Here is a 128265-nt window from a genome sequence, read left to right as displayed (position 1 = left end):
TAATTTTTGGAGAGTTAGCTCTAGGTCTGTGAAATATGCCGTTGGTATTTTAATGGGAAGTGCATTGAATTTATAGATTGTTTTGGGTAGTATGGACATTTAAATGATGTTGATTCTACCAATCCAAGAACATGGTATGTTCGTCCATCTGTTTATGTCTTCCTCTATCTCATTTTTCAACATTCTGTAGTTTTCTGAGTAGAGGTCTTTTACCTCTTTAGTTAAGTTTATTCCTAGGTATCTTAATTTTTTTTTGTGAGATGGTAAATGGGATTGGTTTTTTTAGTCTCTCTTTCTGTAAGTTCACTATTGGTGTATAGAAATGCCATAGATTTCTTGGCGTTAATTTTGTATCCTGCTACATTGCAGAATTCATTTAAGTCTAATAGTTTTTTGATGGAGCCTTTAGGGTTTTTTTAAGTATAATATCATGTCATCTGCAAATAAGGACAGTTTTACTTCTTTTCCAATTTTGATGCCTTCAGTCTGTGTGAGTCCCTTTTTCTGACGTGGGTCTCTTGTATACAGCAAATATATGGGTCATGGCTTTTTTTTTTTAATATATTTTATTGATTTTTTACAGAGAGGAAGGGAGAGAGATAGAGAGTTAGAAACATCGATGGGAGAGAAACATCGATCAGCTGCCTCCTGCACACCCAATACTGGGGATGTGCCCCCAACCCAGGTACATGCCCTTGACCGGAATTGAACCTGGGACCTTTCAGTCCGCAAGCCGACGCTCTATCCACTGAGCCAAACCGGTTTCGGTGGGTCATGGCTTTTTATCTATTCAGCCACTCAATGTCTTTTGATTGGAGCATTTAGTCCATTTACGTTTAAATTTATTATTGAAAGGTACTTGTTTGAAGCTTTTGTTATTTTTGTGCCTGTTTTCTTTCTTAGCTTTTTATTTCTTCATTTTACACCACTCCCTTTAGCTTTTCTTGCATTGCTGGCTTGATGGTGATAAACTCTCTTAGCCTTTTTTTGTCTGTGAAGCTTCTTATTTCCCCTTCAATTTTGAATGATAGCCTTGCTGGATAGAGTATTCTTGGATTCAGTCCTTTGCTTTGTATCACTTTGTAAATTTCTGTCCATTATTTTCTGGCCTGATGTGTTTCTGTTGAGAAATCATTTGATAATCTAATGGGAGATCCCTTGTATGTAACTTTCCGTCTCTCTCGTAGCCTGTAAGATTCTCTCTTTGTCCTGAACATTTGCCATGGTAATTATGATGTGTCTTGGTGTGGGTCTTTTCGGGTTCACCTTGCTTGGGACTCTCTGTGCTTGTGTGATTTTTTTCTTCCCCACCTCTGGGAAGTTTTCTGATATTATTTCTTCAAATAGGTTTTCTAACCCTTGTTCCTCTTTCTGTTGTTCTGGCACCCCTATTATTTGTATGTTGTTTCATTTCATGTTGTCCCATAGCTGCTTTAGGCTCTCCTCCTGTCTTTTAATTTTTTTCTCCAATTGCTGTTCAATTTGGGTGTGTTTTGTTTCCCTGTCTTCTAATTCGCTAATTCAGTCCTCCGCTTCTCCTAGTCTACTGTTGAAACTTTCAATGGTGTTTTTTATTGCAGCTATATCACTCATCATTTCTTCTTGGTTTTTTCATAATTTATTGATTTTTTCATCTGTTTCTTCTTGCTTCTTGCATAAGTTGTGATTTTTTCCTCCATCTGGTTTATGCACTCTACGACACTTAATCTGAATTCGTTTTCTGTCATGTTGCATGCCTCTGTATCACTTAGCTGCTTTTCTGACGAGTCCTCCTTTTCTTTCCTTTGGGGGTTTCTTTGTCTACCCATGTTTGATCGTACTGCCATATCTAGATGTTGAGTCATTCAGTGGCTGCTCCTTGGGTGGCAGTGGCTCCTTGGGCTGCCGTTGCTCCTCAGGCAGTCATGGTAGCAGCTGCTCCTCAGTCGGTAGCAGCTCCTCTGGTGGGTGCTGTTCACAGTTGTGGTGGCTCCTCTGGCTGGTGTGGGAAGGCTTCACACACAGCTGCTGTTCCTCAGACAGAAGGTGTGGTGATCAGGAGGCTGCTGTTCCTTGGATAGGGGCGGGCTACACAAGCCAATGGGAAAGGTTTTAAAGGGAGAAAAATGGGTGCCACATCAACTGAGCAAAAGACAAATGGAAATCAGAAAAGTCATCAGTAAAATATTGCTTCAACAACACAAAAGAAAGTCTTTTTTTGCATCAAACTGTGACTGGCAATAAAAAGCGGATTTATTTTGAGAATCCCAAATGCACAAAATCATGGGTTGATCCAGGTCAAGCATCAACATCAACTGCAAGGCCAATCGGTTTGGAAAGAAGACAATTTTCTGTGTTTTGTGGGATCAGGAAGATGTGTTGTACTATGAACTTCTAAAACCAGGTGAAACCATTAATACTGATCAGTACAAACAACAAATTATCAACTTGAACCACGCTTTGATCCTGAAATGACCAGAATGTACCAGAAGTCACGGGAAAGTAATTTTGCTTCATGATAACACACTATCACACACTTCAAAACCAGTTAAAGACGTGAAAAAGATCTTGCCTGGGAAGTATTAACCCTCCTGCCATATTCACCAGACCTTCCTCCTTCAGATTACCACTTGTTTGATTGATGGCACATGCACTTTCTGAGCAGCACTTCAAAACTTATGAAGAAGGGGAAAATTGGGTCTCTGAATTGTTTGCCTCAAAACAAGAAAAGTTCCATTGGATGGTACCCACAAATTTTTTCAGGCACATAAAGCACATTATAAAAATTGACTTGGAAAAAATAAATAAATAAAATAAAAATAAAGTTTAAAAAATTGACTTTGCACCAGTTCGCAAAGGTAGTATTGACAAATTGGAAAAAATCCATTTCACAGACAATAGGGTGATTAAGGCCTGGGATGATGTGGGAACCAGGTAGAGGGGGGAAATGGAGGGAAAATGAGGGATATCTGTAATACTCTCTACAATAAAGGTTTAAAATACATATATCTGTAGATGATCATATTAACAAACAAACTTCTGCCCTAGCTGGTTTGGCTCAGTGGAGCGTCAGCATACAGACTGAAGGGTCAATTCTGACTAAGGGCACATGCCCGGGTTGTGGGCTCCATCTCCAGTAGGGGGCATGCAGGAGGCAGCTTCCTCTCTGAAATCAATAAAAATATATTGGGGGGAGGGGGAGGGGAAGAAGGCAGAAAGAAAGAAACTTCCAAGTTTATTTTTCCAAAATTTAATAAGATACAGAAGTTGGAGTGTATTGGTTCCTTTGTTGTCACTCATTAAAATAAGCATGAGATTTTTACTATCCTCCCAGTTCATTATTTTTATTTGGAGCTTCCCGGCTGGTGAACTGCAAATGGGTTGTAAGTATGGACCCCTCAGACTGAAGCCCCAAGGCCAAATCTCTCCACCTGGGAGCAGCTTCTTGGGTTTCACCACTTTACTTCCACGTGTCATTTTCTAAGTGAGCCACAGAGTGAAAATCCTGAGAACTGCCGTGTCCATGGTCTGCCCTGTGTTGTGCCTGGCTTCAGGACGTGTTAAATCCCACTGAGTTAAAAGGATGTACTGTATATTCTTTGGCCAGTGTTTGATTTAGGATAGTTTTATCTAATTTCATTTCTTTCATTAGTCTAAAATATCTTTTTTTATTGTTAAACTCAAAATTATAAACATGTGCAGTAATATGTATTATTGCCCTAGTCCAATGAAACCGTTTATATAAATGTGACTACTCTCTGCCCTTTGGGAGAACCCAGTGATGAGGGAGGAAGGGGGGACAATAGGAAAAGAGGGAGGAATAAAGGGAAATGAGGCCCCTAGGTGGTGGGTCTAGAGTACAATGTGTTCACTGCGGGCACACACAAAGCAAAAGGGACTCTCTAGGGAGGGAGGAGATGGAAAGGGGCCTGGCTGGGAGCGGAAGACCAAAAGCTCTAAGGGATGGGGCTGTGGGTTGGGGGAAGAGATGCTGAGACAACCACAGGCCAGGGGTGCTCATATGGCCACACTGTTTTCCACTCTGCTGGGTCGCAGGTACTCGTAGGGCATATCCAGCTTTGCATTCCAGACCTCAATTTCCTTATCCAGGGCAGCCAGCTCCTCCCTGAACTTCTTCAGCACAGTTCTGGGCTCAGGGCCTGAAAAATACTCCTCCTCATGCTGGCCCAGAGCCACCTGAGAGGGAGAGAGAAAATCCGCTGAGAGCCTTATGAACCCCAGGTTGGAGCGCCACACCTCCCCACAGCTGCCCCCTTCCTCAGGGACCAGGCCACCCGGCTCTCACACTAACGGGCTGACGTCTGCCCAGTTGCCAGGTAATGGACATCTGGAGAGAAGCCTGATGAAAGTTGGGCAGTGTTGCCATCACCGTCTCCAGTGTCACATCCTTGGTGATTGGTGAGGGCAGCTGCATTGTGCAGGGTGCGTTAGGTCAGATAAAAATAAATATCACATGATCTCACTCATTTGTGGAATATAATGAACAACATAAACTGATGAACAAAAATAGATCCAGAGACCAAGAAGTGTAGAACAGACCCTCAAACCTCAGCAGGAAGGCAGGGGAGAGTTGGGAGGAGAGTAAGAGATCAACCAAAGGACTTTTATGCATGCATAAAGCAGAACTAATGGACACAGACACTGAGGGGGTAGGGGCATGTGCTGGGGGGTGGAGTGGCTGGGGAGGGGTCCATGGCGGAAAAAGGAAACATATGTAATACTGTATACTATAATAAAATAAAATAATACAAAAATTCCCCTTAGTAAAATAAATAAATAGATAAATAGATAAATAAATAAATAAATAAATAAATAAATAAATAAATAAATAAATAAATAATAGTTAGTTAGTACCCTTTCTGGGTCCCAGAACAAAGCGCCCCCTGACCCCTAGAAACGGAGGAACAGGCAAGAGATGCCCAGTATGTCAGGATTTCTCATGTCCAGACCAACTCTGTGGGGAGGTGGGAGCCTTGGCCTGGAAGGTCTGAACTTCCTGAACTCTGGGCTCTGAATGTCGTGGACATTGGGTAATATCTGCCACTCTATGGACATCAGTTCCCCAATTTTCCATTGAGGGTTGGGTTCACAACTGCATAAGCCTGAGCTCAGAACAAAGGGCCCAGCTCCCTCCACCCTGGGTGGGTATTGGACCAAGGTGCATGCATGCGGTTCCAACTCTGGGCTCCTTTTCAGACAAATACTGGCCAAATGCCCATCTGACCTGCTGAATGCTCACCATGTCCCCCATGCCTCTCCATGTCTGTGCATGATTCCACCAGCAGATCCTTTTCCAAAGCCCCCGAGGAAAGCTGGGTGCAGCTAGGACCCCAACTTTGAGGACACACCGCTGGGTTCATCTCAGGCTCTGTTGGACTCAGTATCTTGTTCATTTATTTCTATATACCCTTCTGGAATATTACCCTTCTGGGAAAAGCATGTGTGAGTATCACTGATTTCATAAAACAAACAAACTAACAAAACACCTCTCCCTATCAGTTGAATTGGGACAGATTTTATTAGCAAAGATAGATATTTGCTAATATTGCTATAACATGCCCTAGTTGGAAACAGATTTTGATTAAAAACAGACATTGGTTAAATATTCCTGCCATTTACACAGAAACTTTACTCTGAAGGAGAAGACAATCAGTTGGATGTGGTTAGGGACAAATAGAGTAGCCCCAGTATCCTCAGGGGTCTTCATGGCTTCTCTTTCTTGATAATTTAACCTGCTCCCAAACTACCAGTGAGAATGGGAAATACCCATGGATCAACCCTATGGTAGTTTTTGTGGGGGTTTTTTTCCCCCTTTTTCTACATCCTATTTCAGTTTCCTATGATTCCAACAGTGGACAGAGTTCTCTACAGGAATTTTCTTGCAAACCTTATTTAGAAAGTGTGTTGCATTTGCTGGCAGAAACCATTAGCTATATTAATTGGAATAGGTTAGAATAGCCAGGACTACATGTTCTAACAGTTAAATGCCTTTGTGAATCCATCAGGGTCATTGAGAAAATCTGGAACAATTGCTGGTTCCTCTCTTGCTGAGACAAGCTTTTCTCCAAAGGGAGCTGTTAGAATTCCTATTCTCATTTTTCTTTAAATCAGTAGGGAGTGGTAGTGGAGGGGACTGAAGGGGAAGGAAGAAGGGATGGGAAAGAGCGAAGGATATGGGGGGGGAGCTAGAGAAGGCGGAAGAATGGGGTGATGGCATTTATTAGCTTCACAAGAGTTCAGAGAGAGTCTCTAAAATTTCTAATTCCTTAATTGTATTTAAAAGAATTTATTTGTGCTTCTCCTTAGAATCTCCTGATTTCCAAATCAACATATGCTTCCATTCATTCATTTATTCAGTTTAATGTTAGAGCTAGCATTTTTCTAGCATGCCAAAAATTAATTTAGGCACGCAAATAAAACTGCATTTTGGCCATTTGTAGGTGGATATTTTCTAGTTAAATCATAAAGCTGTACCGGTTCACCTTACCCACCCTGACCCCTCCTGACCTGGCAGTGAGTCCTGGCCCTTCAGGGCATCAATGCCTGATTTCATTTCTGCACCACAGATGGGGTAACTGGAAGGATGGGTTAATCCTGAATGTGGCTGCGGCCAAGTTAGGTGACCTCCTGCCAGGTGAGAGGTTTCTGGAGGACAAGAGAACTGACTTTGAGACTTCACTGGCCAAGGGGTAAGTTCAGTGCCAGTAACCTATCTTCTTTTATCAAGTTTCTTTCTTTTTTTTTTTTTTCTTTTTTTTATAAACCTGGAGGAGAGGGAGGTATCCTGGTCCAGGGGCTCCAATGGACTGAACAGGGCTGGATTAGCCCAAGGAGGGTGCTGATAGTTACAATGTGTGATTTTGAGACTAACTTTCAAACGCTTCGCCTATCCTTACCTGAAGGCTGGCCAAATTAGCCATCAAAGACTCTCTAAACGTTCTTGCTTGCTGGAATGACCTGGATGACTTCAACAGGATCTTCTGGTGGGACCACAGTGAGCTGGCTGGTCAGTATCCCTATCCCAGTACTTCTCCCAGGACCCTTACCACCCAATCGAGGGAACCAGGGCTGGGAGACCTGAGGTCTTGGTCCCACTGGTGGGCTGGGGGCAAGAGGGAATGGTTTGGTGGGGGTTAGAAGAACCAGGAGATCTGATCTCACAACCTGCACCACAACTGCCACTCTCAGAGAAGGTGCGGGACTCCTGGAAGGAGGATGCCTTCTTTGGGTACCAGTTTCTCAACGGCGCCAACCCCATGCTGCTAAGGCGCTCCAGTCGCCTTCCTGCCCGCCTGGTGTTCCTGTCTGGGATGGAGGAGGTGCAGGCCCAGCTGGAGCAGGAGCTGCAGGTATGGACATATGGCCCAGAGGAGGCCACACAGTGAAATGGGAGTGTGGTCAGTGTTTGTGCTGCTCTGGGCCCCACTATGAGCCCAATTTGCCCCCAGAAGCAAGAGGGGATTCTACAGGGGAAATCTTGAGTGATCCTGGAGGTGTGCAACCCATGGCCTTCCTCCTCGACTGAGAAAAGCATATTGTGGAGGAAGAGTGTGTGATGGGTGATAGATGCAATCAAAATGAAGAAATAACTGGGCCTCGGTGCGAAGGATTTGGGGGAGTGTGTAGCAAGAGAATCAGGTCAGGGGTGGGCTTATTAATCAGGAGTCAACATGGATCAATTGATGGGTTGGGCAGAGAAAATTCATGCATTATTGAGTGAGACAGACTGGGGTTTGAGCCCTGGCTGTGCTGTTTATAAACTGTGTGACTTCAGGCAAGTTACCTCCTATCCTCTTTTATCATGTTTCCTTTCTTTATAAACCTGGAGTTGATTCAAGTGCTTGTAAGACTTATGTGAAGCCATAGCATGTGACTCATTGCCTGTTACAAAGTAGGTGATGGGGATAAGTTAGTTTCCTTCTTGTTCTTCTTTGGGCAATCAGGGTGGGAAGAAGATGCCTTACACTGATAGCCCTCACCCTCTGCCCCATCCAGGGAGGCACGCTGTTTGAAGCCGACTTCTCCCTGCTGGATGGGATCAAGGCTAACGTCATCCTATGTAGCCAGCAATACCTGGCTGCCCCTCTGGTCATGCTGAAACTGCAGCCTGATGGGAAACTCTTGCCCATGGTCATCCAGGTGAGAGGACCCAGGATTTCTGCTTCCCCGTGTTTGGCCCTCTCAGCTCAGCCCTTCACGGAAATTCACTGAGGATTCACTTGTGCTAAAGCACTGGAGGTGGCAGTAAAGGAGGCAATGGGCAAAGGCAGAAAGGCGTGGTTTAGCTGGAGAGAGAGACTGGGAAAATCTGGATATGCTCCAGTACCGAGGAAGTACCTGAGGATGGAAATAGTGTGGGAGGGGTCATGGGAGGTGGGGTGGGCATGAGCCTTGGAGAAGGAGCAGGACCTCCTGCCAGGGGAAGATGGGTTGGGCAGAGGCTGATGTGTGCAGAGTGTGAGAAGTTAGATTGTCAGTGGACAATTGGCTGGCATGCTGGGGGCTAATGTGAGGTGAGAGGGCCCAGTCTATAGCGGGTGGTTGATGCCAAATCAAGAAGTATGAACACAGGAATCTTGTGTAGGCTGTTGTGAAACATGCTGGATCCGGAGATTAGGGTGACATGTTACAGCAATTGCCTAAGATGAGGGTAATGGGCTAAGTTGTGGGGAATAGCTGTGGGGGTGCAGAGGAAAGCTAGAAGGGCATGCAGAGGAAAATTAAACTGGCCTGGATTCAAGGAAAGAGAAAAGGAAGAGTTAGGCAAAACACCTGCAGAAATAGGACAAATAAAGAGGAAAAGATGCTCAGGTGGGCTTTTGTCTGGGCAGTTATGAAGTAACCAGAGGCCAGATGCACGGAATTATGCAAGAGTAGGCTTTTCTTCCCACGGCTGCAGGCAGCGGCTCTCCACTGGCCCCCAGCACCTGGGCTTTCCTCCAGCCACCGGCAGGCACCCAGGACCCGGGTTTCTCTTGCAGCCCCTGTTTCATCTGGAAGGTCATCCAGAACGACGTCCAGTCTAATTAGCATATTACGCTTTTATTATTATAGATGGGGAGACACTCACTGTAGATAACCATTTTTAGATGTATTATATATGTTTAAGGGTTGCAAACTGTTTATATAATAACTCCATCATTCCTGTGTAATTTATTAGCCTGTATATACCTAAAAAGTAAAATATTGCATAAAGATGACTTGATTAGAAGTTGGAGAGAATGTGGAATTGGAATTGGTTTAAAGTCAGGCTATTGTTGAGCCTGCAAGTATGAAGTTTAAGGGACATACCAAAGATCAGGCATAGAGGTCTGGTGGAGTGAAGCAGCTGTGGTTCCATGTTGAGTCCTTTTTCTGGTGGACGTGTGCTTGATGTTCAGTGGTCACTGTAATGCAGAGTGAAGATTCATCAGGGCAGAGAGCCTGGAAAAATACGCTTGCTGCTAGAGTATTAGATTCATGGAAAGGCGTGGGTCATGCTCTACTAAAACTCAGGGGTTCACCATCTTAATGTATATAGACTACATGCTGAGCTACATTTAAGTACTTCCCCTTTGTACATATTTCCTTATCATTACACCGAGAGCAGGTTTAACTGTGGCAACCACACCTTGATGAGGAACTTGGGTTTTATTATATATTCATTAGGAAGCTCTTAGAAGGGTTTAAGCAGCTGACATGCCTCATTCTATTGGGACTGGTGATCTGCCATGGCCCTGAGTGCCCCTCGGCCTTCCTGCTGGGTATGTCAGAAATGCAAAGACTCAGTGCTCTTTAGTTGGGGCTGTTTATCAAGGTTGTTTTTGCAGTGAGCCATCCTGAGTGATGGGGTCATGTTCCTGTAGACAGAGAATGGACATGGATCTGCTACCACAAAAGTGGTGAGTCCCCCAAAGTCAGTGCTCCTCCCCTAAAATGCAGCCCACTGCATGTGCTGTCACTCACCTAGACGCACCTGCATCACACTTGTGGGACATGGGAGGGCATGAGGAACTGATATGAATATGAACTGTGGCTATTGCTTTTGGTCTGAGTAAATGCCTTGTTACTGAACTTGAAGTTTTGTGTGTTCTGCTATCATCAGCCAACAGCAACTAGACAAACCTGACTAGTTTCTAAGTTGGATAAAATCCCTCACCAGCTTTTTTCCCTTCAAAATCGGTTCTATCCTATTAACAAAAATTTAAAAATTGTAATTTTCTATGCTGGTGGAGATGCAGAGACAAGAGCCCTTTGGTACCATGCTGCAGCTTTTTTGGTAAGCAATCTACACTAATAAAAGAGAAAAATGGTAATTGGCGTACGGCGATACCTTTTTCATTGGCTAATCAGGGCTATATGCAAATTAACTGCCAACTAAGATGGGCAGTTAACTGCCAACAAGATGGCGGCTAATTTGCATATGTAGGCACAATGCAGGGAGGTGAAAGGGAAAGCAGGAAGAAGCCCCCTGCCACTGACAGTGATCGGAAACCCAGGGGGGAGCTAAGAGCTAGGGGGCAGGGCAAAGGCAGCCCTGGGGCCGCCTTTGCCCTGCCCCCCAGCCATGATCAGAGAATCAGGCGCCTTTGCCGCCCTGGCCAGTGATAGCAGGAAGTAGGGGTGGAGCCAGCGATGGGAGCTGGGCACGGTCGAAGCTGGCAGTCCCAGGAGCTAGGGGTCCCTTGCCTGGGCCCAAAGCGAAGCCCATGATCGCGGCGCCCCCCACTGCCACTGCAGGTCCCCGCTGCCTGGGCCGGACGCCTAGGCCAGAGGCGTTAGGCCTGGGCAGGGGCAGAGCCTGCAACCGCGGGGAGCTGGGGGTCCCCTGCCCAGGCCTGACACCTCTGCCGGAGGCCTCAGGCCTGGTCAAGGGGCCGATCCGGTGAGTGGTGATCGGAGGGTGATGAGGGTCAACTCCTCTGGCTGAGGCATCAGGCCTGGGTGGGGGGCGGAGCCGGGGATTGGGGGGATATGATGGTCCCCTTGTCCAGGCCTGAAGCCTGGGTCAGAGGCGTCAGGCTTGGGCGGGGGGTGGAGCAAGCGATCAGAGGGAGATGGGGGTCCCCTGCCCAGGCATGATTCCTGGGCCAGAGGCCTCAGGCTGGGGCGGGGGCCAGAGCCAGTGATGGGGGGGAGATGGGGGTCCCCTGTCCAAGCCTGACACCTCTGGCGGAGGCATCAGGCCTGGGCAAGGGGCCGATCAGGCGATCGGAGGGTGATGGGGGTCAACGCCTGAGGGCTCCCAGTATGTGAGAGGGGGCAGGCTGGGCTGAGGGACACTCTCCTCCCCCCGCCTCCCCACCCAGTGGACGAATTTCGTGCACCAGGCCCCTAGTCTATATATATAAAACCCTAAGCGACCATTACAACCGAACGACCAGAATGACTGGTCAGTATGATACTGACTCATTGTCATTCTACCAAATCATATGTGTAGAATATTATTTCCAAGTTATTATGGATATATTTTCCATGTTTTCTTTTCTCCTATTCCACAAGGCCTGTGCTTTTACCGTTACATATGTTTGTAAAATAAATAACTCTTCTAGGATTGGCTAGTCAAGAATAGGAAATAAAACAGGTTAGGATTTTGTGAGGCTGAAGGAGATGACTGGAATGACTAGAATGACTGGTCAATCAGTCACTATGACGCTCACTGACCACCAAGGAGAAGATGCTCAACGCGGGCTCCATTGGCCCTGTTCACGGGAGCCAGCTGGCCAACCTCCACAGCCCCATCCCCAGCTGACCAAACCCTCCTGACTGGCCAGCCGTGGATTGCTGGCCAGGCCGAGGGACCCCACCCATGCACCAGGCCTCTAGTTTAACAATAATATACAGTGGTTGTACACTTATTAGCAAAAATTAAATTTTATACATCAAATATGTACAGATTTTACACATCAAGAATACTATAAAAACATGGTTTTCAAATATATATATAATATCTAATATAAAATATATACAAGCATTTTAGTCTAAAATCTCAATTCTGGGAATCTGTTCTTTAACTATAGGGTGCATAAGAGTATACCTACAAAGGTGTTCATTAAAGCACTCATCATAGTTAGCACTGAATACCCATTAGGAGGGTAATCCTTCAAGCTGGGAATAAAGCAGTTAGGTCTCCATCTTTTGATCTGAAGATATTCTCATCATGTATTGGTGACTGTGGAAAGTAACTTCCAAGAAAATAAATGCATAGTGTGACCTCATTTTTGTGGAAGAAATGACATAAACCACATGAAACAATCCTATTAATGGAAAGGAGTGGAGAAGCAGAAATAGCATGTATTGACATTGGTTGTCTGCCTTGGGATTGGGGTGTGGATAGAAAACAAGAGGGAGAAAAGGAATACATTAGCTGCTCTCTAGCTGAATGGTGTCTCTCAAGAAAGGCCTTTTCTGGCCCACAATGACAATCCTAATGCCCATTCAGCAAGCAGACCTGGTAGGCAAAGAGAAAGTGGGTACAGTCACCCAGGGGCACCAGACACAGCCACCAAGAAAAGAGATTGGCACTCAGGATGCCTTCAGAAAATGCTATTCAATAGTAAAACGAGGGTGCAGGTGTATATGGGGGGAATGAGGGCCTAGAAAAAAAAAACTGGTGGATTCTCCCTGCCCCTCTCTCTCTTCCTGCACCCAGACTCAGAGGATCAGCCAGCCTTTCCCCCACCCTCTGGACTAATCCCAGGTTCTGGTTTGTCTGGGGTGGAGCCCGATCCGGTAGTGGGCTGGCACACAGAGTCCTGCTTTATTAAGCCCTGGACTTGTCCTGGATTAGAAGTTGGCAAGAATGTGGAATTGGAATTGGTTTAAGGTCAGTCTCTTGCTGAGCCTGCAAGTAGAAGGTTTAAGGGAAATACTGAAGATCAGGCATAGAGGTCTGGGGGAGTGAAGTAGCTGTGGTTCCAGGTTGAGTCCTTTTTCTGGTGGAGGCGTGTTAGAAGTTCAGTGGTCACAGTGCTCATGCAGAGTGAAGACCCACCGGAGCAGAGAGCCTGGAATAATAGGCTTGTTGTATAGTATTAGATTCATGAAAGGTGTGGGTCATGCGCTATCAAAACTTAGGGTTTCGCCATCTTAACGTGTACAGAACTTTCTTCTGGTCACATCTATTACTTCCTTTTTCTATGTATTTCCTCTTCATTAGACTAAGAGTAAGTTTAACTGTGCAAATCACACCTTGGTGAGGAACTCGGATTTTATTTTATATTCATTATGAAGCTTTAGATGAGGTTAAGCAGCTAAAATACATCATTCTATTGGGATTGGCGATCTGCGATGCACTTTGAGTGCCCCCAGGTCAGTGGTTCTCAACCTTCCTAATGCCACGACCCTTTCATACAGTTCCTCATGTTGTGGTGACCCCCAATTTCATTGTTACAAATTGAACATAATTAAAGAATAGTGATTAATCACAAAAACAATATGTAATTATATATGTGTTTTCCAATGGTCTTAGGCGACCCTGTGAAAGGGTCGTTCAACCCCCAAAGGGGTCGCGACCCACAGGTTGAGAACCACTGCGTTAAAGCTTCCTGGCCTAATTTGCATATTAAATATATATGTAAATTTTAGATTAGTTCAGGAGAGTATGTGCCTTTGCAATATTTTATCTTTCTATCCAGAATTGAGTAAGTCCATGCATTTATGATTAAATGGAGAAATAGAGCGTTGGAAGGCCAAAGGGGTCGTGACCCACAGGTTGAGAACCGCTGCCCTAGGTCTTCCTGCTGGGTATGTCAGAAATACAAAGCCCTGACAGCTCATTACTATTTATCAAGGTTGTTTCAGCAGGGGGGAAGCATGGAAATGAGGTAATATCCAGTAGACAATGAATGGACATGGGTCTGCTTACCACAGGAGTGGCAAGTTCCCCAAACTTACAGTCCTCTCCTACAATGCAGCCCACTGTGTGTGCTGCCACTCACCCAGACCCACCTGCATCACACTTGTTGTATGTGGTAGGGCATGGGGAACTGATGTGAATATGAACTGTGACTATGGCTTTGCTCTGACTAATAATATCCCCTTTGTTACTGAACTAGAAGTTTTGTGTCTTCTGCTACCATTCCTCAAATAGCAAGTAGTCAAGCTTTACTGGTTTTTAAGTTGGGTAAAATCCCAGACCCTTCAGTGTTCTTGAAAATTACATCCAACCTACTGGCAAAAAATATTTTAAATTATAGCTTTCTATGCTGGTGGAGATGCAGAGAAAAGGGCACTCTGGTACCATGCTGCAGCCTTTTGGGAAGCAATTTGACAATAATATACATTGGTGTACACTTATTGGAAAATTCATTGATTTTATACATCAAATATGTGTGAACTTTACATGTCAAGCATATCTCAAAATCGTGGTTTAAAAGGGATAGCCAATATACAATTTATACAAGCATTTTAGTGTGAAATCTCATTTCTGGGAATCTATCCTATAAATATGAGGGTACATAAGGGTTACAACAGAGTTCATTAAAGCAGTCATGGCAATTAATACTGAAAACCATCAAGAGGGCAATCCTTCAAGCTCAAGAAGAGAGCAGTTAGATCTCCATCTATTGATCTGAAGATATTCTCATCACGAATTGTTAACTGTGGAAAGCAACTTCCAAGAAAATAAATGTATAGTATGACCATTTTTTGTGGAAGAAATGACATAAACCATATGAAACAATCTGATTAACAGAAAGAAGTAGAGAAGCAGAAACAGTAGATTGACATTGGTTGTCTGTCTGGGATGGGGGTGTGGAAAGAAAACAAAAGGGAGAAAAGTAATCCATTAGCTACTCTAGGGGCATGGGCACCGAAAGTCTTACTACAGGAAATACTCTAACTTATCCCTGGCCTCTGAAGTGTTCTGCAAGAAGGGCTTTCTCTAGCCCACAATGGCAATCCCAGTGCCCCCTTGGCACACAGACCTGGTAGGTGACTAGAAAGTGAGTACAGTTGCCCAGGGGCCCCAGACACTGCAAGAAAGAAAAGGGGTGGCACCCATGACCCCTTCAGAAAATGCTATTTAGTAGTAAGGCAGTCTTTTCAATAAATGGTGTTGAGAAAATTGAACAGGTACACGCAAAATAATGAAAGTAGACCATCAATTACACCATACACAAAAATAAACTCAAAATGGATTAAATGTACGTCTCAAAACCATAAAAATCCAAGAAGAAAACGTAGGCAGTAAAATCACAGACATCTCTCATAGAAATTTTTTGCAGGTGTGTCTCCTACTCCAAGGGAAAAATAAACAAAAAAGACTACATCAAACTAAAAAGCTTCTGCACAACAAAAGAAACCATCAATAAAATGAAAAGGAAACCCACTATATAGAACATATTCGCCAATGATACATTTGATAAAGGGTTACTATCCAAAAGACATAAAGAACTTATACAAACTCAAACACCAGGAAGACAAACAATCCAATTTTATTTATTTTATTTTTATTTTATTTTATTTTTATTTTTTTTAATCTTTGTTGTTCATATTATTACATTTGTTCCTCTTTTTTCCCCCCCATAACTACCCTCCACCCAGTTCCCACCCCACCCTCCTCCCTCACTCCCCATCCACTGTCCTCATCCATAGGTGCACGATTTTTGTCCAATCTCTTCCTGCATCCCCCTCACCCCTTCCCCCCCCCCCAAAAAAAATAGCCAGTCCATTCCCTTTCTATGCCCCTGATTCTATTATAATCACCAGTTCATTCTGTTCATCAGATTATTCACTTGACTTTCAGATTCACTTGTTGATAGGTGTGTATTTGTTGTTCATAATTTGTATCTTTACCTTTTTCTTCTTCTTCCTCTTCTTAAAGGATACCTTTCAGCATTTCATATAATACTGGTTTGGTGGTGATGAACTCCTTTAGCTTTTTCTTATCTGTGAAGCTCTTTATCTGACCTTCAATTCTGAATGATAGCTTTGCTGGATAAAGTAATCTTGGTTGTAGGTTCTTGGCATTCATCACTTTGAATATTTCTTGCCACTCCCTTCTGGCATGCAAAGTTTCTGTTGAAAAATCAGCTGACATTCGTATGGGTACTCCCTTGTAGGTAACTGTTTTTCTCTTGCTGCTTTTAAGACTCTCTCTTTGTCTTTTGCTCTTGGCATTTTAATTATGATGTGTCTTGGTGTGGTCCTCTTTGGATTCCTATTATTTGGGGTTCTCTGCGCTTCCTGGACTTGTAAGTCTATTTCTTTCACCAGGTAGGGGAACTTTTCTGTCATTATTTCTTCAAATAGGTTTTCAATATCTTGCTCTCTCTCTTCTTCTGGCACCCCTATAATTCGGATGTTGGTACGCTTGAAGCTGTCCCAGAGGCTCCTTACACTATCTTTGTATTTTTGGATTCATTTTTCATTTTGCTTTTCTGGTTGGGTGTTTTTTGCTTCTTCGTATTTCAAATCGTTGACTTGATTCTTGCAATCCTCTAGTCTGCTGTTGGGAGTCTGTATAATGTTTATGCTCTGATAGAACAAAGGGACCCTGGACTTGGGACATCAGGTGTCCTATTGAAAACAGAAAATCTAAGTGAAAGCCAACATACTAAATAGTGATTTCCCAGGTCTTTTTCTCCAAATGCTACCAAGCAATGAACAGGACAAATCTGACAATATTCATACTGAGGTTGCCATCTCAAATGACCAGATCTCTGCCCATTACTTTGAAAAACCCCACCAATGGGCACGATCACCTTGTTTAATTTGTTTTTTCAATTACAGTTGACATTTAATATTATATTAGTGTCCTGGCAGGTTTGGCTCAGTGGCTAGAGTGTTGTTGGCCTGGGGACTGAAGGGTCCTGGGTTTGATTCCGGTCAAGGGCATGTACCTCACTTGCAGGCTCCTGGACTTCAATGGGGCACATGTGGAAGGCAGACAATCCATGTGTCTCTCTCACATCAATGTTTCTCTGTCTCTCCCTCTCCCTTTCACTCTCAATAAAAAACAATGGAAAAATATTCTTAGGGAAAGATTAAAAATTATATATATTGGCTTCAGGTACCCAGCATAATGGGTAGACATTTATATAAGTCTAGTACCCACGTGACACCATGCATAGTTATTACAACATTATGTTCCCTACACTGTATTTTACATCCCCCATGATTATTTTCTAACTACCAATTTGTACTTCTGAAAATTTAGTGCCATCCTCTTAAATATGAAGAGAAAGCTAAATGTCTGATAAGACATTTGAAAGAAAAGGAGACTTAGGAAAACAGGAATAGAGAGGAACATACTTTTTTTAAACTGTAATTACCATGTTCAGAAATATAATAATAGCTTCCTTATAAATATAGCTTCCTTGAAACAGAAAGTGTTTTCTAAAAGTAACAAAGAATAAAGTAGAAAAGACTTAATAGCAGAAATGTTTTAATTCAATAGGAGAGGTGAAAAAGTTGAGAAAGTCTCCAAGAAAATACTAAAAAAGAGCTGGAAAGTAGAAGAGATATTATAGGAACTTAATCAGACATTTAACTCATTGTATTGTAGGGCTTCTTTGTTATGGAGCCTATACTTTCACTAACAGGAATACCTTCAAAATTCGGAGGGAAGTTTATTTCCCATCTAGGATTCTATTTCTGGACAAATTACCAATCAAATGTGAGTTGAATAATGATATTTTTTTCAAATATGCTAGATATTTTAAAATATACCTCTTAAGCCCTCTTTCTCAGGAAACTTCTAGAACAGATGCACCTACCAGGCTCCATGTGCACTGGCTGCACAATAAACAAATATGTAAGTACTACCTCACTAACCATTGTCCTAAAAATTCACTGATAAACCACCATTCCTCACATGGGCCTGTGAATTGTGTTATGTATTTTTAATCAAGTTGTTTATATAGATAAAGGGCGTGCAAAAAATTATTTGCTTTAGACCCTGTAAATCCTAGGAGGAGTCCTAATCAAAGCAACAGAGACTTTTAAAACAATGAGCACATAACAATTGAAGAATGAAGAAGTCATAGATAAGACTTGGGAGTGGATTCATCAGAGTGATAAGGACAAAAGATTACACTAAGGGTCAGAGAATGGGTGGTAACAATATAAATCAAGCCCATGACACTTTCTGGGCTAGTTCACCCATTCCCCTCCTTGAGCTCTAGGCCCTCTTATAAAGCAGGGATAAGATCCACTCTGTGTTTTGTAAGATTAAAGTAGACACATTCATTCTCTTTTCTCTCTCTCTCTCTCTCTCTCTCTCTCTCACACACACACACACACACACACACACACACACATACACACACACAAACCTGGGTTGTCAGCCAATTGCCAATTGTATTTTGAAGATGGGGGTGGCAGTGTATGAAACTTAACAAAGTCAATCTCTGCTTTTTTTCATTTTACGGACATTAATAAAAAAAACAACAACACAGTGATGCCTGGGAATTAATTTTGAAGATCATTTATTTATGTTGGTAAAGTACAACAGGCCTATGACTATTTACAAAACATCCAAGAGCCACTTTGGTTTTGGAAAGCCAGGAAGCAAAGCAGAGGAAAGATGAGACTGAGAGATAAGTTGTTTTACATAATAAACTGAGAATAATACTGACTTTCCTCAAGTATGCCATTAGTGGGGAGGGGAGAGAGGGAGGGAGAGGTGAGACAGCCTGGGAGTAAGCAAAAAGAAGGTAAGGTAAGATATTTCCACAACAAGGAACCAGTGGGTTGGACATGGGAGTACTGGAGGGTCAAGTAGTCCACAGAGACATTTCTGGTGGCTGGAATGATTGGAAAAAAATGTTAAAAATATAGATGGCTAATATGAATCCTTACAAATGACCCTGTCTTTATTTAAAATTTTGGTATTTTGCCCAGCCTGCATGGCTCACGCTTTGAGTGTCGACCTATGAACCAGGAAGTCACCGTTCAATTCCCAGTCAGGGCACATGCCTGGATTATGGTCTCGATCCCCAGTGCGGGGCGTGCAGGAGGCAGCCCATCAATGATTCCCTTTCATCACTGATGTTTCTATCTCTCCCTCTCCCTTCTTCTCTGAAATCAATAAAAATGTATTTTAAGAAATAAAATAACATTTTGATATTTTGTTCATTATGGTTATTTATCTTGATTTCTGGGTTTTTGTGGGGCCCCTTAAGTGTTGCACCTGAAGTTAAATACCTCACTCACCTCACCCCAGTCCCTGCCCTGGTTATTTCCTCTTCAAAGCTTTAGTACAAGTCTGCTAGGTGGAACAGATTTGGGTTAGGGATAGCTTTAAAAATGGTTCACCACAGGGTAGAGCAAGAAAGTCATCAACACTAGACATACATAAAAATTGTCTAAAGTCAGTGTGAACAAGAATTTGAATAATGTAAGATAAACAGTGTTTGGGATGGTTAGAGGGTGCTGGCAAGGATCCCAGAGAAGCAATGGAATTTCTCTATCCTCTGTACCCTCTGCTGGGCCGCACAACACACTTGTCCTTCAATCTTTACTTCTCAAAAATGGAGTGAGAAGCCCAAGGTGCTGTGGGCCCGGCCCGGCAGTTCAGTCCTAAACAGAGAGGCCAAGAACTGGATGTTGGAGCCCTGAGGAGAGGAGATTCCGGCGGGGCTGGAGGGAGTGACCAGGATTAACCTCTCAACCCCTTTACACAAATGCTGAGAAAGCCAGCTTCAGAACAAGTAAACCCAAGTCATCTGGAGATGCCAATTTCCTGGCGAGGGGATTTAAGAGGCTTAACTTGACACCATGTTTGCTAATGCAAATTGGCTACAAACAAGAATGAAACGTGGAGTCCATACCTCCTCCACCAGTGAAGTTGGGGAGGCAAGAACAAGGCACAGAGCCTCTGGTCCCTGTTCCACTACTTGTTCTGGATGAATCCAACCTTCCATTTTTCTTGTGTCAGCAACCAAGAGTGAGTACTGTTAGGGAAATCACCCCTGAGCCATGTTTCTCTACCTCTTCCCCCATTATTGCCCCTACAAAGCCTGGAAGACATGTTTTTCCTAATCGCTCTCTGTCCTGACTCCATGAAACTTTAATCTGTTTATGTGCATGGCCCTTTGGAAGGCCACCAACCACTGTAATAACTAAGACGTTGTTGCCCCCACTGTGAGTGCACAACCTGAGGCCAGTTCCTTCACATTTTCCAGGTTTTATCTCCTCCCTCAGGGCCTTCTCCTGCATCCCAGCCTCTCCCTCTCACTGGCTCTGCTGCTCACCCACCTCCAGCTACAGCCCTCTCTTTGTTCCCTTCTGGTTTTATTTCTTGAAAGCAGGCCGCACTGTGGTCTGCATTCTGCCTCCATCTCTCTACTGAACCTGTTCTCCATAATTTCACGAAAGAATTGTATCTTCCATACACACATATTCTTTCAGCCAGCAATTCCATGTAACAGAACTTTTAGCAGCACTTGCCTAGGAGATGGCAAAACTGAGTGCTGGTGTTCACAACTGTTTCTAGCAAGCCGGAGATGTTAAATAACCATGAATATCGAGTAACGGTGGTATGCCTCAAGACTTAGGGGACCCAAGACTCTGTCAACCAATGAACAACAGGCCCTAGCTAGTTTGGTTCAGTGGATAGAGCATTGGGCTGCAGACTCTAGGGTCTCGGGTTCAATTTTGGTCAAGGGCACGTACCTCAGTTCTCCAGCCTGGGCCCTGGTTGGGGCGCATGCAGGAGGCATCCAATTGATGTGTTTCTCTCACATCGATGTTTCTCTCTGTCTTTCCCCCCTCCCTTTCATTCTCTCTAAAAATCAATGGGAAGGTACCTGAGCTGCAGCTGCCAAGTCTGGATCATCCATCGTGTGCCACCAACGCCCGTCTGCCGTGCCCGCCCGGTTCCTTTTGGTTCCAAGTCCAAAATGGCAACACTCAAGGATCAGCTGATCGTGAACCTTCTTAAGGAAAAACAGAGTCCCCAGAATAAGAGTACCGTCATTGGGGTTGGTGCTGTTGGCATGGCTTGTGCCATCAGTATCTTAATGAAGGACTTGGCAGATAAACTTGCTCTTGTTGATGTCATGGAAGACAAATTAAAGGGAGAAATGATGGATCTCCAACATGGCAGCCTTTTCCTTAAAACATCAAAAATTGTCTCTGGCAAAGACTATAGTGTGACTGCAAACTCCAAGTTGGTTATTATCACAGCTGGGGCACGTCAACAAGAAGGAGAGAGCCGCCTTAATTTGGTCCAGCGTAACGTGAGCATCTTTAAATTCATCATTCCTAATGTTGTAAAATACAGTCCCAACTGCAAATTGCTTGTTGTTTCCAATCCAGTGGATATCTTCACCTATGTGGCTTGGAAGTTAAGTGTCTTTCCCAAAAACCGTGTTATTGGAAGTGGTTGCAACCTGTATTCAGCCCATTTCCAATACCTGATGGGGGAGAGGCTGGGAATTCACCCATTAAGCTGTCATGGGTGGGTCCTTGGGGAGCATGGAGACTCTAGTGTGCCTGTATGGAGTGGAGTGAATGTTGCTGGTGTCTCCCTAAAGAATCTGCACCCTAATTTAGGCACTGATGCAGATAAGGAACAGTGGAAAGAAGTTCACAAACAGGTGGTTGACAGTGCTTACGAGGTAATCAAACTGAAAGGCTATACATCCTGGGTCATTGGCCTATCTGTGGCTGATTTAGCAGAAAGTATGATGAAGAATCTTAGGCGGGTGCATCCAATTTCCACCAGGATTAAGGGTCTCTATGGAATAAAGGACGACGGCTTTCTTAGTGTTCCTTGCATCTTGGGACAGAATGGAATCTCAGATGTTGTGAAGGTGACCCTGACACCTGAGGAAGAGGCCCGTGTGAAGAAGAGTGCAGACACACTGTGGGGGATCCAGAAAGAGCTGCAGTTTTAAAGTCTTCTGATGTCCTACCACCTCACTGTCTAGGCTACAGCAGGATTTTAGTTGGAAATTGTACATGTTGTCCTTTTTATCTGATCTGTGACTAAGAACATCAGTTTCCTAAAGATAGAAATAGTCATGGTTCATAAAACCCAGCATCTGCATCCTGATGCTGGAGGGTCCTTATCTTGTGTAGTCCTAAACTGGTTACTGTGAAATAGTTCCACCTCCTCAAAGGCACCACTGCCAATGTTGCTCACGCAACAGTTGCCCTTCAGACTAGATGTGTGTTCACTGTGTGTTATATAACTTGTGGTTCCTTTTTCTATAATTAGTCACATCCTGGGAGCCAATGTAAATCCAATATTGCATGTTTTGTGCATAACTGTTCTAAAGGATCTTATTCTGTGTACTATATGTATCAGACTAGTGTACATTGCCATATAATGTAAAAAGAAAAGTCTACATATAAATAACACAGCCAACTATCCAAGTGTCATACCAACTAAAATGCCAAATAGGAGAAACCAAGATGATGGCATAGGTAAATACCAGAGATTGCTGCCTCACACAACCACTTCAAAAATACAACTAAAAGACGGAATGGACATCATCCAGAACCACAGGAAGGCTGGCTGAGTGGAAATTCTACAACTAGAAGGAAATAGAAAAGCATACCAAGACTCAGAGGAGGTGCGGTGCGGAAGTAAAATACAAAGGTGTGGAGGTGCATGCGGAGAGGGCTGGCAACTGAGGGCACGGTTGTCTTTCTCAATCTGGAGGGAGTCTCAAGCTCTGAGCTCCAGTTCCAGGTGAGCCTCTGGGGACCCAGACTCATAAGGGAGAAACGGGACTGTCTGGCATCGGTCAGAACTCGAGGACAGCATTCTCTCGGAGGTGCTTGCAGCGATTGCCAGGACACTAAGAATCGGGGCCTCTGAGGGCAGGACTGAGAGCAGCCATAACTGCTCCCTCCGCCCTGTTGATCCCCTGGGACCCCGCCCCACCCAAGCTGTGCATGGAGGCTTTTGCATATGAAAGGCCCTGCCCTTTGCAATCTGAAAATTACGTAACAAACTGCAGCTGGCCCAAGGCCCCATGGCAACTTGCATTGCTTCACAGCTGGCTTCTGCTGGGTAGCCTCAGGCAGAGGCTAGATTAGCACCTCCTTAGAGATCCAGAAGCCAGTGTGCCCACTGGTCAGAGTAGGACCATCCAGATTGCAGCTCCTCGGATCCATAAAGGACACACTCAGGGGGCAGACTCAGTGAGCACCAAAGCTCCACTGAAGCAAGTCTTGTCCCGGAGGGGTGTCTCTAGCACAGAAGTTCTCCCACTGCAGAAACAGCTGATTCTCACAGCCAATTGGCCTGGAGGTCAATCCCTCCCAGTGATACCTACAACAATCAAGGCTTAACTACAACAAGACTGTGCACAAAGCCCACAAGGGGGTGCACCAAGACTGTCTACCTCAGGTAATTGGGGAGGCTGAGCCACTGGGCCCTATAGGACATTTAGCACAGAAAGCCACTCTATCGACACAGCGAAGCATAAAAAATGCTGAAACAAAGAAACAGGACACAAATGACAGAAATGGAGGAAAGCAAACTACTGGATATAGAGTTCAAAACCACACTTTTAAGGTTTTTCAAGAATTTTCTAGAAACCGCCGATAAACTTAATGAGACCCTCAAGACATCTAATGAGACCCTCGAGATTGTGATAAAGGACCAACTAGAAATTAAGCATACACTGACTGAAATAAACAATATTATACAGACTCCCAACAGCAGACCAGAGGATCGCAAGAATCAAGTCAAAGATTTGAAATACGAAGAAGCAAAATACACCCAACCAGAAAAGCAAAATGAAAAAAAGAATCCAAAAATACGAAGATAGTGTAAGGAGCCTCTGGGACAGCTTCAAGCGTACCAACATCCGAATTATAGGGATGCCAGAAGAAGAGAGAGAGCAAGATATTGAAAACCTATTTGAAGAAATAATGACAGAAAACTTCCTCTACCTGGTGAAAGAAATAGACTTACAAGTCCAGGAAGTGCAGAGAACCCCAAACAAAAGGAATCCAAAGAGGGCCACACCAAGACAGATCACAATTAAAATGCCAAGAGCAAAAGATAAAGAGAGAATCTTAAAAGCAGCAAGAGAAAGACAGTCAATTACCTACAAGGAAGTACCCATACAACTGTCAGCTGATTTCTCAACAGAAACTTTGCAGGCCAGAAGGGAGTGGCAAGAAATATTCAAAGTGATGAATGCCAAGAATCTACAACCAAGATTACTTTATCCAGCAAAGCTATCATTCAGAATTGAAGGTCAGATAAAGAGCTTCACAGATAAGAAAAAGCTAAAGGAGTTCATCACCACCAAACCAGTATTATATGAAATGCTGAAAGGTATCCTTTAAGAAGAGGAAGAAGAAGAAAAAGGTAAAGATACAAATTATGAACAACAAATACACACCTATCAACAAGTGAATTTAAAAATCAAGTGAATAAGTAATCTGATGAACAGGATAAACTGGTGATTTTAATAGAATCAGGGGCATAGAAATGGAGTGGACTGACTATTCTTGTGGGGGAAAGGGGTGTGGGGGATTCGGGAAGAGACTGGACAAAAATCGTGCACCTATGAATAAGGAGAATGGGGGGGGGGGGATGAGGGCGGAGTGTGGGAGGGGAACCGGGTGGAGGGGAGCTATGGGGGGGAAAAAGAGGAACAACTGTAATAATCTGAACAATAAAGATTTAATTTAAAAAAAAATAATAATAAAAATAAAAAGATAAATACCAAAAATAAAAATAAAAATAAAATGCCAAATAAACCTTGAACAGTGAAAAAAAAAAAATCAATGGGAAAATATCTGCAGGTATAGATTAAAAAAAAATAAGAACAATAGGAGTTGCTTCAACCAACGATGTACAAACCTGTGTAGTCAATCCGGCCTGCCTGTCCATGGTATAAGCTTTCAACTTTAATTAGTGTAAACATTATAAACACCCCCTTTAAAAATCCTTGACTTACTCCTCTCCATGACAACTCAGCCAATGTCTTTTGTTGTGTATTCCTCTGTCTGAAAAGTAGAGACAGCTGTGTTGTTTTTCTTTTATTTGTTTGTTTTACTTTGTTCCTGGGTGTGTTTTTTATTCTGGTAGCCTTTTATCCTTTGCACCCTTTCCTTGGGCTCTAACCCAGAGAAGTGAAACCGTCAAGTTCCTAAGGATGTAGGTACAAACACGCCCTTTGTAGCATTAGCACAGGTCATACAAGTGGAAACCACTGAATGCTCATCAACAGAGGAATGGCTGAGTGCACTGGGGAGCACCATACAGCTATTTAAAAGAATGAGTCAGATACATAACTATTGAGCTGCAGAGGTTTCCAAGAGATCTATCTCTTGAGTGAGAAAAGCAAGCTTCTGGAAAATGTATACAGTGCAGCACAAATCTTTTTTTAAACAATTTTTTTTTGTCTATGAAATGTAAGGTCCATCCCCCTCACCCATACCCTCTGGGGAACAACAGTGAGAGGAACTTTGATCAAGAAGCTAACTTGTTCTGCAGTGAGAAAAACCTGAAGTCATTTTCAAAGTCCACCATTTCTTACTTCTTTTCAGTTGGGTCAAGTTTCTAAACTTACTAAATCTCTGTTTTCCGGCTAATGAAAAGAAAATAGGATTTTACCGAGTCTGCTATCTACCTACTCCAGGACTTCTGTGAGGATCAAACGAGGATGAGGCACAGGAAAATGCTTCACAGACATTTGGTTAAAGTGTTAAATATTTGCAACTGGCTATAAAGCAAGTCATGTCCCTGGGCTGAAGAAACTGCAAGGAGGCTAGTCATCACTAGGGAGAGGAAGCCAGGCATTGCTACATGACATCACTACCTGGAAAGACACTTAGAATATTAGCCTTTTGTATATATAGATGTAGTTTTGCAACTTAGAGCAAGGAGCCCATCTCAGTTAGGCTCCCACCCTCTCACAGAAACTGGGAGATAGGCTGCTGTCTTCCTAGATTTCAAAGAGCTGGCTCCCAGGTCCTTAGGAAAGACATTCCTGTGGCACAAAACTGACAAGAAGCTTATTTAGCTTCTAGAATGATCTACACACATTTCAAAGAGACAAAGAACTTACAAGTTTGCTAAAGTAAATGCTCTAAGAAAAGGGAGAGTGTGGAAAATCTATGTTTAACAGGGAGAACCAAGTCTCTTATTTACCACTAAAGTCCCATTGCAGGAAGATTCCTGAAAGAATAGGGCTTCCTGCAGCTGGAGCAAAGCTGAGAAGGGAGCAAAACCCGCCGAGGCAGGCTTCGCTCCTGCCTCCGCCACCCTGCTTGCTTCTCCGCACTTTGCTCCCTTCTGCAGCACTTGGCTTCCTTCTATGTTGTCTTCAGTCTTCACTCCACTCCTGTGTATGCAAATTAACCGCCATCTTTGTTGGCTTAATTTGCATCCTCATCTGATTGGCTGGTGGTCGTAGTGGAGTGACACCAATTTGCGTGTTTCTCTTTTATTAGTGTAGATGTTTTATTTTTCCTTACAGTTACCATTTTTCCTTACATGTGCCACAGGAAGGTCCAAGGGCTTGACTTTGCCTGGGCCTTTTGCAGCAGCGAAGACCACATCTGTCACATGGGCATGCCAAAGCTAAACCCCTTTTCTCCAGACTCCCAGGGCCCTGGTCTCTGTGCCAGTAACTGACTCGCACGTTCTCATTACCTCTCTTTGCAGAATAAGTATCACCAGCAGAGAAGCAGGCTGATGTATGGACTGATTCTGGAAGCAGGGATGAAACAAACTCTCTTTTCTAGGTAAAAGTGATCCCTAAAGGGTGTGTGTAGAAAGGTCAGATTCAGTTCCTGCATAGGATGGGAATGTGAGCCAATCTATTTGCTTTGGACAGGATAGAGTGACCCAAAAACTGGCGGAAACTGGGGGCCAGCATGTGGCAGACACCAATCCTGAGCACAGAGGATGTAGGCAGGAGTGGGCCTAGAACATAAGAAGGGGAAGGGCATCCAGTTAAGATCACACACTTCCATGAGGTCTGAAGTCTGGAAGGCAAGACTAGAATCCCTTTTATCCTCACCAATAACCAACATCCAAAGTCATTTTTGAGGGTTTGGCTCAAGAAAGCAGATTTACCTTGCCCTGGCTTACCCCAGCCAGCAGTCATATTCACTGTGAGCCAAAAGCTTACAATGACTAAATTAGGGACCTACAAGGGGCTTCATCTGGTTGCTGGGTGGGTGACAAAGCCTGAGACCTGAATCATCTTTCTAATGTGTACAAAGTCCCTAACCAGCACTGGCCCTCTCCTGTCCCCTGGTTTCCTCCCCTGAGTGCCATGAAGGACCAGGAAATAGCTGGGGTTGAGTGGGATGAAGACAAGAGGGAAGGAGAAAGAAGTGGAACTTCGTGCCTACTGTTCACATATAATTTTTTAGACTTCTTTTTTTATTTTTTAAATATTTATTGTTGAAAGTATTACATTGGTCCTCCTTTTCCCCCTATTAACCTCTTCCAGCCAGGCCCTCACCACCCCATTGTCTGTGTCCATGGGTTATGCATACATGCATACAAGTTCATTGGTTGATCCCTTAGAATTCTGGTAGAGGAAGCAGGCACCGTGGTCAGTAAAACGAGGCCATTATAAATATTTACCTGGAATGTAATGAAGACAAAAAGGCTGCATTCACCTGGAAAGGGCAAAGTTCATGAGAACTGTCCATGTATCCTGGGCAGTGACTCCATACTGCACCCTAGTACCCGGGCCCCTAACCCTTCCTGCACCCATTATGAAGGTTGGACAAAGGAGGCTCTCACTGCCTGCCTCTGTTAGGCCTCCTCCAATATCTGGTGCAACTAGGACCCTAATGCCAGGATGCTTGCAACCAGGTTCAGGGAGAGGCAGGCAGCAAGTCTCTGAGCTGTTGCTTTCCCAGGTTCTAGGCAGCCTGGCAACCTCTGGTCATTTATTGAAGGACGGGGCTCAGATGCGGTAGAAATCAGGAACTGAAGACTTTCAGGTCCATAAGGGGTCTAGCAGCCCAGCGAAGCCTCCCAGGCTGGCCTTCCCATGGTCCCGGTCCAGAAAAAGGGAAACTTTCCCCTCCGGAAGGGGAAGGCCCACTCACGCCCTCTATCAACCAGCTCTCCAAAAGGCCTGGAGGCCTGGGGAGTGTCCTCATCCTTGCTCCCTCCCACCTGGAGGCTCTTGGCCCCAGGCCTCGCCAGGAGGGTCAGAGACGCTCTGCCACATCCATCCTCTGGGCCTCACCCGGGCCAAGGGCCCCTTTATCTTCCCACAGCAGCTCGAACCAGTAGGCGCTGCCCTTCCCCAGGCTGCTGGGCAGCTGGCAGGTTGGGGCTCGTCTGGGGCGGAGACTGGGGAGCGCCTGAAAGTAGCGAAGGGGGCGGCACCCAGACCCATCTTTAAAGACACAAACTGGCCCTAGAGCTTCTGCACTCCCGCCCGCGGTCTTGAGAGATCCCGAGAGTCGCAGGACCCGGCTCCCTGTCGCCTTGGCTACTAGAGTCCCGTCATGGGCCGCTACCGCGTCTGCGTGGCCACCGGCGCCTGGCTCTTCTCCGGGTCGCACAACCGCGTGCAGCTGCGGCTGGTCGGGGAGCGCGGGGAGGCGGAGCTGGAGCTGCAGCTGCGGCCGGCGCGGGGCCAGGTCAGCGGGGGCAGCGGGGGCAGCGGGGACCCCAACCCCCGCCGGGCTCACGGCAGGAGGGGGCGGGGCGGCGAGTAACCGCGCGAACGCACCCATTGGGAGTCCCAGGAGTTGGGACGCCTGCCCCTAAGCGGGGAGAGGGTCGGGCTGGGCTCAACCCCTTTCTCCCTCCCCCACCGACCGTGGTCCCCGCAGCCTCCACCACTTTCCCAGTTGACCCCAGGCCAGTGTCGTGGGGTCAGTGGTCAAGGTGAAGGGCCTCCGAGAGCGCGGGCGCGGTGAGAGCTCGGTTAGTGGACGGGGTAGTGATGGTGCTCAGCGTTCAAGACCCTCAGGGCCTCGCCCCGCCTCCCTGTCCTCCCGGTGCGACGGGCGTCTGAGACCCACCGCGCGGGTGTTGGGAGGAGCAATGCTGTCCCCGGAGGCCTTGTCCCCGGACTCCAGAGGGGACCCTGCACCCCAGTAAACGTCCTCTCCCGGGTCCCCGCTCCTAAGCCTCACCGGGTTCTGTCCCCACAGGCGGAGGAGTTCGAACAGGACGTTCCCCAGGACTTGGGGCCACTGCAGTTCGTGAAGTTGCGCAAACACCACTCCCTGGTGGACGACGCCTGGTTCTGCGACCGCATCACCGTGCAGGGCCCAGGAGCCAAAGAGGAGGCCGCCTTCCCCTGCTACCGCTGGGTGCAGGGCGAGGGCGAGCTGACCCTGCCCGAGGGCACCGGTGAGGGGCCGCCTCGGGGAAGTGGGTGCAGGGCCAAGGGGTTAGTGGGGGAGAGGGCAGAATTGCACTGAGGCTTGAAAAAGTGCGTGCTCAGGAGGTTAAGGGTGGGCCAGAGAGAGATGAGGAAAGTTATACATAGAATGAAAAAGGCTGGAAGTGGGCCTGGACAGGGAAGTGAGTGATGTGTAGATCCCACCTCCCAAGAATGTGAGCAGAGGGAATGGGAGGTGCAGCCACGCTGGGAAACAGAAGAGCCAAAGTAAAGCGGAAAGGAATCTCCGTGTGACTGGGAACAAGTCAGGGCAGGGACAGGTAAGGCTAGCACATGGGACCCCTGAGAGGAGGCAGGGAAGGGGAGCAATAAATGATATGATGTGAAGAGCTGGTTTGGCTGTGACAACATGGAAGACAACTGTGAGGCCAGGGAGCACTCTGACTGGGGTGGAGATGAATGAGGAGAGCAAATATTGAATTAGTTGCTGTGGGAAATGACAGAGGAATACAGAGACAATGAGAGCAAGAACAAATAAGGATGGAAATATGAAATATATGATTTTGATATAGGTATAAGTAGTGATAAGTGTAGGAAGAAGCCAGTAAATATAGAAGCACACAGAGCATTAGAGGTGTGGCAGGTGAGGTTCAAGAAGTGAATATTTACCAAATATACAGTAGAAAAAAAGATAGGGATGATTAAGATTTTATCACCATAATTCAGGTGATTTATCCAACCATAGATATGGATGAAATTGGATCAGGTAGGGAAAGATGGATTAAGGGATAAGAAAATGGTGGCAAACATGACACTTTGGTCTCAAGGCAAGAGATGAGGGCTGAGATAGGAGTGCAAAGTTGGGATAAATGTGTCTGGGGAATCAATGAATTGAGGAACAGCCAGAGATAAAAGCAACAGAGCACAACTGAACACATGGACTACGATACAAAAAGGACGGTGAGGACATACAGAGCACAGGACCACGCAAAACTGTGTGGCCAATTGTCTTCATGTCTCCCCAGCCCGCCTGGCAGGAGACTATGCATCGGATGTGTTCCAGAAACATCGAGAGAAGGAACTGAAGGAAAGACAGCAAGTATACCGGTGACCACCCACCCATATTAGACCCCAAGTTTCACCCTCCCCCCGACCCTGCCCACATCACTGACCTGAACCTTGTCCCCATGTCCTAGCTGGGCCACCTGGAAGGAAGGCTTACCCCTGACTATAGCTGCAGGCAGTGAGGACGATCTACCTCCAGATGTGAGATTCCACGAGAAGAAGAGGCTGGACTTTGACTGGACACTGAAGGCTGGGTGAGGAAAAGCCTGGAGCTCAGAGCAGACTAAGGGCTGGGAGGCCCAAGAATGGTGGTAAATAGTGAGGGGCTGAGCAGTCAGCAAATGGGCTCATGCCTCAATGCCTGTCCTAGGGCACTGGAGATGGCCCTCAAGCGTGTGTACACACTCCTGAGCTCCTGGAACCATCTGGAGGATTTTGATCAGATCTTCTGGGGCCAGAAGAGCTCCCTGGCTGGTCAGTGGTTCCCTAGGTGTCTATAACCCCTTGATTGGCTGGAGGAGGGACATTGAGTTGTGGTGAATATACTGCTCTTTGGGGTGATGAACATACAATATACAGATGAAGTATTATAGAATTATACACTTGAAACCTATATAATTTTATTAACCAATAAAATATATCAATTTTTTAGAAGCCTCCTCCTAACCCCCACTCTGACCCCACAGAGAAGGTTCACCAGCGCTGGCAGGATGATGAGCTTTTTGGCTACCAGTTCCTCAATGGCGCCAACCCCATGCTGTTGAGACGCTCCACCTCTCTGCCCTCCCGGCTGGTGCTGCCCTCGGGGATGGAGGAGCTTCGGGCCCAGTTGGAGATAGAACTCCAGGTACTCCCTCCAGCCCTTTATTGTCTTCTTGTCTGTGTGGGGAGAAGTGGTAAAGGGGAGGGACCAAAGGAAGGAGGTTATGGTAACCCACTATCCCTGAGTGCAGAGTCCTGTGCTGGAAAAAACCCAGAGATGATAACTTATGTAGGAGAAACTACGAGGACCTCCAAGCATAGATATCCAAGGCACATACAGGTGGGGCCAGAGATGTTAACTGGGACAATGACATTCCCTGACTGATGTCAGTGCTCCCAACACCAGTGTTCTTGGGCATTTTGTGAAGATGAAGAATGCACTATCATGTGGGGAGAATTGAGGAGGTTTCCTGGAGGAGGAAGCTGGATACAGGAAAGATGAGCTGGATGTAAGGCAGACGAACAAAGCAGGATGTGAGCATGTCCATGTGCATGTGTCTGGGTTCCGTGGCAATGGCAGTCAGGGAACCTCTGTGCATTACCTGGCAGAGGAGGTGAGATTTGGACAGCGAGTGAAAGAGCGTTGGCTGAGCTGATGGGCGCCCAACGCAGGGAGCAGAGCGCTAGGGGACGTTGGGGAAGGGGCAGAGCCTTCTTGACGTGGGAGAGTTTGCAATGCCTACAATGCAAACTGGACTGAGAGGCCAGGTACTAGACCCAGACCTGCACAAGCCATCAACCTGCACTAGGTTGTTTCTTCGTTTATTTAAAATGAGAGGAATTGGAACCCCGGCTGCTTTGGCTCAGTGGATAGAGTGTCTGCCCACAGACTGAGGGTCCTGGGTTTGAGTTTGGTCAAGGGCATGTACCTTGGTTGCAGGTTCCCTAGCCCTGGTCAGGGTGTGTGCAAGAGGCAACCAATCAACGTGTCTCTCGCATCAATGTTTCTCTCTCTGTCCTTCCCACTCCCTTCCACTCTCTCTAAAAATTAATGGAAAAATATCTCTGGGTGAGGATTAATAAAAATAAAATGAGAGGAATTGGACAAGATGCTCTGGTTCTGCCAATAGAACTCTGGTACTGATTAGGATAATGGCAAGAAGCTATATAAATATCTTCATTTTTAATTAAATTTATTGGGGTGATATTAGTTAATAAAAGATAAATGTCTTTAAATGTCTCCCTCCCCCCCCCCCCCCACCGCCCTATTCCTCTGGGAGTAGATCTTGAACTCTATCGATGGATATGTTCTTCTGTTCCCCAGAAAGGTTCCCTGTTTGAGGCTGACTTCATCCTTCTGGATGGAATTCCAGCCAATGTGATCCGAGAAGAGCAGCAGTACCTGGCCGCCCCCCTTGTCATGCTGAAGATGGAACCCAGTGGGAAGCTGCTGCCCATGGTCATCCAGGTGAGGCACCGGGGCATCCTCCTCCCAACACTGCTCTCTGTTCATCCCAACCTCTGCTCCCAGGGACCCAGCCCCCTGGCTCTTTGTTCCCAAATTCCATCCTCACACAGTGAGACATGTCCTCAAGTCAGTCTTTGCTTGCAGCCTGGTTTTCCCTGACTCACCCAACTGGAAGTACCTGTTCAAGAGTCATCATGGCCTCTTGGAGTTCTCACCCTGTACTCGGTGGTTCTCAAACTTTAGTGTGCGTTAGAACCACCTGAAGGGCCAGTTAAAACACAGGTTCTGGGTCCACCACCAGATTTTCTGATTCAGTAGATCTCGGATGGGGACTGAGAATTTGCCTTGCTAACACGTTCCAAAGTCATGCTGATGCTGCTAGTTTGGGAACACACTTTGAGAATCACTATTTACTCTCTCCGTAGCCTTGACTCTAAATACACATTGTTTCCCGAATATCTTTTCTCCCAAAATTCTCAACTTTCAGCAAACACTGTCAATTATCTAACAAATCCAGCTTCTCCTTTTCAATCCTCCCACCCTAACTCAGAACCTCATCACAGTTCTCCCAAACCACTGTTAGAATCTCCTTACTGGGCTCCTGCTTCTGACTCTCCCGCATTCAACCTGACCATCATGGCACTCATATGGCCGCACAGCCAGTGAGAGGCAGGGTGGAAGGGCCCTCGTTCCTCCTACTAGATTATAACTTCCTGGAAAAGAATAACCTTACTTAGTCCTCTCTCTTTCCTTGGGAATGCTGACGATAATATCCTTCATAAAGTAGATGTTCAATAAATGTTCAATTTCTTTTTCCCAGATCCAGCCTCCCAACCCCAGCTCCCCCACCCCATCACTGTTTCTGCCTTCGGATCCTCCACTTGCCTGGCTCCTGGCAAAGTCCTGGGTCCGAAGTTCAGATTTCCAACTGCATGAGCTCCAATATCACTTGCTGAACACTCATCTGGTGGCTGAAGTCATTGCTGTCGCCACCATGAGGTGCCTCCCAGGACTGCACCCTGTCTTCAAGGTAAATCCTCTACCCTCCATGTCCCATCTTGCTCAGACCCAAGAGAGGAAATGGCCAGTATCACATGATACTGCAGCAGCAAAAAATGTTTATACCAATTTGTGAAAGAAAGAGGGAAGCGTAGAAGGAAGACTGTATCAATATTTTAAGACTTATATTTTAATTGCATCAAGTCACCTAATGTTTCTTCAGGACATGTTATAAGGGAACCCTCTGAAATTCCAGAGACCTGACCATCTAGCAATGACCTGGGGTATTGCTGGACAATTGTTAGTAAAAAAAAAAAAAAAACCCTTGCTCCTCTCTTAGGAGATTTGTTGTTTATCCAGGAAGACAAGTGATGCCCATAAGAACCAACCAGAGAAAAATATCTGGAACTAGAATTTGAAATCACAAGAGACAGCCTATAAACACTATAGTATTGACGGAGAATGTCCCACCCCAACTGAGGAGTCTGCTGTAGAAATGGATCAAAAGGCAAGGAGAACGCCCCAGTAGATTACTTATACCTGCCCAGGAAATAGGTGGAGAAAGACACGCAAAGTGATTACAGGAATGACAAGAAAACAAATCAAAGACTTGGAGGAAACAACAGGTGCAAATGCCTACAAATAAAATTAAAGAGAGAAAGGTCACAAGTCTAAGCTGCAACATCTAAGAGCACACAGGGTGGGTATGTTGTAATTTTATAACAGAGGATTTCAGCGTAAGGAGAACTGAACTGTGTTTTAAGCTGGGGATTTACACCCTGACCCCAAAACCTGCCCAGTAGTAGCTACGGCCTCAGTGAGTCTGGGGTAACATAGACGAGATGGAATCTGTGCGATTAATAGACTCTTGGATTTTACTGACCTCATGGTGCTCCTGCATCACAATCTGCTGCTCACCCCCCTTTACCAGTTCACCCCTCTCCACACCTCCATCCACTCACCAGAACAGCTTCATCTCCTGGCAAACCACCGAGCTGTTATCAGGACACACAGGAGAAGGAACCTGTAATGTAGGCAGGCTCTGGATTCAGACTGCCAGCATCTACTCCTGAATCCTGGCCTCAGAACTGACCAGAGGCTTGCTTCAGTGTCCTCATCTCTAAATGAGGACAACAGGAGCTCCACCGTGGGTTGTTGAAGGATAAAATGACATAACAATGTAACACGGGCTGAAAGCTAGAAAAACCATTAGTTCCTGATATTATTATTACTATTATTAGGAGTTGTTTGTTCTTGGGTATCTTCTCTCCTACTGTAGACTTTAGACTTTCTGTGACATTTGACCTCTTTCATGAATTTTCTGAAAAGTTTCAGATTGTGAGCTGCTTGACACCAGAGATATCACTTGGGTCATTCCCTGTGTCCAGCATCAACTCAGATAAATACCAACACTACAATAAACCTGTATATGAACTGGGTCGAAATGAACACAAAATAGTCTGAGATAAACAGAAATGTATGTGAGGATCAGGGGGCCTTACCTAAGGAAAGCTATTTTTAAAAAAAGCTATTAAAGCCCTAGCTGGTTTGGCTCAGTGGATAGAGTGTCCGCCTGTGGACTGAAGGGTCCCAGGTTTGATTTTGACCAAGGGCACATGCCCGGGTTGCAGGCTTGATCCCAAGTAGGGGGCGTGCAGGAGGCAGCCAATCAATGGTTCTCTCTCATTATTGATGTTTCTATCTCTCTCTCCCTTCCTCTAAAATCAATAAAAAACTAAATATTTCTTTAAAAGCTTTTAAAGATAGAGGGGACCTAACTGCCTAACTGGGGGTTGGGCAGATTTGGCGACAGCCCCTCTGCTGCTTAAGTAGGTAGCTCAGAATGGCTCCTCTCATTCTGACTAAAGGTGCTCACCCCCTAAAAGCCAACAGTGAAGCTACCAGAGCATAAGGGTGGGGCTTTGATAATGGGTAGAGGGGTAATTATAAGCTATGAGGATGCAAATGATAGAAGAACAAAAGAAAACCAAAAGGGGCTGATTCTTTAAAATCAAACACTCAAGGTAGAAATCACCACTGCCTCCTGAAATAAGAAACCCTATTATCACCCCCTGTTGGCAGATGAGGTGATAGATAGGGGATGAGACAGATTAGCACTTAGAGGGTCCATTACCTTGGGCAAGGATCAAAGTGTAGATTGGAACCCAGGTCAGTCTAGCTCCAGGGGAGTAAAGAGCATGAGAATGAGTGACCAGAGAAGTAGGAGACCAGCCTGCAAAGGCACTAGCAAGCAGGAAAGCATCAAGAGGACAGGAGGCCACCATGCTGAGCGCCACTCCCTGATAAAGAAGGGCCCAAGCACGTCCTCCATAAACCACTCCTCCAACCTTCTCCATCCAGCTCCTGATCCCACACACCCGCTACACTATAGAGATCAACACACGGGGACGAGGCCAACTCATCTCAGATGAAGGTGTATTTGATAAGGTAAGGGGGTAATGGAATGTGGGGCTACCTAATCATCCAACTCTGCATGACCTCCTGTCACTTTTAAGATCCCAGACGGACCTGGCTGGTGTGGCTCACTTGGTTGAGCATTGTCCCATGGACCAGGAGGTGACTATTTGATTGCTGGTCAGGGCACATGCCCGGGTTGTAGGCTCAATCAACAGTAGGGCATGTGCAGGAGGCAGCTGATAGATGTATCTCTCTCCCTCTCCCTTTCTCACTCTTTAAAATCAATAAAAAAATTATTAAAAATCCCAGACCAACCTGTGTGAATGTCCTGACCCTTAAATCCAGGAGCCTTGTCCCTTTAAACCAATGTCATTAAATGTGAGAACCCCATATCTGAACCTCTTGTATACTATGCCCTGTCTTCTTCCTCAAGGCCTCTCATCTCTTTGTCCCAGGGTATGAGCATCGGTGGAGGGGGCCATTTACAGTTGATGCGTCGGGCCATGGCTCAGCTGACCTACCGCTCCCTCTGTCCTCCTGACGATCTAGCTGACCGAGGCCTGCTGGGCATCCCAAGTGCCCTCTATGCCCATGATGCTTTACGGCTCTGGAAGATCATTGCCCGGTGGGTGAGAGTGGGAGCTGAGAAAGGAAGGGTCATTGGGGACAATGAGAATGGGGCTTTGGCCTGAGGTCAGCATGGGGCAAAAGGAACATGTCAAAAGAAGGTTCAGACATGAGGAGCAGAGGACTCAGTCCTGAAAGAGAAGAGGAAGAATGAGGAGACAGTGGGTAAGGTCTGATAAGAAAGAGACCAGGATGGGGGTAGACAGCCTCGGCTGGGATAGCTGTGGATGGGGGGAGGGATTTGAACACACCAGGGTTGTTGTCAGGAAGAATGACTACTCCACATATAGAGAATTGCTAGAGGTAATGACCCACATTTTCATTCTTTTCTACACTAATGTATAGAAAGAGTTGGGGAATGTACCAAAAGACAAGTCTTAAAGGATCTACACTCAGACACAGGAAGAGTGTGTTGGACAGAGGCCACAGAAAGGAGTAGAGGTCAGAGGCTACAGCCTTGTACTCTCAAGGAGCTCAGCTCCCTTCTCCTCTGGGCAGGTACGTGGAAGGGATCGTCCACCTCTTCTACCACGGGGATGACGTCGTGAGAGGGGACCCTGAGCTGCAGGCCTGGTGTCGGGAGATCACTGAGGTGGGGCTGTGCCAGGCCCAGGACCGAGGTAAGATCCCTCCCCAGAGAAGGAAGCTCCTCAGACACTGCCCAGAGCCCCTTCTCAGCCTTGCCCTTCTGGGCACATGATCCCAGCCCCTCATTACCCTCTCTCCCTCCACACATGAAGCATCCGGATCCCATTCCCACCTTCCAAGTGTTAGGACCATCCTAGAAACCCAAGGATTATTCCCCTCAGAGACCCTGAACTTCTACTTTTATGTCCCTTTCCGCTGCCTAGTTACAGATGCCTCCAAACTGCCACAGCATGGGGCCCAGTGGGTCCAGAACCACAGCCAGTGGGTGGGGGATCTGCCCAGGCCCTACTAGAGGCATGTCTCCCGTGGTGTCTATTTTCCTGCCTGAGGATATGAATGGGAAGATTTTCCCACCAAATCCCACAATGACCCACTTTGGTTTTCCTTTCTTATCCTGTCTGCTACTGTCCAGCACACACAGAGGGTCCAGGCATACTGCACACTTCACCACAGTGCATGGTCATTCTAGGTGCAAACTCAGTACTGTACATGCTTTGGCTCAAACCCAAACTCAGTTCCCTGTCCCTTAGAGCCCACATTCCTTTTGCCAATCTGTCCTGCCCCGACCCCTGCTGGGATCTAGCCACTGGCTTAAGATCTAGTCATTAGCTTTAGCATACTCCAATCACATTTAACTGCTGGGGAAGAAATTGCCTTTCTTGAGCTCTCCTAGGTTCATCCTCCTCTCTCTAGCACACGTGGACCAACCTGGACTGCTTGAAATCGTCCTTCAGTTCCTGCTCCTCACACTTCACACCAGCATCTCTGCCTCTGTAGGACACCTACAGACAGTTACTGGGGAGCCATTGTGGTCAGACCCAGGAGATGCAGTGAGCAATAAGTCAACACCTGCGCTTTGGAGGGGCCTCTCCCTGCAGAATCTGAGGCTGCACCATCCCCACCCTCCCAGGACCAAACTCTCTAGGACATCTCAGTACCATCCCTTAGGCTCCACATGCCCCCCAGTCTCTACTTCCTCTGTCTGGCCATCTTTTCCCCAACTAGTAGCAACTACATTTGGAAATTACAACCTCCACATGTTAACTTTAACCTTCAACTAACGGCCTCTCATTCTCTCTCTCTCAGTTCTCATAGCTGACTTTTGCCTAATTTTCCCAACAGACTTGTAGAGGAAACATGTTAAGATAAAAAACTGTCAGAAATTAGCAGTCAGGATCCCAAGTTCAAGGTCAGCCTCTGCCTTTTCCCAACTGTGTCTGTCTTATCTATAAAAGGAGAGTGATTATACTTGTTCCACTTAACTGATAGGATTATTGGGTGGCCTGGAATAACTTGTGGAAAGCCTCTCTTGGCTGTAACACTAGGAATCCATGACTTCTCCTATTCCTCACATTATAATTCAGGCACTTATAATTCCCTGTCTGGGAATAGGGAGAAGCAACCCTAAATTCTTAACCATTTTTTAAGGCAGAAGATATTTGATTAGTCAATCTTTTCTGCCTCCAACCCTTCCATAATGACAATATTATTATTTACTAAGCACTTGTATCAATTTTTTATACATATCTCATTTAGAAGGTAAGTATCATCTACACTTTACAGGTGAAGAAATTGAGGTCAGAGAAGTTAATTGGCCTAAGGTATCCTAACTAGATTGCTTGAGCCTGAATTGAAAATCATGTCTGATGCAAATATATTTTGAATAAATGAACCAACACTCATCAATTCTAAAACACAGACATCAACCTTTATTTCTCTCCTCTCATGCTGTAGCCTCTAGATCCTGTTCCTTTCCTCCCCAGGTTTCCCTGTCTCCTTCCAGTCTCTGAATCAGCTCTGCCATTTCCTTACCATGTGTGTGTTCACGTGCAGTGCCCAGCATGCAGCCATCAACAAGGGCCAGGTATGGACAGATGAAAGCCCAGGTCCCTGAAAGCAAATGTCAGGACCTCAGGATGCCCTAGGGCAGTGATGGCGAACCTTTTGAGCTCGGCGTGTCAGCATTTTGAAAAACCCTAACTTAACTCTGGTGTCGTGTCACATATAGAAATTTTTTGATATTTGCAACCATAGTAAAACAAAGACTTCTATTTTTGATATTTATTTTATATATTTAAATGCCATTTAACAAAGAAAAATCAACCAAAAAAATGAGTTTGCGTGTCACCTCTGACACGCGTGTAATAAGTTTGCCATCACTGCTCTAGGGAGAGATAGGGGTTCAAACCCTAAGTGCCAGGATCCTAGGGTTGTACTTTCTTTCCCCAGCTGGACTGGTATGCCTGGGTGCCTAATGCCCCATGCACAATGCGAATGCCCCCACCCACCGCCAAGGAAGATGTGACAATGGACACAGTGATGGGCTCACTCCCTGATGTCCGACAGGCCTGTTTTCAAATGACCATCACATGGCATCTGGGTCGACGCCAGCCAGACATGGTAAGTGAGGACTCAGGAAGAGAAATGATTATGGAAGGGGAACGTCAGAGTGAGGGGCTAGGCTCTAGGTGCTTCTGCCTTCAAACTAGAAACTGACTGATCCTTTGTTCGTTCTTAGGTTCCTCTGGGGCATCACAAAGAACAGTATTTCTCGGGCTCCAAGACCAAAGCTGTACTAAACCAATTCCATACAGATCTGGAAAACTGGGAGAGGGAAATGACAGCCCGCAATGAGCAGCTTGACCTTGCCTACGAATACTTAAAGCCCAGCAACATAGAGAACAGTATCACTATCTGAGCCAGCCGTGGACAAACTACGGCCCGCGGGCTGCATCCGGCCCGTTTGAAATGAATAAAACTAAAAAAATAAAGACTGTACCCTTTTATGTAATGATGTTTACTTTGAATTTATATTAGTTCACACAAACATTCCATCCATGCTTTTGTTCCAGCCCTCCGGTCCAGTTTAAGAACCCATTGTGGCCCTCGAGTCAAAAAGTTTGCCCACCCCTGAGCTAAACAAAACCTCAGAAACCTGCTTTCAGCGAGCTGGGATCTCAGAGCTGGATGTATACATTGTTTCGATTATAGAACCGAAACAAACCAGATACCTGCTTTCAGCAGCGGAGGCCTAAGAGCTGGAGCCTCAGAGCTAAAGCTGGCCCAGAATAAAAAAGAAAAAGAAAAAAAGGAGCGGTTGGGAGCTTCCATCACCCGCCAGCATGAAAACAGCCCTCAGCCCCTCACCCAGACTGGCCAGGCACCCCAGTGGGGACCCCCACCCTGAAGGGTGTGTGACCAGCTGCAAACAGCCATCATCCCCTCACCCAGGCTGGCCAGGCACCCCAGTGGGGACCCCCACCCTGATCCAGGACACCCTTCAGGGCAAACCAGCTAGCCCCACCCATGCACCAGGCCTCTATCCTATATAGTAAAAGGGTAATATACCTCCCAGCACCAGGATCAGCATGACAGGGGGCAGCGCCCAAACCCCCTGATCGCCCTGCGGCTCTGTATGTGACAGGGGGCAGGGCCACAACCACCCTATCCACCCTGCTCTGCTCGTGACAGGGGAAGGCGCCTCAACCTTCTGATCAGCCCTGCTCTGTGCCTGATATGGGGGAACTCCCCAACCCCCTGATCGCCCCGCGGCTCTGTGTGTGACAGGGTGCGGCACCCCAACCCCCTGATCGGCCCTGCTCTGTGTGTGACAGGGTGCGGCGCCCCAACCACCCCCACCCACGGGCCCTGCTCTGTGTGTGATGGGGTAGAGCCATAACCTCCCTATCGGCCCTGCCCTGAGTGTGACAGTGGCGGTGCCCCAACCCCCTGATCGGCCCTGCTCTGTGGGTGATAGAGGGAGGCACCCCAACCCCCCCCAACCGGCCCTGCTCTGTGTGTGACAGGGGGCGGTGCCCCAACTTCCCTATCGGCCCTACTCTGTGAGTGACAGGGGGGAGCTCCTCAACCCCCTGATGGGCCCTGCTCTGTGCATGACAGGGGGGAGCTCCCCAACCCCCTGATTGGCCCGGCTCTGTGCGTGACGGGGTGGCGCCGCAACCTCCCCATCGACCCTGCCTTGAGTGTGACAGGAGGCGGTGCCCCAACCCCCAAATCGGCCCTACCCTGAGCATGACTGAGGGTGGCATCGCAACCTCCCAATCCGCCCTGCTCTGTGCATGACAGGGGGCGGTGCCCCAACTCCCCAATCGGCCCTGCTCTGAGCCCAACCAGGGGCTGCACCTAGGGATTGGGCCTGCCCTCTGCCACCCAGGAGCAGGCCTGATCCAGCAGGGCGTTATCTCCCGAGGGGTCCCAGACTGCGAGAGGGCACAGGCCAGGCTGAGAGACCCCCCCCCCCTTCCCCCCCAAGTGCACAAATTTTTGTGCACCGGGCCTCTAGTCTACACTAATAAAAGAGAAACATGCAAATTAACCATCACTCCATCACTCCGCCACTCAGCTACACCCATCAGCCAATCAGAGCGACTATGCAAATTAACCCAACAAAGATGGAAGTTAATTTGCATATGCAGGCGGGGAGCGAAGACTGAAGATGACTGAAGATGGCGGTGGCCACGGAGCTGGAGCAAGCGGGAGGCTTGGGTTGCTCTCTGCAATGGAGGAAGCCAAGCTTCCCGCCAGCCCTGAATTCTGCTCAAGGAGGGGCTGGGGCCTGGGTTGCCGGGGGCAACCCAGGCTTCCAGTCTGCCCTGGGCTCCACTGGAGGAGCTGGATTAAAAAAAAAAAAAAAAGGAGGGGCTGGGAGCAGCCAGAACGGAGAAGTCAAGCCTTGCTGCTGCGGCCAGAGCAAAGGCCTGGGTCCCAGATGCCGGAGGAAAACCGGTGCTGGCAGCCAAGGGAAGGAAGGCCTATTGCACAAATCTTGGTGCAATGGGCCACTAGTAGATATAGATATAGATGATATAGATATAGATATAGATATAGATATAGATATGTAGATTTCAGAAAAGAAAGGTGAGGGAGAGAGAGATAGAAACACCAATTATGAGAGAGAATCATTGATTGGTTGCTTCCTGCATTCCCCACAATGAGGATCAAGCCCGCAACCCAGTCACATGCACTGACTGGAATCTAACCATGACTGCCATGTTCATAGGTGGATGCTCAACCACTGAGCCATGTTGGCTGGGCTCCCCTACCCCATTTTTTATCCATAACGAAGAAATAGCTTTTCTTGAGTTCTTCCTAGGTTCATATTCCTCTCTCTACTATGCATACGCCAGCTGGGACTGCTTTGAATCATCCTTTAGCTCCTTCCTCCTTCACACCAATAACTTGAATCCCATCCACTCCCTCCATAGGATAGCAATAGGCAATAGATAAGAGCTATTACTTATAACCAGGCCCTGAATGGCCAATCAGTTAACCACTTTCCTATGGTTGAGTAGAGTCTTACCTCCAAGTGATGTATTCTTATCACTACCTCACATACTGTGTGTAATTTTACTTAGTTATTCTGTTTATTATCATTCTTCACTACAACAGTCTGTCTTACTTACCAACATATTCCCAGTGCCTATATAGTGTCTGGTACTTTTTCAATCAGTGAATGAATGAACACTAGGTCTAATATATGGACATGCCAAGCAATCAGCATTTATTTCCTTATCTCCTTTGGAACTGCAGTTTCTAAGCTTTGTTCTTTTCTCTAGGTTTCCCTGTCTCCTTCCAGTCTTGGACTCAGCTCTGTCATTTCCTTACCATGTGCATCTTCACATGCTCTGCCCAGCATGCAGCAGTCAACACCGGCCAGGTCTGGACAGCTGAAAGCCTGGGTTTCTGAGAGAAAACTTCTGGGCTAGGGGACACTTGAGGGAGAGAGCTGGGAGCTAGGGTCCTGAATCAGAGTTTCTGGATGACTCCAGATTCTTCCTCCCCCAGTTCGACTGGTTTGCTTGGGTCCCTAATGCCCCATGCTCAATGCAGATGCCCCCTCCCACCACCAAGGAAGATGTCACAAGGGACACAGGGATGGGAACACTACCTAATGTCTGGCAGAGCTGTCTTCAAATGCTCTCATAGAGAGCAGTGTTTCTATCTGAACCCAAATTGTTCATCCTTCAAATACTTGAGGCCCCCACCATGCTTAACATTTCCCCTGATATTGACTTTTTCCATGCATCTGAGTTGCTATGGTTCTATTTTCTCCTCTTGAGTTCCCTACCTAAATCTTCCACCTGCATGAGGCACTGTCCTTACTTCCAGTTTCCTTAATGGAATGATCTTTTTTTTTTTTTAATAAATTTTATTGATTTTTTTACAGAGAGGAAGGGAGAGAGATAGAGAGTCAGAAACATCGATGAGAGAGAAACATCGACCAGCTGCCTCCTGCACATCCCCCACCGGGGACGTGCCCGCAACCCAGGTACATGCCCTTGACCGGAATCGAACCTGGGACCCTTCAGTCCGCAGGCCGACGCTCTATCCACTGAGCCAAACCGGTTTCGGCAATGGAATGATCTTTAACTTGAAACTAACTCCCTTAGAGAAATCAAATATCTACTCATGTAATGTTTTCTTTCCTCTGGAAATTTTGCCATCTCCATTTATCATAAAATTATTACATGATAACAGTATATTATCATTGACATAAGTGATTTAAAGATATGTCTTAATGATATAACTACATTTTTAATACAGTGAAAGTTCGAAGTTAATTCCTTTTTTTTTTTCTGCTCTGGATAGTCAGTTATCACAGCACTGTTCATTGAAAGGTCCATCCTCCCTAATAATCTATAACACCAACATAGATTAGGTCACCATTTATGAATGAATTTATTCTTAACTGCCCAAAAGTTACACTGTACTCACATTACTACAGCTTTGTACTTAATGTAGCCTGTCTTTTATTGACATATTCATCCACTTTGTTCTTTGGAGGCACTTTGGCTTTCCTTGGGCTTCTGGCCTTCCATATAAAAATTAGGATCAGCGGGAGAAACTAAGATGGCGGCATAGATAAACACCGGGAAATAGTCGCCTCCCACAACAATTGAAAATTAGCCCAAAGGACGGAGCAAACATCGTCCAAAACAACAGGAAGGCTGGCTGAGTGTAATTTCTACAACTAGAAGAAAAGAAAAGCACGCTGAGAGCCAGAGGAGCTGCGGAGGCTGAGTGCAGAGGTACGGCGGCGGCTCGCGCGCGCGGAAAGGGGGTGGCACCTGAGGACGCGGCTGTCTTTTTGAATCACAAGCTCCCGACTGCTCTGATCTCCGGTTCCGGGAAGTCTCTGGGGACCCAGGTCTCATACGGGGAGAGGCTGCTCTCTCAGGCGGCAGCGGGCGAACTTGGGGGCAGATTTCCCTCGGAGGTGCTTGCAGCCATTGCCGGGACACTGAGACACGCGACTCCGGGCGCGGAGAATCAGCCATTGCTTCTTTCTACGCCCTTTGACTCCCTGAGACCCCGCCCCACCCGGGCTGCGGCAGAGGCTTTTGCATGTGAATGCCCCAGAACTTTGCAACCTGATAATTACCTAACTGCAGCCGGGCCAGCCAGACCCGGAACTTCCAAGAGAAGGCCCAAGGCCCCGCAGCGGCTTGCATTGCTTCACAGCTGAGCCTTTTCATAGTTCCTGCTGTGAGGCCTCAGGCAGGGGCTGAATTAGCACCTCCTTAGATCCAGGAGCCACTGTACCCAGTGGTCAGAGGGGGTCCATTCTCCCACTTCAGACACAGCTGCTTCCCACAGCCAATTGGCCTGGAGGTCAATTCCTCCCAGTGATCCTACAACAAGCGAGGCACCAAGAGTGCACCAAGAGTGTCCACCCCAGGTAACTGGGGAGGCTGAGCCACTGGGCCCTACAGGACACCTGGCGCGCAGGGACACTCTATCAACACAGGGAAGCAGCCAAAATGCGGAGACAGAGAAACAGGTCACAATTGGCAGAAACGGAGGAGGACAGACGACTGGATATAGAGTTCAAGGCCACGTTCATAAGGTTTGTCAAGAATTTTATGGAAACCGCCGATAAATTTAATGAATCCCTCAAGGAGTATGGTGAGACCATGGAGGTCATGAAAAAGGACCAATTAGAAATTATGCATACACTGACTGAAATAAAGAATACTTTACAGAGCTCCAACAGCAGACAAGAGGATCCCAAGAATCAAGTCAAAGATTTGAAATGCAAAGAAACAAAAAATACCCAACCGAAAAAGAAAAAAGAAAAGAGATTCAAAAAATATGAAGATAGTGTAAGGAACCTCTGGGACAACTTCAAGCGTACCAACATCAGAATTATAGGGGTACCAGAAGGAGAGAGAGGGCAAGATATTGAAAACCTTTTTGAAGAAATAATGACAGAAAACTTCCCCCACCTGGTGAAAGAAATGGACTTACAAGTCCAGGAAGCGCAGAGAACCCCAAACAAAAGGAATCCAAAGAGGACCACACCAAGACACATCATAATTAAAATGCCAAGAGCAAAAGATAAAGAGAGAATCTTAAAAGCAGCAAGAGAAAGACAGTCAGTTACCTACAAGGGAGTACCCATCCGACTGTCAGCTGATTTCTCAACAGAAACCATGCAGGCCAGAAGAGAGTGGCAAGAAATATTCAAAGAGATGAATAGCAAGAACCTGCTACCAAGATTACTTTATCCAGCAAAGCTATCATTCAGAATGGAAGGTCAGATAAAGAGCTTCACGGATAAGAATAAGCTAAAGGAGTTCATCACCACCAAACCAGCATTATATGAAAAGCTGAAAGGTATTCTTTAAGAAGAGGAAGAAGAAAAAGGAACTCTTACCATTTGCCACAGCATGGATGGAACTGGAGAGCGGATAAATACCACAAGATCTCACTTATTTGTGGAATATAATGAACAACATAAACTGATGAACAAGGACTGATCCAGAGACGGAGAGGCATTGATTGGACTGTCGGGCCTTGGAGGGAAGGTAGGGGAGGGTGGGGGCAAGGGGGAAAGATCAACCAAAGGACTTATATGCAAGCATATAGGCCTAACCAATGGACACGGACAACGGGGGGGTGAGGGGGTGAGCGGGGAGAGGGGGGGTAGAGGGTACACATATGTAATATCTTAATCAATAAAAAATATTAAAAAAAAAATTAGGATCAGCTTTTATACTTCCACAAATGAAACCTCTTATGATTTCTATAGAAATTGCTTTACATCTACATTGTTTTAAAATCTTAACCCGATTTGTACTTTTGAAAAATACACACTGAGTTATCTATAAGCATTGTGAATTGAATTTGCTTATTTTGTTAACATATTGCACATCTGTGTTCATAAATAAGACTGGCTTATAATTATCTCTTGAGCTATCTTTGTCACGTTTTTGTTAAGAAGGCTGTCATTTCCCCAAGGAGTAAGTAGGGTAGTGTTCCTCATTCGTGTTATTTGGGGGAAGATTTTTTTTAAAATATATTTTATTGATTTTTTACAGAGAGGAAGGGAGAGAGATAGAGAGTTACAAACATCGATGGGAGAGAAACATCGATCAGCCGCCTCCTGCACATCTCCCACTGGGGATGTGCCCGCAACCCAGGTACATGCCCTTGACCAGAATTGAACCTGGGAACCCTCAGTCCGCAGGCCGACGCCCTATCCACTGAGCCAAACCGGTTTCGGCAAGGGGGAAGATTTTATCTAACATAAGGATTACCTTTTCCTGGAGTGTTTTATAGAATTTCACCTGTTGACCTTACCTAGGTCTGATATTTTTTTCATGAGAAGTTTTTAAAATACATATTAATATTCTTTAATAGTTATTGGGCTATTCAATAGTTCTATTTTTTTCAGTCAGATTTACCTTTACCATTTCTGTTATATTTTTTTACTTTTCATCAAATTTATTGTACTTTAGTTTTCTTATATTCTGTTATTAATTATCTACAGAAACTGCTATTTTGGTTTCTTTTCATATGACTGTAAGTTCCTTTTTTCTTGATCCATTTTGCTAGCAGTTTATCAGTTATACTGATATTCTAAGAGAACCAATTTTTGACTTTTTTGTTTCTCTCAACTGTGTCTTTGTTTTCTAATGTGTTATTTTATGTTTTTATAGTCACAATTTTCCCCCTTACCCTTATTAGGATTTTTCTTTTGTTCTTCTTCTAATTTTATAAGTTGGATGTTTAACCTTTTAAAAGTGTGATTTCACTATAAGAGAAAGAGTGTGGTAACTGGAAGGAGAATTGATGTGAATAGAGGGACTTTTAAGATTAAGAAAATTAACAGCATGCTTTAGTTCTGATGAGAAAGATCCAAGAGAGACAGAAAGATTGGTAATGCATAGGAAGAGTTAGTATGATATCTTTGGGTAGATAAGAGATAATGGGGCCTAATTCACAAGTGAAGGGTTGGCCTGTTTTTATGATAGGGATATTTCACCTATAGAAAAGGGAGATATGGCAGAATATATCAAAACTCTTTTTTTTTTATTTACATTTATTTTTTTTATTTTTTTTTTATTGCTTAAAGTATTACAAAGGGTATTACATATGTGTCCATTTTATCCCCCCGCCCTAGACAGTCCCCCAGCCTCCCCTATCCCCCAGTGTCTTATGTCCATTGGTTATGCTTATATGCATGCATACAAGTCCTTTAGTTGATCTCTTACCCCCCTACCTCCTGCCCCCCAACCCTCCCCGGCCTTCCCGCTGCAGTTTGACAATCTGTTTGAGGCAGCTCTGCCTCTGTATCTATTATTGTTCAAAAGTTTATAATGGTCTCTATTATCCATGAATGAGTGAGATCATGTGGTATTTTTCCTTCATTGGCTGGCTTATTTCACTTAGCATAATGCTCTCCAGTTCCATCCATGACGTTGCAAATGGTAAGAGTTCCTTCCTTTTTAGAGCAGCATAGTATTCCATCGTGTAGATGTACCACAGTTTTCTAATCCATTCATCTACTGATGGGCACTTAGGCTGTTTCCAGATCTTAGCTATGGTGAATTGTGCTGCTATGAACATAGGGGTGCATATATCCTTTCTGATTGGTGTTTCTGGTTTCTTGGGATATATTCCTAGAAGTGGAATCACAGGGTCAAATGGGAGTTCCATTTTCAGTTTTTTAAGGAAACTCCATACTGTCTTCCATAGTGGCTGCACCAGTCTGCATTACCACCAGCAGTGCACAAGTGTTCCCTTTTCTCCACATCCTCTCCAGCACTTGTCATTTGTTGATTTGTTGATGATAGCCAGTCTGACAGGTGTGAGATGGTACCTCATTGTTGTTTTGATTTGCATCTCTCGGATGATTAGTGACTTTGAGCATGTTTTCATATGTCTCTTGGCTTTCTGAATGTCCTCTTTTGAAAGGTGTCTATTTAGGTCCTTTGTCCATTTTTTGATTGGATTGTTTATTTTCCTTTTGTTAAGTTGTATGAGTTCCCTATAAATTTTGCAAGAAAATGAAACTAGACCACCAACTTACACCATACACAAAATAAACTCAAAATGGATAAAGGACTTAAATGTACGACAGGAAACCATAAAAATTCTAGAAAAATCCAAAGGCAACAAAATCTCAGACATATGCCGAAGCAATTTCTTCATTGATACAGCTCCTAGGGCACTTGAAACTAAAGAGAAAATGAACAAATGGGACTACATCAAAATAAAAAGCTTCTGCACAGCAAAAGAAACCATCAACAAAACAACGAGAAAACCCACTGTGTGGGAAAACATATTTGCCAATGTCATATCTGATAAGGGCTTAATCTCAAAAATCTATAGGGAACTCATACAACTTAACAAAAGGAAGATAAACAATCCAATCAAAAAATGGACAAAGGACCTAAATAGACACCTTTCAAAAGAGGACATTCAGAAAGCCAAAAGACATATGAAAACATGCTCAAAGTCACTAATCATCCGAGAGATGCAAATCAAAACAACAATGAGGTACCATCTCACACCTGTCAGACTGGCTATCATCAACAAATCAACAAATGACAAGTGCTGGAGAGGATGAGGAGAAAAAGGAACACTTGTGCACTGCTGGTGGTAATGCAGACTGGTGCAGCCACTATGGAAGACAGTATGGAGTTTCCTTAAAAAACTGAAAATGGAACTCCCATTTGACCCTGTGATTCCACTTCTAGGAATATATCCCAAGAAACCAGAAACACCAATCAGAAAGGATATATGCACCCCTATGTTCATAGCAGCACAATTCACCATAGCTAAGATCTGGAAACAGCCTAAGTGCCCATCAGTAGATGAATGGATTAGAAAACTGTGGTACATCTACACGATGGAATACTATGCTGCTCTAAAAAGGAAGGAACTCTTACCATTTGCAACGTCATGGATGGAACTGGAGAGCATTATGCTAAGTGAAATAAGCCAGTCAATGAAGGAAACATACCACATGATCTCACTCATTCATGGATAATAGAGACCATTATAAACTTTTGAACAATAATAGATACAGAGGCAGAGCTGCCTCAAACAGATTGTCAAACTGCAGCGGGAAGGCCGGGGAGGGTTGGGGGGCAGGAGGTAGGGGGGTAAGAGATCAACTAAAGGACTTGTATGCATGCATATAAGCATAACCAATGGACATAAGACACTGGAGGATAGGGGAGGCTGGGGGACTGTCTAGGGCGGGGGGATAAAATGGACACATATGTAATACCCTTTGTAATACTTTAAGCAATAAAAAAATAATTTAAACATAATCATTATACAACTAACAAAATTAGAAATATATATTTTTTATAATCTCTTTACCTTTGATTTTTTAACAATGTTTCCAGGACCATTCAATGGGTAAAGGACAGCTCTTTCCACAAATGAAGATGATGAGGAAATTGGATATCCACATGCAAAAGAATAAAGCTGGACCCTTACATTACACCACATAAAAAATTACTCTACTCTCCAGGGAGCCTTTGGTGAGTTCCAGGACCTGGTAGATACCCAGGGCTGCGCCCTGGGGAATCCCCTATCTCCTTTCCATCCCGGTCGGGTTGGAGGGGGTTTTACAATCCATGGTCACTTCCTTCCTGAGACGCCATCTATGTCGATGGCACTGAAAAAGGCGACTGACTGGGGCAGGTCGTGGAGACCCAGCTTGTAGGCAAACATGCACCTGGTCAGCAGGCCAGCCGGCCCGTAGCCTGTGGAGCTCATCGGGTGCGCCGGCGCCCACACTCAGAACCAAGAGGCCAAGGTCGGTGCAGGCTGTTGGACAAGGGGGTAGTGTTGCTTGTGGGGTAAACAGAAAGCAGGAGCCCCAAAGTGCCCACTAACTCAGGCATTTCGTTTCTTCTCTCCTTTTCTTCTTGGCTGGTTCTTTGTTCTGCTCCCCGCGCTCTGACGCAGCGTCCTAGGAGAAGTAACGCTTCGGGTGACCACCCTGCTCAGAGGCCCGGAAATAAACACAGATCCTTCGTCTTCTCAAAAGAAAAAAATTAACTCTACTTATCAACAAAACAGAAAATAAGTGTTGACAAGGGTGTGGAGAAACTGAACTCCCCGGCACTGATGCAGGTGCAGTCACAGTGGGAAACAGTGTGGTGGATCCCCAAAAAATTAAAAATGAATTAGCATATGATCCAGTAATCCCACTGCTGGTATGTAGCCAAAAGGATTCAAAGCAGGGACTCATTTGCTATTTATACACTTATAATCACAGCAGCATTACTGACAATAGCCAAAATGTGAAAGCAAACCAGTGTCCATCACTAGCTGAATGGATAAGCAAAATGTGACATATACTTAGAACAGAATATTATTCGGCCTTAAAAAGGAAGCAAATTCAGACACATGGCATAACATGGCTTAACTTGAGGACATCTGGCTAAGAAAAATCAGCCAGTCACAGAGGTTACTGCATGTGTCCATTTATATGAGGTACTAACAGTTGTCAAATTTATGGAGATAGAAAGTACAATAGTGGTTGCTGGGTCTGGTGGGAGGAGGAAATGGAGAGTTTTTGTTCAATGGGTACAGAGTTTCAGTTATGGAAGATGAACAAAGCTCTTAGATGGATGGGTCCACCAATGTCAGTATACTAAATGCCACTAACCTGTAAACTAAAAAACGGTTAAAATGGTAAATTTCATGTTATGTTTATTTTACCACAAAAGAAAAACCAAAAATTTAAGTACTTTATAAAACAAAAACAAAAAATTTGGGGTGCAGGGGTCCTAAGTACAATTTATTTTCGTATGTATTGGATATTTGCTAAGCTTCCATTTACAAGCTTAGCCTGATGTCTGGTGCATCTTTATCTTTTATTTTTCTTTAATTCTTTATTGTTGAACATATTACATATGTCTCCTTTTTTCCCCAGCACACTCCTTCTCCACAAAACAGGCCCTTACCCCCCTACTATCTGTGTCCATTGGTTATGCTTATATGCATGCATACAGGTCCTTTGGTTGATCTCTTACCATACCCCTCCCACGCTCCTCTGCATAAAACAAAAAAAATTTAAGTCAAATAATAACTTAGACTGACCCACCACAATGCAACACATTAAATGATGAAGTGGTAAAAAAAAAAATCAGTGAAAAAATAAAACAGGGAAAGTATATTTGTATTAACTCAGAAATAAAATTCTGCACATATGACTTGGTTAAATTACAATGAGTCAGTATCATATTGACTCCTATATACAACACTCAGATTTTAGAATTTTGAATCAGGTTTATCTTTGCTCATTATAAAAGACCTACCATCTTTTGGTATTTACTTTAAAAACATAAGTAAAAGAATAAAAGCGCAGGCCTTGTGGAATATATCAGCATCAGAGCAATTTATTTCATGATTGTAGGTTGGGTGTTAAATGGTTATATACTGTATATACTTATATTACTCTTCTAGGATTGGTTAGTCAAGGGCAGGAAATAAAACAGGTCAGGATTTGGTGAGGCTGAAGGAGATGTGGTTTGCGGACATGCACTTCCTCTGCTCCCTGAACCCCAGGGGCTCCAAATGAAACAGAAGAATGGGCAGAGGTCAATGAACTGCAACAGGAACCTCTGCCAACAATGCAGCTAAAAGACAAAAAACCAGGGTATATCAGGTTTTGACAACCATGACCACTGAGAAAAAAATTGGGATTTAAAAATCAAGAGGCCATAAAGAAGATTTAGGAGAAGGTTCAGTACAAAACTAAAGAATAGCCAACACCCATAGGCTCGAATAGAGAATGGGTGGTTATGATATGAATCAGTGGGTGCTCATGACACCTTCTGGGATCATCCACCAGCATTTTGAGCGCCTTTGTGGACATCACTTCATCTCTTTGAACTTGAATGTCTTCATTTATTAAAGATGGTACAGCAATAGCTACCTCACTTACGTTCTTTCAGGATTAAATTAAAGGTATTTTTTTACATCTTCATTGTTGAAAGTAGTACCTATGTCCCCTTTTTTGCCCCAGTGACCCCCTCCAGCCCGCCCTGCCCCCACCCCAGGCCTTCACCACCCTATTGTCTGTATCCACCGGTTATGCAAGGTCTTTGGTTGATTACCTCCCATCCACCTACCCTCCTCCACCAGCCAACAAAAAAGTGAACTTAGCCACTTTTTCTTTGCGAGTGTTGATGGCACTTAGATCATATAATTGGGAGAATCACTCTCTACTGCCTTCTACTTACAACTCCTGGGGAAGAGAAAATGGCAAAGAATTGAACTTGATAATGGTCTCTCAAAGTCTCTACCTTTATATTATGCTGCTCAAACAATAAATGATCAAATTATTTGAATTCTTCTGTAAAATAAAATGGAAAGAATTTGTGATTTCGAATAATATTTGAAATAGAAATGGGGAGGAGAGCATTGTGAGAGGGACTAGAAAAAAAAAAGATAAGGGAGAGTGAGAGACCTGAGCAACATGGAGTGTGTGTGTGTGTGTGTGTGTGTGTGTGGTGTAGGGGAAGTACCGGGAATAAAGACAGCAGAGGGAAATCCTGTTGTCAGGAATAGCCATAAAACATTTAACAATATAAGTGCCTTACAGTACTAGTAAGTGTCATTGTCCTGGCTGCATTAGGTGTTGCAATAATCCTTCACTCCATTATGCCAACCTGCAGGAAACGTGCTGTGTGACTACATAAGCAACAACATTCTAGAAGGGATAGTTTCTAAGTTTGGGTCATCAGGGCAGAGCAGAGACCAGCACCAGTAGGCAAGTAATGAGTAAGGTTGAGAAAATAATAAGGCAAATATATTAGACAAGAGCTAATGAATCAGTGAAGGGTGTAAGATAAAAAGCCCATGGACACAGACAACTGTGTGGTGATTACCAGAGGGAATGCAGGGGGTGGTGTGGGGTCTAGTGAGGGGATGGGTGGGCAGGTGGAAGAGTGTAAACTGGGGATAAATGATGACAGAAGGAGACTAAACTTTGGATGGTGAATGCACAATGCAATGTGCAGATGATATATTACAGAACTGTACACTTGAAACCTATATAATTTTACTAGAGGCCCAGTGCACAAATTCGTGCATGGGTGGGGTCCAGCCATCTTGCCCCAATGAGGGGTAATGGGGAGGGTGCCGATCAGGGTCGGTACCGGCTGAGGGGAAGGGCTGTGGGTGGTTGGCTGCCCGCAGGAGGTTGAGGGCAGCCAATCGGGGCCCCAATCTGCCGGTTGGCCACTGCAGTGTGCATCATAGCAACAGATCATTCTGGTCATTCGGTCCACTTGGCTTTTAGATAGATAGATAGATAGATAGATAGATAGATAGATAGATAGATAGATATAGATATAGATATAGATAGATAGATTGGCCAATGTAACCCCAATAAATTCAGTATAAATGAGCTAATGAAAATAATTATAAATAGAGCTTGGAACTATAAGCAGAGACTTCTTCCCCCAGTGCAGCCTAGGTGGGATCCATTCTCATTTGCAACTTAACCTTGCCTGTCCAAAAAGGAAAGAGAAATCAGAGATGTCCTTGAGCTGCAGTTCTGGCTCAGCTGGCAGACCATGAATTCTGGCCTTGATCTCTCACACTTCTTGCTGTATTCTAGCCCCTTTTCACTATAACTTCATTGTGACCTCCTTATATTCATTTTGCCTGAAATTCATTTATTATTTACAGTTGTAGACATTTTTGTGTGATTTTTATCACAACACTATGTTCAAATATTCTACTGACACAAAAGATTTGTAGTTAAAAGAAACAATCCCCAGAAAATTCCAAAATACAAAATCAATGTTATTTATGGTTCATATGTTTCAATTGTTTCTGAAGTCACTTATATTTCATCTGTATGTCTCATTTTCCTCTCTTTTTTCATTTCCATTTTTATGCTGATGAAACAAGATTGTTTGTCTCCCCAAATGATATTGCTGGTTATTTTCTGATGGTTTAACATGTTTCTTTATCCCCTATACTTCCTATATGTTGGTAGTTATATCTATAGATTCTATGAGAAACACTAATAGTTTTATGTCTCAAGGTGCCTTCATAGTTGGTGCAAAATATTTCTACCAGAGGCATATAACCATTGGCAATGTCTCTTTTTGTGCATTTAGCCACAAAACCATTTCTTAGATGTATTATTTCATTAGGAGTTGCAAACTGTTGGTATTCTAACTCCATCATTCCTATGTCATTTATTAGCTTGAATATAACTAAGAAATGAAACATTGCATAAAGATGTCTATATTAGAAGTTAGCAAGAATGTGGACTTGGAATTCACTTAAGGGTCAGGTTATTGCTGAGTCTGAAAGTATAAGGTTTAAAGGATATACCGAAGATCAGGCATAGAGATCTGGGGGAGTGAAGTAGCTGTTCCATGTTGAGTCCTTTTTTGGTGAAGTCATGTTAGATGTTCAGTGGTCACTGTTTTCATGCAGAGTGGAGACCCACAGGGCAAAGAGCCTGGGATAATAGGCTTGCTGCTATAGTACTGGATTCACAGAAAGTTATAGGGCATGCTCTATCAAAACTCAGGGGTTCACCATCTTAATGTGTACAGAACTTTCTTCTGGCCACATTTATGTACTTCCTTTTTTCTATGTATTTCTTCTTCATGAAACTAAGAGTAGGTTTAACTGTGGCAACCACACCTTGGTGAGGAACTTATGTTTTATTTTCTACTCATTATGAAGCTTTTAGAAGGGATTAAGCAGATAAAACATGCCATTGTATTGGGATTGGCGATCTGCCATGGACCCTGAATGCCCCTATGTCTTTCTACTGGGTATGTCAGAAATGCAAAGCCCTGACATCTCATTACTTCAGAAATGTATCAAGGTTGTTTCTGCAATGAGCAACCCTGAGTGATGAGGTCATGTTCCTGTAGACAGAGAATGGACATGGAACTGCTTACCACAAAAGTGGCGAGTTCCCCAAACTCATGGTCCTCTCAAAAATGCAGCCCACCTACACCCACCTGAATCACACTCATGGGACTTGGGAGGGCATAAGGAACTGATGTGAATATGAACTGTGGCTATTGCTTCTGCTTTGGCTAATAATATCCCCTTTGTTACCAAACTATAAGTTTTGTGTCTTCTGGTACCATCCCTCAAATAGCAAGTAGTCAAACTTTATTGTTTTTAAGTTGGGTAAAATCTTAGGCCCTTCACTGTTCTTGAAAATTACACCCATCCTATTGGAAATTTTTTAAAAATTATAACTTTCTATGGTAGTTGAGGTGCAGAGAAAAGGGCCCTCTGTACCATGCTGCAGCCTTTTGGGAAGCAATTTGACAATAATATACATTAGTGTACACTTATTGGTAAATTCATTGAATTTTATACATCAAATATGTGCAGACTTTGCACATCCACCATACCTCAAAATAGTGGTTTTAAAAGAATATACAGAAACCAAGATGGCAGCATAGGTAAACACTGGAGATTGCTACCTCACACAAGCACTTCAAAAATACAACTAAAAGACGGAACAGACATCCTCCAGAACCACAGGAAGGCTGGATGAGTGGAAATTCTACAACTAGAAGGAAAGAGAAAAGCATACCAAGACTCAGAGGAGGTGCGGTGCAGAAGTAAAATACCAAGGTGCGGAGGTGCATGCGGAGAGGGCTAACGGCTGAGGATGGGATTATCTTTTTCAATTGGGAGGGAGTCTCAAGCTCTGAGCTCCAGTTCTGGGCGAGTCTCTGAGGACCCAGACTCATACGGGAGAAATGGGACTGTCTGGCATTTGTCGGAACTTGAGGGAAGCTTTCTCATGGAGGAGGCGTTCGCAGCGATTGCCGGGGCCTCTGAGGGCAGGACTGAGAGCAGCCATACTGCTCACTCCGCCCACCCAGTTGATCCCCTGGGGCCCCGCCCCACCCAAACCATGCACGGAGGCTTTTTCATATGAAAGGCCCAGCTCTTTGTAATCTGAAAATTACTTAACAAACTGCAGCTGGCCCAAGGCCCCAGGGCAACTTGCATTGCTTTACAGCTGGCTTCTGCTGGGTAGCCTCAGGCAGAGGCTAGATTAGCACCTCCTTAGATCCAAGAGCAAGTGTACCCAGTGGTCAGAGTGGGACCATCCAATTACAACTCCTCAGATCCATAAGGGACACACTCAGGGGGAAGACTCAGTGAGCACCAAAGCCCCACTGAAGCAAGTCTTGCTCCATAAGGGTGTCTTCAGCACAGAAGTTCTCCCACCATAGACACAGCTGATTCTCACAGCCAATTGGCCTGGAGGTTAATCCCTCCCAGTGTTACCTACAACAATCAAGGCTTAACTACAACAAGACTGTGCACAAAGCCCACAAGGGGGTGCACCAAGACTGTCTACCTCAGGTAATTGGGGAGGCTGAGCCACTGGGCCCTATAGGACACTTAGCACAGAAAGCCACTCTATCGACACAGCGAAGCATAAAAAATGCTGAAACAAAGAAACAGGACACAAATGACAGAAATGGAGGAAAGCAAACTACTGGATATAGAGTTCAAAACCACACTTTTAAGGTTTTTCAAGAATTTTCTAGAAACCGCCAATAAACTTAATGAGACCCTCAAGAAATCTAGTGAGACCCTCGATGTTGTGATAAAGGACCAACTAGAAATTAAGCATACACTGACTGAAATAAACAATATTATACAGACTCCCAACAGCAGACCAGAGGATCGCAAGAATCAAGTCAAAGATTTGAAATACAAAGAATCAAAAAACACCCAACCAGAAAAGCAAAATGAAAAAAGAATCCAAAAATACGAAGATAGTGTAAGGAGCCTCTGGGATAGCTTCAAGCGTACCAACATCCTAATTACAGGGGTGCCAGAAGAAGAGACAGAGCAAGATATTGAAAACCTATTTGAAGAAATAATGACAGAAAACTTCCCCTACCTGGTGAAAGAAATAGACTTACAAGTCCCGGAAGTGCAGAGAACCCCAAACAAAAGGAATCCAAAGAGGACCACACCAAAACACATCATAAGTAAAATGCCAAGAGCAAAAGACAAAGAGAGAATCTTAAAAGCAGCAAGAGAAAGTCAATTACCTACAGGGGTGTACCCATACGACTGTCAGCTGATTTCTCAACAGAAACTTTGCAGGCCAGAAGGGAGTGGCAAGAAATATTCAAAGTGATGAATGCCAAGAACCTACAACCAAGATTACTTTATCCAGCAAAGCTATCATTCAGAATTGAAGGTCAGATAAAGAGCTTCACAGATAAGGAAAAGCTAAAGGGGTTCATCACCACTAAACCAGTATTATATGAAATGCTGAAAGGTATCTTTTAAGAAGAGGAAGAAGAAGAAAAAGGTAAAGATTCAAATTATGAGCAACAAATACACATCCATCAACAAGTGAATCTAAAAATCAAGTGAATAAGTAATTTGATGATCAGAATGAACTGGTGATTATAATAGAATCAGGGGCATAGAAAGGGAATGGACTGACTATTCTTGTGGGGGAAAGGGGTATGGGGGATGTGGGAAGAGACTGGACAAAAATCGTGCACCTATGAATGAAGACAGTGGTGGAAGGGTGAGGGCGGAGGGTGGGAGGGGAACCGGGTGGAGGGGAGCTATGGGGAGAAAAAAGAGAAACAACTGTAATAATCTGAACAATAAAGATTTAATTTTTAAAAAAGTATATACAACATCTAATATAAAATATATACATGCATTTTAGTGTGAAATCTCATTTCTGGGAATCTATCCTATAAATATAAGAGTATACATACAAAGGTGTTCTTTAAAGCACTCACGATAGTTAATACTGAATGCCCATCAAGAGAGTAATTCTTCAAGCTATCAAAGAGAGCAGTTAAATCTCCATTTATGAATCTGAAAATATTATCATCATGTGGGTTTTTTAATGAGAAGAAGGAAAAGAGAGAGAGAAGAAAGAGAGAGAGAGAGAGAGAAACATCAATTGGTTGCATTCTATACACCTGGACCGGGGATCAAACTGATAACCTGGGTATGTGCCCTGACTGGGAATCAAACCCTAAACCTTTCAGTGTCTGTACAATGCTCCAACCAACTGTTCCACACCAGCCTGGGCCATGTATTGTTAACTGGAAAATAAAATGTAGAGTGTGACTCATTTTTGTGGAAAAAATAACTCAAACCATATGAAGCAATCCTATTAACAGAAAGGAGTGGGCAAGCAGAAACAGTAGATATTGACATTGGTTGTCTGTCTTGGAATGGGGATGTGGATAGAAAACGAAAGCGAGAAGAGAGATACATTGCCTACTCTAGGTGCATGGACACCAAAAGTCCTATTACAGGAAACACTCTAACTATCCCTGACCACTGGAATGTCCCACATGAAGGGCCTTCTTTGCTGCCAGTGTGACTCAGTGGTTGAGCATGGACCTGTGAACCAAGAGGTCACCTTTTTAAAATATATTTTATTGATTTTTTTACAGAGAGGACGGGAGAGGGATAGAGAGTTAGAAACATCGATGAGAGAGAAACATCGATCAGCTGCCTCCTGCACACCTTCTACTGGGGATGTGCCCGCAACCAAGGTACATGCCCTTGACCAGAATCGAACCTGGGCCTTTCAGTCCACAGGCTGACGGTCTATCCACTGAGCCAAACCGGTTAGGGCAGGAGGTCACCTTTTGATTACCATCAGGGTACATGCCAGGTCTATAGGCTCAATCCTCAGTAGGGGTATACAGGAGACAGCTGATGGATGATTCTCTCTCATCACTGATGTTTCTATCTCTCTCTCCCTCTCCCTTCCTCTCTCTGAAATCAACAGAAAATGTATTTACCCCTAGCCAGTTTGGCTCAGTGGATAGAGCGTCAGCCCTCGGACTGAAGGGTCCCTGGTTCGATTCCCATCAAGGGCACCTATCCCCATTGCAGGCTCTAGCCAGGTCCCAGTCCGGGTGCCTGTGGGAGGCAATCAATCAATGTGTTTCTCTCACATAGATGTTTCTGTGTATGTCTCTCCCCCTCTCTTCCACTCTCTCTAGAAATCAATGGAAAAATATCCTCAAGTGAGGATTAACAAAAATAAATAAATAAATTTTAAAAATAAAAAACATTTTTTAAAAAAAATTTTAAAGAAGAAGAAGGGCCTTCTATGGCCCACAATGATCATCCCAGTGCTCCTTTAGCAAGCAGCCCTCATAAGTGAAGGGAAAGTGGGTACAATGGCCCAAGGACATCAAGCACTGCCAGCAAGAAGAGGGCCCCTTCAGAAACTGCTGTTTAGTAGTAAAACTGCCCCGCCCCCCGCCCCCCTAGAGAGAAGGGGGGATGAGGGCCTAGAAAAAAAACTTGGGTGTATGCGCCCTTCCCCTCTCCATCTCTTGCCCTCACCCAGGCTCAGCTCCTGATCTTCCTCTAAGCCCCATTCTCAGCACTTTGCTGAGAGGAGCAGCCGCCTTACCCCTACCCTCTGGGCTAATCCCAGGTTCTGGTTTGTCTGGGGTGGGGCCCAATCCTGGAGTGGGCTGGCACACACAGTGCTGCTTTATTAAGCCCTGGACTTGTCCTGAGGCAGCAGGACGAAGCCTGGCCGCGGAATCTTTGGTACCAGTAACAGAACCTCTGCCACCCAGGCGAGCCCACCTGCTGCCATGGGCCGCTACCGCATCCATGTGGCCACCGGGGCCTGGCTCTTCTCTGGGTCGCACAACCGCGTGCAGCTGTGGCTGGTCGGGGAGCGCGGGGAGGCGGAGCTGGAGCTGCAGCTGAGGCCAGCGCGGGGCCAGGTGGGCGGGGGCAGCGGGACTCAGACCCCCTGGCTGGGCTGGCCGAGTGAGGGCGGGCGGGCGGGACGAGGGAGGCTGGGAGCCAATGACAGTGCAGCTCCCCCAGCTGGGCCTCCCAGTGAGAAGGGATGCCTGCACCTATGTGGGTCACAGGTTCAGAGCCAGGGCCCTGGCGGGGCTCAACCCCTTTCCTCCCTCTTCCCCTCGCCCCCACCGTGGTCCCCGCAGCCTCCACTACTTTTCTCCCATTGACCCCAGGCCGGTGTTCCTATGGGATCAGTGGTCGAGGTGAAGGACCTCCGAGAGCGCGGGCGCGGTGAGAGCTCAGTCAATGGACGGGGTAGTGATGGTGCTCAGAGTTCAATTCAAGACCCTCAGGGCCTCGCCCCGCATCCCTCCTCTTTCCGGTGCGATGGGCGTCTGAGACCCACAGGCAGCACAGGTGTTGGGAGGAGCAATGCTGTCCCCGGAGGCCTTGTCCCCGGACTCCAGAGGGGACCCCGCATCCCAGTAAAACGTCCTCTCCCGGGTCCCCGCTCCTAAGCCTCACCGGGTTCTGACCCCACAGGCGGAGGAGTTCGAACAGGACGTTCCCCAGGACTTGGGGCCACTGCAGTTCGTGAAGTTGCGCAAACACCACTCCCTGGTGGACGACGCCTGGTTCTGCGACCGCATCACCGTGCAGGGCCCAGGAGCCAAAGAGGAGGCCGCCTTCCCCTGCTACCGCTGGGTGCAGGGCCAGGGCGAGCTGACCCTGCCCGAGGGCACCGGTGAGGGGCCGCCTCGGGGAAGTGGGAGCGGGGCCAAGGGGTTAGTGGGGGGCGAAGGGGTGGCGGGAGGGCTAGCACAGAGGAAGGTCAGAGGGACTTGAAATCAAGTGCATGCTCAGCAGGTTAAGAGCAACCAAGACAGGAAACTAGGGGAACATTACACATAGTATTAAAAGGGCTGGAAGTGGGACTGGACAGGGAAATGTGTGATGTGTCGATCCCACCTCCCAAGGTGTGCCCTGGGAATGGGAGGTGCAGCCACGCTGGGAAACAGAAGACCCAAAGTAAGGTGGGAAGGAATCTCCCGTGACTGGGAACAAGTTAGGACAAGGACAGGCTAGCACATGGGACCCCTGAGAGGAGGCAGGGAAGGGAAGCAATAAATGATATGACTATAAAGAGCTGGCTTGGCTGTGATAACATGGAAGACAACTGGTAGGGCAGGGAGCACTCTGACTGGGATGGGGATGAGTGAGCAGGGGCTATAGGGTATTTGTTGCTGTGGGACACATGGAGGACAGATCTGACTAGAGAGAAAATTGAGAACAATGGCCTGTAAGAATGGAGACTGATCAGCCATAAGAAAGATGACATATTGCTGTTTGAGACAACACGGATGGATCTTGAGAGTATGATGTTAAATGAAATGTCAAAGGAAAAGAATAAGAAGTGTATTCTTACGTGTATATATAGGATATAAAACAAAAAGCAACAAATGAACAAACAAAATGAACAAAAAACACAAACTCATAGGTACAGACAGCAGAGTGGTGGTTACCAGAGGAAAGACAAAGAGGGTAAAGGGATAAATACAAGGTAACAGGATGAGATTAGACTTTGGGTGGTGAGCACACTCAGGGTATACAAATGTCGTATTGTAAGATTATACACCTGAATTTTATGTGATGTTATTAATCAATGTTATATCCCAATAAATTTAATAAAAAATGGAAACATGAAATAGGTGTCTTTGAGGGATAATATAAATAGAGGTGAGAAAAGGACAAGTCAGGTTAACAAATATAAACCATGTGATGGTGAGGCTAGGTGAGATGGAGTGAGGGAAAGGTAGCAACATGGAACTATTTGTTCCCTGACACAGATGACATGGGATGGTTGAAGGGAGCACACAGAATTTTTGTCCCAGGGACCAGGTGTGGGTAGGGAAGGAAAGAGCAGAGTGCATATATAAAATGAATAAGAAATACTTCATTCAGAGGACAGGTGAAGGTGTAGAAAGAGGAAGGCCAGTATTGATGACTTAAGAAAGGCAATACACAATAATATGGGATATTGTGGACATGTCAGGTGATTAAGAAGAAAATTCATAATCATTTATAGGCACAAGTAGTGAAATTTGATTCAAGAAACAAGAAAGGGAGGAAATCATGGAATGTTGATTAAGGATAAATATGGGGTTGAAAGAGGTGAAATCACAAATAGGTTTTGTGCAAAGATACAATAAGTGACTGTGGGAATACATCAGGTGAGGCAGAGCCAGAGAAAAAGGCAAGAGTCTGATACAATACAGTCAAGAATGAGAGATTAGATCAAGTCAAGAATAGCATGAGTTGGACAAACAATGTGGTCAAATGTTCTCTCAGCCCGCCTGGCAGGAGAGAGTACCTTGGACGAGTTCCAGAAGCATCGAGAGAAAGAACTGAAGGAAAGACAGCTGATCTACTGGTAACCATCCATCCATAGCTCTCCTGATATTCCCACCTCTTCTCTGATCTTGTCACCATCACTAACCCCCTAATTCCTCCCTGAACTCTTTTCCCATCTGCTAGTTGGGCCACCTGGAAGGAAGGGCTACCCCTGACAATAGCTGCGGACTCTGTGAAGGATCTGCCCCCAGATATGAAATTTCATGGTGAGAAGTCATTGGACAATGAACAAAGAGAGAAGACAGGGTGAGAACAGGTCCCAATGGAGTGGGTAGTGGTGGATCCCGTAACAAGCATGATTTGGTGAGTTGATAGTGCCACCCTTGACACCTGTCCTAGGGCTCTGGAGATGGTCCTCAAACGTGTTTACACCCTCCTGAACTCCTGGGACAGCCTAGAGGCTTTTGATCAGATCTTCTTGGGCCCCAAGAGCACCCTTTCTGGTCAGTATTCCCATTGGCCCCTGTAAGTCCTTAATAGCCTGTTTTGATGGCCCAACCTTCACTCTCCATAGTCTCTCATAAGTAGTTCCCAGAGGAGAAGATTGTATGCCTGGTCATTTCTCAGAGGCAACAAGAAAAGACAGGGGATGGATACAGGGTGAACATATGCTGTATAAAGAGGGACATCAGGTTGTGGTGAATATCCTCCCCTTACCCTCCACTCCAACCCCACAGAGAAGGTTCACCAGCGCTGGCAGGATGATGAGCTTTTTGGCTACCAGTTCCTCAATGGCGCCAACCCCATGCTGTTGAGACGCTCCACCTCTCTGCCCTCACGGCTGGTGCTGCCCTCGGGGATGGAGGAGCTTCGGGCCCAGCTGGAGAAAGAACTCCAGGTACATCCCCAGCCCTCTGTTGTCTTCTTATCTGCGTGGGGTAGGGAAGCGGTGAAAGGGAGGGACCAAAAGTGAGTCAGAGAAGGGGGTCTGTGTTAGTTTCCCCGCTGTCCCTGGGTGCAGAGTCCTTGGCAGGGAAAACCTAGAGCATGCAGGGGAAACTATAAGACTGGGGTTGCCAGACAGAGGTAGCAGGAAATTAGGATATGATGAAGAAAGAGGCCTGGAAACCTTGGCGGGGAAAACTTAGTGTGCCTGTGGTGCAAATAAAATGGTCAAGTATGGCCTTAAAACCACCACTGCCACAGGGGATTAACGTGTCCCTGGGGAAGACTCCTCTCATTTTGCCTCTTTCCTCACTGTCCACTGAGATGACTTGGATTAAATGCTCCTTTCTGCCACTAGGACTCTGGTACTAATGTAGGATAATTGCAAGAAACTAGACTGGAATTTCTTTACATTTCTTTGCCTTGTCCCTCTGGGCATAGACTTTGAACTCTAACCATGGATATGTTCCCCCTTTCTCCAGAAGGGTTCCCTGTTTGAGGCTGACTTTATCCTGCTGGATGGAATTCCAGCCAATGTGATCCAAGGAGAGCAGCAGTACCTGGCTGCCCCCCTTGTCATGCTGAAGATGGAACCCAGTGGGAAGCTGCTACCCATGGCCATCCAGGTGAGGTGTTTTGGAAATCCTCTTTCCAACACTGCTCTGTGTGCACCCCAACCTCTGCCCAGGGACAAAGACAGCAGGCTCTTGTCCTTCACCCCTGACTCACTCAGTGAGACCTGTCTAGGTCTCCAATCTCTCTTTTCTACCTTACAGCCTGCTCACCCCGCCTGATAGTGCCTTTTTGAGAGTCAGAATGGTCTCTATTGGTCCTCACTCTAAGGCTACTCAATCTCTTTCTGACCTTTGAATCTGTGAAATACCCCTTCTTTCTTGGACATCTTTTCTCCCTTTTTTTCTTGTTTCCTCTTTAAAATTTTATTTTTGACACTATTACAGATGTGCCCATGAACCCTCCCTTTGCTCACCGCCACCCAGTTCTCACTCCCCTCCCACTGGCCTTCAGCACACTGTTATCTGTGTCTATGAGTTATGCATCTATGGTCTTTGGCTAATCCCTTTACCTTCTTTCATTCAGTCCCCCACTCCTCCCTACCCTCTGACAGTTGTCAGTCTGTTCCATGTATCCATGCCTTTGTTTCTATTTTGTTCATCACTTTATATTGTTCATTATATTCCATATATAAGTGAGAGCATATGGTATTTGTCTTTCTTTGACTGACTTACATATTTCACTTAACATAACAATGTTCAGGTCCATCCATGATGCCACAAAAGAGAAGATTTCCTTCTATTTTATGCCTGTGTAGTATCCCATTGTGTAAATGTACCACATCTTTAAAAAAATATCTTTATTGTTGAAAGTGTTACAGAGGTCCCCTTTTTGCCCCATTGACCCCTTTTAGCCTGCACCAACCCCCACCCCAAACTTTCACCACACTATTATCTGTGTCCATGGGTTATCCATGTAAGTTCTTGGTTAATCTCTTCCCACTCACCTTCCCACCCCTGCCTTCCCTCTGAGATTCCATAGTCTGTTCCATGCTTCTATGTCTCCAGATCTCTTTTGTTCATCAGTTTATTTTGTTCTTTAGATTCCACATATGAGTGAGATCATGTGATACTTGTCTTTCTCTGACTGGCTTATTTCACTTAGCATAATACTCTCCAGGTCCATCCATGCTGTCTCAAAGGGTAAGAGGTCCATTTCACTGCTGCATAGTATTCCATTGTGTCAATGTACCACAGTTTTTTTATCCATTCATCTACTCATGAACACTTGGGTTGTTTCCAGATCTTAGCTATTGTAAATTGCACTGCCATGAACATAGGGATGCATGTATTCTTTCTGAATGGTGTTTCAAATTTCTTAGGATACATTTCTAGAAGTGGAATCACTGGATCAAATGGCAATCCCATATTTACTTTTTTTTGAAACTCCATACTGTTATTCATAGTGGTTGCACCAGCCTGCATTCCCACCAGCAGTGTACTAGGGTTCCCTTTTCTCCACATCCTAACCAGCACTTGTCATTTGTTGATTTGTTGGTAGCCATTCTGACAGGTATGAGGTGATACCTCATTGCTGTTTTAATTTGCATCTCTCAGATGATTAGTGGCTTTGGGCATTTTTTTCATATGTCTCTTGGCCATCTGTATGTCCACATTGGAGAAGTGTCTATTTAGGTTCTTTGCCCATTTTTTAATTGGATTGTTTGTCTTCCTTTTGTTAAGTTAAATGAGTTCCTTATGTATTTTTTAAATTAACCCCACATGAGATGAATCATTATTTTTAAAAATGTTTTTATTGATTTTAGAGAGAGAGAAAGGGAGGGGGAGAGAGAGATAGAAACATTGATGAGAGAGAAACATCAACATCAATCGGCGGCCTCCTGCAGGCACTCTGCTGGGGATGGAGCCCACAACCCAGGCAAATGCCCCGACTGTGAATCTAACTGGTAACCTTCTCGTGCATGGGTTGATGCTCAACCGCTGAGCCACACTGGCTGGGCTCCTCATTCTTTTTAATACTTTTTTCTTTTTGCTGCTCTGATTCAGAGTTTTTATCTACTTTATCTCCCAAACTGCTATTCAATTCTCTGCTTCATCACCTACTTTTTATTCCTTCCAGTGTATTCTAGATGTCAGGTATCATATTCTTCATTTCCAACTGGTTCTTTTTCATGGTTTCTATGTCTCCTTTCACATTGTTCTAATTATCACTAAATTTCTCGATCATCTTTCTAAACATTCCTTTCAGCTTTATATCTGATAAATTGTTTACCGCAACTTCATTTAGCTTTTTTTCTTGGAGATGTCCTCAGTTCTTTCATTTGGGGCCTATTTCTTTGTCTCCATATTTTGGCTGCATCTTTGACTCCCAGTCCTGTGGGACCCAGTGGTGCAGTCTCCTTGATCTCCTGACCTGGGTGCTCTATGAATGTCACTTGAGTGGCTTATGTGGGCCTTGCTGTTGTAATTGAGTCTTGATTCTGTTGGCCCATTTGTAGGTGGGATTGACTTTCAGGCTGGCTGACTAAACACTGAGCCTGGCATGTGTGTTACTGTGCAGGTGCTGACCAGAATAAAAAAAAATAGAAAAATACAGAAAATAAAAATAAATAAAATAAAAGATAAAGAAAAATAAATAAAATAAAAAGGCTCAAAGAAGAAAAAAGAAAAGAAAAGAGAAAGGAAGGGGAGAGAAAAAGTGGAATTTGCCTCAGCAGTTTAGTGCCCACTGCCATGTCCTTTTGGATAAGCTGTTTGCAAAGTTCATTGGATCCAGCTCCAATGTTGTCTGAAGCTGGCCACTTGGTGTGTTGGTTCTGGGCCTCTTGGGAGAGACTCTGATGCAAGTTAATGTCAGATACTGTCTGTGCCTGGCCCTTGGCAACCTGTTTAAAGCTACAAATGATCCAGAGATTGTGGCTGTCTCTGCTGGGCTTGGCAGTGCATAGGAAGGACCAAGCGTGCTCTAAGGCTGGCTTTTACCAGCACTGGGCCCGGGGGCATGTCAACAAACATTCCAAGGCAACCTGGAAGCCACCACTGCCTGCCTCTGCCTGCTGACTGCCTGTTAGGCTCAGTCACTGCAAGAGCCTGTTGTGAATTCGGGAGAATGGAGCGAGTGGATCTTCCATGAAGGGGAGCTGCTGTACAGGTTTCAGGGAAGCTGGTGGCTGTGGTCTCTTCTCCAGAGCCACATGACTGACTCTATCTCAGATTTTGCCCTGACCCTGTAGTCAGGCAGGTGGGGTGTCTGGAGCCCAAAGGTTGGGACTGTGGGAAGACAGGAGGGTAGTTCTATTGGATCTCCTGTGAGGGGGAAGTGCCAGTCAGGTTCATGGGAAAGTGGGGGAAATGGCCCCACCCCAAAGCTAGTCACTGACACCCCCTGAGTCTGCCCAGACTTATACACCCTGGTCAATGAAATTGACTCCTCAGCAGAGCCTAACTTCCTCAGGGTGGGGCAAGAGGGAGTCCAGAGAGTGGGGTAATTGCTTTCCCCCAGTCTGATGTTGCATGGAGGGGATTCCTCCACCTAGAAAAGATGGTGACCATGCCACTGAAGAATGACTCAGCACAGGTATCCCAGCAGCCATCTCCCTGACTCCACCCCAGAGTCCAAACCTCAGATTCTCCCTAGGCAACTCCAGTTTGTACTGCCCTCTCTCCACCAGAACTTAGAGTCAGTGGCTACAAATGAAATTTTGTGCATTAGCCCTTTAAGAGGGTTCCCTGTGTCTCCAGCAGATTCCATCACTCCTTGGCAGACAGAACCCCTGCTGCTTTTTTTATAGTTGAATGTTATGCGGGTGCTTCTTCCTGGCTCTGGTGCTCTGGACTGGGAGCATGACCTGGGGATTAGGACCCATGCTTCTCAGGGGAACTCCTCACAGAGGTATACCTCCTGAACCTTAGCCACTACCTGTGGGAGCAGGGCCAGCACTTTTCCCATCTCTGCCCTTCCTACCAGTCTTGATGTGTTTCTGAAAATCCTTGGTTATCAGCTTGTCTTTAGTTGTTCATTCAGGGTGATTATTCTTTAATTTAGTTGTATTTCCAGTTTGGTCCTGGAAGAAGGTAAGTGTAAGATCCACCTATTCCACCTCCATCTTGAAAGTCTCTTCCTTGGTTTTAGTGTGTTTTCCCTCTTACTGTTCTCATCAATCAATTGATGAGAACTGTCAGTTACCTTACACATCGAGCTTCTCCTTCCTATCTGACCATCCTAACTCACATCCTCATCAGGTTTCTCCCAGTCATACTGGATTCCTCTTTGCAATTCCTCCCGCTTTGAACCTGACCATGACGGCACTCACATTTCCCCACTGCTAATCAGAGGATGAGTGTATTAACCCTCTGGGAGACAATAATCTTAGTCATCAGTTTCCCCCGAATGCTGAGCACAGTGTCTAACATATGATGAGAGGTCAATGAATGCTTAAATCCTTTTATTGCAGATCCAGCCTCCCAATCCCAGTTCCCCCATCCCACCAATATTCCTGCCTTCAGATCCTCCACTTACCTGGCTCCTGGCAAAGACCTGGGTCCGAAGTTCAGATTTCCAACTCCAGCAGCTCCAATATCACGTGCTGAACACTCATCTGCTGGCTGAGGTCATCGCTGTAGCCACCATGAGGTGCCTCCCAGGACTGCACCCCGTCTTCAAGGTACATACTCTACCCTCCATGTCTCCTCTTGCTCACATCCCAGAGAAAGGAAATAATGCAACAGTTACTCGGGATTTAAAAAGCCTAAGCCATCTGGCTGGGAACATGAAACAAACCTGCTTGCAATAATCTAGCATTGATAAGGTATTGCAGGAAAAAATCTTCATAGGCAGGAGGGGATAAGAGAAAAATAACTATGGCAAGTCCTTGAATCTTGTGGTTATATTTTCCTGTTTAAATTCTTTTAATTTTGAGCTAATTATAGATCCACATGCAGTTGTAAGAAATAATACACATTGATATCATCTACCCTAAATCAAGTCATTTAGCATTTTCTACCCATACTAGTATTGCAAGTCAATTGTCTGAAATTCTCCAGCACTGGGTCTGGAGGGGAGTAGAAATATAATTTGTTAATCCAGTATGTTGCCGTTAAGCTAGGAATACAAAAGGTAGACATGACAAACAGCCAGAGAACCATATCTTAGAATAGAGGTGAAAATAACAAGAGACAGCTATAACCACTATAGTATTGATGGAGAATGTTCTACTGCAACCAGACGTTATGAGGAGTACAAAATAAAAGGGCAAGGATAGCAGGCCGGCTGGTCACTGACATCTCCCCAAGAGTGAGGAGACTAAAGATGTACATTAGCACGGTGGTGACAGGGATGGGAGAGAAGAGATCCTGCCTGTGTCATGCCTGTGCAATATTGGAGAGAAAGGCCAGAGGCCTCAGCACTGCCAGGCTCAGGAGCTCACAAAGTAAATACTGTTGGAATGACCCAAAAATACTGTAATGCTATAAACAGCAAGTTCAGTGTCTATTGCTAGGCAGAAGGCAGCAATATAAGACTTGTGCTTGTCTTACAATTGTTTTCCAAATCTCAATGGCACTTTGATACAGGGAGCAGGGACGAGCAGGGAGCAAAAATCTATAAGCCTATAAAGCAGAGCAGTGGTCTGAAAGAGTGTAGTCAGGAAAAGAAGCTGGTTTGAAGGCAAAGATGAGGTGTTGAGCTTTAGATACAGAGAGTTTGAAGTGTTGGTAAGATATGCAAATGAGTGTTTGGCAGGCAGAATAACTGATCTGTAATGTCACTGAGAGTTCCAACACCAACCCTCCTCTGAGCTGTGGTTGTTCGGGGTTCTAGGATGACATAGACAAAATAGTTACTAATGTAGATCATGGGCTCTCAGATTTGATAACCTCATGATGCCTTTGCATGACCGTCTCCCTCCTAGCTTGAATCACTTATGCCCAATTTTACACTTCAAAATGCCCTTTTACTAGATAAGCCCCCTCCACAGCCATATTCCCTCACGAAAGCAACTCCATCCCATGGCAGACAGTCTTGTTGGAACTCCCAGGAGGGCTAAGCCTGCAGAAGTTACCAAAGTTACCTGTGCAGGCTCTGGATTCAGACTGCTCAGGTCTGAAGCCTGAATCCTGGTCTCAGTACTCACCAAACGTGTCTTCAGGGTCCTCATCTCTGAATGAGGATAACTATCTCCATTGTTGGGTTGTTAAGGCATTACAGACTAAATGCTAGAAAAATTTCAGTTTTCTGCTGTTATTTTTATTATCATCATTTCTGTCATTGCTGTTAGGAACTCTGTTCTGGGTTCTTTATTGCAGCTATATCACTGTTCATTTCTTCTTGGGTCTTACTTAAGTTGTTGATTTTTTCATCTGTTTCTTCTTGTTTCTTGTATATGTTGTTGATTTTTTCCTCCATCCGGTTTATGCACTCTAGGACCCTTATTCTGAATTCTTTTTCTGTCATGCTGCATGCCTCGGTTTCACTTAGCTGCTTTTCTGGCGAGTCCTCCTTTTCTTTCCTTTGGGGGGTCTCTGTGTCTACCCATGTTTGATCTCACTGACATATCTAGACGTTGAGTTGTTCAGTGGCTGCTCCCTGGGTGGCAGTGGCTCCTCGGGCTGTGGTTGCCTCTTGGGCGGTTGCGGTAGCAGTTGCTCCTCAGTTGGCAGCAGCTCCTCTGGTGGGTGCTGTTCACAGCTTTGGTGGCTCTTCTGGCTGGTGGGGGGAGGCTTCACGTACAGCTGCTGATCCTCAGAGGGTGTGGTGATCGGGAGGCTGCTGTTGCTTGGATCTGCTTTCCAGGAGAGCTCTGCCCTTCCCGGCTGCAAACCGTCTCACCAGCTAATTTCGCCAATTCGGGATGGGTGTTATTAGTTTCAGCTGCTTACTCCATCTGCTCCAGGACAAGACCTAGGACGCGTCTGCCTATATAGCCGCCATTTTGTCGAATCCTGTTCTGGGTTCTTTATTCCTTGCTGTTGTCTTAGTGTTTTCTGTGACACCAGCATCCCTCCATGAACTTTCTGAAAAGAACAATATGAGCTCTCTTGATAACTTGATTATGGGAGTATCACTTGTGCCCTTCCCTTTTTCCAGCATCAAAAATCTCTGATCAATATCCAAACTGTCTGAATCCTATATATTAATCAGATTAAAACTGAAATAAAAATAATCTAAGATAAAAAGAAGCACATGTCAGGATTGGGTGCATTTTTTAAAAATATATGCTTTTGTTGAGTTTAGAGAGAGAGGAAGGAAGAGGGAGAGATAGAAACATGTATGAGAAACATTGATCAGCTGCCTCCTGTATGCCTTCTACTGGGGATGAAGCCTGAATTCCAGGCCTGTGCCCTGAATGGGAATCAATCCTGAGACCTATTGTTGCATGGACCAACACTCAACCACTGAGCCACACTAGCTTGGCAGGTATAATTTTTATTTTTAAAATATTTATTGTTGAGAGTATTATAAATGTCTCTCTTTGTTCCCCCCATTACCTACCTCCACCTGGTTTCCACCCTGCCCCAGGCCTTCACCACCCTATTGTTTGTATCCATAGGTAATGCAGATAGGCATATAAAATCTTTGGTTAATCTCTTCCTGCCCCTCTCCCCTTCCTTCTGAACAGATTCATCAATCTGTTCCATGTTTCCATGCCTCTGATTTGATTTTATTTGTTTATTTTGTTCATTATATTTTGTTCGTTTATTTTTAGATTCAATTGTTGATAGACATGCATTTATTGCCATTTTATTATTCATATTTATAATCTTTTTTCTCTTCTTATTCTTCTTCCTTTTCTTAAAGAATACCTTTCAATATTTCATGTAATACTGGTTTGGTGGTGATGAACTCCTTTAGCTTTTTCTTGTCTGTGAAGCTCTTTATCTGACCTTCAATTCTAAATGATAACTTTGCTGGGTAGAGTAATCTTGGTAGTAGGTCCTTCCTATTCATCACTTTGAATATTTCTTGCTACTCCCTTCTGGCCTGCAAAGTTTCTATTGAGAAATCAGTTGACAGTTGTATGGGAGCTCCCTTGTAGATAACTAACTGCCTTCCTCTTGCTACTTTTAAAATTCTCTATCTTTAACCCATGGCATTTTAATTATGATGTGTCTTATTGTGGATCTCTCTGGGTTTCTCTTATTTGGGACTCTCTGTGCTTCCTGGTCTTGGAAGTCTATTACTTTTACCAAGTAGGGCAAGTTTTCTGTCATTATTTCTTCAAATAGGTTTTCAATATTTTGCTCTCTTTTCCTCCTTCTGGAACCCTCATAATGCAAATGTTGGTATGCCTGAAGTTGTCCCAGAGACTCCTTACACTATCTTCATATTTTTTAATTCTTTTTTCTTTTTACTATTCTGATTAGGTGTTTTTTCTTCCTCATATTCCACATATTGATTTGATTCTCAGAATCCTCTAACTCTACTGTAGAATCCCTGTACATGATTCTTTATTTCAGTTAGTGTATGCTTAATTTCTGACCGGTCCTTTTTCATATCTTTGACATTTTCTCTAAGATCCTTGAAAGTCTCACTAAGTCTCTTGAAACTCTAATTAATTCCCTTGAAACCCTCATTAAGTCCCTTGAAGCACTCATTAAGATCCTTAGGTAGCCTTATAACTATTGTTTTGAATTCTGTATCCAGTAGTTTGCTTGCTTCCATTTCTTTCATTTGTAACATGTTTCTTTGTCTCCTCATTTTGACTGCCTCCCTATTTTTGCTTCTATGTATTAGATAGAGATGTTATGTCTCCTGGAATTGGTAGATTGGCCTTGTGTACTAGGTGTCCTATAGCACCCAGTGTTTCAGTCTCCCGAGTCACCTGAGCTGCACACTCTAGGTGTGCCCCTGTATGATTTATGTGCACAGTCTTATTGTAGTTGAGCCTTGATTGTTGTTGGCATCACTTGGAGGAATTAACCTCCAGGACAATTGGCTGTGAGGAACTGCTGTGACTACAGCAGAAGAGCTGCTATTCAGGAGACACCCCTATGGAGCAATACTTGCTTCAGTGGGGTTTTGGTGCACACTGAGTCTTCCTCTTGAGTGTGTTGCTTGTGGATGAGTAGAGCTGTAATCTGGTATGCTCTGAAGCTGTCCACCAGGCACACTGGCTCTGGGGCCTCCCAGGAAGCATAAAGGCAGCCACTACCTGGGGCCACTCTGCAGGAGCTACAGAGAGATCTGCAGATGGCTGTTACTTGTAGTGGGCTAGGAAGTGCCCAGACGAGGCCTACCTGTGAAACAAGGCAGGCTTGTGCTAGTGCCAGGTCTTGGGCCTCTTATTGATAGGTTTGGAGCTTGTTTAAGAGATTTTAGGAAAGTCTGAAACCTGAGCCAGGGCAGGCCATTCATATGGAAAAAGCCACTGCAAATAGTTTGGGTGGGGCAGCAAATTGGATGGGGTGGTGTCTCAGGGGATCACCAGAGCAGAGCTAACAGTGTTGGCCATGGTAATAGAAACTCAGATACGCTGCCAGTCAGCCCTGCTATGGGGAAGGTCTCAGGACATTAACAATGACCCCTGTGAGTACCCCTGTCTGGGAGAAAGCTGCCCCTGCATTCTTGCCCCAGTGGCAGACAGTCCAGTTCCTCTCCATATATCCCTGGATTCCCCCAAAGCTGCCACCTGGAGCTGGGGCTCAGAGGAAGCAAAATCGTGTATGTTCATGCACAGACCCTTTAAGAGGAATACCTGGGACTCCAGCAGCTTCCATGTCACTCAGCCACAATCCCCACTGGTTTTTATAGCCCAAAGTTATAGGGACTTGGCTTCCCAGATCTGGAACCCTGGAATGGGGGGATCTGGTGTGCAGCTGGGACCCCTGCTTCTCACGGGCAGCCATGGAGATAACACTCCCAATTTAAAAACCAGACTATTCTGTGCCTCCACCCCTCCCACCAGTCTCAATGTGCTTTCTTATTTACTTCTCTAGTTGTAGGACGTCTGTTCAACTGCATTCAGGCAGTTCTGAATGATGGTTGTTCTATATTTTAGTTGTAGTTTTGACATGGTTGTGGGAGGTGGCAAGTACAAGCATTTACCTACGCCACCATCTTTGGACTTTGGTGCACTTTTGTAATAACTAAAGAAAAAGAAGGAAAGAGGAAACAATTAGGAAGGGGAACAGATTTGATGATGACCCATTTGCTGTTTAAGCAGGTGGTTTGATTTGGCTCCTAAAATTCTGACTAAAAAGAATTTTAGTATCCTGTCCTCAAAAGAATCCAACAATAAAACAATGAGCAGTTGGAGGAAGAGCTTTGAAATGAACAGAGAAGCTAGTTTATGGAATGAGGAGATGTGAATGATAGAAGAATGATAGAAGAATCATGAAATAATATAGAAAGCTAAGAGGCAGGTTCTAAATGGACAACCACGTTGAAGGTGGATACTATAAAGGAAATGACAATATCTCCTAATCAATGCTTCTGGGTACCAGGCACTGAGTTAAACACTATCTATATATCACTCACATAATCACCACCACAGCACCTGACTTAGGAGACCTATTATCATCCTGGTTGACAGATGAATAAATTAACATTTAGGGGGTATATGGCCTTGAACAAGTATCTGAATGAGGGTTAAAACCCAGGACTCAAACCCAGGTCATTCTAGCTCCAGAGCCCCATTCACAGTAGAGTCATGGAGAGCATGAGAGTTAGTGATCATAGCAGCAGAAGGAGACCAGCCTGCAAAGGCACTGGCAGGGAGGAAAAGATCCAGAGGAGAGAATGTTCCCAGGCTGAGTGCCACTCCCTACAAGGGAGGACCCAAGCATGGACTCCATTAACAACCCTTCTCTAATCTTCTTCATCCAGCTCCTGATCCCACACACGCGCTACACCATGGAGGTTAACATCAGAGCGCGGACCCAATTTGACTCAGATAGTGGAATATTTAATCAGGTAAAGAGGAAATGGGGGCATAGGGCTGCCTAATCTTTCATCTCTCTACAACCTCCTGACATCTTCACAGTCTCCGACAACCTAGTATGAATGTCCTGACCCTTAAACCTATGTGCCTGTTCCTTTTATACCTTTAATTTTGTAAACCCCAACACTGAACCCCTTATATAAGATTCTGCAGCTCTTCTATTCTGTGATACCCGACAACTCTCACATTCCAGGCAATGAGCACCGGTGGAGGAGGCCTTGTGCAGTTGTTTCATCGGGCCATGGCTCAGCTGACCTACCGCTCTCTCTGTCCTCCTGAAGATCTGGCTGACCGGGGCCTGCTGGGAATCCCAAGTGCTCTCTATGCCCATGATGCTTTAAGGCTCTGGGAGATCATTGCCCGGTGGGTGAGAGTGGGAGCTGAGAAATGGACGGCCATTGGGGAGAGGGAGGGTGGGTCTCTGTCTTGAGGTCAGCATGAGGAACATGAAAGAAGAAGGTTCACACAGGGGGAGCAGAGGACTCAATCCTGGGACAGATGAGGAAGAGTGAGGAGACAGTGGGTAGGATCCGAAAAGAAGGAAAGTAGAATAAGAGCATAGGTTGGGAGACCTGGAAATGGGGAGATGGGGATCTAGAAGAACCAGGGTTTTGTTAGGAAGAATGGTTATTAATCACGTTTAGGGAACTATTAATACTAAGGATCCACATTTCCTTCCTTTCTAAACTAGTGTGTAGAATGAGTTCAGGGATGTCCCAAAAAGTAACTCTTGTAAAATCTGTGTCCAGATACAGTGGATGGACCTTGGCTGGGGCCACAGAAAAAGAGTAGCAATCAGAGGCGAGGGCTTTCTACTCTTAATGAGCTCAGCTCCCTTCTCCTCTGGGCAGGTACGTGGAAGGGATCATCCACCTCTTCTACCACGGGGATGACGTCGTGAGAGGGGACCCTGAGCTGCAGGCCTGGAGTCGGGAGATCACTGAGGTGGGGCTGTGCCAGGCCCAGGACCGAGGTAAGATCCCTCCCCAGAGAAGAAAGTTCCTCAGACACTGCCCAGAGCCCCTTGTCAGCCTTGCCCTTCTGGGGAAATGAACCCAACAACTCATCACCCTCTCGCCCTCCACACATGAAGCATATGAATACCATTCCCACCTCCAAAGTGTTAGGACAGTCCTACAAACCCAAGGATTTTCCTCCTCAGAGTAACTATCAACCTTTATTACCATCCCCCATTCCTGCCACTGATACCTCCAACCTCCACAGCATAGAGCCCAGTGGGTCCAGAACCCCAACCAGTGGGGAATCTGCCCAGGCCCGGCTTGTGCTCTCTGATGTTCTTCCTAAGAAAATAAGTGGGGAAAATGATCCCACCAAAGTCCATGATGAACCTCTCTGGCTTTCCCTCCCTTCTCCTCTTGCCTGTTACTATCCACCACACACAGAAGAGGTTCCAAGCACAGTGACCACAGTGCAGGGTCATTTCTAGGTGAAGACTGAATCTCAGATTTCCCTAGCCAGTGCATTTCATCACTAAGCTCTAGCTACTACCTTTCATTCTTCCACTCCACATTTTAATCTACGAAGAAGAAATACAGTGTTTTTTAGCTTTGCCTAGTTTCATCTTCCTCTCTGTAGCACACATGTGCCAACCTCGTCTGTTTCAAATTGTCCTTTAGGCCCTGCCCCCGCGTACTTCACACCAACACCTTTAGTCCCATCCTCAGCCTGTGGGACAAGTACAAAAATTTACTGGGAAGCTATTATGGCTGGGACATGGGAATACAAGGTTTAATATACCAATGCCAGACCCTTGGAGGGAGGCTTTCTTTGGAGGGTCTAGGAAACACTCCCACCACCCTGACCCTTTCAGGACCAAATGTTCTCTCATACTTTTCAGTTCTGTTCTTCAAGCATCCCATGCCCCAAAAAATGCTTCTTCCTCTCCCTGGAAATCCTCTTCCCATGACATATCTACCTTAAGCATTTACAAAATACCGTCATATATAAGCTTTAATCTCTGATTCTGCCATCTCACTCCCTCAACTTTCAATGTTCTCTCTGCCCTATTATTCCCATGTTATTCTCATTAAAGGCCACACACTAATATTTGTTTCTAAAGTACTGGTTTCTGCCTCTTTCCTTCTATGTGACCTGAGCCATCCACTAGATCTCTTTCACTTTGACTTTTAGTTTCCTTAAAGCTAAAATGGGCAAAATATCCGGCAACCATTCTCACTTAGTACCTGACAGAATGTTTGAGACCCAATGATATAATGTGTGACAGTGCTGAAGCCTACATAGTACATAGTGCTAGATGAGTTTAATCATATGCTCCACCCCACACAAAAATACCTCCCCAATATGATCAGCATGTGAAATAGGAGAGTCCAGACTCTGCCATGGGGTAGATGACCTTGGGCAGGCATCAAACTCTATGACCCCATCTCACTGCATTCATCATGTTTGTTTATTCTGCAGTTTTGATACTTTGACATCTTGGAGTCTTGCTGACCCAGAAGGCACCACCCTTCTCAGGGCCAGCTGATTCTCAGATATGGCAAACCACTCCCCTGGGAGCATGCTTTCATATGCCAGAAGTCCCAACAACCACCTGTAATTGAGCTCTTACACTCTGGGCTGCTATTCCCCTGGCCTAGTCACCTCAGGCCAGGTACCAGCCTAGGGACAGCTACCACACTCCAGAGCCCACTGGAATTATTGCAACTAGCCTGTCCTAACCCTGCTTATTCTGCCTTGCTTGTTCCTTCTCATGGAAACCATGACAAAAGCTCCTGCTACCTTTTCCCCTCACCCCTCTGCCTCTTGACCAACCCTGGTCCTCCCAGTGTGGTCCCCTGTGGTGTGGGAGGTACTCATCTCTTGGGATCTGTGAATATAACACATATCTTTTCCATGGCAGTTATCTCCTGACCTGTTGGCTTTAGCACAACTGAATAATAATAGAAACTATATTTTAAAACACTTGCCTGTATATTGAGTGGAATGGATAGCTGATTTTGACACCCTTCCTGTATTTTAACTGAATGAATTACTTCTCTTTCTCTGCATCATTACCCAGGTATCTATAAGCACTGAACCCCTTTTGGGAAGACAGCAATTTTGTTGAAATACAACAAACCTAGAGAGAGGTACAGAAATCATAGGTGTACAACTTATGATGTGTTACTACAGTGACACACCTGTGTAATTAGCATGAAGATCAAGAATCAGAACTTCACCAGCTCCCTCAGAAAGCCCCTTGTGTACTCTTCCAGTCAGACGCACGTGAAAGTAACCATTACCTTGACTTGTAGGTTGGCTAATTTTACTTGACCGTCCACAGGTGGAAATACAAACATGCACTTGCTTGTGTCTGGCTTCATTCTCTGAACACTGTGTCTGAGATTTTTCTACTTTGTTGAATGCAGCATGTAGTTTGTTCATTATCATTGTGGTAACTTCCATTTTATAATTATGGCACCATTTATTTTTCCTTTTTGCTACTGATGGGCAATTAGTATTGTTTCTAGTTTGGGGTGATCAATATTAGTGCTATTGTGAACATTTCTGTGTGTGTTTGCCTGTTCTATTAATACCTAGGTGTGGATCTGATGGGCCATAAAGTATGTGAAAATCAGCTTCAATAGTTATTGACCCTTTTCCAAAGTGGTTGTACTGGTTTCCACTCCTTTCATCAGAGTTTCAGAGCTCCATATAGTCTCAAATACATGAAAATATTTTTCTATCTTTTTTATTTAGCCATTTTGGTGGATATGTAGATCTATCATATTGTGTATTTAAGTTGAATTTCCCTAAAGACTAGGGAGTACTTTTTTCTTGGTTTAATAGTCATTGGGATATCCTCCTTTATGAAGTGCCTATTAAAGTCTTTTACCCTTATACCTTTAGGGTTGTAGCCTTTACCTTGTGATTTTTAAATAAATACGTTTTATTGATTTTTTTACAGGGAGGAAGGGAGTGGGATAGAGAGTTAGAAACATCAATGAGAGAGAAACATCGATCAGCTGCCTCCTGCACGCCCCCTACTGGGGATGCGCCCGCAACCAAGATACATGCCCTTGACCAGAATCGAACCTGGGACCCTTCAGTCCGCAGGCCGAAGCTCTATCCACTGAGCCAAACCGGTTAGGGCTATCTTGTGATTTTTTTTTAAAATATTTTTTTAATATATTTTTATTGATTAAGATATTACATATGTGTCCTTGTCCCCACGTTACCCTCTACCCCCCACCCCCCCCCCCGCTCATGCCCTCACCCATCCCCCCGTTGTCCGTGTCCATTGGTTAGGCCTATATGCCTGCATGTAAGTCCTTTGGTTGATCTTTCCCCCTTACCCCCACCCTCCCCTACCTTCCCTCCAAAGCCGGACAGTCCAATCAATGCCTCTCCGTCTCTGGATCAGTCCTTGTTCATCAGTTTATGTTGTTCATTATATTCCACAAATGAGTGAGATCATGTGGTATTTATCCGCTCTCCAGTTCCATCCATGCTGTGGCAAATGGTAAGAGTTCCTTTCTTCTTCCTCTTCTTAAAGGATACCTTTCAGCATTTCATATAATGCTGGTTTGGTGGAGATGAACTCCTTTAGCTTTTTCTTATCCGTGAAGCTCTTTACCTGACCTTCCATTCTGAATGATAGCTTTGCTGGATAAAGTAATCTTGGTTGTAGGTTCTTGCTATTCATCACTTTGAATATTTCTTGCCACTCTCTTCTGGCCTGCATGGTTTCTGTTGAGAAATCAGCTGACAGTCGGATGGGTACTCCCTTGTAGGTAACTGACTGTCTTTCTCTTGCTGCTTTTAAGATTCTCTCTTTGTCTTTTGCTCTTGGCATTTTAATTATGATGTGTCTTGGTGTGGTCCTCTTTGGATTCCTTTTGTTTGGGGTTCTCTGCGCTTCCTGGACTTGTAAGTCTATTTCTTTCACCAGGTAGGGGAAGTTTTCTGTCATTATTTCTTCAAATAGGTTTTCAATATCATGCCCTCTCTCTTCTTCTGGTACCCCTATAATTCTGATGTTGGTACGCTTGAAGTTGTTCCAGAGGCTCCTTACACTATCTTCATATTTTTGGAATCTCTTTTCTTTTTTCTTTTTCAGTTGGGTATTTTTTGTTTCTTTGTATTTCAAATCTTTGACTTGATTCTTGGGATCCTCTTGTCTGCTGTTGGATCTCTGTAGATTATTCTTTATTTCAGTCAGTGTATGCTTAATTTCTAGTTGGTCCTTTTTCATGACCTCCATGGTCTCACTATACTTATTGAGGGACTCATTAAATTTATCGGCGGTTTCCATAAAATTCTTGAAAAACCTTATAAACGTGGCCTTGAACTCTATATCCAGTCGTTTGCTTTCCTCCATTTCTGCCATTTGTGACCTGTTTCTTTGTCTCTGCATTTTGGCTGCTTCCCTGTGTTGATAGAGTGGCTTTGTGTGCTAGGTGTCCTGTAGGGCCCAGTGGCTCAGCCTCCCCAGTTACCTGAGGTGGACACTCTTGGTGCACCCCCTTGTGGGCTTTGTGCACAGTCTTGTTGTAGCTATGCCTTGGTTGTTGCAGGATCACTGGGTGGAATTGACCTCCAGGCCAATTGGCAGTAAGAATCAGCTGTGTCTGCAGTGGGAGAACTTCTGTGCTGGAGACACCCTTCTGGGGCAAGACTTGCTTCAGTGGGGCTTTGGTGCTCACTGAGACTGCACCCTGAGTGTGTCCCTTATGGATCTGAGGAGTTGTGATCTGGATGGCCCCCCTCTGACCACTGGGCACAGTGGCTCTTGGATCTAAGGAGGTGCTAATTTAGCCTCTGCCTGAGGTTACACAGCAGGAGCTATGAAGAGAACTGCAGATTCCCCTTCCTTTTTTGGAGTTTGGAGGTGCCCTGATGAGGCTCAGCTGTGAAGCAATGCAAGCCGCTGTGGGGCCTTGGGCCTTCTCTTGGAAGTTCTAGGTCTGTCTTGCCCAGCTGCAGTTTGTTAGGTAATTACAGGTTGCAAATGGTCAGGGCATTCATATGCAAAAGCCTCTGCCGCAGCCTGGGCGGGGCGGGGTCTCAAGGAATCAAAGGGCGGAGAGAGCGGCTATGGCGGAGCCTCAGCCCCGCCCTAAGGAGTCTCGAGTCCCAGTGTCCTGGCAATGGTTGCAAGCACCTCTGAGGGAAAGCCGCTCTCAAGCTCGCCCGCTGCCAGAAGGTCCAGTTTCCCCCCGTATGAGTCCTGGGTTCCCAGAGACTTCCCGGAACCGGATTTCAGAGCCGTCGGGAGCTTGTGTCTCCCTCCAGATTCAAAAAGACAGCCGCGCCCTCAGGTGCCAGACCCTTTCTGCGCGCGCGAGCCCCCGTACCTCTGCACTTCACCTCCGCAGCTCCTCTGGCTCTCAGTGTGCTTTTCTTTCCTTCTAGTTGTAGAATTTACACTCAGCCAGCACTCCTGTAGTTCTGGATGGTGTCCACCTTGTGTTTTTGATGCATTTATCAATTGTTGCGGAAAGCAGCAATTTCCCGGTGTTTATGCCACCATCTTAGTTTTCTCTATCTTGTGATTTTTTAATTGAGGTCTAATTGATATAAATTATTAATTTCAGATTTACAACATAATGATTCATTATTTATATATATTGTGAAATGATCACCACAGTAAGGCTAGTCAATATCCATCACCACACATAGTTACCTAGTGTTTCCTTTGATGAGAACTTTTATGATCTACTCTTTTAGCAACTTTCAAATATACAATACAGTATTATTAACTATAGTCACCATGCTGTACATTACATCCCATGACTTGTTTATTTTATAACTGGAAGTTTGTAACTTTTGACCACATTCACCCGTTTCACCCACCTTTATCCCCACCTCTGGCAACCACCAATTTGTTCTCTGTGTCTATGATCTCAGGATTTTTTCCCCTTTTTTATTTTAAGATTCCATGTATAAGTGAAATCATAGAATATTTGATCTTTTCAGTCTATTTTTTTCACTTAGCATTATGTCCATCCAGGTGGTCACAAATGGAAAGATTTCCTTCTTTTCTGTGGCTAAATAATATTCATATACATATATAATTTTGTTTCTTCATTCATCCATTGACGAATACATAGGTTGTTTCCATGCCTTTTTAAAAAATATTTTTAAATTTACTTTTGGAGAGATGGTAAGGGTGAGAGAGAGAAATATAGGTGTTATTGAGGAACAAGACTATTGAATAGCTGTCTCCTGCATGCCCCCTACTGGGGATGGAGCCAGCCATTCATAACCTGGTATGTGCACTAACCGGGAATTGAATCACCAACCTTTTGGTACACAGGACAATGCCCAACCAATTGAGCCATACCAACAATGGTGGTTGCTTCCATGTCTTGGCTATGGTAAATAATGCTGCAATGAACTTGGGGTGCAGATATCTTTTCAAGTCAGTGTGTTTGTTTCCTTTGGATAAATATCTAGAAGTGTGTTTGCTGGATCTAATGGTAATTCTATATTTAATTTTTTTAAAAAGAATTCCCATACTGGTTTCCATAGTGACTTCACCAATTTACATTCCCATGAGCAATGCACAAGACTTCTCTTTTCTCCACAGTCTTGCCAATACTTGTTATTCCTTGTCTTTTTATAGTAGTCATTCTAACAGGTGTGAGTTGACATCTCATTATGATTTTGATTTACATGTTTCTGATGATAAGTGATGTTGAGCATTTTTTCATGTACCTGTTGGCCATCTGTGAGTCTTTGGGAAAATGTCTATTCAGATCTTCTGTCCACTTTTTAATTGGACTTCTGGTTTATTATGCTATTGAGTTGTATGAGTTCTTTACATATTTTGGATATTAACCTTATTAGATATGTGGTTTGCAAATACTTTCTCCCATTCGGTAGGTTGCCCTTTTATTTCATTGGTAATTTCCTTTGCTGTGCAGAAGTTGTTTAGCCTGATGTAGTTCCATTTGTGTGTTTTGCTTTTGTTGCCTTTGCTTTTGCAAATCCAAACGTCATCACCAAGACTGATGTTTTTATCTAGGAGTATTATGGTTTCAGGACTTTAATCAATTTTTCCTTAATTTGTGTGTGTGGTATAAAATAGCAGTCCAGTTTCATTCTTTTGCATGTGGCTGCCAGTTTTCCCAACAACATTTTTGAAGACATTGTCCTTTCCCCATTGTATATTCCTGGCTCCCTTTTTGGGCTCACTTTTCTGTTCCATTGATCTAGATATCTGCTGTATGCCCAATACCATACTGATTTGATTAAATTTGCTTTGTTATAGTTTGAAATCAGGAAGCAGGATGAGGATGCCTTGAACTCTGTTATTCTTTCTCAAGATTTCTGTGGCTATTTGTGGTCTTTACTGATTCCATAAATTGTAGATTGATTTACTCTATTTCTTTGAAGAATGCAATTGGAAATTCATAGAGATTGCATTGAATGTATATGTTGCCTTGGGTAGTATGGACATTTTATAATATTAATTCTTCCAATCTATGATAATAGAATATCTTTCCGTTTACTTATCTTCAATTTCTTCCTTCAATGTCTTATGGTTTTCACTGTACAGGTATTTCACCTCCTTGGTTCAATATATTTCTAGCTATTTTATTCTTTTGGATGCAGTATATATTTATATGAATGAATGAATGAATGAATGCACACTAATCATAACATAATCTCCAGACATTAGCACTCATTCCCTTATCTTTTTCAGGGATTGTAGTTTCTAAACTTTGGTATTTCTTCTCCTAGGTTTTCCTGTCTCCTTCCAGTCTCGGGCTCAGCTCTGCCATTTCCTTACCATGTGCATTTTCAGATGCACTGCCCAGCATGCAGCAATCAACTTCAGCCAGGTATGGACAACTGAAAGCCTGGGTCCCTGAGGGAAAGTGCCTGGTCTAGGGTATGTTTGAAGGAAAGAGTTGGGAGCCAGAGCCCTGCATATCAGAGTGCTTAGTTGACTCCAGATTCTTCCCCCCTCAGCATGACTGGTTTTTCTGGGTCCCTAATGCCCCATGCACAATGCGGATGCCCCCTCCTACCACCAAGGAAGATGTGACAGTGGCCACACTGATGGGCTCACTCCCTAATGCCCGGCAGAGCTGTCTTCAGATGCTTTTGATGAGGCAACTGGGCCGGCAGCAACCAGACATGGTAAGAGGGGATTTGGGGCAGTGATAACAGAAAGAAATTGCAGAGTGTGGGGCTGGGCTCTGATTCCTGTGTCTTGGAACTAGAAGCTGATCAATCCTTCTTTTCTGCTTCAGGTGCTTCTGGGGTATCACACAGAAGAATATTTCTCAGGCCCTGAGCCCAAGGCTATTTTAAGACAATTTCAAGCAGATCTGGACAACCTGGAAAGGGAGATAGTGGCCCGGAATGAGCAGCTAGACCTTCCCTATGAATACCTGAAGCCGAGCTGCATAGAGAACAGTGTTGCTGTCTGAGCCCCAGTAAATGGCCTTTCATAGACCACAGGCCAATACTAGGGTTAACATTTTCCTTTTGAGTTTTATGTTTTCCTGGATCTGAGTTGCTATGGTTCTATTTTCTTTTCTATCTGAGTTCCCTCCCTGAATATATGCCTAGCCTGAGGCACTGTCCCACTTCCAGGTCATCTAACAGAATGACCTTTAACTTGAAGACACATTCCTTAAAGAGATCAACTATTCACTCATGTAGATTCTCCTATCTCTCAAAAATTTGTCTTTTTCACTTATTATATAATCATTTTGAGATAGATTTGTTAATATCGTGTGAGATGAATATTCAATTTCATCTTTTTTCTTTTGGAAAATCTATTATACCAGCACAGTTTATTTAAGAGCCCATCCTCTCTCACTGATCTATAATGCTAGCATATATCACTTTGCCAAATCAGAATGGAAATATTTTTGAGATTTCTAATCTGTTTTCATTAATGTGTCTGTCTTATACTATACCATACTGACATAATTGCTACAACTTTATAATTAAAATCATCTACTATTTTGTAGCATAGATCCATCAATTTGTCTTTTAGAGGTGACAGCTTTTCTTGGACTTAGGACCTTTCATATACATATTAAAATCAGCTTGTTATTCTCCAAATATAGTGTGTTGTGATTTGTTTGTGTCAGTGCACTCATTTATATAAAGTGTTCAGTCTTAAACCAACTTTGCATTCTTGAGATATATCCAATTTGCCACTGTATACACTGTTGAATTCCATTGTAGTATCCCAGGCTTGCTAAGAACCAGGTGCCTTTTCAAACCAACCAATCAACTTCCCAATCCTTTCTGGCTTCTTTTGGTTTCTCTCTATAACCAATCCATTTACTAGATCATCTGGGTTCTGAGTTCCTTATTGAATCTGATCACTTTCCCAGCCTTGGTACCTCCCCTTTATAGTTGCTATCTTAGCTCCTATAGGCATGCCTCACAAAAGTACTCCTCCTATGTTATCTTGGCTTCAATTGGGTAGGAGCCAATCAAAGGGGACATCTGTAATACATACAACAATAAAGGTAAATTTTTAAAATGAGAGATTTTTAAAAGAAAAAAGAAATAAAACCTTAGAAATAAAAAACACACATCTGATTTGAGGGGGAAAACACGTGATCAAGCTTCCAGTTTGAGATGGAGAAAAGAACCTACTCTTTTATCTCATCTTACTCCCAAAGTACAATAAATGTGATGCTAAAATAATAACAAAGACTCAAACAGACACATATTTAAATAGAAAATACATTTCTCAGACACCCCTCTTCCAGCCAGAGTTGGCCATATGACTAACTGTAGTCTATAGTATATGAACAGAAGTGATGTGTGCCATTTCAGACCACGTCCTCAAAAATAATGGGCTTGCTCTCTATGTCCTCTGTTTAGTTTCCTGTCGTTTGGAATGTTAACATGATAGTAGAAAACTAGCTTCGATCATGTAAATTAGGACAACACCATAGATGTTTTGCTGGTTGGCTGCATTTATCAGAACCACTTATATACCCTGGAAAACTCCCTTACTCTAGAGCATTACGTGCAAGAGAAATAAGTTTCTATTTTGTTGGAGTCACTGTATCCTCATTACAGCAGATTAGCCTAACACACAAGAGAAACAGGTTCTCATTCTAAGGCAGAACCCTCTAGTCCAGTGATGGCGAACCTATGACACGCGTGTCAGAGGTGACACATGAACTCATTTTTTTGGTTGATTTTTCTTTGTTAAATGGCATTTAAATATATAAAATAAATATCAAAAATATAAGTCTTAGTTTTACTATGGTTGCAAATATCAAAAAATTTCTATATGTGACACGGCACCAGAGTTAAGTTAGAGTTTTTCTTTTTATTTTTTTAATTTATTTTATTGATTTTTTACAGAGAGGAAGGGAGAGGGACAGAGAGTTTGAAACATCGATGAGAGAGAAACATCAATCAGCTGCCTCCTGCACACCCTCCACTGGAGATGTGCCCGCAACCACAGTACATGCCCTTGACCGGAATCGAACCTGGGACCCTTCAGTCCCCAGGCCTATGCTCTATCCACTGAGCCAAACCGGTTAGGGCAGTTAGGGTTTTTCAAAATGCTGACACACCGAGCTCAAAAGGTTCGCCATCACTGCTCTAGTCAATGAGTACTGTCCATGTAGAGCTTCTAGCTCACCAACAAATTGCCTCAGTGTTAATCATAAATAGATAATAAGGATCTCCAGGGAGTTAGGTAAGCTATCCCATAAAGGGACAAGTCCAACATGAAAAGGAGAAAAAATGATGACATTAAGAAACATAATTCAGCAAACACAATCATTTTAAAATAAATACTGTGCTGGCCAGTGTGTCTCAGTGGTTGAGTGTCGACCTGTGAACCAGGAGGTCACGGTTCAATTCCCGGTCATATCACATGCCTGGGTTGCAGGCTCAATCTCCAGTGGTGGGCATGCAAGAGGCAGCCAGTCAATAATTTTCTCTCATGATTGATGTTTCTATCTCTCTTTCCCTCTCCCTTCCTCTCTGAAATCAATTAAAATATATATCTTTTAAAAAATACTGTAATCACTATCTTTGGACTTGAGAAAATATTGTCCCTATAAAATAAAAGAAATGTACTATGGGGAAATAAAAATACTAATGATCTTTTAGAAAGTAAATGTGCAAAAACAAAATAATTTAACAGAATTAAATAGACAATCTCCCAGAATATAGAACTAAAAGTCAAAGAAATAGGAAATATAAACATTAAAAAATAGAGGATCAATCAAGGAGATCAAGTTTAAAAACTTAAAAAAGATAAAGTGAATAAAACCACGAGATATTGCCTCAACATCTGTCAGACTGATTATCATCAATAAATCAACAAAAAACAAGTGTTGGCGAGGATGTAGAGAAAAGGGAGTCCCTAGTGCACTGTTGGTGGGATTGTAAATTGGTGCAGCCACTATGAAAAGAAGTATCATGGTTCCTCAAACAATTAAAACTAGAAATTCTATATGACCCAGCAATTCCAAATCTGGTTATTTATGCAAAGAAATCCTGAATACTAATCTAAAAAGACATATGCATCCTTATGTTAATTGCAGCATTATTTACAATGGCAAAGATATGGAAACAACATAAGTGTCCACCAATAGTTGAATGGAAGATGTGGTGCATGTATACAAAAGAATATTACTCCTTAAAAAATAAAAAAATAAAAATGAAATCTTGCCATCTGTAACAACATTAATGAACGTTGATGGTATTATGCTAAGTGAAATAAGTCAGACAAAGAAAGACAAATATCATTTGATTTCACTTTTATGTAGAATCTAAAGAACAGAAACAAGCTCATAGACCCAGATCAAATTGACAGTCACCAGATGAGCAGGAAGTGGGGGGGATGAGTGAAAAAGGTGAAAGGGATTAAAAATTATAAATTGCCAATTATAAAAATAGCCATGGGTATATAAAGTATAGCATAGAAAATATAGTCAATAATATTGTAATAACTATATATGGTGTTAGGTGGGTACTAGACTTATCAGAGTGATTATTTCCGGAGGTGTATACATGTCTAATCACTATGTTGTGCATCTGACACTGGTATAATATTGTATAACAACTATAATTAAAATTTACTTAATTTTAAAAAGAGAAAAAGAAGCAAAATGCTACAAAAAAAATCAGATGGTAATCAGATATTTCAGTAACAAAAACTAGAAAACAATGAGTAGATCTTAACGTTCCAGGGGAAAGTGTTCTTGGAATACTCTGTTTAAGTGGCAGATGGATTGTGACAGTGGTGTCCTTTCTGAGCTGCTCGCCTCCCGGCCTAAGTGCTGCACCCATTCTTCACAGAACACGTGAGAGAGCTGTATGGTAGATTGCCTTTCATTAAGTGTAGAACATTAACAGCATCTCTGAAGACCCTCTCATGACCCCTTGCAGGCACTGCCCCACGTCTAAGGATAAACACTGCCCCAGCGGTACTCACTATGTATCAGTTTTGTCCTTTTAATCTTTATATCAATAGCGGTATTAGCCATTTCTTGGTTTATACTTAAAATCTTCAGAGATTATTAAAAAATATAATTAAACTAAAAAATACTGGTGTTAGCAGGTACACTTTTGTGTTTGGCTTCTTTCACTCTACATTGTTTCTGAAACCCATCCACGCTGTTGTATAGCATTGTAGCTTATCCAGCCTCATTATAGCATCATATTCAATTGTGTGAATATATCACCACTGATGGACATTTGGGTTGTTTTTTGTATGGGGCTATTACAAATAATGCTACTATTAACATTCTTGTACATCTTTTAGGACATTTATGTATGGATTTCTGATGGGAGTAAATGAGTAGAATTTCCCATGGAAGATGTGGGAATGTTCAGATTTGGTAGATTCTGCCAGTTTCCTTTGGTGATTGATGTAGTTTATATGCCCTCTACCAGTGTTCTAGAATGCTAGTTGCTCCATATACTAACCAAAAAACATTATTACGTGTATCATGTGATTTTGTCTTTTAAAATAAACTTTAATTTTTAGAGCATTGTTAGGTTCATAGCAAAAACATACATAGATTTTAAAATATTGCCCCACCCCCGTGTTAACACAGCATCCTTCAGTTTCAAAGTTCTCCAGTAGTGTGGTACATTTGTAAAATCAATGAATGTACATTGACACATCTTTATCATTCAAAGTCCACATTATACACGAGGGTTCACTCTTGGTATAAATTATCTGGATTTTGACAAATGTATAATCACATGTAGCCATCATTACAGTATCACACAGAGTAGTTTCACTGCCCTAAAAATCTTTTGTACCACACACATTTACTTTCCCACCCTAGCCCCCTGGCAAACCCTTAGCTATTTACTCTCTTAATAGTTCTGCCTTTTCCAGAATGTGATATAGTTGGGGTTATACAACATGTAGCCTTTTCTAATTGACTCAGTCCTCTGATTGATCCCAGGCTCCAGGCAGGACCACTTGGGAGCCTTCTACCCATGCATTGGACTGCTTCTTAAAGTGGCCCTCTTTAATATTGAACTTCACGTGTATTTCGCATCCTCCTTCCTGGATCACAATGCGTTTTCAAAGGCAATTTTACCCATTGATGGATGGCTGCCAAATACTAAAAATGGAACTCCCATTTGACCCAGTGACCCCACTTTTAGGAATATATCCCAAGAAATCAGAAACTCCAATCAGAAAGGATATATGCACCCCTATGTTCATAGCAGCACAATTCACCATAGCTAAGATCTGGAAACAGCCTAAGTGCCCATCAGCAGGTGAGTGGATTAGAAAACTGTGGTACATCTACACAATGGAATACTATGCTGCTATAAAAAAGAAGGAACTTTTATCATTTGTAACAGCATGGATGGGCCTGGAGAGCATTATGCTAAGCGAAATAAGCCAGTTAGAGAAAGATAACTATCACATGATCTCACTCATTTGTGGAATATAATGAACAACATAAGCTGATGAACAAAAATAGATCAGAGATAAAGAAACACCAAACAGACTGTCCAACCTCAGAGGGAAGGCAAGGGAGGGGGTAAAAGATCAACCAAAGGACTTGTATGCATGCATATTAGCATAACCAATGGACACAAACATTGGGGCAGTGGGGGCTTGTCCTGGAGGGTGGGAGGCCAGGGAGGGGTCAATGGGGGAAAAAGGAGACATATGTAATACTTTAAACAATAAAAAAGAAAAAAACAATAAATAGGAACAAATAATAATAAAGATTTAAAAATATTGAGTAAAACTACTAGGAGACTTAAGTTTATCTTGAAATCGTGTGTGTGGGGAGGAGATGGGTGTCTACAGCTGGTGATGGGAAAGTAGTCTGAATTTTAAGGAGAGGAGAGGTTGGATGAAAGATTTTTAAATTGTGATGCCTATCCCCTGATTGGTGGACAAGCATTTAACATCCTCATTACCTCAGAAATCTGAAGACCACCACTGAAATATTCACCAAATAATATTGGTGCTACCCAAGCCTTTCATGGTAGATGAATTGATAAAGACTCATGGATATATTCTGCCCCAGTCCTAGAATCAGTCATTTCTCTACAAATTCCTGGTTCCTTTAATTGAATAGTGCATTAGACATCACAATCTGAGAACTATGTCTGTTTACTGCCTCTGGAGTGTCATTAATTCTAGGTCTTCACACCTGACTGAATAATGAACTACATATGTGTGTGCTTACACACACAAGCACACACACATACACACATACACATATACAGTACTAGTATATGTAATATACACACATACCTGTGTTTATACTGATATCTCCATTCTAATTCATTGTCAGAGGATGATTAGCCTCTTACCCTCTTACATGTAACTTCCCACTCCAACAGTAAGAAACCTGGGTCCCAACACATACCATCTATTTACTTAATTGCTTAATTGCCAATATCTGTGTAGAGTATCACACTTGCTAATGAGAACTGTTAACGCTTGTGTATACTTGCTTTTGCATTTAGTCTTATAGATTTCGCACATTCCCCAAATTACTTAGGTTATATAACGTGGTAATTTTTAAAAGTATATCTAGCCAAAGTTTTATTCAAATATGAAGGTGTAATACAAATATTCTCAAGCAATCAAGGCCTCTGAAGGAGTTCCATACAAGGATTCTTATTCATAACACTCTTGGAGAGTGCTTAGAAATTGAAAGGCAAAAACTAGAGAGAGACAGAGAATGGAATGCAAATGTTTGGAAAGGGAATGCATTCGTATAGAACAGGAACCTCTAAGAAGCTGAACATATTACTAGAGAAGAAGAGGAACTCTGTTATGAACAAGAAAAAAAGGAATTCTTTGAAACACGCAGGTGATGTAGATCATAGGCAAGATGATCCTTCCTGGAGCGAGAATGAAAAGTTGTCTCCAGATGCAGATGCACAACTCAGCCATGGATCTGACTACTCTCACCAACAGAACAGATTGAATGACTTTGATCACCAAGAGAGAAGGACAGGTTTCCTGAGAGTTGAACAGTACAGCCTTCATCTTTTTATTTTTTTAAGTTTTTATTGATTAAGTTATTACATATGTGTCCTTATCCCTACGTTACCCCCTATCCCCCCCCCCACTCATGCCCTCACCCCGCCCCCTGTTGTCTGTGTCCATTGGTTAGGCCTATATGCTTGCATATAAGTCCTTTGGTTGATCTCTCCCCCTTACCCCCACCCTCCCCTACCTCCCCTCTGAGGTTTGACAGTCTGATCGATGCTTCTCTATCTCTGGATCTGTTTTTTTTCATCAGTTCATGTTGTTCATTATATTCCATAAATGAGTGAGATCATGTGATATTTATCTTTCTCTGACTGGCTTATTTCATTTAGCATAATGCTCTCATCCTCACTGGAGGGTATTTTTTCCATTGATTTTTAGATAGAGTGGAAGGGAGGGAGGGGGTAGAGAGAGAAACATCAATATGAAAGAGACACATGGATCAGTTGCCTCCTGCAAGCACCCTGACCCAGGCCAGAATCAGGTCTCCAACCCAGACACAGGCTCTTGACCAGGAATCAAACCTGGTCCCTTTGGTCTGCAGGCCAGTGCTCTAACCACCAAGACAAACCATCCAGAACAAGCCTTTATCTTCTGAAAGGCAAGAATGTTTTGTTGGTCAAAGTGAAGGGAAAAAACATGCCCTACTGCATGAAGAGAAGGTGCAGGATTTGAAAGGCATCCCCCAAATGTTCGTGATTCCAGAAGAAATGATTCTCCACCACGAAGAAATTTATAGAGAATCAGTTAAGAAGTATGAGTGGAATGAGATGAGAGAACTGTGATCATTCACCCTAGATATCCTCGAGAAGCAGGGCCCAATCCATTGAGACCATCCACCTGGAAAAATGGAGGAGGCATGTCCAATGACAAATGGGAAAGTAGAGTTGAAAGGTCAGGCAATCTGGGAGAAATTGCAGGACACAGTGTAGAGGGGCTCTCCCTGGGAATCACAGTAATGCTTCAGGCCATGGAAACAGAGAGGGAGACAGAGTCATCACAGTCCCAGGAAGTGGAGCACAGCACTGAAAAATGAAATGTGGTTGAATGTCATGGCTGTCAAGGACACAAGTGGGCCAAGGAAAGTGTGGCATAGTCCACCTTCTCAAGGGCCTATCATGATGCAAGGTGATGGGTGATGGCTGGACAGGGGCACTCATGACAACTCAACATGCAAGTACTGCATCCCCAATTAATAGAACTGTATGAGTCAGTGACAATTCCATGCCAAGAAGAAGTGGCTCTGGATTTAAGCCACTGAAGAGTGGGCTTCCATGATGATTCTGAAAACTAATACTCTGCCATGGCTTCAAGAGAATGTATTGACATCTCCAGTAAACTTGACTTGACTGCCTATGGAGAGGACCTCTGACTTGCTTGAGAGTTCTGTCAGACTTCCCTTTTTTATCTCCTTTTTAGGAATTTAACACTGCTTTTCTCAATTTTGGAGAAGGTGTTTAAATAGTTCTCTTGTAGCTTTTAATCGTTTTGTGTATCATTCAACTTTTTTCTTTGCAGCACCAGGACATTTGAGATGATTGGAATCAAAACCATTTTTGTTTAACACTGTGTGAATATAAAGAGTAGCTTGCAGCTGTGTGGTAGTAGTTTAATTAACATCGTTAGCTCTGTGGTATCAGGCTGTAGAATTACTTCTTGTCATCAAGCAGTTTCAGCCTCTATTTTGAAGGCTGTCTAAGCTTAAAAGGTCTGCTGTCTTATTCGTAGGGAATTAGATTGTTCCTTGCATGTCTGAGTATTATGTCACCTATTTTTGTAGAAGGCTCTGTTACATTGAGTGCATCTGTGTATCCTGGTTTTAAAAAATGTACTTAAAAAAAATAAACCTTCATATTCTGTATAATTGCTAAAAAATAAAATACTTCTGAAAACAGACCTGACAATTAAAGAAATAAATAAAACTATAAGATGTATAGAAAGTAAGGGCAACGAAACCCCTCAATGCATTTTCTTTCTATGAAAAGGAAAAGGTTCACAGATGACAGGATTATATTTGAAGAAAACCCTGCTAGCTTCCATGCACAAAATATCTGTTAGAACACATAAAAACATTCAGCAAAGTTGCAATATATAAATTCAACATGCAAAAATCAGCTGTGCTTCTATAAACAAACAATGAAATGGAAATTACTAACCACTACATTTAAAATAGATTAACAAACAAACTACTTTGGAATGAACATAACCAAAGAAGCAAAAGACTTGTGCAGTGAAAACTACAAATATTGCTGAAAGAATGTTTCAAAAATGCCCTGACAGGTTTGGCTCAGTGGATAGAGCGTCGGTCTGCGGACTGAAGGGTCCCAGGTTCAATTCTGGTCAAGGGCATGTACCTTGGTTGCGGGCACATCCCCAATAGGGGAGTGTGCAGGAGGCAGCTGATCGATGTTTCTCTCTCATCGATGTTTCTAACTCTCTGTCCCTCTCCCTTCCTCTCTGTAAAAAAAATCAATAAAATATATTTTTTTTAAAAAAACAAGAATGTTTCAAAAAATAAACACACATAAATGCCCAAACCAGTTTGGCTTAGTGGACAGAGCATCGGCCTGCGGACTGAAGGGTCCCAGGTTTGATTCCGGTCAAGGGCATGTGCCTTGGTTGCGGGCACGTCCCCAGTCGGGGGTGTGCAGGAGGCAACTGATAGATGTTTCTAACTCCCTATCCCTCTCCCTTCCTCTCTGTGAAAAATCAATAAAATATATTTTAAAAATAAACACACATAAATGAAAAGACATGCCATGTTTGTGGATTGAAGGCCTTGATACTGTTAAGATCTCAACACTATCTAAAATGATCTATAGATTCAATTTTAATATTGTAATAATCTGAAAGGCATTTTTTTTTGCAGAAATAGAAAAACCCATTCTAAAATTCATATGGAATCTCAAGGGACCCCCCCAAAAACAAACACTTGTGTAAAGAAGAAAAAGTTGGAAGGCTCACATTTTGTGATTTCAAAAACTACTACAAAGTGATAATAATCTAAACAGTGTGGTACTAATGTAAAGACAGACAAATAGACCAATGGAGCAGAATACATAGCTCAGAAAGAACGCTTTCTGTATGTAGTCAAATGATTTTCAACAAGGGCACCAGGGCCATTCAATGGGGGAAAGAACATTTTATGAATTTAATCCTAAAGGCAAGAGAAGTAAAGGCAAAAATAAATGAATGGGACTGTATCAAACTAAAAATCTTCTGCACAGCAAAGAAACGGACAACAAAACAAAGAGGCAGCCAAACAAATGGGAGACGATATTTTCAAACAATAGTTCTGACAAAAGTTTAGTTTCAAAATATATAAAGAACTCATAAAACTCAACATCAAACAATCAACCCAATCAAGCAGTGGGCAGAGGACCTGAAAATACACCTCTCCCAAGAAGACATATGAACAGCCAATAGATATATGAAAAGAATGTTCAACCTCACCAGCAATTAGGGAAATGCAAATCAAAACTACAATGGGACACTGCCTCACACCTGTTAGACTGGCTATTATCAATAAGTCAAATAAGTGTAGGAAAGGTTGTAGAAAAAAGAGAATGCTCCTTCACTGCTGGTGAGGACGTGGACTGGTACAATGACTATGGAAAACAGTCTGGCAATTCCTGAAGAAATAAAAATAGAGCTACCATAGGAACCAGCAATAAAAATAGAGCTACCATAGGAACCAGCACTCCCTCTCCTGGGTATATACCCAAATAAACTTGAAAACATGTGTTTGCAAAGATATATGCATCCCTATGTGCATTGCAGCATTACTTATGATGGCCAAGACATGGAAACAACCAAAGTGTCCTGAGACAGAAGACTGGAAAAAGAAGATATACATATATATATATATATATATATATATATATATATATATATTATACACACACACACACACACACACACACACACACAATGGAATACCACTCAGCCATAAGAAAGGATGAAACACTGCCATTTGCAACAACCTGAGTGGACCTTGAGAATATTTTGCTAAATGAAACAAGTCAGTCAGAAAAAGCTAAGAACCATATGCTTTCACTCATATGTGGATATAAAACTGAAATTTATGAACACAAACACAAGTGTGGTGGTTGGTTGCCAGAGGGAAAGGCATGGTGGGTGATATATAGTGAGGTGAGAGGAACTGAGGGGGCTAATATATGGTGAGGTGAGAAGAATTGACTTTGGGTGGTGGGTACACAGTGCAATACACAGATCTTGTAACATAGAAATCCAAACCTGAAACCTATATGATCATACTAGAGGCCTGGTGCACTAAATTCATGAACAGGGGAAGGGGGTCCCTCAGCCTGACCTGCACCCTCTCGCAATCTGGGACCACTGGCTCCTTACCACTGGCCTGCCTGCCTCCCTGATCACCCCTAACCACTCTGCCTGCCTGCCTGATCACCCCTAACCACCTCTGCCTGCCTGCCTGATCACCCCTAACCACTCACCTACCTGCCTGATCGCCCCTAACCGCCTCAGCCTGGGCCCCCGCCATCGCAGCTTTGTCCGGAAGGACATCCAGAATGATGTCTGGAAGGTCGTTTGGCTGTCCAGTCTAATTAGCATATTACCCAGTGGTCAGAGTGGGACCATCCAGATTACAACTCCTCAGATCCATAAGGGACACACTCAGGGGGCAGACTCAGTGAGCACCAAAGCCCCACTGATGCAAGTCTTGCCCCAGAAGGGTGTCTCCAGCACAGAAGTTCTCCCACTGCAGACACAGCTGATTCTCACAGTCAATTCCTCCCAGCGATCCTACAACAATCAAGGCTTAACTACAGCAAACTGTGCACAAAGCCCACAAAGGGGTGCACCAAGAATGTCCACCTCAGGTAATTGGGGAGGCTGAGCCACTGGGCCCTATACGACACCTAGCACACAAAGCCACTCTATCAACACAGGGAAACATAAAAAATGTGGAGACAAAGAAACAGGTCACAAATGACAGAAATGGAGGAAAGCAAACTGCTGGATATAGAGTTCAAAACCACACTTTTAAGGTTTTTCAAGAATTTTCTAGAAACCGCCAATATATTTAGTGAGACCCTCAAGAAATCTAGTGAGACCTTTGAGGTTATGAAAAAGGACCAACTAGAAATTAAGCATACATTGACTGAAATAAAGAATATTGTACAGAGTTCCAACAGCAGACTAGAAGATCGCAAGAATCAAGTCAAAGATTTGAAATACGAAGAAGCAAAAAACACCCAACCTGAAAAACAAAAAGAAAAAAGAATCTAAAAATATGAAGATAGTGTAAGGAGCCTCTGGGACAACTTCAAACATACCAACATTCGAATTATGAGGGTGCCAGAAGAAGAGAGAGCAAGATATTGAAAACCTATTTGAAGAAATAATGACAGAAAACTTCCCCTACCTGGTGAAAGAAATAGACTTACAAGTCCAGGAAGCACAGAGGACCCCAAACAAAAGGAATCCAAAGAGGACTACACCAAGACATATCATAATTAAAATGCCAAGAGCAAAAGACAGAGAGAGAATCTTAAAAGCAGCAAGAGAAAAAAAGTCAGTTACCTACAAGGGCATACCCATATGATTGTCAGCTGATTTCTCAACAGAAACTATGCAGGCCAGAAGGGAGTGGCAAGAAATATTCAAAGTGATGAATACCAAGAACCTACAACCAAGATTACTTTATCCAGCAAAGCTATCATTCAGAATTGAAGGTCAGATAAAGAGCTTCACAGATAAGAAAAAGCTAAAGGAGTTCACCACCACCAAACCAGTATTATATGAAAGCTGAAAAGTATCCTTTAAGTAGAGGAAGAAGAAGAAGAAAAAGGTAAAGATACAAATTATGAACAACAAATACACATCTATCAACAACAAGTGAATCTAAAAATCAAGTGAATAAATAATCTGATGAACAGAATAAACTGGTGAATATAATAGAATCAGGGGCATAGAAAGGGAATGGACTGACTATTCTCAGGGGTGGGAAAGGAGTGTGGGGGGGTGCGGGAAGAGAGTGTACAAAAATCGTACACCTATGGATGAGGACAGTTGGGGGCGGGTAAGGGCAGAGGGTGGGGTGGGAACCAGGTGGAGGGGAGCTATGGGGGGAAGAAAGAGGAACAACTGTAATAATCTGAACAACAAAGATTTAATCTTTTTTAAAAAAAGGTAAGCCCAGCCCTACCTGGTTTGGCTCAGCAGACAGGGAGTTCACAGTGAAGATTCACAGGGCACAGGGCAAGGATGAGCTCACAGGTGAGGTGCGGAGGTCAGGCCAGCAGCAGACACGAAGCGGCGCCACTGGGTTCAGAACTCCATTACTGGCCAGGCCAGGAGCCTAGAGCTCCTCCTGGCGTCCTGGCCTGCTTTGAACTTGTCCATCTGTTCCTTACACCGTGGCACCTTCACCCTCCCTCTCCTGAATGTTGCCCCCATTATTCATCGAATGTGGAATGTTCACGGATGGAAGACAGAATTCTCCGGGGCCAAAGCGATTGTTTCCTGCCAGCTCCTCCCACCACGGCGCCCTCTACCCAGACACCGGAAACACGGCAGCTGTTCCCATGGCCTGGCAGCCTGGGTGTAGGTACCAACCGCGTGCACATTTGCCCGGCGGGGACCGCCACAGGGTCGTGCCACTTGCAGGGAATTTCCGCCCGCACGGACAGGGAGACAGGAAATCAGGCTGTACGGGCAGATGCAGCCTGTAGTGCTGGCAAAATCCCTGTGCAGCCGGGGAAGTCTGAGTTCCCTTATGACTTCGTCACTAAAAGCAGGGCCCTGACCAAAAGCATAAACCACCCCTGGAACCTGACGGGTAGAAGGAAATATTTCCTTGTCCTCCGTCACCCATGAAACTATTACATATTACAAAGTCAGTGTTGGGCGTTTACTCCTATCAACACCAGCTAACGCGTTGAGCCACAGCTTCGCTTTTGCAGCCACGTTACACCACGCACACCACGCAGATACACCTTTAACTGACATTCCGACTAAAGCCCCGATCCTGCATCATCTTAAAGTGCCGTTTCCCATTTCAGCCCAGCTCTGCTGGTTCTGGGCTCCGGGACAAAATCCTTCTGCGTGGCATTTTTATCTGTAAATTGGGCTCAAAACAGATACACTTCGCTGCTATAGTTTAGGTCAAACTCTTCAGTTTATGGTAGCATAATAATTACGATAGTACTACACTGATAATATATATATATTGGTAAGTTGATCGTACGGAGGCTGATTTTAACACACTCCGTTCTGACACAACTGAAAGGATCTGACAGTAATTTACAACTTAGGCAAACAGAAAATGATGTAACCCAAAAACTCACCCCACTATTGCTCCAAAAAAGAAACGCGCAGGTCACTAGGGGATGGGCCTGGGGGAAGATGGACTTCCCTGTCAGTGTCCGGGACAGCACTCTGTTGGTGAGACTAGAAACGTACTCGGCATTTGGGTTATAACGTCCTCCTTCCTAATCGGCGTTCGGCTGATCATGTCCTCCGCATCCGAGGTCAATTCAAAAAACAACAGGGTCTCCACTGGAAATCAAGCCTAGAGCATCACGGTTGCCCGGCCCTCTGGGCCTCCTTACAGTGACTGACCAACCACAGCCGAGGATATTGGGCGCCAGCCTTGCCACCATCTCCGCGGGGCGGAGCCTCGGAAGGGGCGGGGCTTAGCCAGAACCAGTGAGACGCTGGTTCCGGGTGTACGGGGCACGCACGCAGGGGCCAGTGTGGGCGTATAATGATTCAAAGCCCAGACGCAGGCTGCCGCCAGCCAGACCACAGGCCTCGGGGTAGGACACCCAGGAGCTTGGAGGACTTGCCCCACGACGCGCGGCCCTTCGCCCAGCCCGCCCACAGCCCGCCTCACCTGTCGCCGACGCCGAGTGACACTCGCCCTCTGCCCGGCTCCCGCAGCACCGCCCGCAGCGCCACTCCGATGATAGGCAGCCGCCTCCTCAGCCCCAGCTTCCATGCTGCGCCCTGGTGGGGACCCCAGTCCGGAGGACCCTGCCCGGCCAAGCGCCGCCGAATTGAGGAGCCCGTGGGCCCTGAAGACGGGATGGCGCCCAACCTGCAAGGCCCGGCGGGGCCCCGGGCCGCCGACACACGCACCTCCGTGCTTGTCCTGGCTGCAGGCTGTGCCCTGCAGCTGCCTCTGGACGGCGGCGTCGACCTGGTGCTGGAGCCCGAGCCCACGTCGGTCCTTCAAGTGTCTCTGGTAGGGCACACCCTCCTGCTGGTCCCCGAGGTGCTCTTGGGCCTGGAACCCGGCGCTCTCCTGGGCGCTCCCGCGGGAGGCGTCGCCATCCAGCAGGGATTCTTCTGGGCTTTTGTCCCAGAGATCGCAGTGCAAGAAGAGGCCCACCACGAGGACGAGGACGCCGCCCCCGGGTTCCTGACTCCCTGGATGGTCCCTGCAGCCGGCTCGGCCGCTGGAACGGAGTTAGGCCCCCACCCGCACGGCCCCATCAGACAGCCATGGCCTCGGGCCCCCACACCTAGTCCAGAGAGATGCCCGCCTGGGCCCTACTTCAACCTGAACTTCCACCTGTGGGAGCGCTTCCCCAGCTCACCTCTCCAAGCTCTACCTCCGTCCCCTAGTCCAGGTCCTCTGGTGCGCCCCCGGCGCCCTCTGGGGCCTGCTCCCAAGGCCCGGAAACGCCTGTTCCAGGAATGAACTGCTACAATCCCGCCCCACGGGGCTGAGGACCAGGAGAAGGGATTCTGATAGCGGTTGTGTGTATATTGCACATCCTACAAGAATGGATAAAGACAGATACTCTTTTGATGCAGGCTGCTTTGCAGAATTTTCAATCAATGGTAAACTAAAACATTTGGAAGAAAGATCACAAAGCAGCAGAGAAATGCTGCTTGAAACACAGGATACTTGACTTTGGGTGGTGAGCACACAGTGCTATATACAGATGATATATTATATAAAATTGTGCACTTGAAACTTATGTAATTTATTAACCAATGTCCCCCAATAAATATAATATTTAAGAAATAAAAAAAAGTCCATACTACCCAAAGCAATCTATAAATTCAACGCAGTTCCCATTGAAATACCAATGGCATATTTCACAGACCAGATATCGAGCTGTATTACAAAGCCATTGTTCTCAAAACTGCCTGGTACTGGCACAAGAACAGACATATAAATCAATGCAATAGAATAGAGAACCCAGAAAATGACCCGAACCAATATGCTAAATTAATATTCGACAAAGGAGGCAAGAACATACAATGGAGTCAAGACAGTTTCTTCAATAAATGGTGTTGGGAAAATTGGACAGATACATGCAAAAAAATGAAACTAGACCACCAACTTACACTATACACAAAAATAAACTCAAAAGGGATAAAGGACTTAAATGTAAGACGGGAAACCATAAAAAGCCTAGAGGAATCCAAAGGCAACAAAATCTCAGACATATGCAGAAGCAATTTCTTCACCGATACAGCTCCTAGGCTAGGGCATTGGAAACTAAAGAGAAAATAAACAAATGGGACTACATCAAAATAAAACGCTTCTGCACAGCAAAAGAAACCATCAACAAAACAACAAGAAAGCCCACTGTGTGGGAGAACATATTTGCCAATGTTATCACCGATAAGGGTTTAATCTCCAACGTTTATAGGGAACTCATACAACTTAACAAAAGGAAGATAAACAATTCAATCAGAAAATGGGCAAAGGACCTAAAGAGACACTTTTCAAAAGAGGACATTCAGAAAGCCAAGAGACATAGGAAAGCATGCTCAAAGTCACTAATCATCTGAGAGATGCAAATCAAAACAACAATGAGGTATCATCTCACGCCTGTCAGAATGGTTATCATTAACAAATCAACAAACGACAAGTGCTGGAGAGGATGCGGAGAAAAGGGAACACTCGTGCACTCCTTGGGAATGTGGGAATGCAGACTGGTGCAGCCACTGTGAAGAGCAGTATGGAGTTTCCTCAAAAAGTTAAAAATGGAACTCCCATTTGACCCAGTGATCCTATTTCTAGGAATATATCCCAAGAAACGAGAGACACCAATCAGAAAGGATATATGCATCCCTATGTTCATAGCAGCATAATTTACCATAGCTAAGATTTGGAAACAGCCTAAGTGCCCATCAGCAGATGAATGGATTAGAAAACTGTGGTACATCTACACGATGGAATACTATGCTGCTGTAAAAAGGAAGGAATTCTTACCATTTGCAACAGCATGGATGGAACTGGAGAGCATTATGCTAAGTGAAATAAGCCAGTCAATGAAAGAAAAATACCACATGATCTCACTCATTTAGGGATAATAAAGACCATTATAAACTGATGAACAAAAAATAGATACAGAGGCAGAGCAGCATCGAACAGACTGTCAAACTACAGCAGGAAGGCCGGGGAGGGTTAGGGTGGGGGCAAGAGATCAACTGAAGGACTTGTATGCATGCATATAAGCATAACCAATGGACACAAGACACTGGGGAGTAGGGGAGGCCGGGGAAAGGTCAAGGAGGGGGGGGGGGGGGAAGGGCATATGTAATACTCTTTGTAATACTTTAAGCAATAAAACAAAGTTTTAAAAAAATCAAGGAAAAATGAAAACATAAAATATATACGTAATAACTCAGAAATAAAATTCTGCACATATAATTTGGTATAATTACAATGAATCATATCATACTGAATCCTATATACAACACTCAGATTTTGTAATTATGAATCAGGATTATCTTTGCCAATTCTAAAAGATCCTACCATGATTTGTTGTTTATTTTAAAAACATATGTAACAGGGTAAAAACCCAGACCTTGTGGAATATATCAGTATCAGAGTAATGTATTTTGTGATTGTAGGTTGAGTGGTACAGGGATATATAGTGTATATTCTCAGATAACTCTTCTAGGACTGGTAATCGAAGTTAGGAAATGAAACAGGTCAGGATTTGGTGAGTCTGAAGGAGATGTGGTTTGTGGACATGCACTTCCTCTGCTCCCTGAACCCCAAATGAAACAAGAGTGGCCAGAGGTCAACGAACTACAACAGGAACCTCTGCTAGCAGCTCAGCTAAAAGACAAATGTCAAAGCCTCACAGGCTTTGACAACCATGACCACTGAAAAAAAAACAACCTTGGGATTTAAGAATCAATAGGCCATAAAGAAGCTTTAGGAGAAGGTTCAGTAGGAAACTAAGGCTAGAAGCCAACAGCCAGAGGGTTAAATAGAGAATGGGTTATGATATGAATCATGACACTTTCTGGGATCACCCACCTGCATTTTGGATGCCTTTGGTAACATCTCTTCATCTTTTTGAACTTGAATGTCTTTATTTTTAAAGAAGTGGTACAGCAATAGCTACCTCACTGAGTTTTTGCTGCACCAGAAAACTCAACATAGTCACTTTTTCCCTGAGAGTTGGTGGTGGTGCTTATATCATATAATTGAGAGAATCACTCTCTACTTCCTTTTCCTTACAACTGCTGAGAAAGAGATGATGGCAAAGAATTGACCCAGTTAATGGTCTCCCAAACTCTCAGCCTTTACTTTATTCTGCTCAAATAATAAGTGATCAAACGATTTGAATTCTTCTATAAAATAAAATTGGAAGAATTTTTTGCAATTCAATAATATTTTAAAGAGAAATGGGGAGAAAGGGAGCATTGTGAGTGATTTTTTTAGAAGAGAGAGAGAAGTGCAAGATCTGAGCAACATGGAGTGTGTGTGTGTGTGTGTGTGTGTGTGTGTGTGTGTGTGTTTGAGTAGGGAGAATACTGGGTATAAAGACAGCAGAGGGAAATCCTGTTGTCAGGAGTAGCCATAAAACATTTAACAATATAAATCCCTTACAATGTGTGGAGAGGAGCAGCCATCTTTCCCCCACCCTCTGGGCTAATCCCAGGTTCTGGTTTGTCTGGGGTGGGGCCCAATCCGGTAGTGGGCTGGCACACAGAGTCCTGCTTTATTAAAGCCCTGGGTTTGTCCTGCATGAAGGGGGAAGAAACCTAGCCTGGGAATCTTTGGGAACCTCTGACACTCAGGCAGTCCACCTGCTGCCATGGGCCGCTACCACATCCAAGTGGCCACTGGGGCCTGGCTCTTCTCCGGGTCTTTCAACCGCGTGCAGCTGTGGCTGGTCGGGGAACTCGGGGAGGCAGAGCTGGAGCTGCAGCTGAGGCCAGCACAGGGCCAGGTAAGCAGAAGAAGGGGGAACTCAGGCCCCCTGGCTGAGCTCCATGCATGAGGGCGGTTCGGACTTGGGAGGCTGAGAGCCAGTGACAGCACAACCGCACCAGCTGGGACTTCCAGTGAGAAGGGACGCCTGTACCTGGGTGGGCGAGAGATTCAGAGCCAGGGCCAGCTGGACTCAACCCCTTTCTCCCTCCCCTAGACTCTGATCCACAAAACCTCCACTCCTTTCCCAAGTGTCATTATGGGGTCAATGGTCAAAGAGGAAGGTCCTCCGAGAGCCCGGGTGCAGCTGCAGGTGTTGGTGCTCAGTGCTCAAGTCACTGTGGTCTCAATCGGGTTCCTGGTCCTCCTGGTTCCATGGGTCACCTGAGACCCACCGCTCAGATGTTGGGAGGAGGAATTGCTATCTTTGGAGGCCGTGTTACTGGACTCCACAGAAGCCCCACCCATCCGGCACCCTCAGTTAAATGCCTCTCCCGGGTCCCTGCTACTAAATCTCACCGGGTTCTGTCCCCACAGGTGGAGGCGTTTGAGCAGGACGCTCCCCAGGACTTGGGGCCACTGCAGTTCGTGAAGTTGCGCAAACATCACTCCCTGGTGGACGATGCCTGGTTCTGTGACCGCATCACAGTGCAGGGCCCAGGAGCCTTCCGGGAGGCCACCTTCCCCTGCTACCGCTGGGTGCAGGGCGAGGGCGTGCTGACCCTGCCCGAGGGCACCGGTGAGGGGCCGCCTCAGGGAAGTGGGTGCGGGGCCCACGGAGTCCTGGGGAAGAAACAAGGGGAACATTATACATAAATAGAAAGGCTATAAGTAGGACTGGAGAGGGAAATAATGGATGTGTACATCCCACCTCCCAAGGTGTGCCCTGGGAATGGGAGGTGCAGCCATGCTCTGGAAAACAGAAGAGCCAAAGTAAAGTGGGAAGGAGATCTCCGTGTGACTGGGAACCAGTTAGGGCAGGGACAGGTAAGGCTAGCACATGGGACCCCTGAGAGGAGGCAGGGCAGGGAAGCAATAAATGATATGATGTGAAGAGCTGGTTTGGCTGTGAAAACATGGAAGACAACTGGCAGGGCAGGGAGCACACTGCCTGGGGCGGGGATGAGTGAGCTCGGGCTATAGGGTATTTGTTGCTGTGGGACACATGGAGGAGAAATATGACTGGAGAGAAATTTAGGACAATGGCATGTAAGAATGGAGACTAATCAGCCCTAAGAAAGATGGCATGCTGTTTGAGACAACATGGATGGATCTTGAGAGTATTCTATTAAATGAAATGTCAAAGGAAAAGGACAAGAACTGTATAATTTGACTCCTAAGTGGGATAAAAAAACAAAAAGCAACAAATGAACAAACAAAACAAATAAAAATACAAACTCATAGATATAGACAACAGAATGGTGGTTACCAAAGGGAAGATGGTAAAAGGGGGTCAAATATATGGTGACAGAAGAAGACTAGACTTTGGGCAGTGAGCATACTCAGAGAATATAAATGTCGTATTGTAAGATTGTACACCTGAAATTTATATAATGTTATCAACCAATGTTTCCCAATAAATTTAATAAAAAATGAAATAGGCATCTTTGCAAGGCAATATAAGTACAGGTGAGAAAAGGACAAGTCAGGTTAACAAATATAAACCATGTAAGGGGGAGGCTAGGTGAGATGGAGTGAGGGAAAGGTAGCAGCATGGAACTATTTGCTCCCTAAGACAGGTGAGATGGGACGGTTGAAGGGAGCACACATAGAATTTGTGTCTCAGGGCTCAGGTGGAGGAGGGACAGAGAACAGCACAGTGCATATGTATAGTGAACAGGAAATATGTCATTCGGAGGACAGGTGAAGGTGTAGAAAGGGGAAGACCAGTACTGATGAGCTTAACAAAGGCAATACACAGTAATATGGGGTTTTGTGGATATGGCAAGTGATCAAGAAGACAATTCATAATCATCTATAGGCACAAGTAATGGAATTTGATTTAAGGAACATGAAAAGGAGGAAAACATGAGATGTTGCTTAAGGACCACTATGGAGTTGAAATAGGTGAGATCACGAATAGGTTTTGGGCAGAGATACAATGAGTGACTGTGGGAATACATCAGGTGAGGTAGAGCCAGAGAAAAAGGCAAGAGTCTGATGTAATACAGTTAAGAATGAGAGATTAGCCGTAACCAGTTTGGCTCAGTGGATAGAGCGTCGGCCTGTGGACTGAAAGGTCCCAGGTTCGATTCCGGTCAAGGGCATGTACCTTGGTTGCGGGCACATCCCCAGTAGGAGGTGTGCAGGAGGCAGCTGATCAATGTTTCTCTCATCGATGTTTCTAACTCTCTATCCTTCTCCCTTCCTCTCTGTAAAATCAATAAAAAATATATTAAAAAAAAAAAGAATGAGAGATTAGATCAAGTCAGGGATTGCAGCAATTGGACAAACCTATGTGGTCAAATGTTCTTCTAGCTCGCCTGGCAGAAGAGAGTACCTTGGATGAGTTCCAGAAGCATCGAGAGAAAGAACTGAAGGAAAGACGGCAGATCTACTGGTAACCACCCGTCCACAGCCCTCCTGATATTCCCACCTCTTCTCTAATCCTGCCACCATCACTGAACCCTAATTCCTTCCTGAACTCTTTTCTCCATCTGCCAGTTGGAGCACCTGGAAGGAAGGATTACCCCTGACAATAGCTGCGGACTCTGAAAAGGATCTGCCCCCAGATATGAAATTTCATGGTGGAAAGAGGCTGAACTATGAATGGACAGAGAAGACAGGGTGAGAAAAGATCCCCGTGGAGGGGTGGATCCCGTAACAGGCAGGATTTGGTGAGTTGAGAGTGCCATCCTTCATACCTGTCCTAGGTTACTGGAGATGATCCTCAAACGTGTTTACACCCTCCTGAACTCCTGGGACAGCCTAGAGGCTTTTGATCAGATCTTCTGGGGCCCCAAGAGCACCCTATGTGGTCAGTATTCCCATAGGCCTTTGTAACTTCATAATAGCCTGTTTCGATGGCTCAAACTTCACACTCCATAGTCTCCCAGTACCTCCCAGGTGAGGAGATATTATGTGTGGTCATATCTCTGAGGCAACAACAAGAAAGGACAGGGGGTGGATACAGAGTGACTATTTGCCTGAATAGCTGTAGTAAAACCTAAAGAAGAGGGACATCAGGTTGTGGTGAATATCCTCCCCGTACCCTCCACTCCTACTCCACAGAGAAGGTTCATCAGCGCTGGCAGGATGATGAGCTTTTTGGCTACCAGTTCCTCAATGGCGCCAACCCCATGCTGTTGAGACGCTCCACCTCTCTGCCCTCCCGGCTGGTGCTGCCCGCAGGGATGGAGGAGCTTCGGGCCCAGCTGGAGAAAGACCTCCAGGTACACCCTCCAGCCCTTTATTGTCTTCTCGTTGTCTGTGGGGGAAGGGATGCGGTGAAGGGGAAGGACCAGTAATGAATCAGGGAAGGGAGACTGTATTAATCCACTGTTCCTATGTGCAGAGTCTTTTGCAGGAAAAACTTGCAGTTGATAAAGTATGTAAAGGAAACTATGAGACTCTTGGGTGCCAGACAGAGGTAGCAGGAGAGAAAGTAGATGAGGAAAGAGGCCTGGAAACCTTGACAGAAGAATCGTAGCATGCCTGTGGTGCAAAGGAATTGGTCAAGTATGGCCTTAAAACCACCACTGCCACAGGGAATTAACATGTCCCTGGGGAAGATTCCTCTCTTTTTGCCTCTTTCCTCACTGTCCACTGAGATGACTTGGACTAATTGTTCTGGATGACTCCTTCCTTCCTGCCACTAGGACTCTGATATTGATGTAGGATAATTGTAAGAAATGAGACTGAATGTTATTACATTTCTTCCCCTTGGTGCTGGCCCTCTGGAGTAGACTTTGAACTTTCCCTCTAGAATGGTTCCCTATTTGAAGCTGACTTTATCCTGCTGGATGGAATTCCAGCCAATGTGATCCAAGGAGAGCAGCAGTACCTGGCTGCCCCCCTCGTCATGCTGAAGATGGAACCCAGTGGGAAGCTGCTACCCATGGTCATCCAGGTGAGATATTTTGGAAATGCTCTTTCTAACACTGCTCTCCCTTCACCCCAACCACTGCCCAGGGACAAAAACAGCCAGCTCTTGCCCCCCACCCCCACCTCACTCAGTGAGATCTGTCGTTGTCTCCAATTTCTCCTTTCTACCTCGCAGCCTGCTCACTACTCACATGAAATTACCTTTTTTGAGAGTGAGAATGCTCTCTATTGGTCCTCACCCTAAGGCTACTCAATCTCTTTCTGACCTTTGAATCTTTGGACTATCCCTTCTATTTTAGACATATTCTCCCTTGTTTTTAATCATTTTCACTCTTACTGTTCTCATCAGTCAATTGATGAGAACTGTCAGGTATCTACCATCCTAACTCATACCTTCATCAGGTTTCTCCCAAACCACAGTTATGGTCATACTGGACTCCCTCTTTCCACTTCCTCCTGCTTTGAACCTGACCATCACAGTACTCACACTTCCCTAGAGCTAGTGAGAGAATGACTGGAAGGATCCTCATTCCTCCTACTAGATTATGACCCCTGGGAGACAATCTTATTCATAATCCCCCCACCCCCAAGAAACTGAGCACAGTGTCTAACATATGATGAGGTCAAGGAATACTTAATTCCTCCTTATTGCAGATCCAGCCTCCCAACGCCAGCTGCCCAACCCCACCACTGTTCCTGCCCTCAGATCCTCCTCTTGCTTGGCTCCTGGCAAAGTCCTGGGTCAGAAATTCAGATTTTCAACTGCAACTGTTCCAATATCACGTGCTGAACACTCATATGCTGGCTGAGGTCATCGCTGTAGCCACCATGAGGTGCCTCCCAGGACTGCACCCTGTGTTCAAGGTACATAATCCACCTTCCCTGTCTCCTCTTGCTCACATCCCAGAGGAAGGAAACAATGCAACATTTCCACAGGATTTAAAAAGCCTAAGCCATCTGTCTGGGAATATGAAACAAACCCTGCTTTGAAATAATCTAGCACTGATATATGGTATTGCAGCAAAGAATTTTCATAGGCAGAAGGGAACAAGACACAGTTAACTATGACAAGACCTGAATTTTGTGGTCATATTTTCACATTTAAATTCTATTGATTTTGAGCTAATTATAGATTCACATGTAATTATAAGTCATAATACACACAGAGACCATCTATCCTGTTAAGTCCAGTTATTTACATTTTTCTACACATATTCTAAGTCAATTCTCTGAAATTCTCCAGCAGTGGGTCTGGAGGGGAGTGGGAATATAATTTGTTAAACCAATATGTTACCATTTAGCCAAGAAGACAAATGGTAGACATGACAAACAGCCAGAGAAGCATATCTTGGAATAGAGGTGGAAATAACAAGAAATAGCTATAAACTCTAGAGTATTGATGGAGAATGTTCTACTGCAACCAGACGTTATGAGGAGCACAAGATAAAAGGACAAGGGCCTGGCTGGTCACTGACATCTACCCAAGAGTGAGGAGACTAAAGATGTACATTAGCATGGGTGGCAGGGATGGGAGGGAGGAGTCTGCCTGCGTCATGCCTGTATATTATTGGAGAGAAAGGCCAGAGGCCTCAGCACTGCCAGGCTTAGGAGCTCACAAAGTGAATACTGTTGGAATGACCAAGAAATACTGTGATGTTATAAACAGTGAGTTCAGTGTCTATTGCTAGGCAGAAGGCAGCAAAATAAGGCTTGTGCTTGCCTTACAATTGTTTTCCAAATCTCAATGGCACTTTGATGCAGGAAACAGGGCAGAGCAGGGGGCAAAATCTATAAACCTATGAAGTAGAGCAGTGGTCAGAGTGTAGTCAGGAAAAGAAGCCAATTTGGAGGCAAAGATGAAGTGTTGAGCTTCAGATACAAAGAGTTTGAAGTGTTGGTAAGACATGCAAATGGGTATTTGGCAGGCAGAACAACTGATCTGTAATGTCACTGAGAGTTCCAATGCCAACCCTCCTCTGAGCTATGGTTGTTTGGGGTTCTAGGATGACATAGACAAAATAGTTACTAATGTAGATCATGGGCTCTCACATTTGATAATCTCATGATGCCTTTGCATGACCTTCTCCCTCCTAGCTTGAATCACTTATGCCCAATTTTACACTTCAAAATGTCCTTTTACTAGATAAGCCCCCTCCACAGCCATATTCCCTCACCATAGCAACTCCATCCCATGGCAGACAGTCTTGTCGGAACTCCCAGGAGGGCTAAGCCTGCAGAAGTTACCAAGGTTACCTGTGCAAGTTCTGTATCCAGACTGCTCAGGTCTGAAGCCTGAGCTCCTGGTCTCAGTACTCACCAAACGTGTCTTCAGGGTCCTCATCTCTGAATGAGGATAGCGATCTGCATTGTTGGGTTGTTAAGGCATTACAGGCTAAATGCTAGGAAAATGTCAGTTTTCTGCTGTTATTTTTATTGTCATCATCATTTCTGCCATTGCTGTTAGGAACTCTGTTCTGGGTTCTTTGCTCCTCACTATTGTCTTAGTATTTTCTGTGACACCAGCATCCCTCCATGAACTTTCTGAAAAGAACAATAAAAGCCCCCTTGATAGCTTGATTATGGGAGTATCACTTATGTCCTTCCCTTTTTCCAGCATAAAAAACTCTGATCAACACCCAAACTGTCTGAATCCTTTTTATCAACCAGATTAAAATGAAATAAAAATAATTTAAGATAAAAAGAAGCCCATGTCAGGATTCGTTGTACTTTATATAATTTTTTTTTGTTCTTCCTCACCTGAAGATATATTTTCCATGGATTTTTAGAGAGAATAGAAGGGAGAAAAGGAGAGACAGGGAGAGGTCATTCTGAGAGAGAACTGATTGGTGGCCTCCCGCATGTGCCTCCACCAGCACCTGGGATTGAACTTGCAATCCAGGTACATGCCCTTAACTGGGAAAGGAACCCATGACCCATCAGTGCTCAGACCAGCATTCTAACCGCTGAGCACAGTGGCCAAGGCAGGTGTACTTTTTTAATAGGTTAAAAAAAAAAAGGCAGGAAAGAGGAGACAATTAGGAACAGATTTCATGACAACCCATTTGCTGCTTAAGCAGGTAGCTTAATTTGGCTCCAAAAATTCTACCTGAAGGTATCCTTTCCCCAAAGGAAACCAAGAGTAAAACAATAAGCAGCTGGAGGGAGAGCTTTGAAAATGAGGAGAGAGGCTAGTTTTGGGAATGAGAAGATTTGAATGATAGAGGAAGCATTAACTAGCATAAAAAGCTAAGGGGTAGCTTCTAAACAGACAATTACATTCAAGGTGGATACAATAAAGGTAATGATAATACCTCCTAACCCAGTGGTTCTCAACCTTGGCTGCACATTAGAATCACCTGGGAATCTTTTTAAAATCCTGATTTCTGGGCCTCATCCTCCGGAAATTCTGTTTCTTTGTTACTAATGTTGTGGCCTCACCCCAGAACAAAGAAACAGAATTTCCAGAGGATGAGGCCCAGAAATCAGAATTTTAAAAAGATTCCCAGGTGATTCTAATGTGCAGCCAGGTTGAGAACCACTGTCCTAATCAATGCTTCTGTGTGCCAGGCACTGAGCTAAACATTCTCTGTGTATCACTCACATAATCACCACCACAGCACCTGACTTAGGAGACCTATTATCATCTGTGTTGACAGATGAGGAAATTGACATGTAGCGGTTTATTACCTTGAACAAGTACCAAAGTGAGCAGTTAAACCTGGACTCAAGCCCAGGTCATTCTAGCTCCACAGCCCCACTCACAGTACAGTCATGGAGAGCATGAGAGTTAGTGATCATAGCAGCAGCAGCAGGAGACCAGCCTGCAAAGGCACTGGCAGGGAGGAAAGCATCAAGAGGAGAGAATGTTCCCAGGCTGAGTCCACGCCCTACAAGGGAGGACCCAAGCATGGACTCCAATAACTACCCTTCTCTAATCTTCTTCATCCAGCTCCTGATCCCACACAGGCGCTACACCATGGATATAAACATACGTGGACGGACACACTTCGACTCAGATAGTGGACTATTTAGTCAGGTAAAGAGGAAATGGAGGCATGGGGCTGCCTAATCTTTCATCTCTCTACAACCTCCTGCCATCTTCACAGTCTCACACCACCTGGTATGAATGTCCTGATCCTTAAACCCATGAGCTTGTTCATTTTATACTTTCAATTTTGTAAACCCCACTGTGAACCCCTTATATACTATGTCAAGATTCTGAAACTCTCCTTCTATCTCTCAAGACCTGTCAACTCTCAAATTCCAGGCAATGAATACAGGAGGAGGGCCCCATGTGCAGTTGATGCGTCGGGCCATGGCTAAGCTGACCTACCGCTCCCTCTGTCCTCCTGATGATCTGGCTGACCGGGGCCTGCTGGGAATCCCAAGTGCCCTCTATGCCCATGATGCTTTAAGGCTCTGGGAGATCATTGCCCGGTGGGTGAGAGTGGGAGCTGAGAAATGGATGGCCATTGGGGAGACGGAGCATGGGTCTCTGTCTTGAGGTCAGTATGGGCCAAAAGAAACATGAAAGAAGAAGGTCCAGACAGAGGGAGCAGAGGAGACAGTGGGTAGGATCTGAAAAGGAGGAAAGTGGAATAAGGGAGAGCCTAGGTTGGGAAAGCTGGGAATGGGGAGATGGGGTTCTGGAAGAACCAGGATATTGTTAGAAAGAATGGTTATTAATCATGCTTAGGGAACTCTTAAAACTAATGACCCATATTTCCTTCCTTTCTAAAGTAGTGTGTAGAAGGAGTTCAGGGATGTCCCAAAAAGTAAGTCTTGTGATCTGTCCCCAGATACAGTGGAAGGAGTTTGGCAGAAGCCACAGAAAAGGAGTAGAGGTCAGAGGCTAGGGCCTTCTATTCTCAAGGAGCTCAGCTCCCTTCTCCTCTGGGCAGGTACGTGGAAGGGATCGTCCACCTCTTCTACCACGGGGATGATGTCGTGAGAGGGGACCCTGAGCTGCAGGCCTGGTGTCGGGAGATCACGGAGGTGGGGCTGTGCCAGGCCCAGGACCGAGGTGAGATCCCTCCCCAGAGAAGGAAGCTCCTCAGACACTGCCCAGAGCCCCTTGTCAGCATTGCCCTTCTGGGGACATAACCCCTTATTACCCTCTTGACCTCCACACATGAAGCATCTGAATTCCATTTTCACCTCCTAAATGTTAGGACAATTCTAGAAACTCAAGGATTATTCTCCTCAATGTTCCCGACCATCAGCCTTTATGGCCATCCCCCATTCTCGCCATAGATGCCCCCAACCTGCCACAGCCTGGGGCCCAGTGGGGACACAACCTGCTTGTGCTCTCTGATGCTCTTCGTAAGAATGCAAATAGGAAAAAAAATTCCCACCGAAGTTCATAATGACCCTCTCTGGCTTTCCCAGCCTCCTCCTCTTGCCTGCTACTGTCCACCACACACACAGGGTGCAGACACACACCACACTACTGCCGTGCAAGGTCATTTCTAGGTGCAAAGAGACTCTCAGTTTTCTCTGGCCGGTTCATTTCCTCACTAGGATCTAGCTTTCATTCTCCCACTCCACATTTTCCTCCATGAGGAAGGAATAGCTTTTTTGAGCTTTGCCTAGTTTCCTCCTCCTCTCTCTTGCACACATGGGCCAGCTTGGTTCGTTTCAAATTGTCCTTCAGGCCCTGCCCCCTCATACTTCACACCAACACCTTGAGTCCCATCTTCAGCCATTGGAACAGGTACAAACGTATCCTGGGAAACTATAATGGACAGGCCTTAAAATGCAAATGATGCAGGGTTTAAAATACCAAAGCCAGATCCTTGGAGAGAGGCTTTTCTTGGAGGATCTGGGCAACACCCCCACTGCCCCAACACTTTAAGAACAAAATGTTCTGTGGTACCTTTCAGTTCTGTCTTTCAAGCATCCCATGCCCCCAAAAATGCTTCTTTCTCTCCCTAACCATGCTCTTTCCATGAAATCCCCACCTTACGCATTTAAAAAATAGTCATATATAAGCTTTAACCTCTGATTCCCCCATCCTCTCCTTCAACTTTCAATGTCCTCTCTGCCTTATTATTCCCACATTATTCTCATTAAAGGCCACACACTAATATTTGTTTCTAAAGTACTGGTTTCTTCCTCTTTCCATTCTTGTGACCTTGAGCCATCCACTAGGTCTCTTTCGCTTTGACTTTTAGTTTCCTTAAAGCTAAAATGGACATATATTTGGTCACAATCCTCACATTTAATCTGACAGAATGTTTCAGACCCAATGATATAATGTGTGACAGTACTGAAGCCTACATAGTACATAGTGCTAGATGAGTTTAATCATATGCTCCACCCCACACAAAAATACCTCCCCAATATGATCAGCATGTGAAATAGGAGAGTCCAGACTCTGCCATGGGGTACATGACCTTGGGCAGGCATCAAACTCTATGACCCCATCTCACTGCATTCATCATGTTTGTTTATTCTGCAGTTTTGATACTTTGACATCTTGGAGTCTTGCTGACCCAGAAGGCTCTACCCTTCCCAGGGCCAGCTGATTCTCAGATATGGCAAACCATTCCTCTGGGAGCATGCTTTTCATAGGCCGGAAGTCCCAACAACCACCTGTATTTAGCTATTACTCTCTGGGCCACTATTCCCCTGGCCTAATCACCTCGGTCCAGGTACCAGCCTAGGGACAGCTACCACACTCCAGGGCCCACTGGATTTATTGCAACTAGCCTGTCCTGAACCTGCTTATTCTACCTTGCTTGTTCTTTCTCATGGAAACCATGACAAAGGCTCCTGCTACCTTTTCCCCTCACCCCTCTGCCTCTTGACCAACCCTGGTCAAGTGTGGTCCCCTGTGGTGTGGCAGGTGCCCATCTCTTGGGATCTGTGAGTATAACACATATCTTTTCCATGGCAGTTATCTCCTGGCCTGTTGGCTTCAGCACAACTGAATAATAATAGAAACTATATTTTAAAACAGTTGCCTGTATATTGAGTGGAATGGATAGCTGATTTTGACACCCTTCCTGTATTTTAACTGAATGAATTACTTCTCTTTCTCTGCATCATTACCCAGGTATCTAATAAGCACTGAACCCCTTTTGGGGAGACAGCAATTTTGTTTAAATACAACAAACCTAGAGAGAGGTACAGAAATCATAGGTGTACAACTTAAGATGTGTTACTATGGTGACACACCTGTGTAATTAGCATGAAGATCAAGAATCAGAACTTCACCAGCTCCCTCAGAAAGCCCCTTGTGTACTCTTCCAGTCAGACCCACGTGAAAGTAACCATTACCTGACTTCTAGGTCAGTTAGTTTTACTTATTTTGACCTTTCACAGATGGAAATACAAGCACACACTTGCTTGTGTCTGGCTTCATTCTCTGAACACTATTTTTGATATTTACCTACTTTGTTGCATGTAGCATGTAATTTGTTCATTATCATATGACACCATTTATTTTTCCGTTTTGCCATCGATGGGAATTAGTATTGTTTCTAATTTGGGGGGATCAATATTAGTGCTGTTGTGAACGTGTGTGTGTGTGTGTGTGTGTGTGTGTGTGTGTGTGTGTTCCTGTGGACTTGATGGAACTGAAAGTATGCGAAAATCAGCTTCAGTAGTTATTGACCCTTTTCCAAAGTGGTTGTACCAGTTTCCACTTCTTTCAGTAGAGTATGAGTTATCGTTGCTCCATACAGTCTCAAATACATAAAAAAGATATTTCTATCTTGTTTGCTTTAGCCATTTTGGTGGGTATGTAGATCTATCTTATTGTGGGTTTAAGTTATGTTTCTTAGAGACTAGTTGCATTGAATGCTTTTTCCTTGGTTTAATGGTCATCAGAATATCCTCCTTTATGAGGTGCCTGTTAAAGTCTTTTACACTTATACCTTTAGGGTTGTAGCCCTCATCTTGTGATTTTTTTAATTGAGGTATAATTGATATATATTATTAACTTCAGATGTACAACATAATGACTCAATATTTGTATATATTGTGAACCGATCACCACAGTAAGTCTATTTAATATCCATCACCATACATAGTTACCCAGTTTTTCCTTTAATGAGAAATTTTATAATCTACCCTTTTAGAAACTTGAAAATATATAATACATTGTTATTAACTATAGCTACCATGCTGTACATTACATCCCTTAACTTATTCATTTTATAACTGGAAGTTTGTAACTTTTGACTACATTCACCCATTTTACCCACCCTTAGCCCTACCTTTTTTTTTTTTTATAGATTCCACATATAAGTGAGATCATGTAATAATTATCGGTCTCAGGCTACTTATTTCACTTAGCAAAACACCCATCCATGGCCTATCCATGTTTTCACAATTGGCAAGATGTTCTTCTTTTTATAGGTAAATAATACACATAATTTTGTTCATTCATTCATTCATTGGTGAACACTTAGTTTACGTCCATGTCTTTTTTTTTTAAGGGTTTTTTTATTGACTTTTAGGGAGAGAGTAAAGGAGAGAGAAACAATGATATTAGATAGGAACAGGACTATTGAACTGTTGCCTCTTAAGGAGATCGAGCCTGTAACCCACAATACATAACCGGGTCATGTGCCCTGACCAGGAATTGAAACAGCAACCTTTTGTTGCACAGGATGAAGCCCAACAACTGAGCCACACCAGCCAGGGTAGTTGATTCCATGTCTTGGCTATGGTAAATAATGCTGCAATGAACATGGGGTGCAGATATATTTTCAATCACTGTTTTAATTCTTTGGATAAATACCTAGAAATGGATTTGCTGGATCATATGGTAATGCTATTTTTAATTTTTTAAGAATAGTCATACTGTTTTCCATAGTGGTTTCACCAACTCCCACTAACAATGCACAAGGTTTCTCTTTTCTCCACAGCCTCATCAATACTTGTATTTCCTTGTCTTTTGATAATAGCCATTCTAGCAGGTTTGAGGTGACATCTTATTAAGATTTTGATTTACATTTCCCTGATGATTAGTGATATTGAGCGCCTTTTCACATACCTGTTGACCATCTGTGTATCTTCAGAAAAAGGTCTATTCAGATCTTCTGTCCACCTTTTAATCAGACTTCTGGTTTATTTTTCTATTGAGTTCTTTATATATTTTGGATATAATCCCATATTAGATATGAGATTTGCAAATATTTACTCCCAATTGGTAGCTTGTCTTCTTTTTTTCTTTATTGATTAAGGTATTACATATGTGTCTTTGCCCCCCCCCCATTACCCTCCACATACACACTCATGCCTTCACCCCCCTGGTGTCTGTGTCCCATTGGTTAGGCTTATATGCATGCATTCAAGTCCTTTGGTTGATCTCTCCCCGTTACCCCCACCCTCCCCTACCTTCCCTCTGAGGTTTGATAGTCTGATCGATGCTTCTCTGTCTCTGGATCTGTTTTTGTTCATCAGTTTATGTTGTTCATTATATTCCACAAATGAGTGAGATCATGTGATATTTATCTTTCTCTGACTGGCTTTGATAGTTTCCTTTGCTGTGCAGAAGATGTTTAGCCTGATGTCGTTCCATATGTGTGTTTTTGTTGCCTTTGCTTTTGCAAATCCAAAGTATCATCACCAAGACTGATGTCAAGGAGCTTACACCTATGTTTTCTTTTAGGAGTATTATGGTTTCAGGACTTTAATCCATTTGTCCTTAATTTGTGTGTGTGGTATAAGATAATAGTCCAGTTTCATTCCTTTGCATGTGGCTGCCAGTTTTCCCAACACCATTTATTGAAGACATTGTCCTTTCCCCATTGTATATTCTTGGCTCCCTTTTGGGGCTCTCTGTTTGGTTCCATTGATCTATGTGTCTGCTGTGTGTCCAACACCATACCGATTTGATTAACTTTGTGTTGTTATACAGTTTGAAATCGGGAAGCAGGATGAGGATGCCTTGAACTCTGTTATTCTTTCTCAAGATTTCTGTGGCTATTTGGGATCTTTACTGATTCCATACAATTGTAGGTTGATTTATTCTATTTTTTTGAAAACTGCAATTGGAATTTCATAGGGATTGCATTGAATATATAGATTGCCTTCGGTAGTATGGACATTATAACAATATTAATTCTTCCAATCCATGATAACAGAATTTTTTTCCATTTATTTTCTTGAATTTCTTTCTTTGGTGTCCTACAGTTTTCAGTGTACAGGTATTTCACCTCCTTGGTTCAATATATTCCTAGCTATTTTATTATTTTTTATTTTACATGACTGACTGAATGAATGAATACTCACTAATTCTAACATTTGAGTATCTCCAGACATTAGCACTCATTCCCTCATCCTTTTTAAGGGATGGCAGTTTCTAAACTTTGGTATTTGTTCTCCTAGGTTTTCCTGTCTCCTTCCAGTCTCAGGCTCAGCTCTGCCATTTCCTTACCATGTGCATTTTCAGATGCACTGCCCAGCATGCAGCAGTCAACTTCAGCCAGGTATGGGCAACTGAAAGCCTGAGTGCCTGGTCTAGGGTATGTTTGAATGAAAGAGTCGGGAGCCAGAGCCCTGCATATCAGAGTGCTTGGTTGACTCCAGATTCTTCCCCCCTCAGCATGACTGGTTGTTCTGGGTCCTTAATGCCCCATGCACAATGCGGATGCCCCCTCCTACCACCAAGGAAGATGTGACAATGGCCACAATGATGGGCTCACTCCCAGATGTTCGGCAGAGCTGTCTTCAGATGCTTTGCGTGAGGCAAGTGGGCCGGCAGCAGCCAGACATGGTGAGAGCGGATTTGGGGAATTCTGGGGCAGTGATAATGGAAAAGAAATTTCAGAATGTGGGGCTGGGCTCTGGTCCCTGTGTCTTGGAACTAGAAGCTGATCAATCCTTCTTTTCTGCTTCAGGTACCCCTGGGGTATCACACAGAAGAATATTTCTCAGGCCCTGAGCCCAAGGCTATTTTAAGACAATTTCAAGCAGATCTGGACAACCTGGAAAGGGAGATAGTGGCCCGGAATGAGCAGCTAGACCTTCCCTATGAATACCTGAAGCCGAGCTGCATAGAGAACAGTGTTGCTATCTGAGCCCCAGTAAATGGCCCTTCAAAGACGACAGGCCGATACTAGGGTTAACATTTTCCTTTTGAGTTTTATGTTTTCCTGGATCTGAGTTGCTGTGGTTCTATTTTCTTTTCTATCTGAGTTCCCTCCCTGAATATATGCCTAGCCTGAGGCACTGTCCCACTTCCAGGTCATCTAACAGAATGACCTTTAACTTGAAAACACATTCCTTAAAGAGATCAACTATTCACTCATGTAGCCTTCTGTCTCTGGAAATTTTGTCTTTTCTATTATTATATAATCATTTGGGGTTAGATTTGTTAATATAGTGTGGGATTAATGTTCAATTCTATTTTCTTTTGAGGAAATCTATTATATAAGCACAGTTTATTTAAAAGCCCATCCTCTCTCACTGATCTATTATGCTAGTATAAATCACATTGCCATATCTAAAGGGGAGTACTTTTGAGTTTTTTATTCTATAGTTTCATCAATATGTTTGTCTTACACTGTACCATGCTGACATAATTACTACAACTGTATAATTAAAATAACATACTATTTCATAACATATATTCTTCAGATTTGTCTTAGAGGTTTTTCTTTTACTCCTGCTCTTTCATGTAAAAATAAAATCAGCAAATTATAGGGGTGCCAGAAGATGAGAGAGAGCAAGATATTGAAAACCTATTTGAAGAAATAATGACAGAAAACTTCCCCTACCTGGTGAAAAAAATAGACTTCCAAGTCCAGGAAGCGCAGAGAACTCCAAACAGAAGGAATCCAAAGAGGACCACACCAAGACACATCATAATTAAAATGCCAAGAGCAAAAGACAAAGAGAGAATCTTAAAAGCAGCAAGAGAAAGAAACTCAGTTACCTACAAGGGAGTACCCATACGACTGTCAGCTGATTTCTCAACAGAAACTTTGCAGGCCAGAAGGGAGTGGCAAGAAATATTCAAAGTGTTAAATACCAAGAACCTACAACCAAGATTACTTTATCCAGCAAAGCTATCATTCAGAATTGAAGGTCAGATAAAGAGCTTCACAGATAAGGAAAAGCTAAAGGAGTTCATCACCACCAAACCAGGATTATATGAAATGCTGAAAGGTATCCTTTAAGAAGAGGAAGAAGAAGAAAAAGGTAAAGATACAAATTATGAACAACAAATATGCATCTATCAACAAGTGAATCTAAAAATCAAGTGAATAAATAATCTGATGAACAGAATGAACTGGTGATTATAATAGAATCAGGGACATAGAAAGGGAATGGACTGACTATTCTTGGGGGGGAAAGGGGTGTGGGGGATGGGGGAAGAGACTGGACAAAAATCGTGCACCTATGGATAAGGACAGTGGGTGGGGAGTGAGGGCGGAGGGTGGGGTGGGAACTGGGAGGAGGGGAGTTATGGGGGGAAAAAAGAGGAACAAATGTAATAATCTGAACAATAAAGATTTAATTTAAAAAAATAATAAAATAAAATCAGCTTGTTATTCTCCAAGAAAACCTATTGTGATCTGTGTGTGTTAATGTACTGCATCTATATGAAGTTTTTAATCTTAAACCAACTTTGCATTCTTGAGATATATCCAATTTGCCATTTTATATATTGTTAAATTCCATTACATTTTCTCAGGCTTGAGAAGAACCAGGTACCATTTCAAACTATCCAATCAATTTCCTCATTTTTTCCTTGCTTCTGTTGGTTTCCCCCTCAAACCAATGCATTTCCTAGATCCTCTGGGGTTCTGTGTCCCTTATCCAATCCAAACACTTTCCAAGCTAGGTACCTGCCCTTTATGGTCACTATCTTAGCTCCCACTAGCGTGACTCATAGTAGAAGCAACACCCCCTGTGCCATCTTGGCTTCTACTGGACGTGCACCCAGCAGAGGAATTTCCCCTTTACTGTTTTTATTCCTCCATGCAGATTGGAAAGCTGGTCTTTTCTCCATACCTGGGGAGGCAGGAATGTTAATCCCCTTGGCGGGAAAATGCTGCAATCCCCTGGGTGCCTATGAATATATCAGTATCAGAGAAATTTATTTCATGATTGTAGTTTGGGTGGAACAGGGATATATACTATATATTCCCATATAACTCTTCTAGTATTGTCTAGTCAAGAATAGGAAATAAAACAGATTAGGATTTGGTGAGGCTGAAGGAGATGTGGTTTGTGGACATGCACGTCCTCTGCTCCCTGAACTCCAAATGAAACAGACGAATGGCCAAAGGTCAATGAACTACAACAGGAACCTCTGCTAGCAGCTCAGCTAAACGACAAAATGTCAAAGCATCACAGGCTTTGACAACCATGATCACTGAGAAAAACTTTGGTATTTAAAAACCAATAGGCCAAAATAATCTTTAGGTCACAGTGGTTCTCAACCTTCTGGCCCTTTAAATACAGCTCCTCATGTTGTGACCCAACCATAAAATTATTTTCGTTGCTACTTCATAACTGTCATGTTGCTACTGTTATGAATTGTAATGTAAATATCTGATATGCAGGATGGTCTTAGGCGACCCCTGTGAAAGGGTCGCTCGCCCGCCAAAGGGGTCGCGACCCACAGGTTGAGAACCGCTGCTTGAGGAGAAGGTTCAGTAGAAAACCAAGGCCAGAAGCCAGCAGCCAGAGGGTTAAATAGAGAAAGGGCTATGGCATGAACAGCAACTACTCATGACACTCTTGGATCACCCCCCTGCATTTGGGGACATCTCTTCATCTTTCTGAACATGACTTTTTAAAGAAGTGATATAGCAATAGCTACCTCACTGATTTTTTGCAAGGATTAAATGGAAAGGCATTTTATATTTTATTCCACCAGAAAACTGAGCATAATCACTTTTTCCTTGAGAGTATTGGTGGCTCTGATCCTATATAATAAAAGGCAAATGTGCAAATTGTCTTCTCAACTGGGAGTTCAACCGGGAGTTTGACCAGGGGTTGGGACCAGCTGGTCAACCACCATGGGCCCCTACCCCCGGCCAATCCTGCCCTCATTTATTTTTTTAAATATATGTTTGTTGATTTCAGAGAGGAAGGGAGAGGGAGATAGAAACATCAATGATGAGAGAGAATCATTGATTGGCTGCCTCCTGCACGCCCCCAACTGGGGATCAAGCCACAACCCAGGCACATGCCCTTGACTGGAATCAAACTCGGGACCTTTCAGTCCACAGGCTGATGCTCTATCCACTGAGCCAAACCAGCCAGGGCAATCCTTCCCCCATTTAGCCCCACCCCTATCCCGATCAGAGGTGGGGCTGGCCAGACCCCACCTATGTACGAATTCGTGCACCATGCCTCTAGTACAGCCGTGGGCAAACTACGGCCCGCGGGCCAGATCCAGCCCGTTTAAAATGAATAAAACTAAAAAAAAAAAAAAAGACCGTACCCTTTCATGTAATGATGTTTACTTTGAATTTATATTAGTTCATACAAACACTCCATCCATGCTTTTGTTCCGGCCCTCCGGTCCAGTTTAAGAACCCATTGTGGCCCTTGAGTCAAAAAGTTTGCCCACCCCTGCTCTAGTATCATATAATTGATAGAATTACTCTCTACTTCCTTCTACTTATAACTCCTGGGAAGGAGATGATGGTAAAAAGTTGACACTGTTAATGGTCGTCAAAATTCTCTGTTTTTCTTTATGCTGCTCAAACAGTAAATGATCAAATGATTTGAATTCTTCTATAAAATAAAATTGGAAGAGTTTTTCCTTTCAATTAATATTTTAAATAGAAATGGGGATAAGGGAGCATTGTAAGGATGACTAAAGAAGAGAGAGCGAGAGACCTCAGCAACATGGCGTGTGTGTGTGTGTGTGTGTGTGTGTGAGAGAGAGAGAGAGAGAGAGAGAGAGAGAGAGAGAGAGGGAGAGAGAGAGAGAGAGAGAGAGAGAGAGAGAGAGAGAGAGAAGGGGGAATAAAGATAGCAGAAGAAAATCCTATTGTTAGGAATAGCCATAAAGCATGTAACAATATAAATGCCTTACAGTAAATGTCATCACCTGGGCTATTTTAGGTGATGAAATAATCCTTCACTCCATGATGCCAACGTTTAGAAAACTTGTGTTGTGTGACTGCATGAGCAACCACATTCTGGGAGAGATAGCTTCTAAGTTTCGGTCATCAGAGCAGAACAGAGACCAGCACCAGTAGGCAAGTAATGAGTTAGGTTGAGAAAATAATGAGGGATAGATATTAGGACAAGAGCTAATGAATTGGTGAAAGGATTAAGAAAAAAACCTCATGGACATGGACAACAAAATGGTGATAACCAGAGGGAAAGGGGGTGGGGGCAGGTAGAGGAGGGTAAACAGCATAAAATGGTGATGGAACAAGACTATATTTGGATTGTGAGTGCACAATGCAATGTGTAGATGAAGTATTACAGATGGTACACTTGAAACCTATGTAACTTTATTAACCTATGTAACCCCAATAAATTCAATAAAAAGAGCCAATAAGTTGGGGGTTAGTGGGAGGATGACACATTTGTAATACCTTAACCAATAAAGAAATTAAAGATTTAAAAAAATTAAAAATAAATGTAAATGGATCTTGGAACTATAAGCAGAGACACCTCCCCCCAAATCGGGTAGTGTTTGCCCCCTCTGCAGCCTAGGTGGGCTCCATTCTCATCTGGAATTTAACCTTGCCTGTCCAAGATGAAAGAAATTTGAGAAGGTCTGGTGCTGCCACTCTGGCTCAGCTCTGGGACTGTGACACCTGGGTCCTTGAGAAGTAGAGGACATCTAGCATCAGGGTTAGGAAGAGGAGTGAACATAGAAACTCTGAGGTGGGAATCTCCTCGTTATCCCTACACAGAATTTTCTCTGCCTTGCCTTCTGTTAGAAAGGAGGAGTCTCCCTGTCCACCCAACAGGAATTCTTGCATACATGGTTTGAATTTCATCCTCCCACACCCATCATGTGGTCCCTTCTTCAGTTATGCCTTCTGTACCCTGCATCATAAATATTCTTCTCTCTACTAGTTATTTGCCATCCAAACATCCTCAAACCTATTCCACCCCAAAGAGAATTCCTGCCTTGAACTCTCAAATTTCTTGCTGCATTTGGGCCCCTCTTTTCTCTAAAATATCAAATGACCACCTTTGACACATCTTCCTTGGCATTCATTCATTATTTGTAGTTGTAGAAATTGTTCTGTGAATTTATCAATCACACTCCATGTTCAGATATTCTGCTGACACAAAACATGTGTACTGAAAAGCAATAATCCCCAGCCAATTCCCAAACCCAAGATCAATGTTATTTATGGTTCATGTGTTGCAATTGTTTCTGAAGTCACTTGTATTTCATATGTATGTCTCATTTTCCTCTCTCTTTTCATTTCTTGCCATGTTTATGGTGATGAAACAAGGTTGTTTGTCTTCCCAATGGATTTCGCTGATTATTTCCTCATTGTGTAACATATTCCGTTATCCTTGTACTTCCTACAGGTTGGTAGTTATATTTATAAATTTGATGAGAATTGCTAACAATGCCTTCATATAGTCGGTTCAAAATATTTCTGCCAGAGGCACATAATCATTGAAAATGTCTTTTTTTGTGCATTTAGCCACTGTAGATAACCATTTTTAGATGTATTATATATGTTTAAGGGTTGCAAACTGTTTATATAATAACTCCATCATTCCTGTTTAATTTATTAGCCTGTATATACCTAAGAAGTAAAATATTGCATAAAGATGACTTGATTAGAAGTTGGAGAGAATGTGGAATTGGAATTGGTTTAAAGTCAGGCTATTGTTGAGCCTGCAAGTATAAAGTTTAAGGGACATACAAAGATCAGGCATAGAGGTCTGGTGGAGTGAAGCAGCTGTGGTTCCATGTTGAGTCCTTTTTCTGGTGGACGTGTGCTTGATGTTCAGTGGTCACTGTAATGCAGAGTGAAGATTCATCAGGGCAGAGAGCCTGGAAAAATACGCTTGCTACTACAGTATTAGATTCATGGAAAGGCGTGGGTCATGCTCTACTAAAACTCAGGGGTTCACCATCTTAATGTATATAGACTACATGCTGAGCTACATTTAAGTACTTCCCCTTTGTACATATTTCCTTATCATTACACCGAGAGCAGGTTTAACTGTGGCAACCACACCTTGATGAGGAACTTGGGTTTTATTATATATTCATTAGGAAGCTCTTAGAAGGGTTTAAGCAGCTGACATGCCTCATTCTATTGGGACTGGTGATCTGCCATGGCCCTGAGTGCCCCTAGGCCTTCCTGCTGGGTGTCAGAAATGCAAAGACTCAGTGCTCTTTAGTTGGGGCTACTCATCAAGGTTGTTTTTGCAGTGAGCCACCCTGAGTGATGGGGTCACGTTCCTGTAGACAGAGAATGGACATGGATCTGCTACCACAAAAGTGCTGAGTTCCCCAAAGTCAGTGCTCCTCCCCTAAAATGCAGCCCACTGCATGTGCTGTCACTCACCTAGACGCACCTGCATCACACTTGTGGGACATGGGAGGGCATGAGGAACTGATATGAATATGAACTGTGGCTATTGCTTTTGGTCTGAGTAAATGCCTTGTTACTGAACTTGAAGCTTTGTGTGTTCTGCTATCATCAGCCAACAGCAATTAGACAAACCTGAGTAGTTTTTAAGTTGGATAAAATCCCTCACCAGCTTTTTTCCCTTCAAAACAGGTTCTATCCTATTAACAAAAATTAAAAAGTGATAATTTTCTATGCTGGTGAAGATGCAGAGATAAGAGCCCTTTGGTACCATGCTACAGCTTTTTTGGTAAGCAATCTATATATATATAAAACCCTAAGTGACCATTACAACCAAACGACCAGAATGACTGGTCAGTATGATACTGACTCATTGTCATTCTACCAAATCATATGTGTAGAATATTATTTCCAAGTTATTATGGATATATTTTCCATGTTTTCTTTTCTCCTATTCCACAAGGCCTGTGCTTTTACCCTGTTACATATGTTTGTAAAATAAATAACTCTTCTAGGATTGGCTAGTCAAGAATAGAAAATAAAACAGGTTAGGATTTTGTGAGGCTGAAGGAGATGACTGGAATGAGTAGAATGACTGGTCAATCAGTCACTATGACGCTCACTGACCACCAAGGGGAAGATGCTCAACGCGGGCCCCATTGGCCCTGTTCACGGGAGCCAGCTGGCCAACCTCCACGGCCCCATCCCCAGCTGACCAACCCCTCCTGACTGGCCAGTCGTGGATTGCTGGCCAAGCCAAGGGACCCCACCCATGCACCAGGCCTCTAGTTTAACAATAATATACACTGGTTGTACACTTATTAGCAAAAATTAAATTTTATACATCAAATATGTACAGATTTTACACATCAAGCATACTATAAATTCATGGTTTTCATATATATATATATAATATCTAATATAAAATATATACAAGCATCTTAGTCTGAAATCTCAATTCTGGGAATCTGTTCTTTAACTAAAAGGGTGCATAAGAGTATACCTACAAAGGTGTTCATTAAAGCACTCATCATAGTTAGCACTGAATATCCATCAAGAGATGGGTCATCCCTCAAGCTGAGAAGAAAGGAGTTGAATCTCCATCTTTTGATCTGAAGATATTCTCATCATGCATTGGTGACTGTGGAAAGTAACTTCCAAGAAAATAAATGTATAGTGTGACCTCATTTTTGTGGAAGAAATGACATAAACCACATGAAACAATCCTATTAATGGAAAGGAGTGGAGAAGCAGAAATAGCATGTATTGACATTGGTTGTCTGCCTTGGGATTGGGATGTGGATAGAAAACAAAAGGGAGATAAGGAATACATTAGCTGCTTTCTAGCTGAATGGTGTCCCTCAAGAAAGGCCTTTTCTGGCCCACAATGAAAATCCTAATGCCCATTCAGCAAGCAGACCTGGTAGGCAAAGAGAAAGTGGGTACAGTCACCCAGGGGCACCAGACACAGCCACCAAGAAAAGAGATTGGCACTCAGGATGCCTTCAGAAAATGCTATTCAATAGGAAAACGAGGGTGCAGGTGTATATGGGGGGAATGAGGGCCTAGAAAAAAAAACTGGTGGATTCTCCCTGCCCCTCTCTCTCTTCCTGCACCCAGGCTCAGAGGATCAGCCAGCCTTTCCCCCACCCTCTGGGCTAATCCCAGGTTCTGGTTTGTCTGGGGTGGAGCCCAATCCGGTAGTGGGCTGGCACACAGAGTCCTGCTTTATTAAGCCCTGGACTTGTCCTGGATTAGAAGTTGGCAAGAATGTGGAACTGGAATTGGTTTAAGGTCAGTCTCTTGCTGAATGTGCAAGTAGAAGGTTTAAGGGAAATACCGAAGATCAGGCATAGAGGTCTGGGGGAGTGAAGTAGCTGTGGTTCCAGGTGAGTCCTTTTTCTGGTGGAGGCGTGCTAGATATCCAGTGGTCACAGTACTCATGCAGAGTGAAGACCCACCGGAGCAGAGAGCCTGGAATAATAGGCTTGTTGCTATAGTATTAGATTCATGAAAGGTGTGGGTCATGCGCTATCAAAACTTAGGGGTTTGCCATCTTAACTTGTACAGAACGTTCTTCTGGCCACATCTATTACTTCCTTTTCCTATGTATTTCCTCTTCATTAGACTAAGAGTAAGTTTAACTGTGCAAATCACACCTTGGTGAGGAACTTGGATTTTATTTAATATTCATTATGAAGCTTTAGATGAGGTTAAGCAGCTAAAATACATCATTCTATTGGGATTGGCGATCTGCGATGGACTTTGAGTGCCCCCAGGTCAGTGGTTCTCAACCTTCCTAATGCCGCGACCCTTTAATACAGTTCCTCATGTTGTGGTGACCCCCAATGTCATTGTTACAAATTGAACATAATTAAAGCATAGTGATTAATCACAAAAACAATATGTAATTATATATGTGTTTTCCGATGGTCTTAGGTGACCCTGTGAAAGGGTCGTTCAACCCCCAAAGGGGTCGCGACCCACAGGTTGAGAACCACTGCATTAAAGTTTCCTGGACTAATTTGCATATTAAATATATATGTAAATTTTAGATTAATTCAGGAGAGTATGTGCCTTTGCAATATTTTATCTTTCTATCCAGAATTGAGTAAGTCCATGCATTTATGATTAAATGGAGAAATAGAGCGTTGGGAGGCCCAAAGGGGTCGTGACCCACAGGTTGAGAACTGCTGCCGTAGGTCTTCCTGCTGGGTATGTCAGAAATACAAAGCCCTGACAGCTCATTACTATTTATCAAGGTTGTTTCAGCAGGGGGGAAGCATGGAAATGAGGTAATATCCAGTAGACAATGAATGGACATGGATCTGCTTACCACAAGAGTGGCAAGTCCCCCAAACTCACTGTCCTCTCCTACAATGCAGCCCACTGTGTGCGCTGCCACTCACCCAGACCCACCTGCATCACACTTGTTGTATGTGGTAGGGCATGGGGAAGTGATGTGACTATGAACTGTGGCTACTGCTTTGCTCTGACTAATAATATCCCCTTTGTTACTGAACTAGAAGTTATGTGTCTTCTGCTCCCATTCCTCAAACAGCAAGTAGTCAAACCTTACTGGTTTTTAAGTTGGGTAAAATCCCAGACC

General features: G+C 44.1%; 4 protein-coding genes and 1 pseudogene across 7 annotated transcripts; all 5 read left to right on the top strand.

Annotated features, from left to right (window-relative positions):
• Positions 1 to 6202: 6202 nt before the first annotated feature.
• On the top strand, positions 6203 to 39943 carry LOC308531812 (polyunsaturated fatty acid lipoxygenase ALOX12-like; the record flags this gene model as incomplete). Its single annotated transcript, XM_081108922.1, has 12 exons — positions 6203 to 6207; positions 6567 to 6689; positions 6903 to 7006; positions 7189 to 7349; positions 7996 to 8139; positions 33284 to 33493; positions 35824 to 35910; positions 36336 to 36505; positions 37006 to 37127; positions 38919 to 39019; positions 39385 to 39555; positions 39674 to 39943. The coding sequence occupies 12 exons, from the start codon at positions 6203 to 6205 to the stop codon at positions 39851 to 39853; spliced, it is 1578 nt and encodes a 525-aa protein (XP_080965048.1). The 3' UTR covers positions 39854 to 39943.
• LOC308531751 (L-lactate dehydrogenase A chain-like) lies at positions 20826 to 21919 on the top strand (the record flags this gene model as incomplete). 2 transcript variants are annotated; one of them, XM_081108848.1, is made up of 2 exons in its annotated part: positions 20826 to 21512; positions 21782 to 21919. In XM_081108848.1, the coding sequence occupies 2 exons, from the start codon at positions 20826 to 20828 to the stop codon at positions 21917 to 21919; spliced, it is 825 nt and encodes a 274-aa protein (XP_080964974.1). The 2 variants fall into 2 exon arrangements, with proteins under 2 accessions (XP_080964974.1, XP_080964973.1); XM_081108847.1 differs by having other exon boundaries at positions 20826 to 21075; positions 21244 to 21824.
• Positions 39944 to 60050: 20107 nt separating the features above from the next.
• LOC308532930 (polyunsaturated fatty acid lipoxygenase ALOX12-like) lies at positions 60051 to 118688 on the top strand (the record flags this gene model as incomplete). 2 transcript variants are annotated; one of them, XM_081110615.1, is made up of 14 exons in its annotated part: positions 60051 to 60185; positions 104149 to 104350; positions 106090 to 106171; positions 106276 to 106398; positions 106485 to 106588; positions 106843 to 107003; positions 107537 to 107680; positions 108310 to 108519; positions 111605 to 111691; positions 111923 to 112092; positions 112557 to 112678; positions 117997 to 118097; positions 118214 to 118384; positions 118509 to 118688. In XM_081110615.1, 14 exons carry the CDS (start codon positions 60051 to 60053, stop codon positions 118686 to 118688), a joined length of 1992 nt encoding a protein of 663 aa, XP_080966741.1. The 2 variants fall into 2 exon arrangements, with proteins under 2 accessions (XP_080966741.1, XP_080966740.1); XM_081110614.1 differs by lacking the exon at positions 60051 to 60185 and adding an exon at positions 103496 to 103630.
• Positions 60456 to 84381, top strand: LOC308532560 (polyunsaturated fatty acid lipoxygenase ALOX12-like; annotated as a pseudogene). The gene is made up of 14 exons: positions 60456 to 60501; positions 60678 to 60955; positions 62560 to 62641; positions 62746 to 62868; positions 62962 to 63065; positions 63300 to 63460; positions 63990 to 64133; positions 68495 to 68704; positions 74863 to 74949; positions 75171 to 75340; positions 75829 to 75950; positions 83687 to 83787; positions 83918 to 84088; positions 84202 to 84381. The product of its transcript is annotated as a polyunsaturated fatty acid lipoxygenase ALOX12-like (transcript).
• LOC308532932 (proline-rich protein 23A-like) lies at positions 99382 to 100122 on the top strand (the record flags this gene model as incomplete). The annotated part of the gene is made up of 1 exon (XM_081110618.1): positions 99382 to 100122. The coding sequence occupies one exon, from the start codon at positions 99382 to 99384 to the stop codon at positions 100120 to 100122; it is 741 nt and encodes a 246-aa protein (XP_080966744.1).
• Positions 118689 to 128265: the final 9577 nt, after the last annotated feature.

This window comes from Myotis nattereri (assembly GCF_964212035.1).
Source record: "Myotis nattereri genome assembly, chromosome: 16".
NCBI classification, from domain to species: Eukaryota; Metazoa; Chordata; class Mammalia; order Chiroptera; family Vespertilionidae; genus Myotis; species Myotis nattereri.
The sequence above is the reverse complement of the archived record's forward strand: the minus strand, read 5'-3'. Positions and strand labels throughout refer to the sequence as shown.